The sequence below is a fragment of the Budorcas taxicolor genome, chromosome 6 (assembly GCF_023091745.1).
Source record: "Budorcas taxicolor isolate Tak-1 chromosome 6, Takin1.1, whole genome shotgun sequence".
Classification (NCBI taxonomy): Eukaryota; Metazoa; Chordata; class Mammalia; order Artiodactyla; family Bovidae; genus Budorcas; species Budorcas taxicolor.
In genome coordinates this window covers 115011109-115133004 of record NC_068915.1, presented here as the reverse complement: position 1 = coordinate 115133004, position 121896 = coordinate 115011109, and the positions used below count along the sequence as shown (strand labels likewise).

Sequence of the window (121896 nt, the reverse complement as noted above, 5' to 3'; positions counted from 1 at the left end):
TTGCTACCAGCGACTCTGGTGCCACGGCTGAGGGAACTGTCTGAGTCTGCTTAGGCAGCTATGACAGAAACAACAGATGCGGTTCTCAACAGCTGCTGAGGCCGGAAGTCAGAGATCAGGGTGCCAGCCTGGTTGGGGTCTGGGGTGGGGGCCCTCTTCCGGGCGTGCAGATGGCTGCCTCTGGCTGTGTCCTCAGGGTGGGTGGGGAGAAAGATCACGTCTTCTCACGAGGACGCTAACCCTGTCCTGGGGACTCCTCCCTCACGACCTTATCACCCCCCAAAGACCCTGCTTCTTCGTACCATCCCCTTGGGGTTGGGCTTCAACGTGAATTCGGGGGCTGGGGACACAAGCATCTGATTCACAGCAGGAGCTTAGCAACGAGAGGCCAGGGTCCCCCCGCCCCGGGTCCAAAGCGAGCCAGGCTGGAAGGCGGTCTGGCCTCTCAGTCACCGGCGTCGGGTGGGGACCAGCGGGCGGTAGGCGGTGTCTGTTCCCACAGCAGCCCGCGTTTTCTGGGGCCCGTGTGGGAGCAGGTGCAGCTGCCGGGCGTGGCAAGAGCCTGGGTCGGGGCCAGTGCTGCGGAATGCGGCAGGGCACCGCCCCTCCCTGCGGAGATGAGCACGTGCCAGGCGCCTGGGGCGGCAGATGTGCTGGTGGCCCCCAGCGCCACCCGGCTCACTGCCGGCTGTCCTGGGCCAGCGGCTGGGGGGCCTGAGATGAGCGGGCAGCTGCCCTGCAGAGGCGGTGCCCCTGGAGGAGGGGAGAGCGAGGCGCCTCCTGGGCCTGGGATGACCCTGCTCCGCATCGCACCCTGGGCACGCATTCCCGGGACATTCAAACCGAGCCCATCGCCCCCACCCAGGGCCCTGCCTTCTCACATTCCCAGGGGCAACAGGGATGGGGGTGCACAGAGAGGACGGACTTGGCCCTCTCTGTGCCCAGCATGGTGGTTGCTGAGCTGGGACCCCAGCCCAGCGGTCTTCCCGCCCGTGCGGCCCCCATGCTCTGCTCAGGGCTCAGCCAACTGGGGTCAGTCCTGGAGGTGCCTGCAGTTCTGAGTGTTAGATCCTCCCCTGTGAGAGGCAAGACATGGATGGGATGACGACACGCATCCACGTTCCTACCCGTGCGGACTTCAGGGTAACAGGACACCGCAGAGCCTTCCCTCTTCCTCCCAACCAGATCCTCAGCCGCCTCAGGGTGGGACCCTGGCTGGGGCGCACTGCTTCTCTTTGCTTTTCAGAGTGCCGGCCTGTCTTTGCCACTGGCCCCGGGGCCTCGTAGACGCTCCTAAAGGCGTGAGTGTTGGAGGTCGTCTCAGAAACGGGGGCTTAAGTCTGAGAAGTGGACCCACCTGGGTTGCCAAAGAACCTGGGCAGCTGACCAGGGGATGTGGGTGGAAGGATGGGAAACCCGAGGCTCAGAGCTCCCCCGCTGCAGTGGGGGCTGTCTCACGGGCTTTTACGGAGCAGCCTGGAGGGACGGACCTCCCCAACCCCTAGCAGCCAGTGGCGGGGCGTGCGGGTCCGGACTGCGTACAGACTCAGACTGGGGCACTGTGGCCCCACTAACCGCCGGGAGCAGTCTGCACCAAGGTCCTTGCTGCCAGGGGACAGGAATGAACCCCCCCATCCTCCTGCCTATGGAGCAGGGGTGGTCTGAGGGGTTGGAAGGGAGCAGGGAGCAGACAGGAGAGCTGGGCTGGAGAGTGAGGCGACGTGCTGGCCAGAGCTGACTGTGGTCTGTGGTGTCCGGTGACAGCTCAGTGGTGGTGGGAGGGACAGGTGCGCGAGGGTGAAGCCAGCTTAGAGGAAGGCACACTGGCAAACGGGGGCCCACCCGGGGCGGGTGCCTCTTCCGGGGGTCGTTTCCTTCGCTTTCGGAAGGGGGCCCCCCCTCCCCAGCCAACCCCACGGGGGTGAGCAGCGTCGGAGCCCCAGGATCCGAGCCTCGGCAGCGCGCAGTCCCAGAGGGCAGGGCGCTCAGGTGGCCCCAGGTGCCGCGGGGGGCGCATCGCCCAGGCCGGGCGCGGGTGGGGCAGGACCGGCGGGCTGGCACCTCGGCCCCGCCCGCCGCGTGCGCCGCCCCGCCCGCCGCCCCGCCGGCCGGCGCACGGCGCTCGCGGAGCTATTTTGAAAGTGACCCTGGGCTGGGCGGCCCGCGGGGCGGCGGGGAGAGGCGCGGCGGGGCGCGGGGACCATGACAGAAGATGACCGAGGCGGCGCTGGTGGAGGGCCAGGTCAAGCTGCGGGACGGCAAGAAGGTCGGGGCCGCGGCGGGCGCGGGGCGGGGCGGGCGCGGGCGGCGGCTCACGCTCCCTCTGTCCCCGCAGTGGAAGACTAGGTGGCTGGTGCTGCGCAAGCCTTCGCCGGTGGCAGGTGAGCGGGCGCGGGGCGCCGGCGCGGGGTCGGGGGGGCCCGCGCGCGCGCGCGATCGGCCGCCGGCGGCCTCCTGCGTGCGCCCGGTAGGCCCGGAGCGCCGGCCAGCTCGCCCGAAATAGCCGGCGGCGGGCGCCCCGGGGCGAGGGCTGTAACCGGAGAGCGCCCCGGCCTCGGCCTGCGGGGACCCTCGCGGCGCCCCGACTCGGCCCGGAGCCCCGACGTCGTCTCAGACCCCAGATCCCTCGGCCCGACCCCGCCTTGGCAGGAGGGCTGACCAGACCTCAGAGGGACCTGGTGGGGTTGAGGGGGTTGGGAGACCGGAGGGCTGAAAGGGCCTGAGCCTGTTCTGGCCCCCTCCCCCATCGCGACGCAGGGAGCATCCCAGAAAGTCCCCGCCCAGTGGGGACTGAGCTGTGTCACTGATCCCAAATCCAGATGGGGATTGACCCCAGGCGCCACCCCCTCCCCTTGCCCAGGTGGAGCTGAGGCCGGACCGCCCTGGAACAGAGAGAGGGGAAAGAGACCTCCTCTGGGGATGTGTCCTGGGAACCCCCCCAGTCCCAGCTCCCGCCCAGGGCCAGCGTGCCCCCTGGGAGGAGGCTGGATGGGCACGTGGAGCTGGGCATCTCCAGCCTCGGTCCTCAGCGAGCGGCGGCGACCCGGAGGCTCTGGGCCGGTTGGCTGCAGCTGTTCCCGGAGACAGGTGCCCTGGAGCTGGCCCAGGCCCCCAGGGGTCTGTGTGCACTGCTGGGGGTGTGCGTGCACGCTGCCTCACACGTGCGAGGCTGTCGGTCTTCCGGCACGCCTGGGGGTGTCTGGCAGTTCCCAAGGAGCTCCCCTCCTCATCCGCTGGCTGAGCCGGCTCTGGGAGCTGCACGGTTGCGGTTGCGGGGCAATGGCCTGTGTTTGGCCTTGGAGCCACTCTCCTCCTACCTGGAACTCAGCGTTCCCGCCAAGGGGCCTGAGCCCTGCACCCGCTTCACTGAGCTCACCTGTCTCGCAGGCCCAGCCCCGTGCCTGGTGCTGGGGGACCCTAGTCCCAGGGAGCTCAGGGAGGCCTGGCGGGGCTAGGGGCCGGGAGGCAGTGGGATCCCCACACTGGCCAGGCTGTGGATGGTCAAGGTGGGGCGCAGGCGGTGTTGACGGAGCAGGCAGGGGCTGGCTGGGGCCCAGGGCGGGGGCTGCTTGCACGGAGGCTGATGAGCTAGGGCCTGTGCGGGCCTCTGGGGAAGGTGACCCACCGGAGCGCAGCCCCAGGCGGGCCTCGTCCCCCTTGCTGGGGCGGGTGGTGATGTGCAGCCCCTGGTGGTGGGTGTCGTGTCTGTATCCTAGAGAGCTGGGTGAGGGCTGTACCCTGGCCGGGCCCGGCAGACACACCTGTACACCGGGGCCCTCTGGCACCGGCTCCTCACCACCACAGATTTTGAGTCTATAAGTGGACTTGTGGCTGTTGAGCCTTTCTTGGGTCTTTCCACACGCAGCTCTGCGGGAGGGGAGCTTGCCACGGGCCTAAGCGGAGGGAAGAGCCGCCTCTCCAGGGCGCTAGGGCGGCGGGGCTGGAGGGGATGTGCCCAGAGAAGAGGGTTAGGCGCTCCAGGCAGGACCTGGCCTGGGGACTGGGCGGGAGGGGACTGGGCTGGAGGAGGGTCCATGTGCCCCTCTGGGTTGCTGTCCGTCGTGAGCCCTGCGCCCCACGTCCTGGTCCCCAGAGTCTCGGGACCCCCACTGTGGTCCCCCATCCGGTCCAAGGATCTGTCCCCACTCCCCTGTCTCTCCTCCCGTCCCTTAGCCGATGAGCCGGCCCCTCTCCGGCTCGCTGGGGGCCTGGCTGTGAGGGGTGCAGCTGCCTGGTCCCCCTTACCCTGAAGGCCGGCTCCCTCGGTGGACCTGGGTGGGGGGCAGGCCTGTGCATATGGGGGTCTCACCGCAGAGGCTCCCTAGATCCCAGCTGCAGCAGAGGGGAGCCTGGGAACGAGAGGAGGGGCCGCCCTGCCTGCTGTTCGTGAAGACCCCAGGGCTCTTGCTTTTAGAAATCATTTCCCTCCCAGGTGGGCCCAAGGGGAGCAGTGGAGGGTATTGGAGACTCTGGGCAGGTGGGGGGCACAGAGTGCCCCTCTCCACTTGGTCCCTTCTCTGCTGTTTACGCTTTGTTTTAATTAAGACCACTTATGCTCGTAATAAAGTTTAGGTAATCAGAGGGAGGGGAACTACTATGGGCAGAGGGGACGGTCTTCACTGAAGCTTCAGTGAGAACTGCCCCCAGGGGTCCCCACCACTGTCCTGGCCCGAGGATTCCTGTCCGGGTCCTTTCCCCGGGCCAGGCCCCCGTGAGAGGAGGGTGGTGTGGCCCACCCCGGCTGACCCTGGGCAGCCTCTCTCTGCACCTCCCTGGGTCGAGGCTCAGGATGCTGGGAGATGCTCTCCCGTGGTTGAGCTCTGGAGGGTGGCCCACCCACGGGCGAGGCGTGCAAAGGGTTTCGAGCAGCAAGGCAGCCCCCCGGGCACTGGCTCCGAGGGCCCTGCTGCAGGGACTCCCGTGTGCACTGCCGGGCCCGCGTTATTCTGCCCAGAAAAGCCGGCAGGAGGGACCCTGAGTCCTGGAGCGGGCAGGGCCTTATAGACAGCGGGGCTGAGAGCTGGTGACCCAAGGGCTCGGGCCCTAGCTGAGTGGGTGTGGTCTCCTGACCCCTCCCCCCGCCCCCCACTGTGTGCTCCGCCCTTCGGCCACCAGGGTGTCCACGCCGCTCCTGTCCTGGGGAGGGCTGCTATCTACGCTCCCTCCTGGTGCTGAGTTCCTGGAGGGCAGGGGCCCTGACTCAGTCTCACAGGTGATGCTGGGGCTGGGGCCTGCCAGAGGACACAGGCTGGGAGCCCAGCTGCTCTCAGCAACATCTGGGTCCTGCGGACAAGCCCAGGAACGGGGTCCTCGGGGCACGTGCTCCCTAAGCCCCCTGAGCTTCCATCCCACCAGCCTCCACCCCACCCCATGCAGTGGCAGCCCCGCTGAGGCGGGCACATTTCAAGAGAGGGGGGTCGGGGGGTGAGGGGGGGTGGGGGAAGGAGGGAGAGGGTGCTCCCAGGTGGTGACGCCCAGGAGGGTCCTGCTCTGGCCCCACCTTCTGGCCTGGGACCAGCCGTGTCCCCTGGGAATGGGTGTCCTATCTCAGTCCTGGGGTTGGGCCAGCCCCCAAGCATGGGCTGAGAGTAGAGACCAGCCCTCTGGTCCCCATGGACCCTTGACACAGAGGACCAGGCTTCCTGCAGCCCCTGGGTCCACGCAGGAGTCAGAGTACCCCGGGTCAGGTCTGGCTTCTGCTCTGACCAATTGCATGACGAGAGTGAGTCCTCACTGGGCTTGCAAGGTAATCCCTGCAGAGGGTGGATGGGCAGCGGGTTTGCAGGGGGCCCAGGGCCCTGACTGCTCCTGCTGCTGCCCGTATGCTGAGCCCGCGAAGCCCCCTGGAGCCCACGAAGCCCCCTTGCACCCCACAAAGCCCCCTGGAGCCCCGTGAAGCCCCCTTGCACCCCACGAAGACCCCTGGAGCACTCGAAGCCCCCTGGAGCCCCTTGAAGCCCCCTGGAGCCCTACGAAGCTCCCTGGAGCCCATGAAGTCCCCCAGAGTCCACAAAGCCCCCCAGAGCCCGCAAAGCCCCCTGAGCCCACGAAGTCCCCTGGAGCCCACGAAGCCCCCTGGAGCCCCGTGAAGCCCCTTTGCACTCTGTGAAGCCCCCTGGAGCCCTGTGAAGCCCCCCGGAGCCCCGCAAAGCCCCCTGGAGCCCCACGAAGCCTCCTGGAGTCTCACGAAGTCCCCTGGAGCCCCGCGAAGCCCCCTGGAGCCCCGCGAAGCCCCCTGGAGCCCCGCGAAGCCCCTGGAGCCCCGTGAAGCCCTCTGATGCCCCGTGAAGCCCCCTGGAGCCCCCCTGCGGAGCCCTGCGAAGCCCCGTGGCACCCTGCACATGCACACGGTGGGCGCACTCTCCCCCTGAATTTAATCAGCAGCAGGCCTGGGCCTGTATGTCCGGAGGCCCATGGGTCAGGCGGCCTGGGGCCCTGGCAGGCAGGCCTGGTCAGCAGCCCCCAGCCCCAGCCCTCGGGCGGCCCCTGGGTCTGTTGCCCAGCGGGTCTGCGGAAGGCACAGCCCAAGGTCACCATGACCGGCGAGGACTGAACCCCACAGCGCTGCTCCGCCGTGTCCCCGTGGGTGGGCGCCCGCCTGTCTCCCCTGCCGGTTCCGTCCTCCCTGCCGGCCCCCCGCCCCCACGAGGCCCACGGCTTCCCGGCTGCCCCCCCAGGCGCTCAGCCCCGGGCCGTAAACGCCTCCGGGGGCCCATGACTCCCGTGGTTATTTTTACATCTTCAGGCGCCTGTGTCCAGCTGCCTGCGTGCAGGCCGCCTGGTGTCCCTTGGGCCTCTTGGGCTCGTGTGTCTGCGACAGAAACCCCACCCGCCTTGCTGCCCGCTCTTCTCCCCAGGTACCCCCCTGCCCCCATCCAGAATCAGCCTCTTCTTTCCTTTCCCTCAACCCTGCCTCTGCCCACAAGCGGTCCCGTGAGCTGGCCGGCCTCTGGCAGGGGAAGGCCCTGCCCACTGTCACCATGGTTACTGCAGAGCCTGGGCCCCTTTCCTCTGCCCAGCCTAGCCGGCAGCTCCCCTGGCCGGGACAGCTTTGCTGTTGCACTGTGCCCATTCTCCGCACGCAGCCAGCCTGGGCCTGTTTGGTGACAGCTCTCAGGCCCCCGTGAGCTGGGATGAGGCCTCGGCCTGGCTCAGCAGGCCCACCCGGCTGGACCTCACCTACGCCTCGGATGGCTCTTCCCCACCTGCATGCTGGCCTCCGGGCTTCTGCACTAGCTGTTCCCTCTGGCACAAAGCTGTTCCCTGCGTGCTGCCGGGCTGGTGCCTCCCGTCACTCGGGAGTCTGTGTCCCGTCTGGGAGGCCCCGTGAACAGCTGCTGGCGTCAGGTGCCCGCTACGGGCCCCTGAACAGCACGTCCTCAGGGTTTGCTTTTTTGTCCACCTTTTCCATGCTCTGCCCATCTCCCCTCTTGGGTTTCGGCTGCACAGAAGCCAGGCCGTGTCCCCAGGTCCCTGGGCCACTCATGAGCAGAGTGAACCGGACTTAGTGCTGCGAGGGAGGCCGCCGCAGGGGACGGAAAAGGAGGTGGGCTGGGCTCCGAGGGGCCCCAGCAGGCATCTTTCATTGGCCCTTTCGGTGAGCAGGGCCCCTGGGCCTTTGCCTTTTCTGCACCAGGAACCTGCCTCCTGCCCCTGGCCGGGCTCAGCGCAGGCGGGTGTAGGAGGCCAGGGTGGGCTCGCATGGGCCACAGGCAGACCCTCCCCAGTGTTTTGCGGTGATGGGACGGTGCCTGGCCTCCGGCCGAGGTCCCTGCTGGCTGGCCTGTGGCTGAGGGCCTCTGCATGCCCAGCCGAGGCTGTGTTCGTGCCTCGACTCTGTGGAGTTCTCATTTGAAAGTAGAGGTTCTATGAGCTGGGGAGAGGGGGTTATCTCTGGTTACAGGCGAGGGGCTTGGACTGGTCAGGCGGTCCCCACCGCGGTGCCCACGCACAGAGTGTGTGTGCATGCGAGCAAGCAGGTGTGCGTGTGTGAGCACGCAGGCGCACGCGACCAAGTGTGTGTGTGTCTGTGTGTGGCCACCTCGTTTCATCTTCCCACTCTGGTGGCGGCCCCTCTCTGCCTCCCTTTAGCACCGCCACCCCGGCCCACTCCACCCCTGCCTGAGCCACCCCTTCCAGGCCGCCCTCCAGGCCCTGTGGGCGGCTTCAGCTCCCGCCCCCAGGGTCCTGGTGGCGCCAGGCCCGGTGGCCGCCTGGCTGAGGCTGGCTGCTGTGAGCGGGGTCCTCGGGCCCACGGGGCCTGGCATGGAGATGAAGTGGGCACCTCGGGTGCAGGGTGGGAAGGCTGGCGGCACTCCCTCACTGGTGACCGGGAGACCTCGCTTGCTGGCCTAGTGTGAGGGGCGCGGCCCTGGGTGCTCGTGGCGGGGGGCCCCGGCCGGGCTGGGCAGCCTGTGTGGGCCCCTGCACCCTCCACGCGTGTGTCCCGGGCCGTCGGGCCACTGCCCCCTGGAGGCTCGGGCGCTCTTGCCTGGGTGCAGAGCAGCTGAGACCCGCTTTGTCTCAGGTCCCAGACCTGAGAATTGCTGTTTCCCTGGCGCCTGTTCCTTCAGCAGCTTCTCACTAAGCAGCACTCTCTATAGGATGGGTTTTAAAGATAGGATCCCTTTATGGCTGGAGCGATGGGGGGGAGGGGGCGGGGCAGCTGCTGGGCCGGGGTCCCTCCGGCCCCAAGCTTGCCGCCCTTCCCCTGGGCCGCGTCCTGCCCCAGCTCGTGGGAGACCACGGCGGGGTCCGGGGGTGACTCCTCTGCCGCCACCGTCACCAGGCTGTGACTTCGGGCGGCTTCCACTGGGGAGAAGGTGGGGCTCGGCACACAGCCATGTCCGCTCCCCCGCCGTTTACGTTCATATTGAAAAAGGATACGAGTGACCCGCCTGGTGTCTCAGCTTCCTGGGGCTGCGGTAACAAAGTGTCGCAAACCCAGGGGCTCGAAACAAGAGAGATGTGCTCTCTCCCTGTCCTGGAGCCTGGAAGCCCACACTCAGGGTGTCGGCAGGGCCACGTGCTTCTGCGAAGGCGCTGGGACGCGCTCTCCCGCCTGCTTGGGCTCCTGGGCTCATGGGCACGTCGCTCCGTGACTTGTCTTCTCGTGGCCTCTCCTCTGTGTGTTGGTGTCTCCCCTCCCGTCTCTTACGAGGACACTCATCTTTAGATTTGGGGCCCCCTTGGACAATCCATCAAGATCCTTAACCTGACTACATCTGCACAGACCCTTTCTCCAAACGAGGGCGTATCTGCAGGTTCTGGGAGTCAGGACGTGGACACGTTTTTTTGAGGGCGTCCCCATTTACCCCGCCGCAGACAGGTGAGGGCACGAGTCTATTCTCAAATCTCTGTAAGGAGTCTATTCTCAAATCTCTGTGAGCTGATTTTAGGCAGAGCCGGGATCCAGGGAGACTGGATAGGCCGGGGGAAAATGGTCTCGGGGACACATGTTGGCTCTGGCACACAGGTCCCCAAACCAGCCTTGCAAGGGCAGGCGACCTCCCCCTGTGACAGTAGGAGGCATCAGGGAGCCGTGGGGCAACCCAGGGGCCCTTGTGGCAAGCTGGACTCCAGACCGCGAATTGGCAAATCCGGGGCCTGAGCCAGATCCGCCCCGTCTCTTGCTTCTGTGATGAAGTGTTTTCAGAACACAGTCATACCCGTGCATGTGGTTTCTGGCTGCTTTTGCAGTTAAGAAGCTGTGACACGGACCTCCCGGGGGGCCGAGTGGTGAAGACTCCACACTCCCAGCGCAGGAGGGGCGGGGTTCGATCCCTGATGGGGGAGCTAGCTCCCATAGGCCGCAGTGAAAGATCCCGAAGATCCTGCCTGCCACTGCAAAGATCAAAAACCCCAGGGCTGCAGCTAAGACCCGGCACAGCCAAATAAATAACGAACAGAAAAAACTGTGACAGAGACTGTGTGGGCCACACAGCGGAATATGGTTACTGTCTGACCCCTCCCAGGAAGGTTTACGGACCCTGCTCTTGGCTACATCATAGGGAGCATAACTCCTGAAACAAAGGAGGTGACAGTCTTGCCCTGCCTTTGCTGGTCAGGCCACGACCGAAGCAAACGGTCTTTCCTGGGATAGAAGGGCCTCACCCTCATCGGTGCTGGGTGGCCGGACTGTCGCAGCAGAAGAGGACCACCTTCGTGAGCTCGCCTTCCAGGGTGGGGAGCGTGATGGGAGACGGGACAGCCAGCCGCACGGTGACACCAGCGGGAGAGGCTGGCCTTGCCAGGGGGGAGCAGCAGGAGGTGCTGGGCGTGTCTGGGGAGCAGCCTGGTGTGGGTGGCAGGGCTGTGCTCACGCCAGGCTCCCGTCCGCGGCTGCCCCGGTGTCCACGCGCTTCTTTGCTGGGAGTCTCTCTGTGCTCACGGCCTCCCCAGGCTTTCTCCTCTTGAGCCTCTGGTGACACTTGGGGGGCATTTCCATAACAACACGTGCACTTTATGCCTCCCGAGTAACTAATTTCTCTCTGGGCTGGGCCACGTGTTTCCAAGGAAGCTGTGCTCTGGAGAGAACATGCCCGAACCCTCGGGTGGCAGGTGGGTTTCCCTGGGCTCTGGGGTTCTGTGTATTCTCCTGAGAATGAAAACAGCCTTGCTTTTTTTTTTTTTTTTTTCCCTCACATAAGCATTTCGAACGCTAGGGACAGGGTCACAGATAGGAAGCGGAGCCCCCATCCCAGGCCTTGGAGGTTTGTAAACAGGAGTTTGCCGGAGCCAGCCCGTCCCGCAGGCTGGTGTCCAGTCTGCCTGTGGCTGCGCCCCCACCTGACCGCAGCAGTGTGTGTCCAGGACACGCCGTCCGCCCTCTGTCTTCACGGGGCAGGGGTTGACGGCAGGCTCTCCGTCTGCTGGCCTAGCTGAGTGTGGAGTCAGGCTCTGGGGTCCGGGTGTCCCTCGGGTCTGCAGGGAGGTGTTTCCAGTGTTGGGTGGGGCAGGGAAGTGCTCCAACCCGAGAGGTCCTCCAGTGCCTGTCCCCAGCCCTCTCCTGCCCCGACGAGGGGGCTCGTTCACTGAGCTCGGGGCCATCTCACACTCTAGCGTCTAGGTGTTCACATCAGGCCCAGGACCCTCACCCTCAGCAGAAACCGGACCGTGGCCGGGTGGGGTACGCCTGTGCTCAGGAGGGATGCATGGGCCCCGGGCCGGGTGGGCGGGTCCCTGCCAGGGAGTGTCCTGAGCCCACTTCTGCCCGCGTGGCCCGTGGCCATGTGGGGTGGGGGTACCTTTTGAGCACGAGGGGCTGGAGGCTCAGGGTGCCCGGAGCTTGCTGGGGGCAGGCCGTGCCTGGAGCCTGGGTCTCTGGGGTGTGGCGGGGTGGTGCCGGGCACTCAGGGTCGTGGCCGCACTGACCCCCACCCCTGCGCCCCCTGCAGACTGCCTGCTGATGCTGGCCTACAAGGACAAGTCAGAGCGTGCCAAGGGGCTTCGGGAGCGTAGCAGCCTGACGCTGGAAGACATCTGCGGGCTGGAGCCCGGCCTGCCCTACGAGGGCCTGGCCCACACACTGGCCATCGTCTGTCTGTCGCAGGCCGTCATGCTGGGCTTCGACAGCCGCGAGGCCATGTGCGCCTGGGACGCCCGGATCCGCTACGCGCTGGGTGAGGGTGAGTGCACCCGGGGCCCACGGGGATGGCCTCTGCCTGCCCTCAGGGGTCCCAGGGGGTCTCACTGCTGGGCTGCAGAGGCCAGGTCACAACTCCCAGTGCCTGCTGAGCGCCCTCTGGTCGGCCGTGATTGGGACAATGGTAGGTTCATGGGGGAGATGCCTCTTGAGCTCCCGAACTTGGCCACATCCGTGTGACCTGGGGGCCTCTAGCCCTAGCGGGTGGCTGCCTGACCCCAGAGCCCCAGGGAGGAGGAGCCAGCCCCCCTGAGCCCCACAAGGGGAGTGCGGGGTGCAGGATAGGGTGCTCTGGGGAGAAGGGCAAGACCCAGCCCCCCCAGCTGCCCACTGGGCTGGTCGAGCAGAGGCGGGCCGGCCCCCAGCTGAATCATCAGAACCCACGGCTGGCATCTTCTATCGAAGTGCAGCTAGCTTACAGGGCTGCGTCAGCTCCGGGCAGGCGGCAGGGTGGCTCGGCTGTGTGCGCGTGTGCGTGTGTGCACACGTGTGTGTGCTTTCACATCCTCGTGCAGCACAGGCTTCTGCAAGACTCCGAGCGTAGCTCCCTGTGCGTGTCCAGCAGGACCATGTTGCTTGCGTAACGTACATATAGCGGTGTGTACGGTTTAATCCCAAAGCTCCGCGTTATCTCAAAAGCCACGATGTTTTAACACACTATTAAACAGTTAAAAATGAAAGGTCGAAGCCCATGATGAACAGAAATGTCGAAATCTTAAAGCGAAGCTGGTCTGTGAGCCGTCTTTAAACCTTCCCGTCCGCATCTGCCCCAATGCCACAGCCAGCCTGGGCTTTGTTTAAGCTGTTTCACTCACCATGGACTTTTTGCACTGATTTTTTAGTTGTTTAAATCATCGTTAAAATATCACTGATCTTGGCTCCTGTTTTGCACCCTGAGTAAGGGGCCTCGCTCACCTCAGCCCAGCCCAGCTAGGGGTCAGCGGCTTGTCTCTCCTCTGGGAGCCCCCAGACCAGGCATCTAGGGTGGGGGATGTGTGTGGACAGCCCAGTGAGGGGGACGCAGGGGCAGGAGGTAAGAGCCCTTTCCAGAAAGTTCTCCCGTTGGGGTTCCCGCCAGTTCAGCCTGGCTCAGCGCGTGACTCCTCTTCTGTAAGGGTTGGGGGTGGGGGAGTGGGCAGGGGCCTGGTGCAGAGGCAGCCGCTGCCCTGTCCTGGCACCTTAAATAGAAATCACCAGGACGCGGTGATGGGTTGTGGACCCCCAGCCCCCTGGGGCCAGGCTGTGAGGGTCCTTGCCCAGGGCCTGCTGCCCACCACGGGGGCTCAGGTGGGCTCAGGGAGGGAGGAGGAGGCAGGGCTGGGCCTGGCCCCTCGGCTTTGGGTGGACGCGAGTCTGGTGGGCACAGGCCGGGAGGCCGCCCTCCGCTCCTAGGCCTGGATGTTCTGGGATGCACCCCTCTTCCAAGGTCCTTCCAAGGCTGGGGCGGGGCTTGTGAGGCGAGAAGAGCTCACCACCGCCCTCCTGAGGGGCTTCAGGGGCAAAGGGCTGAGCTGAGGCAGAGAGGAGGTCTCGGGGAGCTAACTGTCATGCTCAGCACCAGGGAGACCCTCTCACTGGAGCGGGGAGGGCCTGGGGTTTCCTGCGTGTCCCTGCAGCCGGGCTGGGACTCTCCAGAAGGGGCCGGAAGCTGGGCCTCCTAGGCCTCCGTGTTCCCATCTTTGGAATGGGGCCACAGCAGCTGCACTGGGTGGAGGTTTCTCAGAGGAGGCGCCCAAGGCCTCGGACTTGCCAGCTGGAGCCCGTGTGCTTCTCCCAGAGCTCGCTGGGGTTGGTCCAGCCTTGTTAGGGTGGGAGGTGGGGGCACTCAGGGCGGGCCCCCTTAGGACGGGACAGGGCGGGGCTCTGGCGCCGGGTGGCCCTGCCCTCGGGAGCTGACACCTGGGCTCCTGCTTCCTGGCCGCCGTCTGCTCCCAGCAACACTCTGTCGCCCCCGCCCTGCCCCAGTGCACAGGTTCCCCGTGATCGTGGCTCCGGGCACCAAGCTGGAGAGCGGCCCTGCCACCCTGCACCTCTGCAACGACATCCTTGTGGTGGCCAGGGACGTCCCCCCAGCCGTGGCGGGGCAGTGGAAGCTGTCGGACCTCAGGCGCTACGGGGCCGTGCCCAACGGGTTCATCTTTGAAGGCGGGACCAGGTGTGGATTCTGTAAGTACGTGGGCCGCGGGCTTGCTGGCCGGGCCGTGGCCCCAGAGCCGGGCATCCCGCTTGCCCTGGCCTCTCTTGGGCCCACAGCTGCGGTCTCAAAGAGGCCGGCGCTTAGCCCCCAGCCCCGGCCGGAGGCAGGGCCTTGGGGCTGCGAGCGCGCACCCTCCCACACGAAGTCAGTGCAAGGCCCCCCGGGGGGCGGTTCAGGGCTGGTCACAGGGCTTCAGAGCTGCTCAGCTGGGAAAAAAGAGAACAGCTGTGTCCCCTGAGTCTATGCTTAGTGGACACTTCGGCTCCCTGGGCCCTGAGCCCCCCGCCCAGGCCGACGGCAGCAATGAGGGCTGAATGCGGGGGCCCGGCCGTGAGCGGGGTGATGCCCAGGGCTGAGGTGGTGTCTGAGGCCGGTTGAACGCTGCAGGGAGCTAGCCTCCAGCTGGGAGAGGCTCGGCGGGGGGAACGTGCAGGCCCTCGGGTGGAGAGTTCGGGGTGCAGGGCGGCGGGGCATATGTTCCAGTGCCCCAGCCCGCTGTTCTCCCAGTGAAGGGGGCCGCTGTGGGCCTGCACTTGCTGCTGGGGGCGGGGACAGTCCCTCCCTTCCTTTGTCCGGAGGCCCGAGCCTGTCTGCAGCCCCAGGCTGTTTTCCGGCCGAGTGCCTGCTGCTGGACTCTCTCGATGACAAAGGTGCTGGGCTGGAGGGTGCGGCCTGGGTGGGGGCTGTGCATCCCAAATCTGGTCAGCCCGAGACCCCAGACGCAGGTGGGCGGTCACGGATCCCTCCGTCGTGTGAAGGGTGATCGGGGCTCCGAGCTGGAGGCTACCTCCCCACCCTCTTAGAGGAACACAGATCGCTCCCCAACCCACAGCCCCTGGAGAGGACAGAGCCAGCCAGGGGCGCCCACAGGGCCCAGCGCATCCCGCCCCCCTGTGCTCCGGAGCTTGATCGTGCCTGGATTTCTCTGGGCACAGGGAACGCACTTGAGGACATGGTCATACTGGAGGCTGGGCCTGAGGCCCTCATTCCGCAAGGGGCGGGGGTGGTGCGAGGCAGGACAGGTCCGCGGGCCCTGGCTTTGACGGGACGAGACGCAAACTGCTGAGGAGCTGGGCAGACAGGTGAACAAGCAGGTTGGGGCTGCAGCTGAGACAGCAGGCCGACTGCAGCCCCTGGATTTCGTGCTGATGGCTCGTCCTGGGCACCAGGGAGGTTAGAAGCTCTGAGATGCTGCAGAGAGAGGCAGGCAGGGGTGACGTAGCGGAGGTGCAGGCAGGCTGGGAGAGCGGGCGCTTCAGCCCCGGGGCTGGCAGGGGCGCCACAGCCGGAGTTTGCACGAGGCTCGGCCCGTGCATTTTCCTGCCCGGGGGGTTTGGAGCAGGAAGGAGAGATGAGCGCAGGTGCTGGCCCGTCCGCCCGGGGCTGGTGGGGAAGGCCTGCCTGGGACGCCGTCCAGAGTCCTCTCCGCTGGACCTTAGAGGTGCCAGCAGCAGGCGGGTGGGGGGCCCCGGCCCTGCTCCGACCCGCTCCCTTGCATGGACGGTGGGGGGCAGCAGGCTGCAGCGTGCTTGGTATGTGTGGCCGCCCTTCCTTCCTGAGAACAGAGGGGCCCTGGAGCTGCTGGGGCGCTGGCGGGACAGAGACCAGCATCCTGGATGGACTGGTGGGACTCCTGGGGCCGAGACTCGGGCAGGGTGGCCTGTGGCTGCCGTGAGGACTGGGGTGCAGGCCGCGGCTGGCGCTGGTGTGTGCCCTCGAGCGGGGGCGGCCGGGAGGACCGGTTCCTTGGAGACTGTTTTATTTGCCCGGATGTAATGTAATAGAGTCCGCTGGATGTTTTCCCCCGGAGACCTCAGAGTTTAAAATTCCAGCTCTTGGTGTGGGTGGGCTCCTTCTCTGACCGTCAATGATTCCAGGCATCAGAAGTTGCAGGGCTTCCTGGGAGGGCGAAAGCTGCAACTCAAGCTGCTGAGTCCTGTCCTGGGCAGGCAGGCCAACAGCGTGAACTGTGGCCGGCCGTGCTGGGGCTTCTGTGCAAGGCCCGAGTTTGGGCCTTGGGCTCTGGGTGGGCCGGGCGGGTCTGGCTGGACCCGAGGGCTCCAGGGCGGGTTCTCCCTCCCACAGAAAGTCCCTCTTGGGGGTCCTCCTCTCCCCTGCAGACTGTCTGGAGGCCCCTGGCCAGCACCAGCCGGTCAGCGGTGGCCAGAGAACTCGGTGGGCGCGGCGGGTGGCTGGGCCAGCCTTTCCCGACACCCTGCCACCCGGCAGGTCCCACGGGACGCCGTTCTCCTCCAGGCCCTGGCAGGGGCTGCGGCTCTGCTGGTTTGTAGACTGTCACCAGCTCGGGTGATGCAGGGCGGGGCGAGCAGGGACCATGCAGCCCTGTGTGTGTGGTCAGAGCCAGCAGGCCGCTCAGGACACGGGCCTCCTAGGCGGAGGGTGGCTGGTTCAGCCCCGGGGCCACGTAGCGAATGAGCGCATCCCTGCCTGAGAACAGCAGCCTGCCCAAATCAAGGTCGGGCTGGGGCTGGGCGGGTCCTCCCCGCCTCTTCCAGTCCCCAGGGGTCCCAGGTGTTCCCAGGCTTGTGGCCACATCCCTGCTGTCTGTTCTGGCTTCACGAGGTCCCACTTCACGTGGGACACAGGTCAGTGGAGTCAAGGCCCCTCGATACTCAGGAGGGTCTGAGAGCCTTCACTTGGGCCCACCTGCAGAGAGCCTTTTCCAGATAAGGGACCAGTCGCAGGCTCCAGGGTGTGAGCTTATCTTCTGGGGCCACCATCCAGCCCATGATAAGGTCATCCCAACTCTGAAGGTGTCAGAATTCAGATCTCAGGGAGTCTGTGGGCCCTGAGTTGGAGCGGGGGTTAGAGTCACCAGAAGGCTCTGGAAGGTTCTGGATGAAGGAATTAACATCTCCTGCCCAGGGCAGGCCCCAGCCTGGCCCCTGGGCCCTAAAGCCACGCCCCCAGACCACTCCGGAGAGCAGGAACAGGACACTGGCCCCTTCACCCACACTGAGACACCAGCGACTGGCTGCCGAGAGAGGGCCCTGGGGAGTGTGGGGGCGGGGTCAGCACCGTCTGGGTGTCTGGGAGGGGCTAGGGGAGGGGGCTCCGTGTGGCTCTGGGCACCCTATGGGTGGACATGTGCTCTCTGTGGCCTCCACATGGACGGCCAAGATCTCTGTCTCTGGGGTGGTCGCAGCAGTATGTTTAGGGCTCCCGGGCAGGGGCAGGGTACGCAATTGGGGGTGGCGCAGAGATTTGGGGCACTCTTCGCCCAGGACAGGCTCAGTCGCAGGGAGAGTGGTGGACCTGGGGCAGGGGGCGGGCGTCCTGCCGCAGCCGGGAAGGCTTTGGGGAGGTCCGGGGAGGCATTTGCATAGGGCCTAAGGGGGAATGGAAGCTTCTAGGACAGGGGCCAGGGGAAGTCCCCGGCTCTCACGTCGTCGGCAGGTCCTGTCAAGGACACTTCCAAGGCGTTCCCCCGTGAGCCGGCTGCGGCCCCAAGGGTCAGGGTCCTTGACTGCGGAGGGACTCCACGGGTGGTGGACGGCGGAGTCCAAGGCTGGTGCCCACTGCAGCTCCGCCTCTCCTCCTCCCCAGCTCCTGGGGTCCAGCCCTTCTCGTCAGCCCCTTGGGGAGCAGTGAGCATTGTAAGTCATTTTCACAAAGTGAGTGTTCAGTTCAGTTCAGTTCAGTCGTTCAGTCGTGTCCGATTTTTTGCAACCCCATGAACCGCAGCACGCCAGGCTTCCCTGTCCATCTCCAACTCCTGGAGCTTACTCAAACTCATGTCCATTGAGGTGGTGAAGCCATCCAACCATCTCATCCTCTATCGTCCCCTTCTCCTCCTGCCCTCAATCCTTCCCAGCATCAGGGCCTTTTCTAATGAGTCAGTTCTCCGCATCAGGTGGCCAAAGTATTGGAGTTTCAGCTTCAACATCAGTCCTTCCAGTGAATATTCAGGACTGATCTCCTTTAGGATGGACTGGTTGGATCTCCTTGCAGTTCAAGGGACTCTCAAGAGTTTTCTCCAAAACCCCAGCTCAAAAGCATCAGTTCTTCGTTGGTATATAAGTGAGTATAGTGAATATATATATGTAACTGAGTATAGTGAAGCTCCAGTACTTTGGCCACCTGATGTGAAGAGCCAACTCCCTGGAAAAGACCTGATGCTGGGAAAGATTGAAGGCAGGAGGAGAAGGGGACGACAGAGGATGAGATGGTTGGATGGCATCACCGACTCAATGGACATAAGTTTGGGTAAGGATGAGATGGTTGGATGGCATCTCTGACTCGATGGACATGAGTCTGAGCAAACTCTGGGAGATAGTGGAGGACAGTTTCATGGGGCCACAAACAGCTGGGCGTGACTTAGCCACTGAACTACAAGAGCAAACAATTGAGCAAAGCGTGATGCTCCGGAGCAGGAGAGCCCACCGTGCTCACATGTCCGGCACTGAGAAGCCCTCGCCCGCCTCTTGCAGGCATTGTGGTCCGGATGCTGGTCTTGCTGGAGCTGCTAGAGCTGTTGGAGCCGTGGTCTCCAGCCCGGGAGTCTGGAGGAGGGGGGAATGTATTCAGGGGATTCTCCGTGTGCCGCCCTGGGTGCAGGGTTGGAGTGGAGAGCCCATGCTGTGCCGGGAAGACTCAGGCTATGTGAGAAGACAAGGATGTTCAGAGTCCTCAGGGGTTCAGGGGAGCCTGGAAGGGTCACAGGCTGGGGAGGCTGGGGAGGGGCCCTTGCAGGCTGAGCTTGAGTGGGGTCTCTGCAGGTTGAATAGGAGTTCAACTGAGCCTGGCTGCTGAAGGTAGGGTATAGTGGAGGGAAGAGAAAAGGGGTTCCAGACAGACATTAGCGTGGCTGGTGGCAGGAACAGTGTGTGTGGGGACCTGGTAGAGTGGCCGAGGTGAGGTCAAAGGTGAAAGCCGTGTCCCGGTTCCGGGAGGCCCCGGAGGCTGGACCAGAGCTGGGCTGTGTTCCCAGGGTAGCAGGGAGCCCTGGAAGGTGCTGGAGCGGGATGGTGCCACCAGCAGGCCTGTCGAGGGTGGTGGCTTTGGCCCCAGAGTGCGGGGGGTGGGGGGGATAGAGGTGGGGCGTGAGGAGGCTGGGGGCGGGGCCTGCAGGTTCAGGAGCGTTAGGAAGGGGGGTGGGAGGAGGGCCAGCTAGGGTGGGTGGCGAGGACACCGAGCGGAGGGTCTGCAGAGGGTGGCCTGGGCTGAGCTCCAGGGCTTGGCCCTTGGGGGGGACGGCCCCCAGGCAGGGTTCAGAGCCTGTCTAGAGCCAGATCAGGTTTACCCCTGGAGGTGGAGTCTCCCTTGGGTCTAGAGCCCGTCACACTTTGGGCAGACTTGCGGTCGATTTCAGCCCTCTGCCCAGAGGTCTGTGCTCTCCCGGCCAGAGGCGGGGCGGGATCTGTCACCTTTCTGCAGCCCACGATGGCATGTGTAGGCGGGGACGGTTCTGGAGCCTCTGCATGTCCAGGGAGGCCGAGGTCACTCTGGGTCAGGGAGAGAGGGCCTAAGGGTGGTAGTCAGCCTGTGAGGCCCCTGCAGGACACCCTACCTAGTGGGGGGGGCCAGATCCACACACCAACCCTCAGTGGCGTGTGCACACGCCCATTTACAGATGGGGACACCGAGGCACAGAGCAGCCCAAGACTTGCCCTAGTCTGTCTGTCGGAGCGAGGTGGACCCCCTCGGTGCCCAGCCCAGCACCTCTTGGCACCAGGACTGAGTGGGGCGGGGCCCCTTCTGGCTCTTAGCCGCCTCCGGGACTCCTTCTTGGGGCATTTGGCTTCAGTCTGTCTCTTCCCAGGCCAAAAAGCGGGCCCATTGTGTCCTCGGGGATGGGCAGGGTGGCCTCTCGGGACCATCTAGACATGATGGCACGTGAGCCGCGTCCCACATCTTCACGTGGGAGAAAGGTGGTCCGTGGGCAGGAAGTGCGGCTCGCCCGAGGCTCCGAGGGACAAGTCTGACTCATCTCAGCCTCTCCGAGCCTCAGGCCCTCATCTACACCACCCCGGTTTCCTGTGCCCCTGCCTGGGAGGCATGTGCCACGTGGTGACCTGGACCCCAGCTTCGCAGCCTCTTGTGGGTCAGAACTGACCGCACCAGTGGGTCTCTGGCCGAGGAGTGTCCGCTGCTGGTGCAGCCAGGCGCCTGGGCAGTGGGTGACAGCATCCTCTAGAGGAGACCCCAAGTCTCACTCTCCCAGGGAGAGACTCCTGCTGGCCAGACTGCCCTGCAGGGACTGGGCGGGTGGCACCAGCCCCCACTCCCATGATGGCTCCGGGCTGGCAGGCATGCTTGGCAGAATTCTCCCAGTGGTGGGCACTCTGTCTGAGCAGTGTCCTTCCTACCTGGGCCTCCGAGTCTCACCATGGCAGGCCCCAGGGGGCGGCAGGCACCGTGCGGTGAGTGGGGCCTGGGTTTGGGTCTCCACCCGCTGTTTCCCAGCCTGCACCTCAGCTCCCTGTCCCAGTGCAGGGCTAGGGACACCAGCTGACCCAGTCCGCTGCCCTCTTGCTCCGCTGGGGGGCAGGGTGGAGGTGGGGAGGAGCAGGCCTTCTCCGTGGCTGAGTCATTCAGGACACCGTTTCAGAGCAGGACCATCAGCCAGCACTTGGGGAGACGCAGAGGAAAGCAAGGCCCTAGGCTTGCCCTGAGGGGCCCCTCGCCTGGGCAGGTGTCCAGTGCATCCCTGTGGGGGTGGTGGGGGGAGCACTGGAGGGAGGTGGGTCACCAGCGAGTGGCCTTGGCTGGAGCAGGGTGTCAGTGGGTGACTGGGAGCTGGAGGCCAGCATCCAGCCAGGGACAGAGTCCAGGGTCAAGGCTGACGCCCCTGCTGTCTGCTCAGGGTGGGGTTGGGTGCCCCCCTTCCCATGTGCAGGGGGCATTGTCAGGGTGATTATGATGAGCTCCTGGCGTTTATCGGGAGCTGCTCCAAGGATGTGAGGGGCCTGGACCGCGTGGCTGCATCCTGCTGGGTGGTGGCAGGGTGGGGGTGGGCAGGTGGCTCGCTGGAGGGTGGGACAGAGCCGACTCTCCCGAGCGCTTGTTTGGTACCTGTCCTTGGTTTTCGTTCACCGTGGCCAAGCCCACATGATGCTCACTGCACTGTTTAAGCCACTTTTGTAGTTCAGCGGCAGTGAGCACGTTCGTTCACATAGTTGTGCTCCCATCACCACCGACGTCCCCAGAACCTCTTCATCGTCCTGAACTCTGTCCCCATCAAACACCAGCTCCATGCTCCCCTCCCCGCCCAGCCCCCACCCCTCATTCTGCTTTCTGCCTCTGATTTTGACAACTCTGGGGACCTCATCTGAGTGGAATCACTCAGGGTCTGTCCTTTTGTGGCTGGCCTGTCTCACTTGGCTCAGCAGGTGTTAGACTTTCCTTCCTTTTTCAGGCTGAATCAGATTCCGCTGTATGGACGGACCACATTGTGTTCATCCATCCATCTGTCGATGGACACTTGGACTGCGTCCACATTTAGCTATTGTGAATGATGTCACAGGCAAATATCTCTTGGAGACCTTACTTTTAATTCTTTTGGGTGCATGCCCAGAAATACACTTGCTGGATCAGATGGTGGTTCTCGGTTGAATGATCTGCGGAACTGCCACGCTGCTTTCCACACGACTGTCCGATGTTGTGTTCCTACCAACAGTGTGCGAGGGTCCCATTTTCTCCAGACCCTCGCCAGCACTTGCTTTCTGTTTTGTTTCTGCGTGTTGTTTAAATAGCACCCCTGTTATTTTAAATACGTTTAAATACCCACTACTCCTGTACTCTTGCCTGGAAAATCCCATGGATGGAGGAGCCTGGAAGGCTGCAGTCCATGGGGTCGCTGAGGGTCGGACACGACTGAGCGACTTCACTTTCACTTTTCACTTTCATGCATTGGAGAAAGAAATGGCAACCCACTCCAGTGTTCTTGCCTGGAGAATCCCAGGGACGGGGGAGCCTGGTGGGCTGCCGTCTATGGGGTCTCACAGAGTCGGACACGACTGAAGCGACTTAGCAGCAGCAGCAGCAGCAGTGGGTATGAAATGATCAGGTGAGATTTAAACTTCATTTCACATGAACTTATTTCATCACACTTTGCTTCTTTTTCCCAAAATAGAGGCAGAGACAAATGAAACTTTAATCAGTAGATGCTCCACTCTATTAGGAAACTGCAAAATAACATCCCAAGGCTCAGTTAGCTCTGCCAGCTTTCTGATTGATAGCCAGTGCTGTGTGGACAGAGCTTTCTAGAAACTTCTCAGCAGGAAAGTCCTTCAGAGTCTCTGTCCCTGACTGGCCTTTGCTGTGTGGTCTTTGCCAGCAGAGAGTGGAATTTTCTGAGCAGCTGGGGGTACCGAGATCCAGGGACAAAGGTCTGGACACTGGAGATTAAAGAGAGGGATCAGCCTGGATCTAACCGGGCTCATCGGACGTTTGAAGGAAGGCTTTTCTTTCTCACGGCTAGTGAATCTTCGAGTTGAACATGATGCTTCTCCCCTGGAGATATTCTTCCCCGGGAGCAATGGCATTTATGACGGGAGTGAGGTTTGCTGCACCCCTGGGACCCACAGCGTCTGTCTCCAGAGCGAAAGGCGGCCGTGAACCTGCAGGTAACTGCTTCCTGCTGGCAGGACACTCTCCTCCGGATCTTCAGTTTCCATGTTACTTATTGCTGCGAGACAGATACCCCCAAACCTTAGCGACGTTTCCTGGCTGCGACTCTGTGGGTCAGCGGTCTGCACGGCTCCCTCTGCTCCACGCGGTGGGCCAGAGTCACTTGGGCAGTGGCATTTGGTGGATGGCCTCAGGCATGGCCTGGGGCTCTGATGCTGGCTACTGGCTGGGACACCTCAGCTCTCCTCTGGGCCTTACCTTCCAACAGGACAACCCGGGTGCCTGGTTCCAAGACAGGGAACCTGAGGTTTGCCAGCCCCTCGTGCCTGGGCCCCAAACCCTGTAGAGTGTCTCTTCTGCCACTTCCTGTGGTCCAGAGCCCAGGAGAGGGGACTGGACCCGCTTCGGGGTGGAGTGGAGGCTTCAGGGACATGGATGAGAGGAGGCGGGTGGGAGAGGCATGGTGTCAGTGACCACACCTGCTCAGTTCAGCTCAGTTGCTCAGCTGTGTCCGACTCTTTGCAACCTCATGGACCGCAGCACACCAGGCCTCCCTGTGCATCACCAACTTCCGGAGTTTACCCAAACTCATGTCCATTCAGTCAGTGATGCCGTCCAACCATCTCATCCTCTGTCGTCCCCTTCTCCTCCTGCCTTCAATCTTTCCCAGCATCAGGGTCTTTTCCAATGAGTCAGCTCTTCCCATCAGGTGGCCAAAGTACTGGAGCTTCAGCTTCAACATCAGTCCTTCCAATGAACATTCAGGACTGATCTCCTTTAGGATGGACTGGTTGGATCTCCTTGCAGTCCAAGGGACTCTCAAGAGTCTTCTCCAACACCACGGTTGAAAAGCATCAATTCTTCAGCGCTCAGCTTTCTTTATGGTCCAATTCTCACATCCATATATGACCACTGGAAAAACCACAGCCTTGACTAGATGGACCTTAGTTGGCAGAGTCAGGTCTCTGCTTTCTAACGTGCTGTCCAGGTTGGTCATGACCTTCCTTCCCAGGAGCAGGCGTCTTTCGGTCTCATGGCCGCGGTCGCCGTCTGCAGTGACTTTGGAGCCCAACCTGCACAACAAGGCAAGACAGGGCCAGGCTCTAGCTTTGTGCCCCTCCTCGTGGACAGGCAAGCAAACAGGAAACGTGGAGACCCTTTCTTGGGGAGGGGCATCTAAAGGCAGGGGCCTGGCTGCCTCCGCACCCCCCTCTTTCCATCCACGCTCAGTGGGGGCCCCTCCTGGGGCTTGGCCCTGAGTTAGATACTGGAATCCACAGAAGGCCCAGAAGTGGTCCTGCCTCGAGGTGCTGGGCCTGGCGGCCTGGATAGCATCCACACAAGGGAGGGAAAGGGTCCTGGGTCTGCCCCAGAGGAGGGGTCCCATGAAAGTGTCGCCAGGAGCACAGGGGTCGGGGCCAGGAAAGGCCATGTCACAAGGGCAGAGTCTCAACAGGAGAAGGGTGGTTACATGTGGCTGAGGGGTGTCCTAGGCAGGGGGGGCAGGGAGGGGGCTTGCGGATGTGGCCACCCCCGGGGAGGTGTGCCAGGGAGGCCAGGTGTGTTTGCTCCTCAAAGCCTGGGATGGAGAGGGGAGCCCGGGTCAGTGAGCGGTCGGTGCTGGGTCTGGGCGGCCTCGTCTCTTGGTTGCGAGGCTCGGGTGGGCCCTCAGATACTCATGTCCCCTGCGGGAGGCCCTGGGGCCGCCAAGGAGGTGGGGTGGCGGCTGGTGCGGGACCAGGAGCCCGCAGACGCCCGCGGAATGCCGCCGGCTCCGCTCCCTCCTGTAATGCAGTTTTTTATAGTCGGGGGACTGGCTGTGCCGCAGCCGCTGCCAGCTGACCGTAAGCTCGGGATTAGAGGCCTGGCCCCAGCTGAGCGGGGCGGCCGGGACAGGGCCTCCTCCCTGTCCGCCCGCTGTCGGCCAAGGTCCCAGCTTGAGTTCTTGGTCAGCACCACCCCCCCTTCCCCGGGCCAGGAGAGACACTGCCCAGCCCTGCGGGCAGCGAGCCTCAGGGGGCCCTAGAGGGGGCCGGCGGGCAGGAGGGGGTGTCCTCACTCTGCTTAAGGTCGGGGCTCCTGGTGCCCAGGTGTGCCCCCCCGCCCCGTCTCTGTTTCCTGTCTCTCAGGCGGGCATGTCACCAGCTAGGGCCCTGGGGGCCGCCCTGGGGCACAGCAGCACCGCCACGTGTGGGGCTGGCCCGGGGCCATGGAATCCGTCCTTCAGGGCAGGCGAGCGTGACTGTGCCGCTTCCCCACTTCCCCGGCCGCCCGCCCCACCCCGAGCGCCCTCCTCCTCCGCGGGGGCCGGCCTTTCTTTGGGCAGAGGCAGAGAGGCACGAGGGATTCTTGGGCGGTGACACCACGCTGGGCGCGCGGCCGCAGGACCCGGCGTCCCCATTCACGCAGCCGCGGGACTCCATTCACCCCGGCGGGCTCCCCCGCTGCCACTCCCCACCCAGGCTCCCTGCAGGCCCAGGCGCCCCCTCCTCCTCCCTCGGCCCCCTCCCCGGGGGTAGGACCCTAGCCGGCCTCCCCCTCCAGTCAACAACAGTGATCGACAAAACTTCAGTCACAGGAAAAAGAAGACTTTTGTTTGAGCCCCACCCGAGGACTGACTTGTAAGCCTGCTGGCCAAACGGCTCTGCAGAAGCAGGGGTTTTCAGCGGCTTTATCAGAGTTCATCTCGTCAGAACAAAGAAGTCAGGGTTACATGTTCTCACGGTTCCGCTTCCCACCCCAGAAGAACGGACTGGCCCGTGCCCCGTGAGTCAGCGTGGCCTTGGCACCTGGGCAGGGGTCTCACCCTGGACGGAGGGCCAGCACTGTCCTTTTTGACACCGACGTTCTTTACATCTGGTCAGGGTGCCCTTTTTTATGGTCGAAGCAGATGTACAGTGTCTGTTTGACAGGCTGCAAACGGGCGGCTTCAGTTAGCGTCAAATTCAAGTTAACTCCTGTGTGAGCCACCGTGACCTTCCTGCATCTCAGGATGCGAGCGTTCCCTGGACCCTCTGCGGGTGGGAGTGCCAGGGTGGGGGTGCTCCAGGGCCCCCCACCTTGAGAACACGCCCGGGAAGAGGAGAGGCCGCTCAGCACGGCCCCAGATGAGGAAGCCGGGCCCCACAGCTGCCTCCTGGGGGGTGCACCCGCCCCCCCCAACCCCGCCCCAGATGAGGAGCGCGGGCCGTGGGGAGGGGCTGCTGGGCGCTCTGTGCAGGCAGGACGCCCCTCAGCCTCCGGCCACCCTCCGCCGTGGCCCTCGTCCTTCAGAAGTCACCCGGCTCCTCACGCTGGCCTGGGAGACGGCTGACGGCCGGGGACCAGTGGGCAGGACTCCCTCCCCCACCCGGCCCAGGCTGCTCAGCCCGGCCTGGTGCCCGCAGGCCTGGGAGAGCCGCGTGTGCCGCAGCCTCCTGGGCGAGTTGTGCGTTTCCCTCAGGTGGGGAAGAGGCTCGCGTCGCCCTGGTGCAGGGGCTGGGGGGCCTCGCGCGTTTCCTTGCTTCTGTGGCAGCCTCCACCTGGCGACCCGCGCCCACCTCGCACGGGTCCCACACCACCGAAGCCCTGAGCGAGGCTGACAGCGGGGTCCATCCTCCCTGTGCAGGGGCTGGGGTCTTCTTCCTGTCTTCTGCCGAGGGAGACCAGATCAGCTTCCTGTTCGACTGCATCGTCCGAGGCATCTCCCCCACCAAGGGCCCCTTCGGGCTGCGGCCAGTTCTCCCAGGTGAGTGCGTGGCGGGCAGAGGGGCCGCCTTGCCTGGCCAGAGGGTTAGGGGGGCTGCTGCTGCGACCCCCCGCTGGGCTCCCGGGGTGGGGAGTGCTCACACCTGCACAGCCCCTCCTTCACAAGACGCTCAGAGGCTGCGGCTTCGGGGACCAGCACAAGTGGGACCGCCCCCTCTGAAACCTGAGCGGGGCCTGCCTCCCAGACCTGGCTGGGAGCCTTGCCCCAGGTCGCTGGGGTCAGGTCACTGGCCCCGATTGGGCTGGTGTTTGGGCTGGAGGCCGCCTTGTGAGGTGGGGTCTTGGTGTCCACATGTTGTGGTGGTGGGGCCAGGGGGCCACTGCACTGAGCTGGCCTGGCCTTCTCCCCGCTTCCCTGGCGTGGGCAGGACGCCCCTCTTATTCAAGAGTCCTGGGCCGGGAATGCTGCCGGCCCCCGGATGGCATGCTAGCCAGGCACTTCCTTGCACTGGGTGAGCTCTGTCCCCCCTGCTTGGGGACAGCCACCCTGGGAGGGACAAAGGTGGGCCGTGGGCATCGCCGCTCCCCGGGACCGAGGCCCTCTGGGCGCTGGTACCCGGGACTGCTGCTGCTGCCCTGGCCCCCGTGAGGTGGCACTCGTCCCCTGGTCCAGGTGGGAGACCAAGGCCTGTGTCAGGCAGCAGCCGGTCACTGAGCTCCCAGCTGTGGCCTCCTTGCCTGAGCCCTGCAGCTGGACGGGGGTCAGGTGGGCCTTCTAGGGAGGCTGGGGCTGTGCTAGGTACCCCCTTTCCCTGCCTCGGCCCCTGGGCCCCCAACCCCTGCAGTGAGCCGGGGGGGAGGTGGGGAGATGAGCTGCAGGGACAGGGCTCCTGGGACCAGAGCCCTGCTGCCCAGGCTCTGCTGGGTGGCATGGCTGTGCCCTCTGCTGGCACCTTCCTGCATTGCAGCCACAGGTGGGTGTGGGCGGCGTGGGTGGGGAGGGTGTGGGCAGGGCAGGGGTGGACACGTGGGGTGTGGACGCAGCTGGTGGGGCTCTGCCCTCGGAGCCTGGCTGGCGTCCCACCAAGGCCCGTGATCGTCAGCGACTCTTGAGATGTGGCCTTCACTGGGTGTGCAGCCTTAACCCTCGGGGGTCTTGGAGTGTCTCCTCCAGCTGACCGCGGCTCGGCTGGGGCCCACGCAGACACCAAGGCCTGGAGGCAGGGGCTGCCTCAGACAGACAGAGTTAGGAGGAGGAAGGGAGAAATCAGCGAGGAGGTTCCCCCTGCCCTGAGCATGTGTCCTGTGCATTCCTGCCTGGGCCCCATGGTGACTGGGGTGCAGACGAGGATGCCAGGCTCAGGGAGGGCGAGGGGTGGGGCCGCGAGTCATCCAGCGCTAGCGTCTTGCAGACCTGCCAGCCGCAGGAGGGTGTCCTGGCGTCCTGACCACCCCCCTGCAGGGACTATCTGCTTCGGGCCAGTGCCATCGGCTGGTAGTTGAGGAGCTGGCCTTTCTTTGGGCTCAGGACACAGGATGGTGGCCGGGGGACCTGCATGGGGATGTTTGGGGTTCCCTGAGCTCGGGCTCCAGTGGCTGGTGTGCAGGCACGGTGGGGGTTCCCCTAGGGTCTCCGTCCTAACGTTGGGGCTGGACCAGGGTCCACGGGGCTTCGACAGCATTGGGGTCACGGGGAGGACGCTGCCGGTACAGGCCTGGAGCTACGTCCTCACTGACATCCCGCTCTGCTGCAGACCCGAGCCCCGGGGGCCCCGCCCTGGAGGAAAGGGTCGCGCAGGAGGCCCTGGAAGCCCTGCAGCTGGAGAAGCGGCTCAGCCTTCTCTCGCACTCCGGCCGCCCGGGCAGCGGAGGTAGGGCTGGGACCCGGCTGAGGTGGGGGGAGGTCCGGCGGCCCTGGGGCTGGGGCCGCTCCTTTAAGCCGCCCTCCCCGCCCCGCCCGCCCCCGCGGCAGCTCCTGTCCACCCCTCTGCTCCTCTCACACAAGGGGCCACACTCACCCAGCTCCAGCCTGGATGCCGACCAGGGCGTGGTGCTGCCGCGGAGTCGGCTGGCGGGCTGGGCTTGAATTCTTTCCCGCCCCCACCCCGCCGCGAAATGGCCGGGTGAAGCGTGGCTGCACTATCTGTGCCCAGAGCAGGGGCCCGAGGTGTCAGCCCCCCTGCTGTGGTTCATGGGGACAGGGACAAAAGGGGCTGAGGGCCCTTGCGGGGTCCTTGCAGCTCTCTGGGGGGGCGGCACCGGGGGCTCCTGGGCCAGAGCAGAGGAGCCCTGCAGGTCCTCCGGTCCTCTGGGGTGGTCGACAGCCCTGCGGGTGTACGCTGGGGACGGCGGCCCGTCCAGGCCCCTTAGCAGGGGGTCTCAGGTGTGCCCGGGCTGCCATCTCCTTGGAGAAGGGGCTCACGTCTGGTTCCCAGGGCGACAGTCCGGAGGGCGTTGACGTGGGGAGGGGGCCGTCCTGGGGGGCGGACCCTGGGGGCGGGGTCTGGGGAGGGGCTGTGTGAGCCGGCCCAGCGTGATGAGCGCGAGGCCTGCGCAGGGCGGGGGCCTCGGGGGCCAGGCGTCAGCCCCCCACCCCGGTTCCCCCGCCCCCGCGCACCTGCGTGGCCGAGCCCCTCTGCAGCCTTAGCCCGGGGCTCTCCCACTCAGGAGACGACCGCAGCGTATCCAGCTCGTCGTCAGAGGCCAGCCACTCGGACGTCAGCGCCAGCAGCCGACTCACGCCGTGGCCAGAGCCGTCCTCGTCCTCGGCCAGCACGTCGCAGGAGGGCCCCGGGCTGGCTGCCGCCCAGGCCCCTGGGGAAGCCGCGCCGGGCGCCGCCAGGCCCACCCCAAAGCCGCTGCGGCCACGGCAGCTGCAGGAGGTCGGCCGCCAGAGCTCCTCGGACAGCGGCATCGCCACAGGCAGCCACTCCTCCTACTCGGGCAGCTTCTCGTCGTGCGCGGGCAGTAGCCTGGACGTGTGGCGGGCTGGCGACGAGCTTGGCTCCCTGCTCAGCCTGCCGGCGGCCGGGGCCCCGGAGCCCAGCCTGTGCGCCTGCCCGCCCGGGGCGGCGGAGTACCAGGTGCCCGCCGCCCCGCGGCCGCACTACGACACGCCCCGCAGCCTGCGCCAGGCGCCCCGGGACCAGCCCCCCATCGCGCCGGCCACCGCCCGGGACTCGGGGTGTACCCCTGGCTGGCCTGGCGAGAGACGGCGGGGACCGGCGCCAGAGGCGGCGGCAGGGGCCGGCGAGTCCTGGGAAGCGGGTGCCCCCCACGCCGGGCCCCCTCCCGCGCTCTTTTCCGCGTGTCCCGTCTGCGGAGGACTGAAGGTAAAGCCCCCTCCCTGAGGGTGGCGGTGGCCTGGGGTGGGCGCTGAGCTTGGTGGGCCGGGCCCGGGGTGGGGGTAGGGGCCCAGCCTGCAGGGAGGGCTGCGTCCTGGGCAGGTTCAGGGAGGCAGAACCTGAGGACCTCCCCGCGGCCCGTCGACGTCCGTCCCAGGGGCCTCCACCTGCCTGGCCCCTGCGCCTCCTGCCGAAGTTGCGCCCACAGGTGGCCCATCCTTTGAACAGGACCCCGAGGCTCAGGGGGCCTGCTGGCTGGCGGGGGTCTGCTCTCGGGACCCTGGCACTTCCGTGGCTCACTCACAGCGGCCTCTTGTGGGCGGGGAGCAGGGCAGGGTCAGGCTCACCTGTCAGGAGCCCCAGGACCACCCCCTGACCGGCTCCCAATCCTGGCCGAGCTGAAAAGGTTGGTGGTCAGGACCACAAGGTGCAGGGTGGGGACGTCCATTCCTGTTCTGGGGCCCCAGGCACCGCGTGCGCCCTCGGGGGTGGCCTGCTCACCTGCATGGACTTTGGCTGCGTGGCCTGCTGTGTCCCTTGGCGCCGCGGTTGATTCCGGACGCCCCCGTGGAAGGCGAGGCCCGTGGCCGCCCATCTGGGCTCCGGCCAGCGGGCGTCCTGCGCTCAGCTCACCTGTAAATGTTCCGCTTTGTACCTTCACTGTCGGCTGAAGACCTTTTGTTGCTCTTTTCACATTTTTAAAACCTGACACTGTTTGTAAGACCTTCTTAGACTGGAAATAAAATTGTTTTTTCTTACCGTCTTGTCCTTTTCCGTGTGGCTGGCTCTCTCCGCCTCCTGCCCCGGCCCTGCCGCTTGGGGCCTTCCGCTGTCTCTGAAATCCGGGGGCCTCCTTTGGCCCACGGGTCACAGCTGCACAAGGCCCTGCCTGTCTGGTTGGCCTTAAGCCTGAACACGCCGGAAGCATGAACCAGGAGAGTGGCCTCGGACAGCCCCCAGGGCCCGCGCATGCGTGTGTGGTATGTGTCCGCGTGTGACGTGTGCATGCATGTGCACTGTGTGAGGCGTGTGCGCGCGTGTGGTGTGCGCGTGTGTGTACACAAGTGCATGCACTTGCATGTGGCACTTGCGTGTCTTGTGCACGCGTGTTGCATGTCCGGTATGATGTATGTGTGATGCTTGTGTGCCAGGTGTGCGCGTGTGTGCCCATGTCTGCACGCGTTCACTGGAGACCATAGCGCAGTGCTCAGTGGTCCGCTTGGGCTCAGGCAGGTGGTTCCCTGTGTCCAGAGCGGGTGGACCCCCCGCCACCTTCTGGGTCAGCGAGAGTCCTGGCTCTGAGCCTGAAGCACCCCCGTCCCCAGTCTCCCCTGTGCGGGCGGCAGAGCTGCCGGGATGCCCCCATCACAGGCTCCCTGCACGTCCTGGGGGGGCCACGTCTCACCCTTGTTCACTGCCTGGTGGGGACCCGGGTCTCAGGTTTCCTGGGGGTGCTGAGAGCAGCCTCTGACCCGGCCCATGCAGGGCTGCAGTGCGAAAGGCAGGCTGGGGGGATCTCTCCCATCGGAGCCCTCGCCCCATACATGGGACAGCAGTGCTGCCGGCCCGGGGGGCCAGGAACTGGCAAGACGACGAGTCTAGTGGAAGCTTTTCCGCAGGAGTCGTCACCACGCACGCTGCTGCCGTTTCCCCCCAGAGGGCCTGCTGGCCTTGCTGCCAAAGAGCGAGGGGCTGGGAACGGCCAGAGCCGCGGGCGGGGGGTTTCCAGCCTCGGTCCCGCGGGGCCGCCCCTACAGCAGAGCCGGCGGAGGCCCTGGCGGCCCAGGGAACTGCCCCCAGGTGAAGCTGGGAGGGCTGGAAGCTGGGCCTCCCTTCTGCCGGCACCCCCCACCCCCACCCAGCGAGGGCGTCCTGGCTGTGAGCTCTGGGCTCCTCGTCTGAGGCTGATGGCTGGGACTTTGGGGAAGGGCCGTCTGGGGGCGAGGCAGGTGGGGTGGACTGTGGGCAGCGCTAGGCGGGGGGACCCAGGCCGGGGTGGAGCGGGCGGCCCAGGCCTTCCAGTGGGGTCCCTGGGCTGGGGGAGGCAGGGCCCTTTGTGGCAGTGGCCCCTGACTGCAGAGGCCCTCTGGGGAGGCTCCGGAGGAGGCTTGGCCCCCATGGTGGCTGTATCTCAGTCTCTCCTGAGCCCAGCGTGGCCCAGGGGACCGGTGATGGCGGGGGGCATCTCACCTGGTGGGGCTGGGTGGGCCCTAGGACAGCGCCTCCCCACCACGAGGCCTCCCCCCTTCCCAGAGGGGTCTAGCGTAAGGCCGTGGGATGGGCCTGGGTCCCTGGACCTCATGCTCCCCACCAGAGAGCCCTCCGCACCCCACGGGCCACATGTGCCCACCTGCCCTCACCTGGTCCCGGCCCCCAGGGAGGGCGGATGGGAGGGGCTGCGTTCGCTCCCCCCCAGCCCCTGGCTGCATCGTTGGGGCTGCTGGCCATGCCTGCAGGACAGGCCTCTGGAGTGGGCACTGCTGTGGGTGGGACTCCTGGTGATGGGGGCCCCCGAGGGCAGCCAGCTCTCGTCCCAGGTCTCGGGGGTCACACACACCCTCCCTGAGTCCCGGAGCCTGCCTGGGGGCCTCTTCACAGGTGACGGGTCGGGGCTTCCAACAGGAGCTGGCCTGGGGCCGGGGCTGGGGTGCTGTGTCCTGAGTGTGGGCAGCACCTGTGCCCTCCTGAATAGTGGGTCAGCTTCTGCACCCGTTCCAGCTCACGGCCCCCCAGGAGGCCCCACTGCTAGGCTGCGCCCTCAGCCGCGCCGGGATGCTGGGTCTAGCTCTGCCGGAGCCCGTCTCCTCCTGGGTGTGCGAAGCGGAGCCCCAGGCAGTGGTGACTGTGCCCATGGTGGGGTGCCCTCCCCCCGCCCGCTCAGCCCCCAGCTCTGAGGTCTCCAAACCGCCTTCCTCCTCCAGGCCCATCTGCACCTCCAATCAGATGCCCCAGAGCGGCTACCCTGCAGTCTGGGGGCCTTGACTTATCTCACGGGGCCCCCAGGAGTGGCTCACCCAGGGTGCCCTGCTTAGAGCAGGTGGGCAGTGCCCAGGGGTGGCTGACAAGCCCTTGAGCACTTCAGCTGGCTACAAACCTGCTGTGAACGTGTGGCACGTCTGGGGCCCCGAGTGCCACCGCCTCGCCCCACATGGGCTGTGTGCCTGTCAGGGTGGACGGGGCCCTGAGAGGGGGCAGACCCAAGGAGCCCGACCTCTGCCCTTGGTGGGGCTGGGCAGACCACTGACATGTGTCTCCTTGGTCTAGGCAGCTGCTGCCGTGCCCCCGGGGCTCCTGGTGATGCACGCAGGTAGGCGTCAGCCTGGGCACCGGTGCCCACCAGCCTGGGGGAGGGGCATGTGGTCAGTGACCGTGGTCACGGCCCAGCCAGAGTGTCTGCCAGATGGGACATTGGGGGATAGCGGGAGAGGGGACGGCGGGAGAGGGGACGGCGGGAGAGGGGACAGCAGACAGTGAGGGGGATGGCGGGAGAGGGGACGGCGGACAGTGAGGGGGATGGTGGGAGAGGGGGATGGCGGGAGAGGGGGATGGCGGGAGAGGGGGATGGCGGGAGAGGGGACGGCGGACAGTGAGGGGGACGGCGGACAGTGAGGGGGACGGCGGGAGAGGGGACGGCGGACAGTGAGGGGGATGGCGGGAGAGGGGATGGTGGGAGAGGGGACGGCGGACAGTGAGGGGGATGGTGGGAGAGGGGACGGCGGACAGTGGAGGTGGGTGATGGACAGCCTGACAGCAGCCCATGGCTGGTTGGGCCCTGCTGGAGTTGGGGGGCACCAGGCAGCGGTTGGGGTCAAGGTGGCTGAGTGTGTCCAGCCTGCCACGGAGGGTGTGTGGGCAGGCGGGCAGGTCCAGGGCTGGCCTGGAGCCCCAACCTTAAGGAGGGAGCCTGTCCCCTGGGGGATAGAGAATGGAGGTGATGATGGCCCAGGGGAGCGTGGTGGGAGGGGCCCAGGCAGGGAGTTAGGGGGACGCCCCAGGACACAGGGACAGCTGGGCAGAGCTGGCTCTGGGCTGGGAAGGCCTGGGCAGGCAGGAGGGGTGTGGGTGGGGGCGGTTGGCCTGGCATGGCAGTGGGGGGTCCACTCTGCACTTGGCCTTCTCGGTGCACAGAGGCCACCTCCAGCCTGGGGGTCCTTACAAGCTTAGGTCTTTCCCTCTCCTCTTCAGGGGGGCGTGCCCCCTATTTGGGGTTGGCCCCTGTGGGCCAAGGAGGGTGCAGGCCCGCCCGCAGTGGAGGGGGCAGGAGGGGAGGGTCAAGGTCGTGGAGATGCAGGGTCAGACAGCGGCCATGGGGGAGCCCCATGAGGGGCGGCGTGGGGGTCCCCTGGTCGGGTGGGGCTCTCAGGACCATCCTCCAGTGACGCGGGCAGGGTTCTGCATGCCGCCCCCCGCCCCTTACCCCCAGCACAGCGTGTGCTCCCGGGAGCGGCATCAGGATCTGCTGGGGGACAAGGAAGCTTTCCTCTGGGCAGGGGGCTGGGGGAGCAGGGGCTCTGGGTCTGGGGGGCAGCAGAGGAGAATCGGACCCAGGCCGGGGAGGAGACGCCAAGGGTGGTCTGGCCGGGCCTGCCGCGTGCCCAGGGAGAGGCCAGGGAAGCCCCGCTCCATCTCTGCTTGGCCCGGAGAGGACATGGAGCAGCCTCGGAGGGAAGGCTCAGGGAGGGAGACAGGAGGCCAAGGGCAGTCTGGCAGAGCCAGGGCAGGGGGCGGCCTCCGGGGGTCACCCCCACCCCATGCAGGCGGCTGGGGAGAGGCAGACCGGCCTCTGGGCTGCCACAGCCCTCCCTTCCCACTCCCGCTCCCACTGTGGACCCAGCCCTAAGGCCAGCTGCTGAGTCACAGGGAGCTCATCCCCCAGGTCTCAGGTCAAACCCCAGCCCTCCCCTCGGCTTTTAGGAGCTGGGCCTCCTTCCCAGACTCCCCTCAGACCCCCGTCTCAGCCCCCAAGGTCTCTCCTCGCTCTAGCCAGGCCTTTGCCCCCGCCGCCCCCTGCAACTTCATCCCTTGGCACATGCCCCCTTCTCCAGGCAGCCTGCCCAGATTTCCCCTGAGCCCCTTGGTCTAAGAGCTTCCCCGTGGCGCCTCTGCCTGTTATCTCGGGTTACATGGGCGAGGGTCTGCGCCTACCCCTCTGTGGGTCAGTGCCCACCCAAGCGTGGCCAGAGTGGGGTCCTGTCTTGCTGTTTGGGTGTATTGGATGGGAGCTTGGAGCCAGCGTGAGCTTGGTGAGGCCAAGCTCTTCCTTGCCGCCCTGGGCGGGGGGGTTGCAGAGGGCCCTGCCCAGTGCCACCCACCAAGGCTCTTCCTCTGCCCGCTGGGCCTCGGGGAGGAGGTCTCCTTCTCAGGGGTGATGGGGTGATGGGCTCTGTGCTACAGACACAGTGAATTTACAGAGCCCTGAGCTCTGAGCCCTGCCTCAGAGCTGAGATGTCTGGGGCTTGGACTCACTCCCATCCTCTGTCTGACGAAGGCGCTCAGCCAGCTGCCCCGCAGAGCAGGGCCATCCCCTGACCTGGCCATGTCCCTGGTGGACGCCGCAGACAGCCAGGACCCGAACCCCAATGAGGGCCAGCTGGGAGCAGTTTCTGTGATGGGGGAAGGGACTTGAAGTGCCCGGGGGCCATCCTGGAGGAGGTGTCACTGTGACTGAAAGTGTGGGTGGGCCTGTGCTCAGGGAAGGACTCACTGGCCCAGAGAGGGTCCCTGACACAGGTGGGGTGACCCAGGAGGACAGCTGAGAGGAGGAGGGCTGGGGGTTGTCAGCAGGGCACGGCGGCGGCCTGGGAGGGGACTGGGCACTGGGGAGACCGGAAGGAAGTGGCGGGGAGAGACGCTGGTCGGTTGGGTGGCCAGGGGCTGAAGACAGAAGTGTGGTCGCTTGGGCCCAGTGGGGCCATCCGGGCCACCCCTGGGCAGCCCGCTGTGTATGTGTAGGGGGGGAAGGTAGGCACCTGGGTGGGGTGGGCAAAGGTGGTCGGGAAGATGCAGGGAGTCGGAGAAGCCCTGGAGAGGTGGAGGTGAGGCGCCAGAGGGGTGGGCAGAGGTGGGGAGCTCTTTTCTGGACCGTCTAGGGGGTCACCGCCTGGGGACTGATGGCTGCTGTCCCTGCAGGAGCGCCGGGTCCTGGGAGGCCGCGTGGGGAGGCGCCCACCTACGTGAACGTGCCCACCAGCCCCTGCCCTGCCAAGCAGCTGCACTATCTGGGCCTGCAGCTGCCGGAGGCGGGTGCGGGCGTGCGAGGTGGGTGTGCAGGCGAGGGGCTGACGCCCGGGGATCCAGGGGGTCTGGGGGGCAGGGGGTCTGAGGGGCCAGGGGCTCTGAGGGGCCGGTGATCCAGGGCTTTGGAGGTCTGGGGGGCCGGGGGTCCAGGAGTCCGGAGGTTCTGGGGTACCGGGGGTCTGGGGATCTGGGGTTTGGGAGGCCCGGGGGTCCGGGGGTTCTGGGGGTCCAGGGGTCTGGGGGTCCGGGGTTCGGGAGGCCTGAGGGTCCAGGGGCCCGGAGATTCTGGGGGTACCGGAGGTCTGGGGGTCCGGGGGTTCTGAGGGTCCGGGGTTCTGGAGGCTGGGGGGCCAGGCGTCCAGGGTCTGGGACCTGGGGTCTAGGACGTCTGGGGTCGGCTCACCGCGCGTACTTACAGGGGCCGGAGCCTCCCGCTACGCGCTGATTGACGTGCTGGCCACCGAGGCGGCGCACAGGGCGGGGGCCCAGCACGCGCAGGCCCGGGAGGAGCGGCTGCCCGCGCCCGAGCAGAGGCCAAAGGCGGCCCCGCGGTGAGGCGGCCGGACCACAGCGACGCGCCTGGACGGCGGAGGGAGCGGCCCCTGCGCCATCGCGGCGGTCGGGCTCGGAACCGAGGGTGGGCGCGTTTCCCCGGGCCTGGGCGGGGGCGGCGGGTGGACGGACGGCTCCGGTTGCCCCTCTGACGCCTGCTCTGGCCCCCAGGCCGGCGGGAGGTGCCGCCTGGACAGGTGTCCGCAGCGGCTCTGGTGGACCCGAGGCAGCGTCTGGCCAGCAGTTTCCGGCCTTGGGATGTGACCTGCCCGCAACCTTCCCTGGAGGCGGCGGCCCAGTGATGAGGACCCTCGTCTCCAACCACGACGGGGTGGGGGGCGTCCATCTGCAGGGCGCCACCGTCCCGTCCCTGTCAGCACTGCCTTGCACCCAGAGGGCGTGGCCCTTGGGCCCTGCAGCGGACTGTCGGCCTCCTGGGACCCACTGAGTTAGTCCTGTAAACGGTTTCGATCTTTAAAATCACTTATATTCCGTTGTCAACACGGCCAGTTATTCCCTGAGCGCTGGGGCTCCTGCTTGTCCCTCTGGGGGCACAGGACGGAACCCTGGCCGGTGGGCGGGGTTTCCAGTGGCCTTGGGGGTTGACGGGCGTGTCCATGACTCAGTGGGCAGGAGGGGTGGTCCTGGCTCCCCTGGCCGGTGGGGGTGGTCTGGGTGCCGGAAAGTTCCTGGAGTTGGTGGTGGGCCTTTTGTCCTCCTTGCTGGGCTGGACCCGCCCACCCTGGTCTCAGAGATGTGATGGGGCTCTTTTGCCTGGTGGGGGCTCCACCCCTCCCCCCGCCACTGCCCCCCGCAGACCCATGCCTACTGCTTCCTGCTGTGAACCCACCCAGGACCCAGCAAGCCTCGGTTAGTCTGACCATGGGAAGCCTGTGGGACACCCCACACATCCTCTGCCTCTTGGGGGAGGGTCCCTCGGGTTGATGTGGCCAGGGTTGATGTAGCTCCCCTCCCCCACCAAGCCTGAGCCAGCAGACGAAGGCCCCAGGGCCGCTCCACTCGCAGCCCGGAGTCTCACAGACCATGGACGGGTCGCCAAGGGAAGCCAGCTTCTGCCTTTGCATGTGGGGGCAAAGTGTGGCCAGAGCCGCCCGGTCCAGAGCTCCTGCTGAGTTGGGGTCCCTCAGCTGAGGGTCTGGGGTCTGGGCAGGCCACAAGCTGCAGCGCGGGGACAGGCAGTCGGGGTCCCAGGTGTTACCCGTGACCTCGGGTGGCTGGCGTCTGGGTTCTCCTGTTGTTGGCATAAGAGGAGCCCGCTGTGTCTTCGCGAGGCTGACCCAGGATGTGGGGGCACCCAGGAAGGGCTCCTGCACCCCCTTGGCCCTCTGCCCGTGGGTCTCCTGGGCAGCGCCTGCCTGGAGGCACGTGGCCATGGGAAGCTGAGCAGTTCCCTGTGGGGGTCTTCCAGGCCTGGCCAAGGGCACCTCGAAGGGGCAGTTGAAGAGCCAGGAATCAGAATACCAGGGGCAGGGGTTTGTCCTGACACGAGACGGCTGCCCTCTGGCCAGCGAGGCTCTGGGACGCGGGGGCTAAGCCACACGGAACCAAGAGGGGACCGGACAAACGCCTGCACTTCCTGCAGAGCCGTGAAGGGTGGCTGGTGGTGGCCAAGTCCATTGGGGTCCCCTCGGCAAAACCGTAGCAGCCACCAGGGTTGAGGCACGTGGGCCACTGTGTGGCTGTGAAAGGTCTCGGGAACCCTGGACCCGAATGAGGCCTGAGAAAGGCGCCTCGACTTTGCTGAGAGAAGAGCACGGGCTTGGGCCCCCGGTGACGCCCCCGTCACTGCCCGCCCCACTCCTGTCCTGTCGCGCCCCTGGCCCTCAGGTAGACCCCGCAGGGCACTGGACACAGACCTGGCAGAAGGGTGCCCTGCAGTCTGGGGGCCTCCCGTGCCGGGTAGGGTTTAGCACACTAATTCTGGATTATCAGTGTCAGACCGGAAGGCTTATTTATTTTTTATTGAGGTATAATTGACAAATTATATTAGTTTTAGGTATACAGCATTATGATTCTATATTTGTATATATTGTCAAGTGACCACCACAATAAGTCTAGTTAACATCTGTCACCTTACAGAGTTGCAGGATTATTTTTTCTCGTGATGAGAACTCTGAAGACAGACTCTCCACCCGCTGTCATACACAGCACAGCATCACTGCCTAGAGTCCCCGTGCTGGGCGCCGCCCCCGCGGCCTCGTTTGTAACCGGGAGCCTGTCCTTGAATCCCTCTGTGGCATCATCCACTTCCCGTCCTCCACCTCTGGCAACCAGGTTCATCTGTTCCACACGTTCAATTTTTTAAGATTGAACATATATATGAGACCATATGGCTTTCTCTCTGTCCTAATGCCCTCTTAGGTAGTCCAAGTTGTCACAAATGGCAGGGTTTCATTTCTTAATGGCCGAGTAATATTCCACTTAGGACTAAGCTTCCCTGGCGGCTCTGGTGAAGAATCCGCCTGCAATGCACGAAACCTGGGTTGGGCAGATCCCCTGGAGAAGGGAAAGGCTACCCGCTCCAGTGTTCTGGCCTGGAGAATCCCCTGGACTGCATAGTTGCAAGAGTCGGACATGACTGAGCGACTTTCACTTAGGAGGCTGCACCCATTTACAGCAGTGCACAAGGGTGGTCTTTCTCCACACCCTTGCTGGCCTTTGGTATCTGTTATCTTTTATACGATTTTATTTTTAAATTTTTGGCTGCGCGGGTCTTCTCTACTACAGGGACTTCTCCCTGGAGGGGCTGCCCTCGGCTTCTGGTGCCTGGACTTCTCATTGCAGTGGCTTCCCTGTTGCTTAGCACGTCTCCTGGGAGCGCAGGTTTCCGTAGTTGCGGGGCTCAGGCGTTGTGGCCGCCGGGCTTAGTTGCTGCGTGGCACGTGGGATCTTCCCAGACCAGGGATGGAACCCGTCTCCTGCATTGGCAGGCCGATTCTTTGCCCCTGAGCTGGCAGGGAAACCCTGTCGTTTTTTTTAGTAATAGTGCTTGTGATATGCGCCAGGTGACGTCTCATGGTCTTGTCTCATTGCCTTCGGAGAAGGCAATGGCACCCCACTCCAGTACTCTTGCCTGGCAAATCCCATGGACGGAGGAGCCTGGTAAGCTGCAGTCCATGGGGTCGCTAGGAGTCAGACACGACTGAGCGACTTCACTTTCACTTTTCACTTTCATGCACTGGAGAAGGAAATGGCAACCCACTCCAGTGTTCTTGCTTGGAGAATCCCAGGGACGGGGGAGCCTGGTGGGCTGCCGTCTCTGGGGTCGCAGAGTTGGACACGACTGAAGTGACTTAGCAGCAGCACCAACGGTTAGCCTTAAATTGAAGAAAGTAGGGAAAACCACTAGACCATTCAGGTATAACCTAAGTCAAATCCCTTATGACTATACAGTGGGAGTGAGAAATTTAAGGGCCTAGATCTGATAGACAGAGTGCCTGATGAATTATGGATGGAGGTTCGTGACATTGTACAGGAGACAGGGATCAAGACCATCCCCATGGAAAAGAAATGCAAAAAAGCAAAATGGCTGTCTGGGGAGGCCTTACAAATAGCTGTGAAAAGAAGAGAGGCAAAAAGCAAAGGAGAAAAGGAAAGATATAAGCATCTGAATGCAGAGTTCCAGAGAATAGCAAGAAGAGATAAGAAAGACTTCTTCAGCGATCAATGCAAAGAAATAGAGGAAAACAACAGAATGGGAAAGACTAGAGATCTCTTCAAGAAAATTAGAGATACCAAGGGAACACTTCATGCAAAGATGGGCTCGATAAAGGACAGAAACGGTATGGACCTAACAGAAGCAGAAGATATTAAGAAGAGGTGGCAAGAATACACAGAAGAACTGTACAAAAAAGATCTTCATGACCAAGATAATCACGATGGTGTGATCACTCACCTAGAGCCAGACATCCTGGAATGTGAAGTGAGGTCGGCCTTAGAAAGCATCACTACAAACAAAGCTAGTGGCGGTGATGGAATTCCAGTTGAGCTATTTCTAATCCTGAAAGATCATGCTGTGAAAGTGCTGCACTCAATATGCCAGCAAATTTGGAAAACTCAGCAGTGGCCACAGGACTGGAAAAGGTCAGTTTTCATTTCAATCCCAAAGAAAGGCAATGCCAAAGAATGCTCAAACTACTGCACAACTGCACTCATCTCACAGGCTAGTAAAGTCATGCTCAAAATTCTCCAAGCCAGGCTTCGGCAATATGTGAACTGTGAACTTCCAGATGTTCAAGCTGGTTTTAGAAAAGGCAGAGGAACCAGAGATCAAATTGCCAACATCCACTGGATCATCGAAAAAGCAAGAGAGTTCCAGAAAAACATCTATTTTTGCTTTGTTGACTATGCCAAAGCCTTTGACTGTGTGGATCACAATAAACTGTGGAAAATTCTGAAAGAGATGGGAATACCAGACCACCTGACCTGCCTCTTGAGAAACCTGTATGCAGGTCAGGAAGCAACAGTTAAAACCGGACATGGAACAACAGACTGGTTCCAAATAGGAAAAGGAATATGTCAAGGCTGTATATTGTCACCCTGCTTATTTAACTTCTATGCAGAGTACATCATGAGAAACGCTGGGCTGGAAGAAGCACAAGCTGGAATCAAGATTGCTGGGAGAAAATATCAATAACCTCTGATATGCAGATGACACCACTCTTATGGCAGAAAGTGAAGAGGAACTAAAAAGCCTCTTGATGAAAGTGAAAGAGGAGAGTGAAAAAGTTGGCTTAAAGCTCAACATTCAGAAAACGAAGATCATGGCATCTGGTCCCATCACTTCATGGCAAATAGATGGGGAAACAGTGGCTGAGTTTATTTTTCTGGGCTCCAAAAATCACCGGATGGTGATTGCAGCCATGAAATTAAAAGACGCTTACTCCTTGGAAGGAAAGTTATGACCAACCTAGATAGCATATCGAAAAGCAGAGACATTACTTTGCCGACAAAGGTCCATCTAGTCAAGGTTATGGTTTTTCCAGTGGTCATGTATGGATGTGAGAGTTGGACTGTGAAGAAGGCTGAGCGCTGAAGAATTGATGCTTTTGAACTGTGGTGTTGGAGAAGACTCTTGAGAGTCCCTTGGACTGCAAGGAGATCCAATCAGTCCATTCTGAAGATCAGTCCTGGGTGTTCTTTGGAAGGAATGATGCTAAAGCTGAAACTCCAATACTTTGGCCACCTCATGCGAAGAGTTGACTCATTGGAAAAGACTCTGATGCTGGGAGGGATTGGGGGCAGGAGGAGAAGGGGATGACAGAGGATGAGATGGCTGGATGGCATCACCGACTCGATGGACATGAGCTTGAGTAAACTCCGGGAGTTGGTGATGGACAGGGAGGCCTGGCGTGCTGCAGTCCATGGGGTCGCGAAGAGTCGGACACGCCTGAGCGGCTGAGCTGAGCTGAATGGTTAGTGATGTTGAGCATCTCGGTGCTTTGTTTTACTGCTGAGTAATGCGAGTTCTCACATTTTGGGCATTAACCCCTCCTCAGGTGCGTGGCTCGCGCTCTCTCCTCCCATCCACAGGCTGTCTTTCCACTGTTAGTGGCCCCCTTGCTGTGCAGCAGCGTTTTGGTTTGGTGTAGTCCCACTTACTTACTGTTGCTTTTGGCGTCAGGTCCAAAAAATTATCACCAAGACCGACGTCAGGGAGCTTACTGGCTGGGTTTTCTTTTAGGAGTTTTATGGTTTCTAGTCTGGCATTCTTTAATGCATTTTGAGTTGATTTTTGTACCTGGTGTAAGACGTGTGCTGACTCGCTTCATTTGCGTCCAACTCTGTGACCCCGTGGCCTGTGCCCACCGGGCTCCTCTTGTCTCCAGGCAAGAATACTGGAGTGGCTTGCCATGCTCTCCCCTGGAGAATCTTCCCGACTCAGGGATCAAACCCACGTCTCTCACCACTTGTGGCCCTGGTGTAGGATCGTGGCCCAGCTTCCCCAACGCCATTTACCGAAGGGGTGATCCTTGCCCTATTGTGCATTCTTGGCTCCTTTGTCACAAATTGACTGACCACCTAAGTGGGGTCTGTTTCTGACCTCTGTTCTGTTCCACTGATCTGTGTGTCTGTTTTACACCAGGCTTCCTGGTGGCTCAGAGGTTAAAGCGTCTGCCTCCAATGTCAGGAAGATCCCCTGGAGAAGGAAATGGCAACCCACTCCAGTATTCTTGTTCGGAGAATCCCATGGACGGAGGAGCCTGGTGGGCTACAGTCCACAGGGTCGCAAAGAGTGAGATGCCACTCGAACCATCTCATCCTCTGTTGTCCCCTTCTCCTCCCGCCTTCAATCTTAACCCAGCATCAGGGTCTTTTCCAATGAGTCAGCTGTTTGCATCAGGTGGCCAAAGTACTGGAGCTTCAGCTTCAGCTTCAGCATCAGTCCTTCCAATGAATATTCAGGACTGATTTCCTTTAGGACGGACTGGTTGGATCTCCTTGCAGTCCAAGGGACTCTCAAGAGTCTTCTCCAACACCACAGTTCAAAAGCATCAATTCTTCAGCACTCAGCTTTCTTCACAGTCCAAATCTCAGATCCATACATGACTACTGGAAAAACCATAGCCTTGACTAGATGGACCTTTGTCAGAAAAGTGATAACTCTGCTTTTCAATATGCTGTCTAGGTTGGTCATAACTTTCCTTCCAAGGATCAAGTGTCTTAATTTCATGGCTGCAATCACCATTCAGTGATTTTTGGAGCCCAGAAAAATAAAGTCAGCCACTGTTTCCCCATCTATTTGCCATGAAATGATGGGACCAGATGCCATGATCTTGGTTTTTTGAATGTTGAGTTTTAAACCAGCTTTTTCACTCTCCTCTTTCACTTTCATCAAGAGGCTCTTTAGTTCCTCTTCCCTTTCTGCCATAAGGGTGGTGCCATCTGCATATCTGAGGTTATTGATACCTCTCCCAGCAACCTTGATTCCAGCTTCTGCTTCATCCAGCCCAGCATTTTGCATGATGTACTTGGCATGTAAGTTAATAAACGGGTCTTGTTATACTCCTTTCCCAGTTTGGAACCAGTCCGTTGTTCCACGTCTGGTTCTAAGTATCCATTGGCAGGAACCTGTGTAAGGCACCTGAGAGAAGCCCGAGAGAGGCAAGTAAGGAGCTGGGCGTGGGGATGGGCCCGGCCTGGCAGCCTTCTGTGGGCTCACACGCGAGCACCCTTGGCCAGGGCCCGGGTCCGAGAGCTGGGTGTCGGGAGGAGGGAAGTGTCACCGTGAGGCAGGCCCACTGTAACATAAAAACCCCGTGGGGGGAGAGTGGGCGGGGGCGGGGCTTAAACAGTGTTTACTTCCGGTTCTGGAGATTGGAAGAGGTCAGCTGGGGGAGGTCTGGTGGGGCCAGCCTCCTCTTCCTCACTGTGTTCTCACGTTGGAGGAGACCAGGGTGCTCCCTGGGGTCTCTCCTGTAAAGGCACTGACGCCCTTCAGAAGGACCCCACCTCGTGACCTGATCACCTCCCCAAGGCCCCGCCTCCGGGTACCATCACCTTGGGGGTTAGGTTCCAACATGGAGGTTTTGGGGACACCCTAAGTGGCTTGCTTTAGGAAAGGAGTGCTGGCGGGCCCTGCACTTGGTGAGCTGGCGCAGGTCCCCAGCACTCGTGGGGAGCCCGCTGAGCCGCAGGCACGTTCTTTGCCCAGTGTGAACACCGTCTGCCCCAAATGGTCATCGCGAAGCCACGGCTGCACAGAGCAGCCGCTGCCCGACCAGGGCCTTCACCTCACCCACGCCCTCCAGGGTGACGACGACGGGAGAGGGCCCGGCGCTCCTCCGGCACGTCTGAGCCCAGGAGCAGCCTCCAGGCTCTCGGCTCCTCTGATGGTACACTGAGTCCCCGTAGCGCCCATGTCCTGGGCGGACCCTGCACCATCCCCAACTGCGAGCCCACGAGGGCCAGGATGTTCCTGCAGAGGGGGTCTCAGTCCCTGAGTGTGTGGCTGGGGGGTCTGACCCCCCTCAGCCCCCGAGCACCCTGGATGCCTGGGCTCCACCCTGGAAGCCAAAGGTCCTCCTTTGTCCTCAGTTGGCTGTTCCAATGCAGCGGCCACGGCCCTGCCCTCGGCCTGGCTACAGCTGGGAGGGACACGGCAGTGGGCAAAGTGGGGGGCAGACGTGATGTGAGGGCCCGGGTGGGTCTCTGGGGCTGGACAGGTACCAGGCCCAGCAACCTGTGGGGGGGGGGGTAACCTCCTGCCACAGGGCCCCCTTCCTGCTCTTCCTGGTGCCTTGATGGTCTGGGATGGCTGCCTTGGCCTTCCTTCTAAGACGAGCTAACAGGGCGTCTGCCCCTGGGGTGCCAGTGATGACAGCGAGTCAGATGTGGCCGAGAGCAGGACATGGCACCCAGCAGTGTCTGGGGCCCTGGGCCCTTGGCAGAGGGGCCAGGGAACAGTCTGGAGCGCTCGGTGAGCCGTGTAGGCTGTTGGGCTCCCTCACAACCCCGACCCGCAGGGGTAGGACCTCATGACAGAGGCCAGGGTGCTGCTCCGCCACCCTGGGAATTCAGTGCCAAGCCAGAGAGGCCCAGCCAAGCCCACCAGCCCTCCTGTATCTCCCACCACAGAGACTGGGGGCGTGGGGATGGGGCAGGAGAGGGGCCTGGAGTCTCCAGGCCCAGCAGACGGAGTGAGGCGGGGCCAGTTGACAACTGTGACCGCGAGGTTTAATTAAATACTGTCACATATTTGTAAGGACCCCTGTACACAGCATTTCCAGTAGCAGAGCCACAGGATTTCGGTGCAAACCGTGGCCTTGTAGCACAGTGGCCGCCACTCCACGGGCAGCTGGGAATTGCGTTCTGGACACAGCAGGCAGCTGGCTGTCAGGCAGGGGGCGCGGGCTCGTGGAGCTCCTCCTCCTGGCCCCGCGGCACCCGCGGCAGTTCATCCGCCCTTCCGGCTATGGCCCCTCCTGACCAGTCCCCTCCACACCTTCCCTGAGGTTCTGCTGGCGGACAAGTGACTCTTGAGGGCCCGGGCCCCTCTTCGGGAAGCCCAGGCCACCGCCGACTCCTCTGTGCGGCTGGCTGTGCTGCGGGGTCTCGGAGCTCGCCGTGGCCTCAGAGCTCGTTGTGACGGGCCCTGGAGATGCGGCTGGACAGGTCCTGCATGTGCTTCTTCACCTGCAGGAACAGCGCAGGCCGGTCACACGGGAGAGCTGCGCACGACCCGAGACTCAGCCTACCGCTGCAGAGTCGGAGCTCGGCGGTTTGCTTTCCAAGCGCCTCCTCCCCCGGCCCCCATCCATAACTCATCAGATAAACTATTGGAACAGCTCACTAACCAGAAACAGCCTCTGGGGAACCCCATGAGTGGCCTCTCTCTCCACCCCAGAATCCTCACTTCCTGTTTTCTTGTGAGTTTGGCTAAAGGTTTATCAATTCTGTTTGAAAGTAAGGTCCCTCGGCTGTGTCTGACTCTTTGCGACCCCATGGACTGTAGCCCATCAGGCTCCTCCGTCCATGGGATTCTCCAGGCAAGAGTACTGGAGTGGCTTGCCGTTTCCTTCTCTGGGGATCTTCCTGACCCAGGGATTGCACCCGGGTCTCCTGCACTGTGGGCACACGCCCGAGCCCCCAGGGAATTGTTTATCTTTTCGGAAAAACCAGCTCTTTGTTTCATTGACCCTTCCTAATTTTTTTAGTCGCCTTTCTCCCCTTCATCTGCACCTGCTCTGGCCTTCACTCCCGCCCTTTGCTGACTCTGGGTTTGCCTGTTCTTTCTCTGGTTCAAGTGTAAGGCCAGGTTGCTTGTTCCGCCCCCGAGGTGGGCTTGTGTGGCTGCAAGCCGCCCTCCTGGAGCCGTTTCTGGGCGTCCCCTAGGTTTGGGCTTTGGCAAGGTCTTCCGTCTCCAGGCCACTTCTGATTTCTTCCCCCGTTTCTTCAGTGATCTACCGATTGCTTAGGAGCCTCCTGTGTAGCCTCTGTGTCTTACGGCTTTTGCAATTTCTCCCCCTTGTAGTTTAACCCGGGTTTCAAGCTCTGTGGTCTCAGGGTGCAGCAAAAAACCACGAAGACGATGACAGGCAGTGAATGAAGACCCAGCCCGACCCTGGCTCCTCGGGCTCTGTCCTCATCACAGTGGCGGGGGCCTCAGCGGCCTCCCAGGGCCTGGCTCTGCCCTGCTCCCCGGGCACACAGAGCCCGCGGGTAGGAGCCCCCTGGGCTGGCGGGGCCCTGGAGCAGGGCAGCAGCTGGGGCTTCCACGGAGCACCGTTGCGGAAGCTTCCCTCTTCTTCCTCGCGTCACAGCGGGGTCTGGCTTCTCCCCGGTTGTCCCCTCCATCCTGGTATTTTCCTTTTCTCCCCCTCCAACTTACCCTGAACAGGGAGGGCACCCTGTACAGGAGGCACAGAGGAGTCCCTGCAGATCCCGCTGCGGGCCTGGGCTCCCCGGTGCACCCAGTGATGCCCATGCCTGTGCCGCTGGCTCTGTGGAGGGTCCACGCCGCCTGCCTCTCGCTCCCTCACTGAGCCTGAACCCGAGCCCCCTCCAGAGACGGGCCCTTCACGTCTCGGTGCCTGGGAGGTGCCCTGAACTGTGGGACCACCACCGACGACCAGCGGGAAGCCCTGCCAGGTCAGGTGCCCCATTGAGGGGACTTCGGTCTCTACGTCCTGTACGTCCTCTGGGATTCTCAGGTCACTCCACCGAGGGCATCCGCGAAAACTGCGGGGCCGCATACGGGGAGTGACCCTGTGCAGGCCGCCTGCTGCGGTCCGTTTCCCGTGGCACCGAGTGTAGAACCCACATGTCCCAGGCCCGAAGCTCCTCCGCCAGCTCCTGTGGCCACTCAGGAGCCCCCAGGGCCACCGGGCAGCTCTCGGGGGTGAAGGTCACTCAGGACCAAGGGCGGGACACACGTCCCAGCTGTGCAGCTGGAAGAGCCCGGCTCTGTCCTGCCTGCCGCCCCCGTGGGTGCAGCCGCACCAAACCTCTTGCTGGTCACCTGGTGGGGGACCTGGAGGCGGGGTCGGGGGGGCGGTGGGAAGGCCTGGGAGGCCCGTCCCACAGCCCAGCCCCCGCCAGCTCCGTGGGTGCGGATGAGCCCCGGGGGGCCGGCCGGCGGCCACATACCCACCTTGTAGCCCAGCTCCTTGGTCTTCTCCTCCAGCATGGCGTACCGCTCCTTGTTGCGGGCGACGTGCTCCTGGTCCCCAAAGCTCTCCACGTGCTTCAGCTTCTGGTGAGAAATTTCTAGCTGCTTCTGGTAATGGTTGTGCTTTTCAATTTTAACTTCAAAGTGCTTGAGTTCCTCCTGGGATGAAATTGAAACAACTGAACCTCCCCGACACGCCCCTACCGCCTCCAGGCCCGCGACAGACGCCTCCCCCACACTCCACCATCTTCGGCTCTGCAGGCCCCCAGAGCGCAGCGCCCACCCCGCCCTGCGCTCCCGTCCAGGGAAACAGCAGCCTCACAGCCCCAGGGCCCGTGCCCTTCCCTGACCCCTGACCTGTGGTGCCTCTGCCACGACAGGACCACGTGGAGGCGAGTGACCCCCAGACCCTCCCTTCCTCTGGGCCCAGCACGGGCCCTGCAGGGCCTCAGGAGCGCCTCCATAACCTTCTCAATCCACTTGCTCTAAGAGCCCACTCCTCACACCCGCTGAGCCCCAGACTCAGCAGACAGCCTAGAAACAGTGTCCACCGCTGGAGGCCGGCTTTGTCCCACCCGGGCCACCGACCAGGACTCGGGGCCGCGGGGGGCGACTGGAGACGGTGCTGTGCACAGGCTGGTCTGTTCTGGTTGGAGAAGAGGGCCTTCCCCGCGTCTTTAGTGCGTTCACCAAGGAGATGCTGCCACCCCAAGGGGCTGGGGCACCACCCTTACCCGGAAGGACTGCAGTTCTTTCTCGGTGAAGTTGGCTGACTTGGCCATGTCCCAGAGGTCCAGCACCCGGGGCTCCATGAACTCTGCATGAGAGTGAAGACGGGCTGTGACTCCTGCCTGGGACGCCTGGTGGCCCACATGCCACCTGCGCAGGGCACAGGGCGTGTGCCAGCCTCCTCGAGAAGCATTCCTTGCTCCCGCGCTTAGCCAGCAGCTCCCAGGTCAGGCCGCCGCTCCCCAGGGCGCAGGAGCCGCTGCTCGAGTGAGCAGGGGTGCACTCCAGGGCCTGGGGATGCCTCTGACTCTGCGGGGTCCCCCCCCCGCAGCTCTAGGCTGAGGCTCAGGCTGCTACCTGTCCTCACAACTCCGGAGCAATAGAAACCAAACAGAGGAGACCCTTTAGTCAGTACTCGTCAGCCACCTCCCTCCAGCCCTGGAGAAGGCTGGGAGCACATGGGCCACGCGGCTGGCAAACCCCCCACACCCTCCGCAGACCTCTCCTGTCGCCCGGGGCTGCAAGAAGAACTCCAGCAGGAGAAGCCTCGGTCTAGGTGTGCGGTCCCCGGAGGGCAGGGGCTGAGGCACTGAGGCCAGCCTCGGTCCCACTCCTCCACACGGCCAGGCCCGCGGGGGTACCTGGTCCCCGGAAACTCAGCAGGTCGGCACAATGGGCCTGCGTCATGGTCCAGGCGCCCCACCACGGCGGGCTGAGCGAGCCCAGGGCGCCCGTCTCGCGGCCTCGACGTGCCCCTGGGCGGACAGCAGTGGCCACCCCGCGGTCAGCGCTCGGGGAACGGAGGGTGGGGGAGCCAGGACAGGCGTCACAGCTGGGTGGTGGCTCACCAGTCTCGGCGCCGTAGCCCTGGTGGCTGACCCTGCGCAGCCGGTCGAAGCCCTGGCCGATGCTCCGCAGCCGGTCCTTCAGCTCCGCGTGCCTGCTCGCCAGCGCCTCCGCCTGCACGCCACTCAGGTCCACCGGCCCGATGGCATTCTCGTGGCTTTCTGCTGGAGCCAGGCCGGGGGGCCTGTGAGGGACCGGCCTTGGACTCTGCGCCCGGCCCCGCTGACTCCAAGGTGGGCCCCGAGACCATCACCCCTTGGGGGCCACCCCCGAGGCGACAGGAGAGGCGGCCGGCATCAAAGCACCGGTCCGTCTGAGCACCCGATGGGGACCGGGATGCTGATGTTCCTGCTCGGAAGCCGGGAGGCCTGAGGGCATGCCGCCCCGCCCCGCCCCCTGTTCTGGAACATTCTGGGCCCAGGACCACCGAGGGGACCGCCGCGGGGAGCACCTCCGGTCCCACCCGAGGGCGTGGCGTCCCCTGCCGCCCCTCCCCCATCCCCCCCCCCCCCCACACCGCGCTCTGTTCTGGAAGGCTCTGGGCCCGGGCCGCCGCACGCAGGGAGCACCTCTGGTCCCGCCCCTGAGGGCGTGGGCATGCCCCACCCCGCCCTGTTCTGGAACATTCCGGGCCCCGGGCCGCCACAGGGAGCACCTCCGGTCCCGCCCAGGGTCTCCAGCAGCGCGTGGTACTCCTGCACCTTCTCCCTGTGGTGCTGCAGCTCCCGCCACAGCTTGTCCAGCTCTTCGCTGGAAAACTTCCCGGAGGTCTTCGCCTGGAAGGGCAGCGCCTCCGGTGAGCGCCCCGGGGTGCGCGCTCACCCGAGCCAGCGGGACCCGGGCGCAGGCCCGGTGTTCAGCCTTTACCCACGTTACTGCGGGGCAGAGCAGGAGCCCAGACCTGACCGCCTCCAGGGCGGATGGCGGGGAGACCACCCAGTGAGCCGGGCGTGAGGATGGACCCCAGCAGGACCCTGGGCCGGGGTGGGGGCCAGGGGCAGTCCTGGCCACTCCCCAGGGCATCGCCCCACCTGCCCAGGGGTGGGGGTGCAGGGTGCAGACACATGAGGGAAGAACGGATCCTGAGCTCAGCCCCGAGGAAGCCTCCCCCCTCCCCGCCCCCACCCCTGAAGACCAAGGATGGCGGGTCCCAGAGAGGAGCCAGCACACGAGAGAAGCCCCCCCACGGCCCCCCACCCCGGCCAAGCTCACAGAAACCATCCACAGAATCCAATCACAGATCACACACAGAGGACCCCGAACACAGGTCTGACCCGCGGGGGCCCATTTACGTGCAGGTTATTTTCAAAAAAACACTGCACCACTACACGATCGGCAGTTGGCTGACTCCGAAGAGGGCTGACTCCCAGTTACACGTGGGTGCTCCCTGGGCAGGGAAGGGTCAGTGGCCCCGTCGCCCGCCTTGTTCACAGGTCGACAGTCCAGGCACCAAGGGAAAAGAGCCACTCGTGATACCCCGAGCCTGCATTTCTGACCACAGGTTCATGAGCACGCTTGGTAACGCGGGCGGCTCAGGCCCGCACATGCCACGAGGCACTCCGTGCAAACACGCGTTGCGAGCTCCTGTTCACAGTAGCAAGCATTCCAGGTGGAGCAGACACGACACTACATACAGGCCAGCGGGGCCGGGGAGGAGTGCCTGCGGGGTGAGGCCAGCCGCCCCGGGCAGGACGCCAGGGCAGAGGGTGGCTCTCGAGGCAGAGGGTACCTTGTGCCACAGCTTCTCCAGCCGGGGGTCCTCCAGGCTCTCGTCGTCGGGGCCGTGGTCGACGAAGTTGCTGCTCACGACTCGCGAGTCCTTCCTGCCGTCCAGACCGTACTTAGCCAGGATGACTAGAAGGGAGCAGGGCAGGGTCAGGGTGGTGGTCTGGGGGCTGCACCCTCCTCCACCTGCCCAGGACCTGGGGAAGAAGCGGGGACCTGGGGGCTCCCACCATGCCCGCCTAGGACCTGGGGAAAGAGCGGGGACCCGGGGCTCCCCGCAACCCCCGCGTGGCTTTCGGCCGACCCTCCACCCCCTGCTCTGTGTGGAGAGCCGCGCACAGGCCTGGCACCCGTGGGACTGCCTTCGGGACCAGCTGCACAGGTTTGCCTGTCGAGGGGCAAGCTCCAGCTGGGGTGGAAGTGGACAGGCCGCATGGGCAGGGGCAGACCCCCCACCACCCATGTCTTTATCTGGAGATTTCTAAAGGCGGGATCTTGCTGTCAACAGCTTCCAAGGTAAAGTTACTAATGGCAGGGGAGCCGGGGGACACTGGCTCAGCCACTGCTGGCTGGTCATTGCAGGCCAGCGACCGGCTGACGTTTCTCCATAGCTCCCAGAACGCAGTGCCCACCAATGGCCTCCTCACCACATAGGGACCTGCATCTCCGCGCCGCTGTCTCCACACAGCGCAGGAGGGTGCCTGGGGAGGTCTGGAGGCAGCTCTCTCCAAAGCCGGGCTGGGCTGCTGGGTCCGCCCTCCACCCCTGGACGCCCCTCCCAGCGTCTCCGCTCACTCCCATCAACCATCCCCCTGCCCGCCCCGCCCCTGCTGCTCAGAGGGATGGGGCGCCCAGGCTGTAGACAGGACCCGCCCTCCAGGCTTCACCCCAGGGCTTCCCAGGGGCCTGGGCTTCCTCTCCCCTGCCTTGCATTCCTGGCGTCCTCGTTGAAGCCGAGGCTACCTGGCCTCTGACCCCCAGCCCCTCCTCTGGGCCTGACCCCACGAGCACTGGATACGCGTGGTCCCCAAGGGGCCCGCAGCCCCCTGTGCAGCCCTCGAACCCAGCTCCTGGCCCTGGGCGCCCGCCTGCTGCTGGAGGCACCTTGGGCCCCATGCAGCCTGAGCTCACCACGTGGGGCTAAACTGCCCTGTCTACCCTGCCTGGGGGCTCAGCCCACAGCGGCCTTGAGTGAGCCGTGGAGAGGCTATGCTCCTTGTGTCCAGCCTGTGGTTTTTGAAGCATTAAGAACCCGTGTGTGACCCTCTCCCTAAACTACAGAAGCCCTTCACCCAGCGACGGGAGCCAGACCCACGGGAGCTGCAGCCTGTTTGGGGGGCGGGTCTGCCGTCAGCCCAGCCGCCAGGCCAGGCCTCCACACCAGCTCCCCGAGACGCCAGGCACGGGTGACCACCATCTGCAGGGTGCAGGGCAGACCTGGCCACCACCACTGGGTCCTGGTCTGGATGCCACACTACGTGGACACCTAGGTGTGGCATCTGCCTTGTAAAGGGGCTGGGTCGGCTGGGGGGTGGGTGGAATGTGGGGTTTTGGGGCCACACCCAGAACATGGCCGGCGGCTCAGGGAACACCACCCCCAGATCGGCGGGCCCAACTCAGGCCCCGGCTCTCCAGGCCGGCTAGGTCTCCTGCCAGGTCACCTGGGCGCCCAGAGAGACCAGTGTCACCCAGACAAACAGGCCGGCCTGCCTGGGCACGGCCGCGCACCCTGAGGGCTCTGCTCTTCCCGGAGGGAACAGACCCCGGGAAACCCCTCCTCCTCGTCCAGGTGACTCCAGGCCGCCCCGTCGTCTTCCTGGACCAGACAGACCCGGGGCTTTGGCCACCAGGAGCTCGCTCGGCCGGACGCCCTCGCCCTGGACCCCCTCCCGCCGGCCAAGGCCCATTGAGGGCAGCCTGACAGCGGCACCCGCCTGGAGCCGAGGGCCGCCCTGCAGGGCTCAGGCTCACGGGAGCAGTCCTGACGCTCGTCCTGCCCGCAGACCAAGTTGGAGCAACAAGCTGGAGCCTAAGCCGGGGAGACTGCTGCCCTTGGCCAGAGGAGAGAGGAGCGAGAAGAGAGGTACCGCTGAGGCTGCGGACCAGCTTCGCCTCTTCCTCCCCATCCTCATCCAGGCCCTCAGCCTTCAGCTTCTTCCACTTGAATTCATCCCGTTCTTGAATCTTCAGATCGGTGTGGAGGTCGGAGAGCTTCAAAGGAGGAAGATTCAGCTGCGGGAGGAGAAGAGAGGACGCCTGGCCCCCAGCTGCATTGTGACCAATGACAGCCCGGAAGAAACTGACCTCAGAGAGGAGATGCCAGGAGGAGGAGCTGGGATCCTGGGCGCTCAAGATCCCGCTTGCGCCCCCGCACGAGAATGTCAAAGGGGCCTCTATGTGCAGCGTGGAGCCCACCGGCCCTTAGGCCCCAGACCCACCCTCCAGCCTTGGCGGACACCGCGTCCCCAGGGAGCCCTGGGGTGTTGGCAGCCTGAGCGTGGGCGCTGGGGAAACAGACCGGCCCACCCTCCAGCCTCGGGGGACACCGCATCCTCAGGGAGCCCCGGGGCATCAGCGGCCTGAGAGCATAGGTGCTGGGCAGACAGGCCGGCTCGCTCTCCAGCCTCGGGGGACACCGCGACCTTAGGGAGCCCTGGGGCATCAGCCGCCTGCACACGGGCGCTGGGGAGATAGGTCGGCTCACCCTCCAGCCTCGGGGGACACCGCGTCCTCAGGGAGCCCTGGGGCGTCAGCAGCCTGAGAGCATAGGTGCTGGGCAGACAGGCCGGCTCACCCTCCAGCCCTGGCGGACACCGTGTCCCCAGGGAGCCCGGGGCGGTGGTGGTCTCCGGGGCGTTGGTGGCCTGCGCACAGGCGCTGGGGAGACAGGCCAGCTCGCCCTCCAGCCTGGACCCCGGGCACCTGTGCACACCTGGGCGCGGGGACACAGGCGCACGGACACTGGGCTCGCCGGAGAAACTTCTCCCTGCGTGTGTAACTCGGATGAAAGGCAAACCGCAAGGACTGGAGAGCAGGTCGTATTTACGGAAGACTTCCGGTTAGAAAACAAGACACAGCTACGGCTCCCCAGGGTCGCTGCCCGTGCTGGGGGCTGACGGAGGGGCGCTGGGCCTCCCTGGATACGAGCTGCAGGGCTAAGAAGGGCCCTCCGGCTCCTGGCAGAGGCAGCTCTGGCTCAGCCGAGGGCGCCTCCTCGCTTCTGAGCCAGAACCAGCATGTGAAGGCTGTGGTCAGGCCCGTTAAACGTGCAACTTTAAAAAACGCGTTAGCACGCCTGGCAGACACCTGCAGCCTCGAAGGGTGGGCGGGGTGACATGGTGAAGACCGAGGGCTGCAGTGTGGGCTCCCCTAGGCAGCCCTTCTGCGCCCCCCCCCTCCCGTCGGCTCCCTGGGGGGCCCCACTACCCCAGGTAGGCACGGGCGCTGGAACCTGACCCCATACAGCCTGCCCGTCCTGCAGGAAGGGGACCCTCGCGAGGTCGGGCTTGGAGGCACACATGTATGCGTGCCTACGCATACACAGGAGCAGGAAGGCAGAGGGAAGCCTCTTGGGGCTAGAACCTTCAGTGGGGGCAGGAAGACGGTGTGGAGAGGAAATCGAAGCTGCCAGGCAGGGTGAGGACTCGCGGCAGAGGCGCCGGGGCCCCACTCGCCCCGACTTCCCAGGCTGTCCGCCTGCCCGGCTGGGCAGACACTGGGCAGCGTCCTGGCTGCCTCCCTGGAGGTGCTCTCAGTCGGGCCCTCTCGAGCCCAGGGCCCTCTCCTCCACTCCCGTCAGAGGCCCCAGGAGGGCAAGAACCTGCCTGGAGGACACGGCTGCAGGTCCCTGGGTATTGGACCCTTTCTGCTGCTACTGGAAGGGGGGCGGACTTAATTTCCTTCTCAGAGAGTTGGATGCTGGTGACGGAAGCGCCAGCAAGGCCTGCGTGTTGCTTCTGTGCCCTGTAACTGTGGCAAGGTTGCTGAGCAGATCTAGTGACTGGGCAGCGCTCAGGTTTTCGACAAATGAAAATCACATCATCTGCAAACAGAGCCTTTCACCTCTTCCTTTCTGATCTGGATGCTTTCTTTTTTTTTCTTTTTCTTGCCCGGCTGTTCTGCCTGGAGCTTCCACTCCTTGTTGAATAGAATAACCTAATTCTTAAACAGGCGAAGGACTTGAATATAAATTTCTCCAAACACCACACATGAATGGCCAAGAGGAACATGAACAGACCCTCCAGATCGCAGATCATCGGGAGGAACGGAAACCCCACGAGAGACACCGCCTCACAGCGGTTAAGGGTCAGTTACTCTGGAGAATGGAAAGCAGCTCCTGCTGGGGGGTGACAAAGGGAGCCCCCACGGGCGACTGGTGGGATGCAAACAGGCACAGCTGCTGAGGCAAACAGTGAGGAGGCGCCTCAGAAACGGAGACGAGAGCTGCGGTGCGACCCAGCAATCCCCGCCGGGCACTGACCCAGAGGGCCTGAAGCCAGAATCTCCAAGAAAGACCTGTGCTCCCAAGCTTCCTGCAGCACCAGTCGCAACGCCAAGACACGGGAACAACTCAACCAAGATGTCCATCGAGGTAAGGAAAATTCGGGACAGACACACAGCGGACCACGAGCCTCAAAACAGAAGGGGAACTGGCCCTCTGTGAAGACACAGGTGCTGGGTGATAAGCCAGATGTATCTGCAAACACTTCTCCACAACAGTGCTTAACACGAGGGGCAGAGAGTGGACAAGAGGCAGACGAGAGTGAATGAAGGGCTGGTCAAAGGGCGCAGAGTCAGCTGTGCGGCTCCAGCGAGTCCCAGAGACTCGCTGCTCAGCGTGACCCTGGCAACCAGACTGTACCTATCTGCCGTTTAGTCACTCAGTTGTGTACAACTCCTTGTGACTCCGTGGACTGTAGCCCTCCAGGCTCCTGTCCATGGGATTCTCCAGGTAAGAATTCTGGACTGGGTTGCCATGCCCTTTTCCAGGGATCTTCCCAACCCAGGGATTGAACCTGGGTCTCCTGCAAGGCAGGCGACTCTTCACCACTGAGCCACCTGGGAATCCCATTTAAAAATTTGCTAAGCGGTGGGGGGGGGTGGTGCGGTGGGAGGGTGTCGATCTTAGGTTCTTACCACAAATAATAACAAACAAACAGCTCAGGAGAATATTTGGGAGGTGGTGGGTGTGTTTGCGGGCCTGTACACCTATCTCCAAACTAATTAACGACATAGAACTTTTCAGAGGTCAATCATACCTCAAAAATGGTAAAACAAAACAACAAAAAGCCAAAACCAACAACCGACCAAAAAAAAACAAAAAAACAAAAAAACTCCTGGGACCCAGTGTCCACGCACAGTCAGCTCCAGCCACAGCCCTGCACGCCGACCCTGGACCTAGGTAGGAGCCACACCCCGGCCCACAGAAGGACTGGCGAGAGACGACAGTGGACGGCTTCTCCCACCCTGAGCACACGCCATGCAAGACATACCTCACGTTTAGAAAAAAAGAAACGTGATGTTTTCAGTCAGTTCAGTCGCTCAGTCGTGTCCGACTCTTTGTGACCCCGTGGACTGCAGCACGCCAGGCCTCCCTGTCCATCACCAACTTCCGGAGTTGACTCAAACTCATGTCCATAGAGTCGGTGATGCCATCCAACTGTCTCATCCTCTATCGTCCCCTTCTCCCGCCTTCAGTCTTTCCCAGCATCAGGGTCTTTTCTAAGGAGTCAGTCCTTCGCGTCAGGTGGCCAAAGTCTTGATGTTTTCAGAGACCAAATTATCCCAAGAACAAAACCAAAAGGCTAAGAATCCAAAGTGCCTCGTGCTGACCCTGCCTCCTGTCTGGGCTCGGCTCTGGGCGGGGAGTGCTGACCCTGGGAAACGGGCCCCCTTGCCGGCTCCTGCCACCACCCGAGGAGCTTCTGGAAGCTTCACCGGCTAGGAAGGCTGGGACAGGCCAACTTGTATTCCACAGGTCTGCTCAGGGAGCCAAAACATGATGCCACCGGGCATGAACCCCACCCTGAAGACCTGTGTGCTTCGTTCAGCAGAAAACACTTGTACATGCAGTTCGAGAATTTCAGGGCCGAGAGGCCCAGAAAAGACATCTAGCGCAAGGCCGGCCCGCAGTGCTGGGGTTTCCAGAGAACAGAGGAGGCCCTCTCAGACAGCTGTGACCTGAGACTGACCAGGTCAGCAGTGGACTGCACATGGGGGCGGGGAGGGTCATTGAGCCGCAGCTGGAGGGCGGGCGATGGCCAGGAAGCGTGAGGAGGCTGGCAGATGCAAAGCGGCATCTGGACAGACAAGACGGGGCTGACCAGCACGGCCCTGTGGGCAGGAGGGCTCCGGGCAGGTTCGCGGGCACAAGCGCCCCTTCTTCCAGGAAGCCCTCCAGCCTCTCCAACCCAGAGTGCTCTCTCACCAGGCAGGCTGCGCAGACAGTGGCCCTGACAGCTAGGGACCCCGAGCTGAATCCTCAAGGGCACTGGCCTAGGAACAGTGCAGGGCCTGGAAGCTAGGGGCCTGGGGGTATCTACTGGGCCCTAGCCGCCCCGCAGGCGGCTCTGTCCCACTCCTCCCCCACCTTTCTTCCCCCTCAGTTTCTTTTCTTTTCCAAAACTTAGTCCTCACTTGGCTCTCTTTAAAGGACTCAGGAATGCTTAGAACTGGAAGACTGGAGCTGATGAGACTCCATTTGAGAGATGAAGACAGGAGGCCCAGAGACTGGGGGAAACTTGTAAATACCCATTTCTCTAAAAACACCCCGCCTGAAACAGCAGGGACTGTTATGTTAATGAGGAAGCTGCTGGCAAGCTGCCTCTAGGCAGAGTGACCTTAGGGGCGTCCTTTGCCCTCTGGGCTTCGAGGAAGGTCGCATTCAGTTCACTTGAGTCTTAAGTTTCAGGTGTTATCCTCCCACCACATGTGAAAGTGAGTCGCTCAGTTGTGTCCCACTCTTTGCAAATTCTCCAGGCCAGAATACCGGAGTGGGTAGCCGTTCCCTTCTCACCACATCCTCTCACCCAATTTATCAAGAACCTGTCTGCTTCCAGGATTTCTGTATTCCTGACTTGTCCTCATGACCAGCATCACCCGTTTTCTTGTTTCTCCATATAGGGAAACAGAATGTAGAAAAGGCAAAAACCTGCAAGGCAGGAGACCTGGGCCTGCCCGCTGGGAGGGAATCTCGGCCTCAAACTGACCGGGCAGCCCCTCTGCCCAGGCCAAGGCCTCCTGTCTTCACCTGTTATCACCAGGCCAGGGTCCCTGTTCCCTGATGAAGAGTACAGGCAACGTAGTAAGAGGAACTCACACCTGTATGTGCGGGCGAGTCTGAGGCTGTCAAAGGCTCGAGGCCCCGGCCAGCAGACCCCCGAGACGGAAGAGACCCCGGCCCGGGCTCTGCGGACCCCAGGATCAGAGGACGCCCTGCCGACCCCCGAGAGAGAAGAGACCCGGGCCTGCGCCCCGCGGACCCCAGGGTCAGAGGACGCCCCGGCCCGCGGAGCCCCGAGGTGGAGGGAGCTGGCCGCCGCTTACCCGCTGGGCCTTCTCCCACAGCTGGTTCAGCTTCTCCATGCGGAACTCCGCCGCGGGCTCGCGCTTCGAGGGCGGCGCGGGCTCGTTCTTCTCCCGCGAGTACTTCCCGGCATGGCCTGCAACAGCCCATGGCCCGAGGAGCAGCAGCAGCAGCAGCAGCGGCGGCGGCGGCGGCTGCCGGACCGCGCGCAGCCCAGACAAGACCTTCCGCGACGCCATCTTCCGCCTCCAGACGCGGAGCCCCGGGAGCTGCGGGAAAGAGAAGGTCGCGCCCCGCCCACCGGGCTCGCCCCGCCCACCAGGCCCCGCCGCGCTGCCTTGTGGGAGTTGTAGTCCCTCCCCGGGCGGCCGGCCCAAAAGGAGGCAGCGGGCGGACTACAAGGCCCGGGGCGCCCTGCGGAGGCACGGCGCGGGGGCGTTTCCTAGGCAACCCGACCACGGCCTGGAGTCTCCGGGCGCCTCTGGGGCTGAGTGTGGCTCAGTTCAGTTCAGTGGCTTAGTCCTGTCCGACTCTTTGCCAACCCACGGACTGCAGCACGCCAGGCCTCCCTGTCCATCACCAACTCCCGGAGCTTACTAAAACTCATGTCCATTGAGTCAGTGATGCCATCCAACCATCTCATCCTCTTTTGTCCCCTTCTCCTCCCGCCTTCAATCTTCCCCAGCATCAGGATCTTTTCCAGTGAGTCAGCTCTTTGCATCAGGTGGCCAAAGTATTGGAGCTTCAACGTCAGCATCAGCCCTTCCAGTGAATATTCCTTCAGGATGGACTGGTTGGATCTCCTTGCAGTCCAAGGGACTCTCAAGAGTCTTCTCCAACAGCACAGTTCAAAAGCATCAGTTCTTTAGCGCTCAGCCTTCTTCATAGTCCACCTGTCGCATCCATACATGACCACTGGAAAAGCCATAGCTTTGACTAGACGGACCTTTGTTGGCAAAGTAATGTCTCTGCTTTTAATATGCTGTCTAGGTTGGTCATAGCTTTTCTTCCAAGGAGCAAGCATCTTTTAATTTCATGGCTGCAGTCACCATCTGCAGTGATTTTGGAGCCGAAGAAAATAAAGTCTCTCACTGTTTCCATTGTTTCCACTGTTTCCCAACATCAGGGTCTTTTCATATGAGTCAGTTCACATCAGGTGGACAAGGCACTGAAGTTTCAGCTTCAGCAGCAGTGCAGCTAGAGTGGCCCTAGCTGGGATAGGAGACTGCCGGGGTCTATAGATGGGTCAGAGATCCGATCTCCCATCCTGGACTGACCCCCCACAAGGGCGTTTTTCCCTCAGCTGCATGGAAAGAGGAAACAGTTCAAAACTCGAGACTGTGTCTGGCTGACACCTTAGCTTGTTTCTGTGTCACCTGCCTCAGTGTTGAGCCTTCACTGTCGTTATGAACTCTGGAAATTGGCCTTGGCTGGCACCCCACTGTACATGTCTCTGTCAGGAAGCCTAGATACCCCCTCCCAAGCCCACTCCTTCCCAGGGAGCCACAGGTGTTCCCGCCTCCCCAAAGCTTCCCCCCGCCATCTAGCGAGTGCCTGCACCTCAACACCAACTTTAAATTGCACCCACTTCTCCCCCCTGCACTGGTTCTGCTCTTAGAGATGTCTGTGTACCTGTTCTCTCTCCCCACCTGCTGTATTCTAGTAAACAAGCAAACCTGAATACAGCCAACGTGCTAGGGCCGCTCTCCCAGCGGGGAGACTGGGGACAGGCAAAGAGTGGGAACCAGACGGCGGCCTCGAGCAGCTTCTGGGGTCAGGTAGAGGCACCCACGGGGGTGCTTTGGTGCTTCGAGGCGGAGCCGCGCAAGCCACGTCTGGTGAGGATGGTGGACTGTGCCTGAGAGGCAGTGCCCCAGGGAAGAGAGCCAAGCGTAGCTTTCTTGACATGAGAGAAGCCACTGTAGGCCTAGGCCGTGTTGCCATCTCAGCCTGGCCACAGCGCTGGCCTGTGAGGAAGAGCAGGCCTCGGGAGTGAATGACTTTAAGGAAACAAAAGCACGTGAGAGCAAACAGCTATTACCAGGCCAAGGAAGTCATTTAACAATTTAACCGGAGATAATGCGTCAGTCCTGGCAGTTTAGTCTGTACGTCGTGTCTGACTCTGCGACCCCATGGGCTGTAGCGCGCCAGGCTCCTCTGTCCATGGGATTTCCCAGGCAAGAATCCTGGAGTGGGTGGCCACTTCCTTCTCCAGAGGAGCTTCCTAACCCAGGCAATGAATCCTGACCTCCTGCCTAGCAGGCAGTCTGCAACATATCAGGCAGATTCTGTACTGCTGAGCCTCCAGGGAAGCCTCGCATCAGGCACAGAGACTGCCAGTTCTGTTTCCGAGACAAAGAATAGTCTGACACATACTCTCTGAGCTGTCGAACAGGGTCCAAAGCCCCTTGGACAACTGGCCCCCAGACTAACTGGCCGCCAGACCACTGACGATGTTGACCTTTGCTGGCTTCAGTCAACCAAGACCCTGGCCTCTGTCAGCCTGGGATGACGCCTGCCCCAGTGCTATGCTTCATTCCTCTTCGCGCAAGCCCTTTCACGAGGGTGTGTGCTCCCGCAGCTTGAAACTTCCCCCATTTTGCTGTCCTGGGATACACTGCTTTGGGAAGTACCCCCGAAGTTCTCCTTACTCGCGGCAGATAATAAATCACTCTCCCACTTTTTGATTTGATTGGTTTGGCTCGATACCCACTAAGAGGTGAACCCAGTTTCTGGGGGTAACAGGAGGGCATTCCAAGTGGAGGGTCCATGAAAGAAAGGGAGTGGAGAAAACCCGGGCATCTTGGGAGGACCTGGAATTTAATTACTTAAAAAAAAAGAATTGAGGCTCTTCCGCTGCCATTTTAAATCCAGCTCCATACAATGCTCCGCCGCCGCTGCCGCTGGACGCAGACTGGGCGCCAGCACCCTCTGCTGACAACTCCGCCGCTACGGAAGTCGGAAGTCGTGAACAGTGCAGCAACAGAGGAATTTGCAGAGGGCTCCGAGGCCAACGCGGGCAGGGACCAGCAGGATGCCGGCAAAGTGTTTACTGGAGGCTGGAGCTGGGATACAAGCAGGAAAGATCTGACTGAGTGTTTGTCTCGATTTGGGGACGTGGTGGACTGCACGGTTAAAACAGATCCTGTTACTAGAAGATCATGAGGATTTGGATTTGTCCTTTTCAAGGATGCTGCTAGTGTTGATAAGGTTTGGAAACTGAAATAACACAAACTGGATGGCAAATTGATAGACCCTAGATGACCAACCTGGATAGCATATTCAAAAGCAGAGACATTACTTTGCTGACTAAGGTCCGTCTAGTCAAGGCTGTGGTTTTTCCGGTGGTCATGTATGGATGTGAGAGTTGGTTTGTGAAGAGAGCTGAGCGCCAAAGACTTGATGCTTTTGAAGTGTGGTGTTGGAGAAGACTCTTGAGAGTCCCTTGGACTGCAAGGAGATCCAACCAGTCCATTCTAAACAAGATAAGTCCTAGGTGTTTATCGGAAGGACTGATGCTAAAGCTGAAGCTCCAGTACTTTGGCCACCTCATGCAAAGAGTTGACTCATTGGAAAAGACCCTGATGCTGGAAGGGATTGGGGGCAGCAGGAGAAGGGGACGACAGAGGATGAGATGGCTGGATGGCATCACCGACTCGATGGACGTGAGTCTGGGTGAACTCCAGGAGTTGGTGATGGACAGGGAGGCCTGGTGTGCTGCGATTCATGGGGTCGCAAAGAGTCAGACACGGCTGAGTGACTGAACTGAACTGAACTGAACTGAGAAGGTCCAAAGCTTTAAAGAGGAAGGAACCCCCCCCCAAAAAAAAGGTTTTTGGGGGTGGATTGAGCCCAGATACTTCGGAGGAACAAACGAAAGAATATTTTAGAGACTTTGGAGAGATTGAAAATATTGAACATCCTGTGGATACAAAAACAAATGAAAGAAGAGGATTTTGCTTTATCACATATACAGATGAGGAGCAAGTAAAGGAAAAGTGAGCTGGACTTTGTCTCTTGCTATCTGTGTTACGACTCAGTGCGGATTTGTGTTTATACTAACTTTATTTGTATGATTATATGTTAAACCTCAAATAAATGCTTCTTTATGTGATTGTTTAAAAAAACAAGAATTGAGGCACAGTTGATTTACAATGCTGTGTTAGTTTCAGGTCCACAGCAAAGTATTTTAGTTAGATATACATATATGTATGTGTGTGTGTGTGTGTGTGTGTGTGTATACTTTTTCAAATTTTTCCATAATAGGTTACTACAAGATATTGAATATGGTTCCCCGTGCTATACAGTAGGTCTTTGTTGCTTATCTATTTATGTATTATTGTGTATAACTAACAATCCTGAGCTTCCAGTTTATCCCTCCCTGCCTTTTCCCTCTTGGTAACCATAAGTTCCATTTTCCATGTCTGTAAGTCTATTTCTGTTTTGTAAATAAGTTCATTAGTATCATTTTTTAAAGATTTCACATGTAAGTGATATTATGTGATACTTGTGTTTGTCTGACTTACTTAGCACGATAATTTCTAGGTCCATCCATCTCGCTGCAAGAGGCATCGTTTCATTCTTTTTTATGGCTGAGTACAGCACCTCCAGAGACAGAGGATGAGATGGCTGGATGGCATCACCAACTCAAGGGACATGAGCTTCAGCGAGCTCTGGGAGTTGGTGATAGACAGGGAAGCCTGGCGTGCTGCAGTCCACGGGGTCACAGAGTCAGACACGACTGAGCGACTGAACTGAACTGAACAGCGCCTCCTGTGGCTCCAGGTAAAGCGTCTGCCTGCAATGTGGGAGACCAGGGTTCCATTCCTGGGTCGGGAAGATCTCCTGAAGAAGGGAATGGCAACCCATTCCAGTATTCTTCCCTGGAGCATCCCATGGATAGAGGAGCCTGGTGGGCTACAGTCCATGGGGTTGTGGACAGGACTGAGCGGCTAACACGTGGCATTTAGCTGTTCCAGAAAGGGCTTGAGGTGCCTGGAATCAAGCTATGATTTGCTGGGTGATGGACGAATGGATGGATGGAGGGATGTGTAATGAATTCTTCCTTTGTTCCCAGCCTGGCCCTAGAATATGCTGTCTTTTTTCAGCCACAAGATGCCACAAAGCCCTTGATGGTGATGGGCAGAAGGAAAGATGGTGAGTATCTCATATGGACTTCAGGTCCACAGCGGGCCTGGGAGCGACATCAGCCATCAGGGCCTGCTGAAGGGGGCTGGGGAGGGGGTGGGGCAGAGAAGCGGCTCTACCCTCCTTTCCCAGGCTCCAGACAGCTCCGTCCCGCGGTGCCTGCTGCTACAACATTTCTTCAGGCTGCAGCTTCCCGGTCCAGGGCTTGGGGGCTGGCCTGGAGCCTCTCCAGCCCAGATGTGCCCTGCGATGGGGCCGCAGGGCCCCCTCCCCTGCTTCCCCCCGCCCCCCCCGGTTCCTGTACCCTTTGCTCTGCCCGTGGCCTCCTGCCCTGGCAGCCCCAGGGAAGCACCTCACCTGGTCCCTGGATCATCGCTCAGCACCACATCGCTGCATGAGGACGATTAACCTGTCTGTTATCACCTCCTACTCAGTGACTCCAACACGGAACTCCTACCAGGCCGAGCTTCAGCAATTACTGAAAACGCATTTTAAAAAGTTGACGTTTTTGTCAGAGTTCATCCTCCCCCACCTCCATCCTTCCCCAGAGAGACCTGCACACAGGCACTTTCCGTGTGACTCCCACTTCGCGATGATGCCTGCTGAGGTGCAGGGAAATTGGCTCTGGGCCCAGCGCACGCACCCCCTGAGCTGACCGGGGCTCTGGCATGAGCCCTTCTAGTGTTCTTTGTGAAGTCCTCAAAGCTCTTTGTGTAACCCAGACACTCATGCTTCATCAGTTTTGTGTGTTGTGACTACCTCCTCCCATCCTTGGGCTTGCTTTCACTCTTTTGATGGATGTACAGGCAGCTTAATATACCTGTAACGGTCAATGTTTTCCTTTACTCGTTACTGCTTCCGTGTAAAGCCTTTCCAGCGTCAAGGAGATGAGTACATTCCCCATTAGCTTCTAAAGACCCTGTGGCTTTGCCTTTCACGTTGGAGTCTCTGCTCCGCCTGGGATTGATTCCTGAGGGTGGCTTTAGGAGGCTTCCCTGGGAGCTCAGACGGTCAAGAACCTCCCTGCCAATGCAGGAGACATAAGAGACGCGGGGGCCATCCCTGGGTTGGGAAGGTCCCCTAGAGTGGGAAACGGCAACCCACTCCAATATTCTTGCTTGGGAAATCCCATAGCCAGGGGAACCTGGTGGGCTACAATCCAGGGGTTGCAAAGAGTCGGACACGCCTGAGCAACTTAGCACGGCACACAGCACTGGGCCTCAGGGCGGGCAGTTTTCAGTGCGGAAATGGGTCGACCACGTTGTTTGCAACGGTAAGCGGGCACCATGAGTTGCTTCCTTTTCAGAAATGGGAATCTTAGGAAACGGACTTGGCCAGAACTGCTGTTTAGGGCACAAGAAACTAGCTGTGTCCTAGGACAGTGCCCTAAGGTACAGGCCCTCAAATACAAATATCCGGTAATCCAAACTACATAGATAGGGTTGTTGTTGTTGTTCAGTTGCCAAGTCATGTCCGACCCTTTGAGACCCCATGGAGTGCTGCGCACCAGGCTTCCTTGTCCCTCACCATCTCCCAGAGTTTGCCCAAGTTGAATCCATTGAATTGGTGGTGCCATCCAACTAGTGACTCCCCAAAATTCTTTTTAAACCAGATTCATCCTTTCCTCCATGTTGAAATGGTTCTTTGATGAGATTAAATTCTCAAGTCATCAAGCACCCCATGGACAGAGGAGCCTGGCAGTCCATGAGGTTGCAAAGAGTCGAACATGACTGAGCGACTAAGCACAGAATGCATGCACATAGAGGAGAGAAGAAAGTGCTAGCCGCTCAGTCGTGTCCAGCTCTTTGTGACCCCGTGGACTGCAGCCCGCCAGGCTCCTCTGTCCATGGGATTCTCCAGGCAAGAATACTGGAGTGGGTTGCCATTCCATCCTCCAAGGGATCTTCCCGACCCAAGGATCGAACCCGGGTCTCCTGCGTTGCAGGCAGATCCATTACTGTCTGAACCACCGGGGAAGCTATCTATACACACTGCGTGGGATAGGGGACCACGTTCTCTGTGTCCTAAATCTCAAGAAGAGAAAATGCATTTCAGGCAGCCCTGCTGGGAGAACGGCAACAGCATGTCTATTCCTTCTCTCAGACGTGACATCACATCGCCATATGCCGAGATAACTGACAAAGATGTGACCAAGTCATACCCGGAAGAGTACGATGGAGATGAACCAGGCAGCTAGTTAATAAAAACATCTTGTTTTTTCAGATTTTGTGTGTTTGTCGGAGTTTAAAGTTGTCTTCATTTTTTCTCACTCTAAATGAGTGTCCCTTTCACACCTCATCTTGTCTCTGTAACTTTGCATTCTCTTCTGTAGAGAGAGCCCCAAGCCATGTGAGCTTCAGGCCCCATGAAGCTCCCTGGATCCCACTTGCCCCCTGCCTCCTGCCTGCTGGGCCGGGGTGGAGGAAGGATCCGGCAGAGGCTGGGGGGTGTGGGGGTCGTGAGGCCTGGCGTCATCGCTGGATGGGGACTTGTGCACTGCAGGGGCAAGACAGAACCTCCTAGAATCCTGCTTGAGGGTGGCCGCCTGCAGCGCTCCACGTGGCACCTGGCGCAGGTGGGCCGCGACAAACCAGAGCTCCCATGAGGTCACCCCATAATGTGTTGCTCTCTCTCACACCCTGCCCTTGCTTCCTTCCTCCCTTCCCCAGGGTGGGGCCCGGTGCTGGGTGTGGGCTTGGTTTATAAAAACCTGAGCTGGATGAGGCCTGCGCCTGAAGGAGGAGAAGGAGTCAGACAGGCTCCCTGTCTGGAGAAGGAGTCAGAGATGGTAAAAAGGATGCTTTCCAGACCGTTAGTTCTCGACCGGGGAAAGTTTCCGCATTCCTCTGGGGGCAGTTGGCAAGGCGGTCGTCACCAGCCAGTAGAAAGAGGGAAACCAGCCTCTCGGGGCTGGAGGCCAGGGATGCTAGGGGCAGCCCCACCCTACTCTCCAGTCCCACCTGTAGAGCCGGGGTGGGAGGGGGGCCTGGTAGTGAGCAGAGGTGCTGACTTGTCCCAGGGCTGGGGCAATCTCAGGGATCTACGGGTTTCTGCCATCTGGTGGTCAGGGAAGCAGCTGGGAGTTGGGGTGGGTGCAAGGACTTCTATTCCCGTTTCACAGAAAGACAGGGTCCTGGAGGGCTGGGTGCCCCTCCGTGCCAGTCCCGCAGCTCAGGGTTTGCATCCCCGTTACTCTGCATCAGAAAACACATCGTACGCAGAGAAATTCAGCCTTCCAGATCACGGCCTTATTTCGTCCTCCCGTGCTTCCAAGCATCTTGAAGGAAAGGCTTTTGTCCCCATTTTGCAGATGCAGCTGGTGAGGCCGGGCCAGGAGCAGAGAGCCCAGAACTGCCCCCACCTCCTGCCGCCGCCCACCACAGGACTCCCCCAACCTGCATCTCCAGACCCGGGCCCACCCGAGCGAGTCCGGAATCTGTAACCGCAGGTCCTGGAGGCCTTCTGAGCTTGTCCGGTGAGATTCCACGTTGGGATCGCTAAGGTTACCTGTTTGGGAAGATAATCACCTTACTGAGGCCTGAAGGACCTCTTTGCATTTTTGAGGGGTGGTCACAGCCGGGCTCCCGAGGAGCTCTGAGCTGCCTGCTGCTGTGTGTGTGAGGAGGGAGCGGAATGTGGGGAGCAGCAGGAGTCCCCCAGTGCGCCTGCAGGCCCAGGCTCTGCACACTCGAGCGCGACACCCCTTGTGTGGATGAAAGAGCTACGGCTCAGAAAGGAGCCCCAGCCCCTGGCTCCCTGGCTGGCCAGAGGCAGGGCTGAGCGGCCCCTGGCCTGGCTGTTTGCTGGGGTGGGTGTCGGCCTGTCCGGCAGGACAGGACGCTCCCTGGGGGCTGGGCGTTCGTGAGCAGGGGACTCGTGGCTGCTGTCTGCCTCCTGACTGTGCGGCGGCAGTTCTGACCTGGCCTCTTGGCGCCTCCACCATTTGCTTGCTGTGTGAGGGGCTGGGCTCTGTCCCCATCCGGCCGGTCCTCTCCCACAGTGGGGGGCTCCTGTGAGAATGGTGCGTGGGGTTCCGAGTGGAGGGGGGTGTGAGCCGGCCTCTGGGCCCAGCCAGAGTCACTCCGGGATAGGGAGGGCCTGGAGACAGGAATGTGTAGCTCCCAGGTGGGGCAGTGCGGAGCCCCCCGGGGTGGGTGGGGATCCCGACTCCCTCAGGCTGTTCAGTGACCTGTGAGTCAGGCCCAGGGCCAGAGGGGAGGGGCTTGGCCCGGTTGGGAGTGAGACCCCGGTGTCCTTTGGTTACTGGCTGAGTTCTCTCTCTAGGAGGGTGTTCCAGCCTCCTCTGAGTGGAGGATGGGGTGTTGGGGATGGGCGACTGGCTCTGGAATGTGGTGCCTGGGCCAGACAAGGTAGGCAAATACGGGTCCTGAGATAGGGACGAATACCATATAGTTCCAGTAGTCATGTACAGATTGAGGGTTGGGCTGTAAAGAAAGATCGTCCGGTGGCTCAGACGGTAAAGCGTCTCCCTACAGTGCAGGAGACCTGGGTTCGATCCCTGTGATGGGAAGATCCCCTGGAGAAGGAAATGGCAAACCACTCCAGAACTCTTGCCTGGAAAACCCCATTAACAGAGGAGCTTGGTAGGCTACAGTCCATGAGGTCGCAAAGAGTCAGACACGATGGAGGGTTGGGCCATAAAGAAAGCTGAGCACCAAAGAAACGACGCTTTCCAACTGTGGTGTTGGAGAAGGCTCTCGAGAGTACTTTGGACAGCAAGGAGGTCCAACCTGTCTATCCTAAAGGAAAGCAGTCCTGAATGTTCATTGGAAGGACTGAAATTCCAATGTTTTGGCCACCTGATGTGAAGAGCCAACTCACTGGAGAAGACCCTGATCATGGGAAAGAAGGGGGTGAGAGAGGATGAGATGGTTGGATGGCATCATCAACTCAGTTCAGTTCAGTCACTCAGTCGTGTCCGACTCTGCGACCCCATGAATCGCAGCACGCCAGGCCTCCCTGTCCATCACCATCTCCCGGAGTTCACTCAGACTCACATCCGTCAAGTCCGTGATGCCATCCAGGCATCTCATCCTCGGTTGTCCCCTTCTCCTCTTGCCCCCAATCCCTCCCAGCATCAGAGTCTTTTCCAATGAGTCAACTCTTCGCATGAGGTGGCCAAAGTACTGGAGCTTCAGCTTTAGCATCATTCCTTCCAAAGAAATCCCAGGACTGATCTCCTTCAGAATGGACTGGTTGGATCTCCTTGCAGTCCAAGGGACTCTCAAGAGTCTTCTCCAACACCACAGTTCAAAAGCATCAATTCTTTGGCACTCAGCCTTCTTCACAGTCCAACTCTCACATCCATACATGACCACTGGAAAAACCATAGCCTTGACTAGACGGACCTTAGTCGGCAAAGTAATGTCTCTGCTTTTGAATATGCTATCTAGGTTGGTCATAACTTTCCTTCCAAAGAGTAAGCGTCTTTTAATTTCATGGCTGCAGTCACCATCTGCAGTGATTTTGAAGCCCAAAAAGATAAAGTCTGGCACTGTTTTCACTGTTTCCCCGTCTATTTCCCATGAAGTGATGGGACCAGATGCCATGATCTTCGTTTTCTGAAAGTTGAGCTTCAAGCCAACTTTTTCGCTCTCCTCTTTCACTTTCATCAAGAGGCTTTTTAGCTCCTCTTCACTTTCTGCCATAAGGGTGGTGTCATCTGCATATCTGAGGTGATTGATATTTCTCCCGGCAATCTTGATTCCAGCTTGTGTTTCTTCCAGTCCAGCGTTTCTAATGATGTACTCATGAATCTGAGCAATCTGCAGGAGATAGTGAAGGACGGGAAGCTAGGCATGCTGGAGTCCATGGGGTCGCAAAGAATCGAACATGACTGGGTGAGCAACAACTGTTAGAGGGGTCTTTCCTCCCAACTTTTCCCATGCAAGTTTCAGATTGAAACTGCAGGCTGATTCTACAGTGAGAGCTGGTGGGGTGTGGTGTCACTTTGTAGCTGTACGTCAGCCGCAGCGGGCATCTCTGCAAACACTGCACAGCAGGCTTTCCTGAGAGCCGGGTGTGAACAGTCACACACGATGAGTCCTGGGGGAACCTGTACCCCAGCTGCCGCCTCTCTGACGGGGACGCCCACAAAGGCTGGCGGAGGAAGGCGTCTGGGTGGCTGTTGAGTGGGAAAGGAAGCTCGTCCAGACTTTCCCCCCGCAGCCTCTGCTCACAACCCCTCCTGGTGTCCTGGAGGACAAGGCAGCCCTGTTGCCAAGGGCTCCCCAGCGGCAGCTATGGCAATCGGCTTGGGAGCCAGCCTGGTTCCTGGAGGAGCCTCAGGCTGGGCCTGCCCCATCCCTGGCCTGGCACCTCCTCCTCACCAGCCTGGTAAGTGCACAGCCCCCTCTGCCCTGGGAGGGAAGGGGGTCCCCACCGCTCACCCATGCCAGAAACCCCCATGGCCACCTGAGTCCCTGGGCCCCTGCCAGACCCCCGGGAGGAAGCAGAGTCTGCAGGGGTTACCACCCACCTGGTCCATGAGAGCCAGACTAACCCCTGGCACTCTCTCCCTTGGCCCTGACCTGCCTGGGGCAGGGAGTCGGAGCCTGGTGGGGTCCTTCCACACTGGGGGTCCTGGGTGTGTGGGAGGGTCTGGGGTTCTGCAGGGGAGACACAGCAGGCCCTTCGTCTGGGACATCACACAGCGGAGGGAATGGGGTAGAGCCCAGGATTAAAATGGGGAGACATCGCTGAGCTGGAAAGTGGGGAATCACGCAGGACCCGAACGTGCAGCTCCAGGATCGACACCCGCCGCTGGGCCGGTCCTGCTGTGTGTCTGCTCTTGGGGCCGCCTCTGGACGTGTGCATGTGTTGGGGGTGTCCGGCTCGTGTCTCCCAGCCCGTCTCCATCGTCCTCCACTCCCTACCTGGTCAGTAACGCTCTCTGTGTGTTTGCTCTGTGCTGCTGAATGCACCTGGCCGACAGCTTTGCCATTTCCCGCCCTCCAGCGCATACATAGCCGAGCAGGGAGCCAGCCTGTCTCGTCTCCCCGGGCTTGTGGGCTTATTCGCTCTGTGTCATTGTCTGACGACACATTTGCTTTCTTTTTCTGTTGGGCCAGGCTCATTCCCGCTCTTGATAAGTTTTCAGTTAGTTGCACCGGCTGCTCTCCGCCCCTCTCTTTCTGGGGGAGAAGCCAGCACAGTTCCGCCAGGAAACCATGTGTGCCCCCCGCTTTGTGTACTCTCAGTGTCTGGGGTTGCTGGCGATCCTCGAAGGCCCGAACTCGTGGCCAAAACACGCCAATCTCTGCGTCCCCTTCACATGGCCTCCTCCCCGTACCTGTGTCTTTTTTTCCCTTATAAGGACACCAGTCACCTTGGATTGGGGCCCACCCGAATGGAGTACGGTCTCATTGTAACATGAGCGCACCTACCGAGACCCTACTTCCACAGCAGGTCACATTCACAAGTGCGGGGCTCAGGGCTTCAGCCTAGATTTTGGAAGGGGGGACACTTTCAACCCACAGGTATCTTTTAGAGGTGACAGAGGATGAGATGGTTGGAAGGCATCATCGACTCAAGGGACATGAGTTCGAGCAAGCTCCGGGAGATGGTGAAGGACAGCGAGGCCTGACGTGCTGCGGTCCACGGGGTCGCAAAGAGCTGGACACGACTGAGTGACTGAACAGCAACGTGCTTCTAGACATTGTTCTGATTCTTCTGACGTTCGATGGTCCTATTGAGACTCTACTGCCAGCCTGGTTCTCCTCCCCTGATAAGATGCTTGTTCTTTCTGTCCAGTTGCCCAGAAGATGTTTTCTCTACTTTCCAAGCCAGGTTATTTACCAGGCTGCGTCCTGCTGCTGACTGTTCCGTGGTCAGTATGCCCATGCACACAGCATGTGCTTTGATACACAGATGCACAACCTCAAGAAAGCGTTTCAAGGTATTTCAAGAAAGCCTTCTTGAGCAATTGTTCTAATACTCTGATTATTTTTGGTGGTCACCTTGCAGGACTCCAATTATGAGCGTGTTTTAACTCTTTCCCTGCCTTTTATGGTTGCCATTTTCTCTCGAATCCTGTTTAATCTCTTCCTTATTTCTTCTCATCTGTTCACCTGTCCCCTTACTGTGATTTCCATCTCTCTCCTTACCTCTTCCGGAGAAGGCGATGGCACCCACTCCAGTGCTCTTGCCTGGAAAATCCCATGAACAAAGGAGCCTGGTGGGCTGCAGTGCATGGGGTCACTGATAGTCAGATACGACTGAGCGACTTCACTTTCACTTTTCACTTTCATGCACTGGAGAAGGAAATGGCAACCCACTCCAGTGTTCTTGCCTGGAGAATCCCAGGGACGGGGGAGCCAGGTGGGCTGCCTTCTATGGGGTCGCACAGAGTTGGACACGACTGAAGTAACTTAAACCTCCTCGTGAAGTCATCGCTTTGTTTCTGAAATGGTTTTGCCTTTCCCTCCATTTCTTCCCTGAATTACGTTGGTTCCCGTGTCAGACTCCATGCTGTTTGCCCACCTGCCCTGGATCGCAGTCTTCCTTCAGAGCTGAAGTTCGTGTTGGAGATTCAGGTGCCGGGGATGCTGGTTCTGACGGCAGTCATCTGCTGAGACTTCACCTGTGGGGCCACAGTGTGGTCCTGTCGCTCGCCTTCACGTGGCATGCTTTTCCCTGGACGGGCAGATGGTTCCTGCCCTCAGCGCAGTGCGTTCCCACCTGGCATGTGGACGGGCTCCGCCTCAAGGTCCTGCTGCCCGCTGAGGGTGGTGGTGGTGCTGACAGCGGCCCTACACCCGCGCCCGCCAGCTCAGCCCGACTTCATCCGTAGAAGTTTGAGAGCAGCCCGCCCGGCCTGTGGGGAGAAGGCGGGACGGGGCTGCCTCTGCAGGGGTGGCCACACCGGACGGTGGGTGGGCTTCGGGTGACGGGCACACTTGGTCGCTTGATGGGGTTTGCATCTGCCGAGCTCTGTGGGTGACCCAGTGGAGGTTCGCATATCTCACTGCTACGGGGTGAGTCGTGTCCCCCCGCACCCCCAGATTCATACGTGAAGCTCCCAGCTCCTCAGAATGCGACCTTATCTGGACACAGGTCCCTGCAGATGGAATTAGTTAAGATGATGTCATACTGGAGCAGGATGCATCCCGAATCCACTTCTGAAAGGCATCCTTATGCAGAGGGGACCTGGGGACCCTCCTGTAGACTCGACTACGGGGGGAAGGCCGTGTACAGAGGCCCCTCACCGTCTCAGAAGGAACCTGCCCTGCTGACACCCTGACCGGGCACATCTGATCTCCAGAACTGAGACGATAACCTCCTGGTTCCAGTCGCCCAGCCCGTGGGACTGTTTATGGCAGCCCCGGGACTCTGCCATTGTCTCTGGAGACCCTGCTTAGAACTCTTAAGTGTGAATTCTAGCTCACGGTCCAGACGTGGAGCTGTCTAGATGTGGCATTTCCTGACATCTCCATCAGGAATGTGGACAGGGAAACCAGGAGAGTTTGTGGCGGGAAAGTGGGAATGTGGCAGGAAACCTAGGGGACGGAGGGAGGCTGGTGCCTGCCCGGAGCAGGGCAGAGTGAGTTTAAACAGCGATGACGGGGCTTCCCACGTGGTCCAATCTGCCGGCCTGTGCAGGAGGCATGGATTCGGCCCTGCCTCGGGGAGACTCCACGCGCCGCAGAGGAATGAAGCCCGGGAGTCACGACCACTGATGCCCGAGCGCCTAGAGCCCTAGGCGAGCTGAGCTAACCCAGATTAGGCTAACCCAGAGAGCCAAGCGCCCGTGGTCCCCAGCAAGAGAAGCCCCTGCCGCGAGAAGCTCACTGTCCGAAACCGGAGGAGAGCCCGCTCAGCAGGGAAGACCCAGCACAGCCAAAAACAAACAATTAAGAAACCCAAAGCATATCTACAAAAAAATAAGAAGCAGTGGCGAGGGTGTCCAGCGGCTAAGACTCCGCGCTTCCACAGCAGGGGCGTGGGTTTGATCCCTGGTTGGGGAGCTAAGATCCTGCAAACTAGAAACAAAACAAAACAAAAAGGCAGTGACTTTGCGTGTTGGAAGATTTTTGTGATAAAATGTTGATTAAAAAGGTTTCACTAGATACTCCGGGTGTCTGAATAATCAAGTGTAAAGAAACCTTCAGGAGAGCGCGGGCTCTCAGTCGGCGCTCAGCTCCAGGTCCCACGAGAGCACGCGCCCGCCCATGGCCCGGCATCCACCTGCAGAGCCCCGGGACAGAGGTTGCCAGCCCGGCGGCTCACCTCCCAGCCAGCACCCACTTTGGGCCCCAAAGGGTCCATGAGAGGGGCACCTAGCTCAGGCCTGTCCGCGAGCCTCAGCGGGGGTCCGTCCCACCCTGGTTGTCACAGTCTCCTATCTCACGGAGAGCCGGGGTGCGTGTCCCCCCGGGCAGGTTGAGGCTGCCGTAAACAGAACGTCACAGACGGACCTTAAACAGAGGTTCACCCCTCAGTCTCCCAGAGGGACTGCAGGGTCAGGCTCGGTTCTGGGGAGGCCCCTGCCTGGTTTGTCCTCACAGCCTTTCTGGGGTGCACATGGTGAGCGGGGCTGACAGATCTCCCCTCTGATCCCAATCAGATGAAGAAGCTAATCCCTTACAGGGCCCCATCCTTGTGACCTCATCTGACCCCCGTCACTCCACAAGCCATCACACCGGGGGTTAGGGTTCCAGCTCATGAACTTGGGGGGATACAATAAAAAGTCCACAGCAAGGGGGTGAGGGGAGAGGAGGGGGCAGGAAAGGGGCAGAGGGAGAGGGCCCCCCCACCCGGGCAGCTCCAGAACTCCCCTTCCCTGGGTGGCCTCTGCCTCAGCTCCCTCTCTGATGCGGTTTTGTCCCCTTGCACCCTGGTCCCCTCCCGGCTGCAGGAGGAACTGCCTGGGCTGAACACTGGTGAAGGGGGTGTGACTTCAGGAAAGGCAGAGTTGTGGGCAGTCCCCAGGGATGCTGGCAACATCAGCAAGAGCAGTGGCTCCGTTCGTTATGGGTCAGCCTCGTGCTGGGACCATGTCTTCCTGGACATTCCTGCTCCCTGTCCTCTGTGGGGACAGACCCCAAGTTTTACCTGGCAGGGTAGTTGGATAAAAAGTACAACTCCTAACCTCCCTCCCTGGCAGCTAAACGGGGCCAAACAACTGTATTCTGGCCAATGAAACAAAAGAGGAAGCTCTCTGTGAGACTTCCTGAATGACTGCTTGGAAAATGAGCCGACTCAAATGGGACTCCTGGGAGGGGCCCTTCCTGTCCTGTACTTCCTCAGCTTTCTTCTTCCTGTCCTGTGGTCTTGATGGCCGGAGCTCCAGCAGCCATGTTGGACTATGAAGTGGGTTGGGCATGGAGGCCATGCCCTGAGGATGGGGAAGAGCAGACAGCAAGAGTCTAGGTCCCTGAGGACACCGCAGAGCCACCATGTGTCCCTGGACTTGTCAACCTGAGACTTTTTTTACCTAGGAAGGAAGCCTCTATCTTGTTTATGCCTCTTTTGTTTGGATTACTTACGTGCAGCCAAGCCAAACCATGATGGATATATTATCGCCAGTATTCGTCATAACCCTGACCACTTGTCTACCAAATGACAAATGGAGGCTCAGAGAAGTGAAGACACTTGCTCAGGGTCACACAGCTGGAAGTGCTAGGTAAGCCCTGAGTAGAGAGAGGGCATCACCCAAAGACACCTTCATGGAAGACAGGTGGGTGCAGACTCTGAACGTGCCCCTCCTTCTGGCTGGCAATGGCTGCATTCCGGCATCAACATGACTCTGACCCCGGAACATCCTCCTGGCAAAGCTTCCCCATGGGTGGCGTGCATGGGAGCAGAGCCACAGTGGCCCGCCCTGGGGGCTCCTGCAGCTCGGGATGTGGCGCGGAGGGAGGGCTCCTGGAGACAAGAGAACTGTAACCGTGGAGTCACTTTCCAGCCTCGATGGGAGGAGGGCCGCGTTTAGAGGCGCCTGCTCTGTTGCTTGGAAGGGAAGGACTTGCTCTGCCTGCGCTTCCTGCGCACACCTGGTGCGCGCGTGCATGCCTGTGTGTGGATCGGTTCTGCCCTGGAGCACCTGCTTCTTCCCACGTCCTCCTGGACTGCAGCCCTGCACCAGGAGCGGTGCTATCGCTGTGCGAAGCCCTCGGATTCTTGCATCATTCATTTGTTCAGCTGCATTGAGCACTCGTCTCCTACGAGGCCCCTCGCTTAGTGCCAGGAGGAGGCTGGGTGGACGGCGGCTGGGCTCTCGCACAGCCCAACAGCTTCATGAGCGACATGGGAGGGGCTGACTGACGCATTTGAACTGTGGTGTTGGAGAAGACTCTTGAGAGTCCTGTGGACTACAAGGAGATCCAACCAGTCCATCCTAAAGGAGATCAGTCCTGCATATTCACTGGAAGGACAGATGCTGAAGTTGAAGCTCCAACACTTTGGCCACCTGATGCGAAGAGCTGACTCATTAGAAAAGACCCTGATGCTGGCAAAGATTGAAGGGCAGGAGGAGAAGGGGAAGACAGAGGATGAGATGGTTGGATGGCATCACTGACTCGATGGACATGAGTCTGAGTAAACTCTGGGAGTTGGTGATGGACAAGAAAGCCTGGGTGCTGCAGTCCATGGGGTCACAAAGCGTTGGACAGCAGATGCAGGAGGGTTCTCTTGGGGGAGGGGTGCAGCGCAAGACCCCCTCCAGCTTCCCAGAGGAACAGCTGTATTCCAATTGGCTTTGTAAATGGCTGCACGGAATCGAGCCTGTTCAATGCCACCATGAACTGTGTGTTGGTCCTCGTGGCCAGAAACAGGAGCCGATAGGAGAGAGAAGCTGTGAAGTTTGCCCAGGAGGAGCCTGGAGGCAGCGCCCAGGCTTGGGCTGTGCTGTAGACTCCAGAGTGGCTGGAGGTGGGGACAGGGGGCTTGTGGGGGGTCTTGGTCTGGGGGATAGGACTGGGGGCCATCTCAGTCCCTGTGACGATATCTTGACTGGCTCTAGAATACCACTCAGCCCCTCTGTCTGTGCCCTGCCCAGGGCTGGTGATGCAGGGACAGAGCACAGTGCTGAAGCTGCTCTGCGATCCACCCATCCTTGTATCCACCCACCTACCTTTCCGTCTTCCATCCATCTACCACCCAGCTTCTCCCTCACTCCCTCCCTTCTCGCCTTCCTTCCTTCCTTCTTTTACCCACCTCCGTTCTGCTTCCGTTCTTCCATCTGCTCATACCACATCCATTCGTCCATCTGCCCATCTATCCATCTCCCATTCACGTGCCACCCCCCACCTAGCCCTCTATCCCTCCTTCTTTTCTTCCTTCCACCCTTTCCCCATCCTGCATCCATTACCAAACGTCCATCCGTCCATCCAGCAGAGGTCGACAGACCACCCACGATGCCAAGGTGCTGGGGGTCAACCACGGGCCTGCTCTGTGCACTGGGCTTCCTGGTGGGGAGGCAGACGCTTCAGAGGTTTCGATGGTGCTAAGTGCTGCTGAGGAAATAAAACAGAGCCATGGGGTAGAGAGTCGCCGGGATCTCCGAGGGGACCAGTGATCGCTCACGCTTCCATTGTGAGTCCTGAGCCCATGAGAAATGAGGCAGGAGTGGGGCACCTGAGCCACTTTTACCAGGGCCGCCTCCTCCCCGGGCACTGCTGCTGCTAAGTCGCTTCAGTCGTGTCCGACTCGGTGCGACCCCATAGACGGCAGCCCACCAGGCTCCCCCGTCCCTGGGATTCTCCAGGCAAGAACACTGGAGTGGGTTGCCATTTCCTTCTCCAGTGCATGAAAGTGAAAAGTGAAAGTGAAGTCGCTCAGTCGTGTCCGACTCTTAGCGACCCCATGGACTGCAGCCTTCCAGGCTCCTCCATACATGGGATTTTCCAGGCAGGAGTACTGGAGTGGGGTGCCATTGCCTTCTCTGCCTCCCCGGGCATGGCAGGGAATTATTCTGGGTTGTGTGTGTGCTCAGTTGCTAAGTCATGTTTGACTCTGTGACCCCACAGACTGTAGCCCGCCAGGCTCCTCTGCCCATGGGATTCTCCAGGCAAGAATACTGGAGTAGGGTACCATTTCCTCCTCCATCTAAATGCAATCACAAGGGTCCTTAGAAGAGCGAGAGAGACCAGTCAGAGGAAAAGGTGGTGTGACCAGGGAGGCAGAGGCTGGAGGTGGAGGAGGGCCACGTGGGAGCCGAGGAATGCAGGCGCCTCAGGAAGCTGGGGAGGATGCACTTCTCCCCTGAACTCTGGAAGGAACCACCCTGGGACACGGTGACCTCAGCCCAGTGAGACCCCTTCGGACTCCTGATCCATGGACCATAAGAGAATAATTTCGTGTTGTTTAGAGCACTGAGTTTGTGGTCGCTTGTTTCAGCAGCAAGAGGAGATGGACTCAGCTGCTGAGACCTTTGAGTTAAAGGCTGTTGGGGACAGGAAATTCACACTCAGAGGAACACCCCGATGCTGACTCACTGACAAAGGAAAAGGGGAACTATAGGGTGGGGGTGTCGGGGGCCTGAACCCAAGTGATGCAACCTAGCATCACCTGCAAAAGGACAGGCAGACGCCACATGTCCCCGTGGGGTGTCCCAGCATCCCTTAGAGTGTTGGTGCCCCAGCTGAATTGGCCCGTGGCCAGCCCAGATGGTGCTGTGTGCTATAGAAACCAGCCTGACTCTTGCAAGGCTGTCAAGGTCATTAAAGGAAAAAGCAGACACAGGAACCCAAACTCCACGGATCTTCCTTGTTGGATCCTGGGTCAAAAAATGTGGCCGGAGAGGACACTGGGAGAAGTTTGAGTACTGACTGTGTATTAGGGGGTTCTCGTGTCGGTGCTAACTGGTCTCACAGGCGCACGTGTGTGTGCGCGTGCCTGTGATGAGGGAGTGTACGGGCATCACTGCTATTCTTGCGTCTCTTTTCTAGGTGGTTAATGCTCCTAGTTAAAGCGTTAGGAAGTCCCTCCCCCAGCTCTAGGCCCAGGGGCTGGTGCTGATCGGGAGGTGGGGGATGGTGGTGGGAAGGGGGAGGGGGGAGTGGGATGGGGGTGGGGACGCTGCTCCAGGGTTCCTGGTCCCCGTGGATCAGCTTTTCTTCCGGGAAGGCTCCCTGGTTCTCAGGACAGCTCAGCGCACTGAACCCTGCTGTTCCTCCTCCATCCTCGCTGGCCTGTGGCCTTTAGGTTCCAGTTTACTTTTGTGACCTGGGAGGGTCAATGGCTGTCGTGGGGGTTCCCTGGGGGCCAGGACACGCACATCGAGGAGGATCAGGGTTGAGACAGACCAGAGTCAGAGGCGGCCCCTGTGTTCTGGGGCGAGAATGGGGAGCCACGCCTCCTCGGGGAGGGGATTGGGGAACCACGCCCCATCTGGGCAGGGATTGGGGAGCCACGCCTCCTCGGGGAGGGGATTGGGGAAGCCACGCCTCCTCGTCGGCTGAGGACCAGGGACGCTGTTAGTGTTGGGTGGGCGGGGCCATCCGCCTCTACCTCCCCCCACGCTGAGTCCTCCCGAAGTCGCAGCACCAGCTCGACCGAGCGGCGTGAGCCTCTCCACCTGCTGACTCCACGGCCAGGGTTCTTTCTCCTCAGCGCCGCCACTGGGGCCCTGAACATGCCCGCACTGTTTTCTAGTTTAGAAATCTCGGTGACAAATGGCACGTTGTTACAATGTGGAATTCCTCATTCCAGCAAATTCGACCCCATGAACTTGGGTGCTCGATGAAGGAGGGAGCTTGAAGCCCAGCGCTCTGCTGGGGAGGCAAGGAGGCAGTGTCCACACCGCCTGATGGACCAGGGTCTTGTGTTCAAGCTCATCCTCCAGTGCAGGCAGAGACGCTGAGGAAGAGGAGGCTGTTGCCAGGGGAGCCTTGGCTGCTTAAAAACCCTCAAACCTTAAGTGACTTAAAACACCAGCAACCGGACATCCCTGATGGTCCAGTGGTTAAGACACCATTCTGAGGACTTCCTGGCGGTCCAGTGGATAAAGAATCCGGCCGCCAATGCAGTGGACACGGGTTCGCTCCCTGGTCTGGGAAGATTTCCACACCCAGTGGAGCGATTAAGCCCTTGCACCACACCTACTGAGCCCACGCTCCACAACAGGAGAAGCACCGAGACGGAGAGCAGCCCCTGCTCATGCTGCTAGAGTTAGCCCAAGCACAGCAACGAAGACCCAGGGCTGTCAGAAATAAGCAAATTAAAAAAAAAAAAGACTTCGCTCTTCCAATGCAGGGGATATGGGTCTGACCCCTGTTTGGGAGCTAAGATGCCACATGCCACCCAGCAAGGCCACAGTCAAACACACCAGCGACCTCATTCAGCTCAAGACTCCTGGGCTAAGTGCACAGCTCCTCTGCTCCCAGCGGGCTGGGCTGGGCTCTGCCCTCAGCCGGTGGCACAGCTGGATCTGGGTCAGGTACGTGGCCTCTCTCCTGTGTCCGGGGCTGCGAGCGCAAACCCCAGGCTCTGGAGCTTTCCAAGCCTCCTCTGGCATCACAGGTGCTGATCCCCTTTGGCAAAAGGGGCATGTGGCCCAGCAAGCCAACAGGGATCAGAGAAGCCGCCCACTCAGTGGCCGCCCTCACCAGGCCCTGCCCACGTCACTCCGGCCATAGACACTTCCTTGTGCTGAGCCACCTCCCAGACCACACTCTCTGCAGGGACAATAACCTCCCCCGCGCCTCCACTGCCTGGCCCCCTCCCCCTCCCTCCGTCTCCTTCCTTCCCTTCCCCTCACCAAGTTCCCCACTGTCCCTCTGGGTTGGGAAGCCCAGCGCCTGCCCTGGGGTGGTTAGTGTGGAAGGACTGCCCCACAGAGCTGGCTTCCCAAGGTCAAGCATGCCCATGCTCTGGGCGTTGGGAAGTTCGACACAGCCGTACACAGCCCAACTGTGAAGGGGACACACGCTGAGTCACAGTTGTCAAGCGTGGGTCCCGGGGGTATCTCAGGTGGGAACCCCCCTCCTCACCTCCTGCCCTGGCACAAATAGCCCCCTTCTTCCTTCCAGGCACTGTGACGTGGACGGGGGCGGCCGGGTCAGCCTGGTCTGGCCATCACACTTGCTCCGAAGCACCATCGGGGGCCAGGCTGGCTCAGTGTCTCTAAACGCACCCCTGGCCCGGTGCCGTCTGCTCCAGAATGCTCGCTTGAAGACCAGCGGCCCTATGTGGGCATGGAGGCCAGCGTTGATCAGATTGACTGCCCACGTAGGGGGCTGGGGCCCCAGATTGGGGAGGGTCTCTGGAGGGTGGGACCCTGGAGGGACCTGGGGTCGCTCGAGACCCCAAGATGTGTGTGGCTCTGGGTCTCAGCTTCCCCGTCAATAAAACCAGGGAACTGGGCCCAGTGGCCTGAAGCCCCCCTCCCAGGTTGAGGCTGTGCGTTCAGCTGTGTTTGTGTCTGGAGGAAGCAAACCCAGAGGGGGCTCCATTGGCCTGGGCCCCTCTGTCCACGAGCTGGTCACTCATCAACCTCTCCAACCCTGTCCCAGCTCCTCGCAGGGCATCTCCTGGCCTCCAAGGTGGGAGAATAAGCCTCAAACCACATCCCCCACCCCAGGCAGGGGTGCAGCGTGGACAGGACACAGGCCGGGTGGGGCCCTGGGTGGGCCTGACTGTGGTCTCAGCTCGACCTTGTCCTGGCTGTGGGACCAGGCAGGCCTCTCCCTTGGCTTCCTGGTCTGCAGGTGAGGTTTCAAGCCACCCACGAGGCGTGATGCCGGCTCGCTGACCCCCCTCCAGGCCTTCCAGGGCAAGCGGCCTTCTGCTGGGGCTCAGACCAGCCTCAGATCCTGTGGGCAAGCTGCTCTGTCTCGGGAGCAGCTCACTGGCTAATGCTTGATTTACAGTCGGAAGCGCAGAAGTGTCTAACAGCCGCCTCAGGCCCCTGCTGAGTCTCTCCAGCCAGGCCGGGCCCAGCGCCCATGGACAGCTCCCTGGTTGGGCTGCAGGTCAGCGAGGGTCAGTCTGGAGGCAGAGCCAGCTCCCCGCAGCTGCCGGCCACCCCCAGACCCAGACATGCAGGACCCTGTCTCACCAGCCTTGCTCTGCCAGAGGCAGGCTCGTGGGCCCTGCATCCGGGAACCCCCCAGCCCTGCTCCTGAGGCCCCCAAGTCATAGCAGAGGCCACCGAGGGGTCGCCCTGGGCCGTGAGTCCCCTGACTGGCTCCTTGCGGGGCGAGGGGGTCCCACAGCCCCACTGGGCTGTGCAGAAGGGGGCACTGCCTCTCCTACCACAGGGGCACCTGGCCCCCAGAAGCCTGGTTGGGGAGATTCTGCCATGAGGGCTCCGTGGATGCTGGGCCCAGAGCCCATGCCTGGGGCCTTCAGATCTGAAAGAGGGGCTGCCAGCGGCTCAGCCCCACCCAAACTCATGGTCAGAAAGGCAGAGACCTGGGGAAAGTGAAGTGAAGTCGCTCAGTTGTATCTGACTCTTTGGGATCTTCCCAACCCAGGGGTCGAACCCGGGTCTCCTGCATTGCAGACAGATGCTTTCCCATCTGAGCCACCAGGGAAGCCCAGGAGCCCTGGGGAAGGAGGCGCCCACCCCACCGCTGGGGCTCAGGGAGGCAGCGAGGAGAGGAGGCGGGAGAGGGGCTCCCCCGGCACCTCCCACTTGACCCCCTGCAGCTGCCCAGGCCCCCGTGCTCAGACCGTGCCCCTGAGCCCAGGCTGGAGTCGGGCCCTCATAGGCCCCTCGCGCCTTTACCATCTGGGCCCCAAACTTACCCACCCTGAGGCCCGGTGCTGTGTGCTGGGCTAAGTTGCTCAGTCATGTCTGACTCTTTGTGACCCCACGGACTGTAGCCCACCAGGCTCCTCTGCCCATGGGATTCTCCAGACGAGAGTCTAGAGTGGGTTGCCTTTTCCTCCTCCAGGGCCTTGACCACTAGTGCCACCTGGGAAGCTGTTCCCTACGATGGCAGCACCCTTCCCCCAGCTCTTGGCTTGATGGCACCTCCTCCAGGTTGCCCTCCCTGACCACTGCAGCCAAACTGGCCTTATCCCTTGACCAGACAGTGGCTGCCTAATTGATTCCTTGCAGAAAGACCCAGAATCCTGGAATCCCGTGAGAGCATCAGACTCACAGAAATGCAGGGCTGGCTGGGAATTCATAGACCTCACTGATCCCCGGACTCTTCAATCTGCCTGCCAGGTGGTCGAGTGGCTTCAACTCGCACACTTCCAAGGACGGGGAGCTCACCATCTCTGGGGCCATGGGTGCCCATGGCCACCTGCCCCACTGGGAGTCTGTCTTCCTGCAGCCGCCACGGCCCTACTGTGCCCACCACCCACCTCTGCACGCGCGGGTCCCGCAGAGCCGCCTGCCCTCTTGCCTGGTCTTTATCATCATCTGACTCCCTTTCCTGCCCCTGGGTCCCCAACTCCCCTGAGACCGGACCCTGCCAGGCCAAGTCGCCTCCAGGGAGCTCCATTAGCCTTATTTGTGGCAGAAAAGGTCAGCTGGCTCTTGGGAAATGTCAGAGGACGGGTCAGAGCTGGCCGGAGGCAGGGACCCGTGAGGCGTTGTCACTTTACCCGTCTCTTTCCTTAATCAGTCGAGGAGAAAAACAAGCAGCGAGGGGTTTCCTATAGCAACCACTGGCGACAGAGTGACTTCTCCCAGTCCAGCTGGCCCCCAGGGGGCGAGCTTGGCCAGTGGCTGCTGACCCTGGCCCCAGGGGCAAGTGCCGTGTCCTGGGGTGTCACTCCTAGGCACCCGGGCTTGGCTTGGGAGGCTGGATGGCTGTGGCAGGCACAGCCCATCGGCTCCATCTGCGCCAAGACGCTCGCGGAGCAGATGGGGAAACAGCCTGGCAGAGGGGCAGACGCTCAGAGAGCGTTCTGGGAGGGGTGCTGGTCACCTTTATTTGTCTATTTTTGTGGGATCTTGGCTCCCTGACCAGGGATCAGACCCTTGGCAGTGAAAGCAAGGTAACTTCCAACAAGTCATCTGAACTCCAAGCTTCTGTGTTTACTGTGTCCACCAGCCTCCCATCCCGCCTCTGTCCCTTCACCCAGCCCCCTGCCCCTCCACCCACTCAGGCCCTGCTCATTTATCCATCCCCTCACAAACCAGCTGAACATGCTTTTCCCCACATTTCCCTCAGTTGATCTACCTGCCCCTCCATCCACCTCCCGGTGGCCTCATCCAGCCATGTGCCCCTCAATCTGCCCACCACCGCTGACCTGGCACACACCCACCTCCTCCACCGGCTCCCTGCAGGGCCACACACCCAGCTGCCCCTCCTCCATCCACAGCCCCCCCTCCCCGTCACGCACCCACTCGCTCACCTCCTACACACCTGATCCCCCACTCCCCACCCACCTGCCCTACTGCCCACTCACCCCCACACTCGTGAAACCTGTATCCACCCACATACACCCCTGCTCTGATATCCACTCGCCAAGCCCTCACCCACCAAGTTATCTGAACATCACACAGCAGTGGTGGGATCTTAGAAGGCTTGTCTGTAGACTCCAATCCAGTTTTGAGATTGTTGTCATCCGATTGGCATCTTCTGAGTACCTGGGATGTGCGGTCTTACCAGCAAGGCTATGCTCCTCGTGGAGGGTTTGATAAATGCAAAATCCAGTAGAGATTCTGGACTGGAGTTTGTGGGTGTGCATCAGAGGATGGGGATGGGAATGTATGGGGTCCAGGGCTGAAGACTGGACTCAGTTCTGAAGTCCTCATACATAATAAAGCATAAACTCTGGAAGTTCCCTCTGTGCAGATGGAAGGGTCATCAAAGCACCAAAGCAACCTAGAGATGGAGGGGCTGGTATCTTGCAACCTCAGATCAGCAGGATAATGGCCTCCAAAGCTCTTGGTTGTTTGCTTAGTCAATAAGGAATTTAAACTCAAAAGTGTATTAAGAATTAAGTATCAGTTCAGTTCAGTCACTCAGTCATGTCCAGCTCTCTGCAGCCCCACAGATTGCAGCACGCCAGGCCTCCCTGTTCATCACCAACTCCTGGAGTTTACTCAAACTCATGTCCATTAAGTCGGTGATGCCATCCAACTATCTCATCCTCTGTTGTCCCCTTCTCCTGCCATCAGCCTTTCCCAGCATCAGGGTCTTTTCCAACAAGTCAGCTCTTCACATCAGGTGGCCACAGTATTGGAGTTTCGGCTTCATCCTCAGTCCTTCCAATGAACATTCAGGACTGATTTCCTTTCGGATGGACTGGTTGGATTTCCTTGCAGTCCAAGTGACTCTCAAGAGTCTTCTCCAACACCACAGTTCAAAAGCATCAATTCCTCAGCGCTCAGCTTTCTTTATGGTCCAACTCTTACATCCATACATGACTACTGGGAAAACCATAGCCTTGACTAGATGGACCTTTGTTGGCAAAGTAATGTCTCTGCTTTTTAACATGACAAATTAATGTCTCTGCTGCCCAGGTTGGTCATAACTTTTCTTCCAAGGAGTAAGCATCTTTTTATTTCATGGCTGCAATCACCATCTGCAGTGATTTTGGAGCCCAAGGAAAGAATGTGTGTCACTGTTTCCATTGTTTCTCCATCTATTTGCCATGAAGTGATGAGACTGGATGCCATGATCTTTGTTTCTGAATGTTGAGCTTTAAGCCAACTTTTTCACTCTCCTCTTTCACTTTCATCAGGAGGCTCTTTAGTTCTTCTTCACTTTCTGGCATAAGGGTAGTGTCATCTGCATATCTGAGGTTATTGATATCTCTCCTGGCAATCTTGATTCCAGCTTGTGTTTCTTCCAGTCCAGCGTTTCTCATGATGTCCTCTGCATAGAAGTTAAATAAGCAGGGTGACAATATACAGCCTTGATGTACTCCTTTTCCTATTTGGAACCAGTCTGTTGTTCCATGTCCAGTTCTAACTGTGGCTTCCTGACCTGCATACAGATTTCTCAAGAGGCGGGTCAGGTGGTCTGGTATTTCCATCTCTTTCAGAATTTTCCACAGTTTATTGTGATCCACACAGTCAAAGGCTTTGGCATAGTCAACAAAGCAGAAATAGATGTTTTTCTGGAACTCTCTTGCTTTTTCCCTGATCCAGTGGGTGTTGGCAATTTGATCTCTGGTTCCTCTGCCTTTTCTAAAACCAGCTTGAACATCTGGAAGTTCACGGTTCATGTATTGCTGAAGCCTGGCTTGGAGAATTTTGAGCATTACTTTACTAGCATATGAGATGAGTGCAATTGTGCGATAGTTTGAGCATTCTTTGGCATTGCCTTTCTTTGGGATTGGAATGAACGCTGACCTTTTCTAGTCCTGTGGCCACTGCTGAGTTTTCCAAATTTGCTGGCATCTTGAGTACAGCACTTTCATAGCATCATCTTTTAGGATCTGAAATAGCTCAACTGGAATTCCATCACCTCCACTAGCTTTGTTCGTAGTGATGCTTCCTGAGGCCCACTTGAGTTCACGTTCCAGGTTGTCTGGCTCTAGGTGAGTGATCACACCATCGTGATTATCTGGGTCATGAAGATCTTTTTTTGTATAGTTGTCCTATGTATTCTTGCCACCTCTTCTTAATATCTTCTGCTTCTGTTAGGTCCATAGCATTTCTGTCCTTTATTGTGCCCATCTTTGTATGAAATGTTCCCTTGGTATCTCTGATTTTCTTGAAGAAATCTCTAGTCTTTCCCATTCTATTGTTTTCCTCTATTTCTTTGCACTGATCACTGAGGAAGGCTTTCTTATCTCTCCTTGCTATTCTTTGGAACTCTGCATTCAACTGGGTGTATTTTTCCTTTTCTCCATTGCTTTTGGTTTCTCTTTTCACAGCTATTTGTAAGGCCTCCTCAGACAGCCATTTTGCTTTTTTGCATTTCTTTTCCATGGGGATGGTCTTGATCCCTGTGTCCTGTACAATGTCACGAACGTCTGACCATAGTTCATCAGGCACTCTGTCTATCAGATCTAGCCCCTTAAATCTATTTCTCACTTCCACTGTACAGAACTGTGTAATGATATCCGCTTCACAGTACTGATATTTTTGTAGGAAGGAATCTAGGTGTCTGATGTTGTAAGCGTTTGTGATGTTCGAGGGAATTTGAACAATCAGGAGAACACGTCAACTTTTAAACTCAGATTTAAAATGTATACTTAGTTGTTTAACTTAAACTTATGATCTCAGACCTCCGCTGTGGCACGTAGAGTTTAGTTTCTAGACCGGGGATTGAACCTGGTTCCCCTGCAGTGGGAACACAGAGTCTTAGCCACCAGACCACCAGGGAAGTTCCAAGAAGTTATCTTTTTAGATTTATAAGAGTTACCTAACATATTGGGAAGATTCATCAGATAAAATAAAGTACATGAAGTTTATGAATGTAATTATATTTCTGAAGATGTTTTCTTAAGTAAGTTTGATCATGGGACATAATGTTAATCAAAGAACCCTTAAAAAGCATTTTGAAATTTGTTAGACTTAAAAGTATTATGAGATTGAATTGAGTTTAAGGGAAGAAAAAATCTAGGTTTCTGGTTTTGTAACATTAATAAATGAAAATTTAATGAAGAAAATGGATTTCTGGATAGTTTTCCTAAGTAAAGAAAGCCAGCTCGCAGACCTAGAAGCAAAGTCACATTAACACCACCACCCACTCCTCCTCCTCTTCAGCCGTCTATCCCGTCACCCTCCATCCTACACACCCTAGCCTCTTGTCCAACAGCCCTACAAGCCTCCCACCTGCTCATTCACGTACTCACCCGCCCACCCATCCATCTGTCCATCAGCCCACCCTCCCGTCCAGCCACCCACCCGTTCATTCATCTACCCGTTCATCCAGCCAGCCAACAAACGCTGCCTAAAGGACCTAGTAGGTGGCAGACGCTAGAAAAAGTACCCTCAGCTAAAGGGAGGCCCCTTCTGGACCACAGGACTTGTTGATGCCTGGGAGGCCCTGCCCCGCATCCTTCTGCCCTTTCCCCTTCCTTGTCCTGTCTTGTCCCCACTGTCTGGGATCACGGTGCAGACGTAGGTGTGAGTGGCCCAGATTCAACCCCCAGTTCCTCCTTCTGTGTGATGTTGGCAGTGGAGCTCGCTGAAAGAAGCGTCGACACCTAAGGTCCATAGTGAGGGCTCCAGGGGTCTGGGGCTCCTGCCAGCCCTTGGTCAGAGCTGCCCCTGTTGGATCTGTGGCTGGGAGCCCTGCTGGACACCCCCTGACCAGTGTGTGTGTGTGTGTGTGCGCGTGCGCGCACGCGCTCAGGGGCTGGGTTCACGGCAGGGATGCGCACAGACAAATGGACAATTGCAGCCTCATAGGAGCGACGAGGCCGTGAACTTGTGCTGGGGTCCAGCCCCGGTGGATCCAGGGTGATTCGAAGGTGGGGACGGAGTCGGCGTCCTGGAAAAAGCTAATTTAATTACAGATATAGAGGGAGATTAGAAACAGATAGTGTCGTAGGAGAATTAGTGGAGAAAAGAGGCTGAATAACTGGTTTACATGGAATCCCAATCACCACCTACATAGGCCACAGGCGTCTTTCCATTCTCCCGAAGGAGAGGAGGCACTGAGGCCTCCCCAGTCCGATCTCAGAAGCCCAGGCAGAATTAGCAGGCTTGGTGAGTACCCATATTTCAGATGGGAATTCAGCCAGGAAAACGGGGAGCGAGAAAGAAACGACACGGGGGAATCAGTCTTTCCAGAAACTGATCCGATTTCTTTATTTTTCAGGTTTGTTTATATACCTTTTTGTTATACATAGGGATGAATACAGAGTCACGCGGGGGTCAGCAGACCTGACCCTTGTCACAATCAGGTGCTTCATATAAAATTATACAAAGGTCTTATGAGTTTCATCATCTTCTAGACATGAGGTCTGCTGACATTTTATGGCCCTTTCTGATACCGGTCAGTTAACCAGAAAACTTATTTTTCCAGGGGTGATTTTTTCTTAAATCAGGCACCACCCTCCAAATAAAGTTGCATTCCTACAGGGTGAGGGTGTAGTGAGTTACAATCAAGAAAGGAATTTACTTAACCTAAGGTTTAACATGATTAATCTTAAAGGTTAATACTTATTTCTCCTATATGCTAGTTATTCATTATAAGGGCAGGAATATGGAGATTTAGCAGCAAATATTGGCTCAACAAATGTAAACCCTTCACCAATGTTCCCCTTAAGATCTATTTTGTCTTGAGATAGTGATAAAGTTACATTTTTACATAGCATAGTGATCTATAGTGATTTATAACAAAGTACAGTGATCTATAATAAAAGAGAAAATTCATTAACTCAAAAAGTCTAGTATTGCTAACATCAAAAAACTACTATATTTCCTTTTCTATATTCCAAATACATTGATTAATATATTCCCAGGTGCCTAAGGATATGGAGGCAATCATTGACTCATCAATGAGAAAAGCACTATGTTAATACTCCAAACTCTCTGTGCTGTTTATGGCTGAGAGGCTGTCACACAAGCTAGTCTGTCAGCAGAGAGGTTTGACCTGAGACATCCTTGTCACACCCAGGGCAGGGAATCAGCAGTAACTATTGGCAGGACAAATGAAAAAACCCTTCACCAGTATAATTCTAATCAGCCTACTAATACTATACTAATGATCTTCTAACTTCTCAAAAGAGTCTGTTTTTAGAAAGTTTTAAAACATTCCGTGCCTCTCACAGTTGGGAGGCTGTAAACAATCACATGCGGCCGGACGAGCCCAATCAGGCAGGCCAGAGAACCTCCAGAGTTCGTTGAAACACTCTTGTCACGCCCAGGAATTTTTATTAACTGGAGCTGCAAGTTAACTCCTTCTCTGACAGAAATGGTTATGGGGGAGAGCTCCCCGTAAAGTACTCTGGTTTTGGGGGTAGATGCTCGGGAACAGGGGGTTTCCTGAGGCTTGATCACGCCTTTGCGTATGCCAAGCTTCCTTCCTCATGACCTTTGCCATGGGCAGAGTTCCTCACGCTGGCTCCCAACAAACTTGGTCTGTAAAAGGACAGAAAGGAGACAGCTCTCCGTGAGGGACAGTGTCTTCGGCATCAAGGGGAAGCTGACCAAGCCTCCTCACAGCCCCTGTCCGGCAGCCCCGTGCCCAGCACCGCCCTGCCGGGCCTGGACTGAAGGACGGCCCTGTAGCCTCCCGGGAGCACGGCGTGCAGGGAAGGAGCAGCCCGGCACTCACGTCTGGGATGTCGGTCCTCTTGCTCTGTCTGGTGATGCGGTGAGGCCTCTGCCCTGTCCCAGGAGTTCAGCATCTCCCCAGACGTGTGTGACCTGGCTGCTTGAGTCCCCAGGGCCCCGTGACCCTTGGCATCACGTTGAATGCTGTCTCCTCCGTGTTTACAGTGAAGCCCCATACAAGGTCACAGGTGTGGAGCCCTTTATCAAGATCACAGGACAAAATTTTTCTAAATGTCCCGTGGACATCTAATAACAATGTATGAGATCAAAATTTTAAATATGTTTGTGTAGGACATAGGATTAATATAAATTAATACAAATAGAGGTCTATTATATTCAAATTATTAATGATATCATTCAAGATACTCCTATTCTTATTTTTTCTGCACTTGATAAAATATTCTCAGAGAAATGTTAAAAAAACAGATCATTGAACAAAAATCTAGAACGGGCCAAGCCCCATACCAGCTACTGCCATGAGCCTCCAGACCTAACCCAGCCAGTTCCCTGACCCCATATTAATTAGGTAAAACACCTACCCTATTACCCACCCCAGAGCATCGTAACCAGTCACCTAATACCACCCTTCCAGTGGGAATTTTCTCTGTCTTGAGGATATAAAAATTGGCTGCAAGTCTGCGAAAGTGTTCGGCTCTCCCTGAGCCAGCCTGCTGTTCTAACGGTGTCTCCCACTCTAATAAACTTTGTTCTCCTCTCACTTGGTCTCATGTCTGGAAATTCCTTTCCAGTCCACACCTGAAATCCTCTGTTCAGCCCGGCCCCCCAGCAGATCCCACCGGACACGGAGGCCTCAGGGCTCCAGCTGTTCCCCATCCACGGCCGTCCCCAGGGCCACAGAAGGTCCCCTGCCCGTGGCCACCCTGCCCCACCGCCCACCCTCCTGCTTGGGACGGTCCCCGGGGGGATGGTGGCCCCTGGGTCCTTAGAGTCTACACTTGCTGGGTGCATGTGAGTGTGTGCAGAGCAAACGCACTGGCTGCAGGGAGAAGACACTGCTTGAGCTCCTACTGTATGCCAGGCTCCAGCTTGTGTGGGTGGTAGGGTCCGGGGAGGTGGGTTTTCAGAAAAAGGGGGGAGTTGGGAGAGAGGGAGGGAGAACCCCCTGGGGCCGAGTGAAGCAAGGAAGAAAAGTGATGTAAGGACAGTAGTGTTGGAGGAGACCCTTGAGAGTCCCTTGGATGGCAAGGAGATCTACCCAGTCCATCCTAAAGGAGACCAGTCCTGGGTGTTCACTGGAAGGACTGATGCTGAAGCTGAAACTCCAGTACTTTGGCCACCTGATGCAAAGAGCTGCCTCACTGGAAAAGACCCTGATGCTGGGAAAGATTGAAGGCAGGAGGAGAAGGGGAAGACAGAGGATGAGACGGTTGGATGGCATCACGGACTCAATGGACATGGGTTTGAGCAAGGTCCAGGAGTTGGTGATGGACAGGGAGGCCTGGCGTGCTGCAGTCTGTGGGGTCGCAGAGAGTTGGACACGATTGAGTGACTGAATTGAAGGACAGAAAGTTGTGCAGCCCGGAGGCCTGGGGACTGGAGGAGGACAGGGTTAGTGGGTGGGCTGGGGAGGGGGTTTCTGGGGCGGGAGGGGCAGCAGGATTCCTGGACTTGGACATGTGGCTGCCAAGGGAGGTGAGATCTGGAGGGTTCGATGAGACTTTCTCCGTTTAAGAGGGACTGGAGGTGTCCAGTGAGTGCTGCGGGCAGGGTGGTGGGGGCGGGGTCTGCAGAGGAGGAGGGAGGGGCGGGGGAGGAGGGGCGGGGCTAATCACTCACTGGCTCCTTCATTCATTTCTAGGCCTTCCTGCCCCCTCCCGGGGAAACTGAGGCCGTGAGGGGCTGGGAGTGGCCCTGGGTCACCCGACCAAAGCGTTCACACCCAGCGGGGGACCCGGGACCCACGGCCCCCTCCCACACAGGCAGGCCCCTCCCGGCCAGGTGGCTCGGTCCCTGGCGCTGCGACCACGCAGGCCTCGGGGGACGGGGGATGGGCCAGGAGGAGGCCCTTCTGCAGGCCACTGGATGTTAACTGGGGGGTGGCGGGGGCAGGGGAAAGGAGGAGGGGTCACGTCAGCTCAGCTTGGAGGGGGGTGGGGGTGGGCCCTGTCTGGCTGTAGTTCCTCCGGTGGGGGCAGACGGCGGACGGAGCCCCCTCGCTCTTTGGAAGCCCTGACGCTACTTCTGGGGCAGCCGGTTCTGGCTTCCGCGACAGGGTCTCCACTGCAGGGATGTCCCTGGGCCCGTGCGGCTCGCTCGTCTGTGTCTGAATTTGCCGTAAACAGGGCCACGCGGTCGGATCCCTTCGGTGCCTCGCTGCAGTGAGGCTGGCGTCAGCTGAGGGTCACTGGCGTCGCCGCGTGTGCCCTGTGATCACAGGGGCCACCCTGCCGCACGCTGGGAGCACCGCATTCTGGCGCCCGGGTTCCGAAATCTCACTTACTGAAACGCCCAGAAGGGACTTGCCGTGTCCACGGTCCTCACCCCTTCAGCTTCCCTGGACTCCCGGGCGGGTGGCCGAGGGGCTGGTGCCCAGGTGCCCTCTGAGCCTGACCCACGCACACTCCGTGTCCCACCAACCCTGGGGTCTGTCCGATTTCAACACTTTGACAATGTCCAAGAGGCCTGCCTGTGGTCTATTTGCATTTCCTTAAATATTCGTGATGCTTCCCTGATAGCTCAGCTGGTAAAGAATCTGCCTATAATGCAGGAGACCCTGGTTTGGACTCCTGGGTCGGGAAGATCCCCTGGAGGAGGGATAGGCTACCCACTCCAGTATTCTTGGGCTTCCCTTGTGGCTCAGCTGGTAAAGAATCCACCTGCAATGCGGGAGACTTGGGTTCGATCCTTGAGTTGGGAAGATCCCCTGAGGAAGGGAAAGGTTACCCACTCCGGTATTCTGGCCTGGAGAATTCCATGAAATGGGCTCGCAAAGCATCGGACACGACTGAGCGACTCTCACTTTCGTTTCTACGGACTTCCCTGGTGGCTCAATGGTAAAGAATCCACCTGCCAGTGCAAGAGACACGGGTTCAAGCCCTGATCTGGGAAGATTCCCTGGAGAAGGAAATGGCAACCTGCTCCAGTATTCTGGCCTGGGGAAGGGCATGGACCATATGGTCCACGGGGTCGCGAAGAGTCAGACACGAACTGAGTGACTCAGTTTCCCTTCAAGTATTCGTGAGGGCAGCATCTTTGCTTGTGTTCATTTGCCATTTGAATTTTTTTTTTTTTTCCTGAAGCACCTGTTCAAGGCTTTACTCCATTAAAAATATTTTTTTGGAGTTTTCCTTAGGGAATAGTCAAGTTCTCCATATCTTTCCTAATGAATCTTTGCCGGTTGTCTGTGCTGCAAATGTGTCCTCCCAGCGTGGCTTATCTTTTCATTTTCTGTGTGGTGTCTGGTGACCTGAAGGGACTACATTTTAATGTTGCCCAATTAATTCTTCCTTCTCTTTATAGTTTGTGCCCTTTGTGTTCTGCATAAGAAATCCCTCCCTACCCTGAAATCATCGCATTTTCCCTCTCTGCCTTTCTGAAAGATCTGTGGATTTGTCGTTCATAGTTCAGTCTTTAATCCACCTGGTATTGCTTTTAATTTAGTACCTTTTCCCCCCCTCTGGCATTGAATTTTTGTGGACAGTGTGAAACAGGAGTCTCATGAATACTTTTTCCTCTGTGGATAACCAGGTCTATAAACTGGCTGTGAGGAAAGGCCTGCCCTTTGTCCACTGGTCCCTGGGACCAGCAAACGGGGGGGTTGTATTTTCCTAGTGTAGGTGGTGCGCACGCTCTGGTTCCTCAGCGGTGGCTTTATTGTAGCTTTAAAGGAAAGCTTGGTATCTGGTAGGGCGGGCAGGCAGGCCCTCCTACGTTGTTATTCTTTTTTTTTTTGCCGTTTCCTGTGGCATGCCAGCTCTTAGGTTCCTGCCCAGGGATTGAACCTCTGCCCCCTGCATTGGAAGCATGGAGTACTAACCGTTGGAACATCAGGGATGTCCCCTACCTTGTTATTCTTCAAGAGTATCTTGGCTAATCTCGGTAATTTGTGAATCAGATTGTCAAGTGCTACACACACACAGAGGAGGTTGTGATCGGCATTGAATTGACCCTACAAGTCGTTTGGGGACTTCTAATTCACATACGTGTTTAGTTTTTTATTTTTGCAGTAGGACGTCTTAACGTTTCCTGTTATTAACATTTGTGATCTGTTTAATTTTGGCCGGGCCGGGTCTTTGTTGCTGTGCATGGGCTTTCTCTAGTTACGGCGACTGGGGACGACTCTGTCGCGGCGCGCAGGTCTCTCTGTTGTGGACGCGGGCTCTGGGGCCTGAGGACTCCGGGAGCTGCCACACTCGGGCTTATTGGCTGTGGCACTCAGGCTTAGCTGCCCCGTGGCTTACGCAGCCCTCCTGAACCAGGGGTGAACCCATGTCCCCTGACCTGGCAGGTGGATTCTCAGCCCCTGGGCTGCCAAGCAAGTCCACATGTTTGATTTTTAAACAGATCTGTTTTTCCTTCTTTGCTAATTTCCTTTAAGGACATGCAAAAAAATTGTCTGTTTCTTTTCTGTTTATACTAGCACATATTTTGTGTTATTCCCAGGATTTCCTGTTACCAGTAATACTAGAGATGGTATCCGTGAAGGATAATCTTCTGTGCCAGCATGGCAGAGCCGTGCACCCAGATACCCTGGTCAGGTCGTTTTGCTGCTGGAGCGTCTTCGGGGTGAGATTAGTGTCCACACTCCTGGGTTTGGGGGGGTCTCCTCCAGTCTGTTAGGCCTTGATAGAACAGAGTGCCCTCCCCCGGGAAGAAGGGCTTCTGAGCCTGCCTTTGAACCTGAACTCAACCCTTCCCCAAGTTTCCAGCCTGCTGCGCATCCTGCAATCCTGGACCCACAAACCTCCACCCCCGTGTGAGCCAACTCCTTGAGACAGACCCCTCCTGGTGAATGCAGGTGGTGCCTGACTGATGATGGCATGACTTACAGCTTTTCTACCTTCAGTTGCACCTTCTCTCAAGAGGCTGGGCCATGGCCAAAGCTCCTGGTCAGCCTGAGATCAAAAGGTTGACAACCGACACACTCACAACCCCCCTGGGCCCAGAGGACCGGTCTGGTTTTCACTTTGGGTTGAGTATCCAGTAAGTTCCACGAGATGGCCAACACTTCCTTATGAAACAGGCCCCGGGGACGTCGAGGGGTGCAGACGTGTGCGTCCGCTGTAGGGACACACGCTCCCTCCCTGGCCTGGGAACTAAGATCCTGCAGGCTGAGCAGCGCGGCCAAAAGAGAGACAAAAAAAGGAAGAAAGAAAGACTTTGGGGGGGGATTTGCACAACTGTAGGGTCACGTCAGCTCCTGAGCACGTTTAGGAAGACGAGATGAAGCGAGGATGCTCTGCAGGTGAGGAGGGGAGGAGAGGCCGCGTGGCCTTCACCTTGAAGAGGAGCCGAGTCTCCTTCCGGAAGGCCTGCCCAGGCTCAGGATGGCCGGAGCCAGGACAAGGGGAAGGTTCCTGTTGCCCCCGGGGGGTGGGGTTTGGAGGTGGCCCCTGGCCGCCGCCTGCCTTTCCCAGGGGGCAGCTTCCGGCCTAGCTCCAGCTCCCGGGATGTCTCCTGACCCTTTGCCGCCCATGCGGCTTGTCCACAGCGGGAGGTGAGGGGGGTCCCTGGGCCAGCCAGGGGACGGGTGGGTCAGGCCAGCTGGACGGCCCTTTGCTTAGCCAGTGCAGGGCATCTGACCAGGCACCGCATCCCTGGGTGTCGGGAGTGGCGGGGGCTCCTCTCCTTGAAGCAGACCAGGGCGCTTGTGTGGGTCTGGGTGCATCAGGGTGGTGGTACCTGGGGTGAGGGGGCCGGCAGCGCCACCCGGGGGCCCCGTAGGGCCAGGCCTTGGCTGCTCTGTGCCGTGGGGTGTCTTCCGTGAATGCCTCCCACGAGGGAGGGCTCCGGCTTTGTTGTTTCAGCTGTTTTGGAGAAAACTCTCCTGAGATAAACCGCACACAGTCTTCTGGGTATTCAGTTCGGTTCAGGGGCGCGGTTGGGTCTGACTCTCTGTGACCCCACAGACGACAGCATGCCAGGCCTCTGCATGTCAGCTCACCCCTTTCTGACGCCTCCAGCCGCCTTCTTCGCCCCTCGAAGTCCCCGGACCCTGTTTCATAAGGAAGTGTTGGCCGTCTCATGGAATTCACTGAACACTCAGTGTTCCGTGGAATACAGGGCTGGATTTCCCCTAGAGCTCCTGGTCCATTCATATTCGATGCATTTCTGATACACTGAAGTCCACAATTTCTATTTCGTGCTTCTTATTTGTCCACTGATTCTGTGTATATTTTCTTCCCTTTCTGGCCTTCTTTTACTTTAGTTCTCCTGAGCTCATTTTAGAGAATTTTCAAGCAAACAGGAAAGTTGAAAGAACAAGCCAGTGACCACCTGGATGCCCTCCAATTAGATTTGCTAGTTGTTACTATTTTGCCATGTTAAGTATAAACATTTATATACACGTAGACCTACACACATAGGCATACATATAAGGCAAATTGCAGACACAAGTATATGCGTATATGTACATGCATATGTGTGCTAAGTTGCTTTCTTTTAGAAATTTAAAATTAAAAAAAATTTTTTATTTGAAAAATCTTTACTTTAAATTGAAGTCCAGTTGCTTTCACTGTTGCGTTGGTCTTGGGTGTGCCAATTGCTTTCTGAAGAATGCTCCACGAATTGACGCTCCCACGGAAAGGCTGCTGCTGTGAGCTGTGCGCCATGCTGGGATTCGTGACCTCCAGAGGAGAGGATTTTGATCTGGGGCCAGAGATGAGGCTTGACTACCTGGAACATTTTGTGTAGCGGAGTTTTATTCAAGTATAATAGAGACAGGGAAAGCTTTTGACACAGACATCAGAAGGGATGGAAAGAGTGCCCCCTGCTAGCTTGTCCCAAGGTGTTTTAGTTCAGTTCAGTCACTCAGTCGTGTCCCACTCTTTGCGACCCCATGAATCGCAGCACGCCAGGCCTCCCTGTCCATCACCAACTCCCGGAGTTCACTCAGACTCACGTCCATCAAGTCCGTGATGGCAACCAGCCATCTCATCCTCTGTCGTCCCCTTCTCCTCCTGCCCCCAATCCCTCCCAGCATCAGAGTCTTTTCCAATGAGTCAACTCTTCGCATGAGGTGGCCAAAGTACTGGAGCTTCAGCTTTAGCATCATTCCTTCCAAAGAAATCCCAAGGCTGATCTCCTTCAGAATGGACTGGTTGGATCTCCTTGCAGTCCAAGGGACTCTCAAGAGTTTTCTCCAACACCACAGTACAAACGCATCAATTCTTCAGTGCTCAGCTTTCTCACAGTCAGTCCAACTTTCACATCCATACATGACCACTGGAAAAACCATAGCCTTGACTAGACGGACCTTTGTTGGCAAAGTCATGTCTCTGCTTTTGAATATGCTATCTAGGTTGGTCATAACTTTCCTTCCAAGGAGTAAGCGTCTTTTAATTTCATGGCTGCAGTCACCATCTGCAGTGATTTTGGAGCCCCTCAAAATAAAGTCTGACACTGTTTCCACTGTTTCCCCATCTATTTCTCATGAAGTGATGGGACTGGATGCTATGATCTTCGTTTTCTGAATGTTGAACTTTAAGCCAACTTTTTCACTCTCCTCTTTCACTTTCATCAAGAGGCTTTTGAGGTCCTCTTCACTTTCTACCATAAGGGTGGTGTCATCTGCATATCTGAGGTTATTGATATTTCTCCCGGCAATCTTGATTCCAGCTTGTGTTTCTTCCAGTCCAGCATTTCTCATGCTGTACCCTGCATATAAGTTAAATAAGCAGGGTGACAATATACAGCCTTGACGCACTCCTTTTCCTATTGGGAACCAGTCTGTTGTTCCATGTCCAGTTCTAACTGTTGCTTCCTGACCTGCATACAGGTTTCTCAAGAGGCAGGTCAGGTGGTCTGGTATTCCCATCTCTTTCAGAATTTTCCACAGTTTATTGTGATCCACACAGTCAAAGGCTTTGGCATAGTCACTAAAGCAGAAATAGATGTTTTTCTGGAACTCTCTTGCTTTTTCCATGATCCAGCGGATGTTGGCAATTTGATCTCTGGTTCTTCTGCCCTTTCTAAAACCAGCTTGAACATCAGGAAGTTCACGGTTCACGTATTGCTGCAGCCTGGCTTGGAGAATTTTGAGCATGACTTTACTAGCGTGTGAGATGAGTGTAATTGTGCGGTAGTTTGAGCATTCTTTGGCATTGCCTTTCTTTGGGATTCATGTCTGTTAGAAAGCTATTAATCAGATAAGAGAGACACCTCAAGGCTGAGGGAGCCTCACCAGGCCCCTCTCCCACAATATGCATTTTTGAGATAGGATGGAATGAGGTGTGTCATCCCCCAGCCATGAAACAATTGATACGAATACTGGTTTGTTGAGCTATTATCAGCCCAAGGTTTGAGAAAAGGAAAAAAGCTAGTCTTAGGTGGAATCATTTTGAAGAAAGGCAGATTCCAAAGCAAATACATAGTTTCATTAGCATAGTTTAAGAAAAATATTTCCATAAGAAAAACGCATTGTTAGCTCAAGGCAGAAGCAGGTGTCTTCAACACAGAATTAAAACAAGCCTGTTTTAACTTTGTGTGCGTGTTCTTAGTCACTCAGTCGTGTGTGACTCTGAGACCCCCATGGACTGTAGCCCACCAGGCTCCTCTGTCCATGGGGATTCTCCAGGCAAGAACACTGGAGTGAGTTGCCATGCCCTCCTCCAGGGGATCTTCCCAAGCCAGGGATGGAACCCAGGTCTCCCGCATTGAAGGCAGATTCTTTACCGGCTGAGCCACCAAAAAGCGTCTGCCACCTGCAGTTAATTTCCTCCTGCTGCTTGGGGACCTCTGGCCTTCCTACCAGCCACCCTTTCATCACCGGTGGTGTGTGAACAGTCAGGTCATTACACATCCCTGCCAGCATTTGATATTACCCTGGGTTTGCTGGGTTTGCCAGCCTGGTGGGTGTGAAGCGCTCTCTTATTGTGGGTTTAAAAAAATGTATTTGTCTGCACCGGGCCTTAGTTGCAGCACGTGAACTCTTAGCTGAGGCATGTGGGATCTAGTCCCCTGACCAGGGGTCGAACCCGGGCCTCCCGCATCGGGAGCTCGAAGTCTTAGCCACAGGACCCCCAGGGAAGCCCTTCACTGTGGCTTTATTATGCATTTCTCAGGTCATGCACAAGGGTGAGCCTCTCGTTTCCTCTTCGGTGAAGAGCCCGTGTGTTCACACGCTGCTGGTGTGCCTGCCTGCAGCTGCCCCTCTCTCTCCTAATTTTTAGGGTCTGTGAAGGAGGAAACAGACAGAAGAGGCTCAGTCTTGAAAGCAGGACTCCATCGTGGGCCAGACCGTGGACTTTGAGCTCTATGCCCTGTATCTGTGGAAACATACCAGCTGGAAAACCAGACCCCCCAGATGGAAGAGCCCCAGGGCTTGTACCTAGACTCTCCGTCGCCTAAAAAAATACCCTAATTATCTGTGTAACCAAATAGAACCATACATTCTATTATGCTTATTGGGGTATGACCACAGGCCTATTGATAATTGTCCACTGTTAACTACCTAGGCTTAAGGCATACGAATCATGGGTTTAAGGCATATGAATCACGGGTTAACTTTGATTGTATCTTTCTTTTCCTTTGTTCAGACTAGTTTCAGGGAATTTGGGGAGGTGGGTTTGGGCACGTACACTTACGGTATATAAGGTTTTCACAAAAACTGGTCGGGGTCCTTGGCTAAGAGGAGACTCTGCCCTGGGCCCGCCGGTGTAGTGAACTGCACGCCACTGTCTGCATTGTCCTTCTGAGGGAGTTTGTTTCCCGGAACGCATGGCTACAATTACACTCCTGAGTTCTGGGAAATAACATACTGGATCTTTTGGTGGTTTAAGACTGTAATCGAGGGCCTGAAAGACTCCCCTATAAAGTGGTATAGCATTAAAAGATGCTTTAGTTTGCAAGCAACAGAAATGCTACCTAAGTGAACCCATCAGCTCCTACAGCAGACCAACCCAGTGGGACTGGCAGCTTCAGGTGAGGCGTGCTCCAGCAGCTCGACAGTCACCCGGGACCCAGTCCTTAGCCTCTGCAGGCAGCTTCTGCAGGGCTGGCTTGCCCCAGGGCTGCCTCCCATTTCTGTTCTTGAGCTGTCTGCCAGCAACTCCTGAGGCGATGGCTCTTCGTCCACACCCACCCTGAACTGGCTGGGCTGATTTAGATCTCCTGAGCATCCTGGAACCAGTCTCTCTGGTTGGAGGCTGGGATGTTCAGATTAGGGTAGAGCCAGCTTCCTGCAAACCACGCGGGTCCCCAGATGGAAATCAGGGCAGATGGGCGGGGTGGGGTAGATGCTGGGGCTCGACCAGTCAACTCCCACATGGCAGATGTGGCCTGGCGTGCCTGGTGCTGGCTGTGGTGGCCGCTGAGCATCCCTTCTTGCTCACGCTTGGGCGTGTGCCCGTGTGCCAGATGGTTGAATGGAAACCTGAACTGTGCGTAACTATGAGATTTTTTCTTACAAATGTTTTCACAATGGAAGGACAATATGGAAGAGGAACACAGTGAACGCCTGTATCCCCCACCTGGTCCAACGGTTCCCAGCATCTTGACATATATGTTGTTTCTCTCTGTGACTCTTTCAATATTTTGCTGAACATTTCAAGTAAATTACAGACACAGGAATACTTAATCCTAAGTACAGATCCATCATGCCACCGTCACGCCTAAGGAAAATAACCATCAGTTCTTACATATCACCTAATATCCTGTGCAGATAGAAAGTGCGCCCCCAAGTCCGTTTCGTAGCTGTTAGTGTGAACCAAGACCCAGCCGGGTTTCCTGCCCGGCCTCACTGGCTTGCCTCTTTGGCATCTTTTCATCTGCAAGAGTCTTTCTAGATTCAAAGTTTGGGGTTAGAACCGGAGATTCTCCACACGTTTTCTCGTGATGTTCATCCCGACCGGCTGGTCAGGCATGGACGGCGTCCCCACCCCGGCATGGTCACCCCGTGTCTCGGTTTTCTCCCTGAATGGGCAGTCAGGCGCGAGTCCTTGGTAAGTGGAGTCTCCCTTTCATTTCCCCCCAGTGGGCTGTGTTCTTCTACTGCTGTTTTCCAGACGCAGAGATGGGAGGACGTTGACTGTCTTTGCTTTTAGTCTCTTTTCCTGCCATCTCTGTTTTGATAGAACATTTAAAATTCCGTTCATTTCCTTTTTGACTTATCTAGGCCTCTTTAAAAAATGTTTTAGCCATTTTCCCGAGGTTGACAATAAACCTGTTTAGATGATCCACGCGGTTGGGTCTGGACTGTTGAATCGTGCCCCAGGTGGCAGTTACTTGACTGGTGGGTCAGCTGCAGGGGAGCATGGTTTTTTTCCCCATGAAACATGGTCAAGGCCCAACTCACCTGGTCTTTCTAGCCCCCAGTCAGGGGCGGGTGCACACCGGCCAGCAGCTGGTTTAAAACCTTACCCACCTAGGTGAGAGGCAGAATATGCAAGTGAACCCCGGCCAGCACGTGTGTGAAGGCAGAGCCCTGACCCCCGGTCTGCAGCCGCCTACCCAGGGAGCCAGCCTGCCGTGAGCCTGAGCTGCAGGACAGACAGTCTCCAGCGACAACCCAGAAGCTGGACGACGACCCCGGTGACAGTCAGCCAGGACCCGATCAATGACGGCCGGCCTCCTTAACTGTTGTCCTGCTTCTGACTCAGGACCAACCTACCTGGCCCTGAGCCATCATCTGGGACGCCCCCCTCTAGAGCGTCCCCAGCCCCCCGGCTCCACCAGGCACCCTGAGCCCCCCTGTTTCTCCACTGGGAAGCTCACCCAGTCATCTGCCCGCCTCTGGGTCTCTGCTGAGTGATGAGGCCTTCCCCTGGCCCAGCCAGCTCCCACCAGACAGCCTTGCTTTCTGGGTGGGGGTCTCCGCTTGGCTCCACACCCCTGTCTCAGAGACCCCTGGGTCTCCCGGAGGCCGGGTCTCTCCAGGGCCCTTCAGCAGGAGGGAGTGGCGCTGCAAGGGACACCCACGTGGTGGTCCATCGCCAGCCTGAGGGAGGTGGCCGAGGGCTCAAGGGCCAGTCTGAGGGTGGCCTGACTGTCTCCTGAACACGGAGCCGAGGTGGCCACACAGGCTCAGGTGGCCCTGAGGAAATTTAACACCGACGGCCTCTCCGCTCTGGAGCCTCAAGTCCGAGATCGAGGGGAGCAGGCCAGCTCTGTCTGAGCCCGGGAGTGGGGGGCACTCTGCTCCAGGCCCCTCTCCCAGCTCCAGGGGTCCGGGGGCCCCTCTCCCAGCTCAGGGGGTCCGGGGCCCCTCTCCCAGCTCCAGGGGACCCTCTCCCAGCTCAGGGGGTCCCTCTCTCAGCTCCAGGGGTCCGGGGCCCCTCTCCCAGCTCAGGGGGTCCGGGGCCCCTCTCCCAGCTCAGGGGGTCCGGGGCCCCTCTCCCAGCTCCAGGGGCCCCTCTCCCAGCTCAGGGGGTCCCTCTCTCAGCTCCAGGGGTCCGGGGCCCCTCTCCCAGCTCAGGGGGTCCGGGGCCCCTCTCCCAGCTCAGGGGGTCCGGGGTCCCTCTCCCAGCCCCAAGGGCCCCTCTCCCAGCCCCGGGGGTCCAGGGTCCCTCTCCCAGCTCCAGGGAACCCTCTCCCAGCTCAGGGTGTCCGAGGCCCTTCTCCCAGCCCCAGGGGTCCCTCTCCCAGCTCTGGGGGCCCCTCTCCCAGCTCCAGGGGCCCCTCTCCCAGCTCCAGGGGCCCCTCTCCCAGCTCAGGGGGTCCGGGGCCCCTCTCCCAGCCCCCGGGGTCCCTCTCCCAGCTCAGGGGGTCCGAGGCCCTTCTCCCAGCCCCAGGGGTCCCTCTCCCAGCTCTGGGGGCCCCTCTCCCAGCTCCAGGGGCCCCTCTCCCAGCTCCAGGGGCCCCTCTCCCAGCTCAGGGGGTCCGGGGCCCCTCTCCCAGCTCCAGGGGCCCCTCTCCCAGCTCAGGGGGTCTGGGGCCCCTCTCCCAGCCCCGGGGGTCCCTCTCCCAGCTCTGGGGGTCTGGGCCCCTCTCTCAGCCCCGGGGGTCCAGTGTCCCTCTCCCAGCTCCGGGGGCCCCTCTCCCAGCCCCGGGGGTCCAGGGTCCCTCTCCCAGCTCCGGGGGCCCCTCTCCCAGCTCCGGGGGCCCCTCTCCCAGCTCCGGGGGTCCCTCTCCCAGCCCAGCGGTCCCTCTCCCAGCTCCGGGGGTCTGGGCCCTTCTCCCAGCCCCGGGGGTCCCTCTCCCAGCTCCAGGGGCCCCTCTCCCGGCTCTGGGGGTCTGCTGGCCAAGCAGGCTGCTCCTTGGTTCTGCACCCCTCGCCATCCCTCTGCCTTCACACAGCCTCCCTGCTGTGTGCACATCTGTGTCCAAATGTCCCCTTTTGTAAAAGCCGTGAGGGGTGAGAGCCCACTCCAGTGAGCCTATCCTAACTGGTGACGCGGCCGTGACTCTGCCCGGCATGTCCCATTCTCAGGGCCTGCGGATTAGGACCTCCCTCTCTAGAGTGACCCAGCCCGTGACCACACACCCGCTCCTTCTAAGCCCCTCTCGTAGAGCTCAGCCGCACAGCCAGACTTGGCTGGAAGGGGGTCAGGGTGCGTGGTCCAGCTGGGACTGCCCCAAGGCAGCCCCAAAGCAGAGCCTTCTGTAGGCAGGGGGTGGACGCTGCTGGAGAGGGCTTCCTCGGAACTGACCAAGCTTCCAGCCCTGTCCTCGGGCCTCACACACACTGTATCCTCTGTTCCCTCAGCCCCAGGCAATGGGCGAGTGAGTGAGTGCAAGTCGTTCAGTTGTGTCCGACTCTTTGCGACCCCACGAGGTTCTCCAGGCAAGAACACTGGAGTGGGTTGCCATTTCCTTCTCCGGGGGATCTTCCTGACCCAGGGATTGAACCCAGGTCTTCAGCACTCCAGGCAGATTCTTTACCGTCTGAGCCACCAGGGAAGGCCCAGGCAATGTAAAACTGTCCTGTATTACAGAGGAGGAGACAGAGGGCCAGAGAGGTCCACGCCCAAGCCGCCCAGCTCAAACATGGGGGGGTGGGAACCCCGGGGAGCCCCCCACCCCACCAATGCCTCCTTCACAGGCTCCCTGGCGCGGCCGAGCCAGCGCCCAGGACCCCCGCGGGGGGAGCGGCTTCCTCGCTTCTCATTTGCGTGCGCGGCTGGGAGCTGGGGCTGGACGCCCGCTGCCGGTGCCAAGAGGGGCGTCTCGCATCCGTGTGCACCCCTGGCACTTGGCCTTTTCCCTTGAGCTCTCAGGTGACTGTCACGGAGCGAGGGTGCTGGGTCGCCCCCGGGCAGGGCTGCTGTGACTCCCAGGAGGAGGCCCTGGGCGGGGAGGGTCCGGGCCTGGCCGCATCCTCAAGGTGTGTCCCCGAGGGCAGAGGGGTGGCCCGCCCAGACCCTGGGCCTGCGTCCTGGCTTGCCCTGTGGGCTCGTCCTCTCAGCCCATTTATCCGCATGGTTTTGAGGGTCTGAGAAGGTAGCCACTGGGACAGGATTTGACCTGGGTCTCTATCTGTCCCTGGTGGCTCAGAGGGTAAAGAGTCTCCCCATAATACAGGAGACCCAGGTTCGATCTCTGGGTTGGGAAGATCCCCTGGAGAAGGAAACGGCAACCTACTCCAGTATTCTTGCCTGGAGAATCCCATGGACAGAGAAGCCTGGTGGGCTACGGTCCATGGGGTCGCAAAGGGTCAGACACGACTGAGCGGCTGACCCTTTATCTGTCCTTGAGCGGCTGCTCGTGGGGACAGCATGGAGGCCAGAAGCCGGGACCAGCCCGTGGGGAGCTTGCTGAGAGGCATTGAGACAGAGAAGGGGGGCCGTGCAGTCCCTGGATTAGCCAGGGTGGGCATATGGCACGTGGGCCCTGCAGGAAGGGACACTGCCCTGTGGGGTCAGGGGGAAGTGCCAGGCAGGACTTCTGTGCCCTTTCCGAGGGGGCTGTGGGGCTGCCATGCCCTCCAGCAGCCCACCCTGGTGCCCCTGCCGGGCGGACGTACAGAGCAGCCCCTCCTCCAGGGCCCCCACCTGGGACACCCAGACCCAGTCAAGGGACAGCCCCTAACTAGGGGGTCAGCACCCTCAGCCCACAGACTGCGGCCTCCACTCCACTGGCTCCGAGAAGCTGAGGTTCGGCAAGGCCATGGCTTCCAGAAGGTCCAGCATCACCTTAAGGACAGGGTAGGGGCCATTCTGGCACTTTGCTGCCGCCTCCAGCTGCGAGGGCAGGAGCCGATGACTGAGTGCTGAGCCGTCCGGCCTTGACAGGTCTTCTCTGAGAGGCAGTAGAAGGCGGGGAGAGCTGTGCTTGCCAGGACCAAACCCAGGGAGCACGGGGAGGTTGCCATGGCAACTGCGGAGATGCAGGCCCTGAGACTGACTCCTGCCAGGTTCCACGAGACCGTGACGTGGAGCTTTGGTGAGTGTGTGTGTGCACGGGTAGGTGCCTGCGTGTGTGTAGGTGAGCGCCCTGTGTGTGCCCGTGTGCAGGCATGTGTGCTCTCAAGTGGGTGTGGGCACAGCTCTCCCAACCCCGTGTGTGGATGGGGGATCGGGCAGGTTTTCTGGGCAACTTGTCTCCTCCCGGCAGGTTGAGGCTGCTCAACCTTGACCATTTTCTATTTCCTTGGCTGGAACCTGGGGAGGTGGGAAGGTGAGCCAAAACGGTGAAGCGGGTGCTGTGCTTTGCTTAACCGCTCAGGCGTGTCCGACTCTTTGCGACCCCGTGGACTGTAGCCCGCCAGGCTCCTCTGTCCATGGATTCTCCAGGCAAGAATACTGGAGTGGGTTGTCATTCCCTTCTCCAGAGGATCTTCCCAACCCAGGGATTGAACCCATGTCTCCCGCCTTGCAGGCAGATTCTTTACTATCACAGCCTCCACGGAAGCCCGTCTTAAGGCATAGGAGGAGTTATTCCCTTTAGGGCAAGAATTCTAAAGGAGAATTTTTTTCAAGCTTTCTCTGGAGTCTAAAGAATACTGTGACCACACTGTCAAAAATCATGTTTTTCCGTGGTTGTAGTATTATAGCCAAAATTTAGATCAGATAGTGCTCAGATTGGCCCTGATAACCAAGCGCAGATTGATGCCAGCGGGCACTGTCCGTCTGGGTAAGTGGGGGGTCTTGGTCAGCCCCAGGCTGCTGATTACAGGAGAAAGTCCTGGGCCTAAAGGGACGTTAGTCCATTTTCCTATCCTATGTCAATAAAGATCTAATATTTTTAGGCCAGTTTTTCTGATCCCTGGATCATACTTATAGGTTGACCAGTCATTTAAAGTGTTTTCCGAGGAGTTTCCAGGTGAGGCATGGAGACTTACAGGAAGCGCTTCCCATATTAGCTCGAGCAGCTTGAACCAGATATCTGCACACTCAAGCCAACCAAACCAAACCAAACCAGAACCTTGCCATCCGGGAGTCACACTCCAAATAAAACAAAAGGCACAGAGATGCCCAGAAATCAAAAGCCAAGTGGCAAGAGTGCCCCAAAAGAGGTGGGGCCAAAGGACAGGAGCTCCTCGGAAACTGGAGGCCGCTGGCAGAAGGGAGAAAGGAATAGATGGGTGGACCACACGGGGAGTCCCTGGACAGCCTGCTGGGTGGACATTTAGTCAGTTCAGTTCAGTCACTCAGGCGTGTCTGACTGTTTGCAACCCTATGGACTGCAGCACGCCAGGCCTCCCGTCCATCATCAGCTCCCGGAGCTTGCTCAGACTCATGTCCGTTTTGTTGGTGATGTCATCCAACCATCTCATCCTCTATCATCCCCTTCTCCTGCCTTCAATCTTTCCCAGTGTCAGTGGGAAAGAGATTGCAATGAGTCCGTTCTTCACATCAGGTAACCAAAGTATTGGAGTTTCAGCTTCAGCATCAGTCCTTCCAATGAACACCCAGGACTGATTTCCTTTAGAATGGACTGGTTGGATCTCTTTGAAAACCAAGGGACTCTCAAGAGTCCTCTCCAACACCACGTTTCAAAGCATCAGTTCTTCGGCGCTCAGCTTTCTTTATAGTCCAACTCTCACATGCATACATGACCACTGGAAAAACAATAGCCTTGACTAGATGGACCTTTGTTGGCAAAGTAATGTCTCTGCTTTTTAACATGCTGTCTAAGTTGGTCACAGCTTTTCTTCTAAGGGGCAAGCATCTTTTGATTTCATGGCTGCAGTCACCATCTGCACTGATTTTGGAGCCCAAGAAAAGAAAGTCTGTCACTGTTTCCACTGTTTCCGCATCTATTTGCCATAAAATGATGGGACTGGAAGCCATGATCTTAGTTTTCTGAATGTTGAGTTTTAAGCCAACTTTTTCACTCTCCTCTTTCACTTTCATCAAGAGACTCCTTAATTCTTCCCCTTCTTCCATAAGGGTGGTGTCATCTGCATATCTGAGGTTACTGATATTTCTCCCGGCAATCTTGATTCCAGCTTGTGCTTCATCCAGTCCAGCGTTTCTCATGATGTACTCTGCATAGAAGTTAAACAAGCAGGGTGACAATATACCTTGATGTACTCCTTTCCCGATTTGGAACCCGTCTGTTGTTCCATGTCCAGTTCCAACTGTTGCTTCTTGACCTGCATACAGATTTCTCTGGCGGCAGGTCAGATGGTCTGGTATTCCCCTGTCTTAAAGAGTTTTCCATAGCTTGTCGTGATCTACACAGTCAAAGGCTTTGGCGTAGTCAGTAGAGCAGAAGGAAATGGTTTTCTGGACCTCTCTTGGTTTTTGATGATCCCGTGGAGGACGTTGCTGGCCACGCCTGTCTCCAGGCCCTCGGGGGCTGGCGTGTTCCTGCAGCGTCCTTCCTGTGCCTGTCCATCTGCTGAGCTCCTGCTCATCCTTCAGGGTCAGCTCAGGAGCCAGCTCCTCCCGGAGGCCCGCCAGGCTCCTCTTTGCAACCCCATCCCCTTCCTTTGCTGCAGTGCTCACGCCTTTCATTCTGTCTCCCTCTCTGCTCAGCGCGCTTCCAGAGGGTAGGGGGCGGGGTCAGGGCTGTCTCCCCAGGCTCCAGCGGCCAGCCAGGATGGATGGCCCGTGGGCTCCCAGGAGTGACAGGAGGGTCTAACTGTCCATATCGGACCCCGTCTCTCTGAAGCCCAAAGACGCCTTCTTCCTGGTGGGGAGGGGCCCTTGGGCCTTCCTCTGCCTCTCTGTTTTGTCCCCCAGAAGCAATCTCCGTGTCTCCTGCCCTCCCAGCCCAGAGCGCCTCCCCTCTGAACATCCAGGGGAACCACTGGCTTGGGGGGCCCAGACAGAGCCTCGGGGTGTCTGATGAGGAGGACTGCTCACAGACAGGCTGAGATAAGAAAAGAAACAGTCATTTTTTGGCACCTTCTTTAAAAGAAAACAACAGCATCAATATGTTAAAAATAAACTATTTTTACTTTAAAAGGGCAAAAACAACCCAAACGAACATGGAGCTAATGAAAAGGGCTTGGCTGAGGGTACTGGAGGCTTACTCATAGCTGTCCGCGGTTGGAAATAATACACACTGGGGCGGATCCGGTAGGGCTGGCTCCTTGCTGTGCGCCAGGGACACGGTTCTCCCCTGGACACATCACGTGCACTAAGGACAGGCTGTCTGCCACGGGAGAGGGGGATCTGCACAAGCTGGCTGTGGTGGGGAGAAGTCAGGGACGGCTTCCTGGAGGAGGTGACCTGTCTGCCCAGAACTTGGAGGGGCATTCCAAGTAGAGGAAACGCCTTGGAGAACGACCCAGGGAGTGTGTGTGTGGGATCCATGGGTAAAAGGGACGTCCATAAATCAAAGACCGCTGGGTTCAAATTTCACTTCTTTCCTAGGCAGATGTGAGCGCAGGCAAGCTACAACCTTTCTGGGCCCAGTCTCCTCATCGACAAGTGAGCAGTAAGAAAGCATGGGAGGCCAAACTGTAGCACAGGGGGGGCTCCGTCCTTGCCCCGAGACCAGCAGCAGGGTGGGCCCCGAAGTCACACGCGTGGGGGCAGCCCAGGCTGTGGCCCAGCCACGCCCCGGTCCCTCCCAGGATGAAGATCGACTTGCAAATGCGTATTCTGCGGGAGCCCCGAGCTTCATCACTCATCGGCCGCCATCCCTGGCGGGGCTGTCCTCAAGCCCTGTCTTTCCGTAAGCCTAGGGGCGGGAGGACCCTGCAGGGCTGGCCTCCTGGGCACTCTGAGCTTCAGGCTCCACCAGCCAGACAGAGACTGGGCTCCAGGCTCCCCAGAGTGAAACGGTGGGTCCCGGGCCCCCTGCTCCCCACTGCCTGCCGAACACTCACCTGTACCCCAGGAGGGGTCAGTGTGTTCGGGAGTCTGGAGGAGTCTTGGCTCCCTAGCCCCTCACCACTGGCCACCCTGAGCCTGTTACTGGGAGCAAACTGCAGAGACTGTACCCATTGCTTTTTTTTTTTTTCCCCAAACTTTAAACTTTTTATTTTGTATTGGGGTATAGCTGATTAACAGTGTTGTGATCGTTTCAGGAGACCAGCAAAGAGACTCAGGCATACATATACAATGATCCATTCTCCCCAACACCCCGTCCCTTCCAGCCTGGCACATAACACTGAGCAGATTCCGTGTGCTGTGCCGTAGGCCCTTGGTGGTTATCCATTTTTAATAGAGCAGTGTGTACATGACCTCCCTGCAGTCCCTAGTTATCCCCGCCCCTCGGCAACTGTAAGTTGTTTCTGTCTGCGCGTCTTCCTTCCATTTTGTAAGTTCATTTGTATCATTTCTTTTTGGAGAGGACATCACACAACATTTCTCCTTCTCTGTCTGGCTTACTCACGCAGTGTGACACTCTCCAGGTCCATCCATGTTGCCGCAAATGGCATGATTTCATTCTTTTCAATGGCCGAGTAATATTCCATTGTATATACGGCGCTCATTGTTGCGAGGCGCTGGACAGAGCCAAAGGATGACGTGCTGGGCGTGGCTGTGGGGCTCAGTAACTGTGGCAACCGCTCCCAGGTGGCACCGCCCCTGACCCACGCAGCTGGGAGGCCACGGGGCTGGGTGGAACCAAACTCAGACACAGGCCACCCTCGCTGGGGGCCGTGTTAGTCTGCCCTGGGTGCGGTAACCAAGAGCCACAGGCAGGGTGACTTCAACCACAGACATTGATTTCTCATGGTCCTGAATGCTGGGGATCTGAGGTCAGGGTGTGGACAGCTCGGTTCCTCCCGAGGCTTCCCTGCTAGGCGTGTAGATGGCCATCTTCTCTGGCCTGTTCCTCCACGTGCGTCTAGGTCCTGATCTCTTCCCAGAAGGACGTTGGTCATGTTGGGTTAGGGCCACCCTGATCACCTCTAAACACAGTCACACACTAAGCACTGGAGGCTGACATGTCAGCGTGTGAACCTGGGGACGCGATTCAGCACAGAGCAGCTCTTCTGCGGGAGGGAAGGGGGCTCTCTCTCACTTCGGTGTCTACTGCTTCTGGAGTCGGGGCCTGTCTCACACCTCTCGGTAGCTCTTGTCTGCTCAGCTGGGCCAAGGCCAGGACGTGTCACTTCCCCTCCTGCCCTCAATCTACTTTGGCTCGTGGGACCCCAGACTCCAATCTCCTGCCTGAGGTCTGGCCTGAGCAACTCCACTGGCCTCTGTGCACCAGAGGGCCTGGCAGGCTCAGGCTGCCCCTGCCTCGTGCCCGTCTGCCAGCCTCTTGAAGCTCAGTGGTTGGCAGAGCGTCTGGACCAGCCTGGATGGTAGGCTGGCTCCGTGCCATCCCTGTAGGCCACTGGCAGGCGGCACCTTCTCTTCCTGGCCCGGGACACGGGGTGGTGTGGGGCGGCAGGAAACCTCGGGGTCTTATGTCCCTGAAGATCCCAGCAGGAGTGGACAGTGCGGCCCTAAGGCCGGGAGCAAGTGGCCACCCCCCAATGATGGAAGGTCTTCTAGCTGCTCCCCAGGAGGGGTCTCCTCACACTCAGCCATCCGTGCACGTCCCTCACTGTGGCTCTTGTCTGCATCCATGGACCCTCCAGCCCTGGGTGGGCTTGTGCCCTCAGTGTGGGCTTGAGGAGCCGGTCAGGCTTAGTGGGATTCGTTGAATAAATGAGTGAATGAATGAGTGAGCGAATGAATGAGTGAGTGAATGAATGAATGAATGAATGTGTGAGTGAGTGAATGAGTGAGTGAATGAATGTGTGAATGGATGAGAGTGAATGAATGAATGAGTGAATGAATGAATGTGTGAGTGAGTGAGTGAGTGAATGAATGAGTGTGTGAATGAATGAATGAGTTAATGAGTGAACAAATGAATGAGTGACTGACTGAGTGAGCAAATGAATGAATGAATGAGAGAGTGAGTGAGTGAAGTGAATGAGTGAGCAAATGAATAGGTGAATGGATGAGAGTGAATGAATGAATGAGAGAGTGACTGAGTGCCTGAATGAATGAGTGAATGAATGCATGAGGAATGAATGACTGCTGAGTGAGTGAATGAGTGAGTGACTGGGTGGGAGTGAGTGGACGTTTGCGTTTAATGATCTGAGGGGATTGGAAGCCTGCAGCTCCTCCGTTTTGTTAGTTCCAGGAGGGCCACTGACACCCCGAGTTCTGTGCACCAGTCCACGGCCCCGGCCAGACGGGACTAGCCTGGGGTGGGGGGCGGGGAGAAGAGTCACCGTCCACAGGACACAAACCCCGGTGTAGGGGGCACAGGTGTGAACTTACCCGCTGTGTGGCCCTGGTCGGCCACGGCCCCTCTCTGTGCTTATTTACCTGCAGAGCGGCATCTTGACGGGGTTGTTGTGAGGGTTAAATTACTGCAAGGGCATGCATGTGTGCCCAGGACGGTGCCTGGCACGGGGAAGGTCCACCAGGGGCCCTGGTTGTCACTCTCGGCCAGGCACTCTGTCGGCTGCCTCCCGCGTCTCCAGCTCTGGATCTTCTCGACGGCCCGTCGGCTGCTCACCACTTTCTGCCCATGGCCTCTCTGCTCATCCTTCCAACTCCCCAGGGCGATCCTGCCTCACGGCTCCCAGTGTCCACTCGGCTCACTGCCTCAGCCCTGGGGTCTCTGCCCACAGGGCACCTCCTTCTGTAAAATGTGTCATCTAGAGGGAGTCGAGGTGGTGGCGGGGGAGTTTCTCTTCTTGAAGGCCCTGGAAGGAAGGTCCCAGGCAGATGGGGGACGTCCAGAGGGCAGAGGGCACCCGGGAGTGTCTCCAGAGCCTGAGTCATGAATGCATAAAGATCTTCATGACCCGGATAATCACGATGGTGTGACCACTCATCTACAGCCAGACATCCTGGAATGTGAAGCCAAGTGGGCCTCAGGAAGCATCACTATGAACAAAGCTAGTGGAGGTGATGGAATTACAGTTGAGCTGTTTCAAATCCTAAAAGATGATGCTATGAAAGTGCTATACTCAATATGCCAGCAAATTTGGAAAACTCAGCAGTGGCCACAGGGCTGGAAAAAGTCAGTTCTCATTCCAATTTCAAAGAAAGGCAATGCCAAAGAATGCTCAAACTACTGCACAATTGCACTCATCTCACACACTAGTAAAGTAATGCTCAAAATTCTCCAAGCAGTATGTGAACCATCAACTTCCAGATGTTCAAGCTGGCTTTACAAAAGGCAGAGGAACCAGAGATCAAATTGCCAACATCCGCTGGATCATGGAAAAGGCAAGAGAGTTCCAGAAAACATCTGCTTTACTGACTATGCCAAAGCCTTTGACTGTATGGATCACAACAAACTGTGGAAAATTCTTAGAGAGATGGGAATACCAGACCACCTGACTGGCTTCTTGAGAAACCTGTATGCAGGTCAGGAAGCAACAGTTAGAACTGGACATGGAACAACAGACTGGTTCCAAATAGGAAAAGGAGTACATCAAGGCTATATATTGTCACCTTGCTTATTTAACTTATATGCAGAGTACATCATGAGAAATGCTGGGCTGGAAGAAGCACAAGCTGGAATCAAGATTGCTGGGAGAAAATATCAATAACCTCAGATATGCAGATGACACCACCCTTATGGCATAAAGAGAAGAAGAGCTAAAGACCCTCTTGATGAAAGTGAAAGAGGAGAGTGAAAAAGTTGGCTTAAAACTCAACATTCAGAAAACTAAGATCATGGCATCTGGTCCCATCACTTCATGGAAAATAGATGGGGAAACAATGGAGACGGTGGCTGACTTTATTTTTCTGGGCTCCAAAATCACTGCGGATGATGATTGCAGCCATGAAATTAAAAGATGCCTACTCCTTGGAAGGAAAGTTATGACCAGCCTGCTGCTGCTAAGTCGCTTCAGTCATGTCTGACTCTGTGCAACCCCACAGACGGCAGCCCATCAGGCTTCCCCGTCCCTGGGATTCTCCAGGCAAGAACACTGGAGTGGGTTGCCATGTCCTTCTCCAGTGCATGAGAGTGAAAAGTGAAAGGGAAGTCGCCTAGTCGTGTCCGACTCTTAGTAACCCCATGGACTGCAGCCTACCAGGCTCCTCCATCCATGGGATTTTCCAGGCAAGAGTACTGGAGTGGGGTGCTATTGCGTTCTCTGAGACAGCATATTAAAAAGCAGAGACATTACTTTGCCAACAAAGGTCCATCTAGTCAAGGCTATGATTTTTCCAGTAGTCATGTATGGATGTGAGAGTTGGACCATAAAGAAAGCTGAGTGCCGATGAATTGATGCTTTTGAACTGTGATGTTGGAGAAGACTCTCGAGAGTCCCTTGGACTGCAAGGAGATCCAACCAGTCCATCCTAAAGGAAATCAGTCCTGAATATTCATTGGAAGGACTGATGTTGAAGCTTAAACTCCAATACTTTGGCCACCTGATGCGAAGAACTGACTCATTGGAAAAGACCCTGATTCTGGGAAAGATTGAAGGCAGGAGGAGAAGGGGACGACAGAGGATGAGATGGTTGGATGGCATCACTGACTCAATGGACATGAGTTTGGGTAGACTCAGGGAGTTGGTGATGGACAGGGAGGCCTGGCATGCTGCAGTCTGTGGGGTCGCAAAGAGTCGGACACGACTGAGCGACTGAACTGAACTGAACTGAACTGGGGCAGGGAGGGCACAGCCAGGCCTGGCTCAGCAGCAGAGACTTTCCAGGTGGGCAGTCAGCCCAGGGCTCGGTCTCGAGGGCAGTGGGAGCCACAGAGGGCTGTGGGCAGCACCAGGAAGGAGTCAGAGCCTCCCCGGAGAAGGTGGCTGCGGGGGGCGGGCAGGCCCAGCATGGGCCAAGGTCGGCAGAGCTGGCAGGAAGGACATGTGCAGATGGCGAGACGCTCAGCGGTGGGGGCCGTGGCAGAGGCCATCTGACCTCGCTGGACGCAGAGGAGCCTCTTCCCTCTGTGCACACGCTGGGGTGGCCCGCCGGCCATGGTCTGCCAAAAGCCTGCTCCCCTCCCTCTGCCCAGGCCCGCAGGCACTGTTTCCCCATCTCTGTGGAGGGGACCTGGGCAAGGGGACTGAGAGCTCCGTGTGAGTGTGTGTGTGCCTATGGGTGTGTGCGCCTATGGGTGTGTGCCTGTGTGTGTGTGTGTCTCTGTGTGTGTCTGTGTGTGTGTGTGCCTCTGTGTGTGTGTGTGTGTCTGTGTGTGTGTGTCTCTGTGTGTGTGTGTGTCTGTGTGTGTGCCTCTGTGTGTGTCTGTGTGTGTGTGTGTCTGTGTGTTTCTTTCTATGTGTGTGTCTGTGTGTGTGTGTGTATGTCTCTGTGTGTGTGTCTATGTGTGTGTATCTGTGTGTGTATATGTGTCTCTGTGTGTGTAAGACAGGAGACTGGGGGGAAGGAGGAAGGAGCAGGAAGTGGGGTGTCCCCCATGTCAGCTCTGACCCCCATATTGGTCAGGTAATGAGCTCCTTGCCCAGGGAGGCATGTAAGCCCTCCTCCCATCTCCACCTCCCTCCTCCCTTACTCCTTTCCTCTTGAGGGGCTCCTGACGTCTGGAAAGCCCCTGCCATCTCTGCCCGGGCTCCTCCCGCCCCGCTGTCTGCACAGGGGCAGGGCCTTGTCCTGTGGCCCCAAGGCAGTGAACACCCTGAGCAGGGAAGTCTGGAGGCTGGCCAGGCAGCCCTGCTTTCCTGATCCTGTCTCTGCTGGGATGTGGCCAAGCTGAGCAGGCAGGGAGGGGGCCTCTCGCCCATGGCCCCCCTTTAGCTGGCACAGAGACCCTTGTGTGCCCCCTGCGGTTGTACCGGGCACCCTGGGAAGGGAGGGTCCACCCTGGCCTCTAGCAGAGGCAAACCATGGAGAAAAGACAAGTGGGAGAGTCTGCCCTTCTGTGTATGGGGGTCCCTGGAGGGGCTGGAAACGTGGGCTCGGGGAGACTGAGGCTGGGCAGAGGGGCCCTCACGCCCAGCCTCCCCTCAAAGGCAGGAAGTCTCCTGCTGAGGATGGAGCCCCTGCCCCTTGGGAGCCCAGGGCCTGCGAGATATGGGGAGCATGGAGGCGCTCACGGGCGGGACCACCCTGGGCTCTGGGGAGGGGGGCAACAGAGCCTCGTACAGTACCCGGGCTCAGGGACAAAGGGCCACGGGGGTCCAGCCGTCCACCAGGCCCATGCGGGCCACTGGACCAGCTGGGTGCTCCCTTGCCTGCTCCCGGCAAGCAGGGCCCAGTGTGGGGGACCTGGGGGCGCTGGGACCCCGTGGTGCCAAGGGTAGCTCTTGCCCGGTTTGAGTTTGTTTAGAGGGCGTGGGCCAGGGAAATGGTTTCAGAGGTCAGGACCTGGGCCAGCGGTCCCTGGGGCATCACCCTGCATGCATGATGGACCCAGGGTAGGCACGGCCTGGCCTGACCGGGGGGATGTTCTCTGCTGTCCCTCCTTTGGGCTCTTTGGTTTAGAGCACCCAGCTGGGCAGCGGAGGGGTAGGTGATCTCAGCAGGCGCTCCGGGGGTCAGGTGGTTGGGGGTGTGTCCTGCCCACCCCACCTGGGCCCTCGCTTGCAGGGCCCAAGGCCTGGGCCTGGGCAGCTGGTCCGGTGGTGAGGGAGACTGGCCTGCAGGTTGCCATGGCAACTAGCTGCTTCTTTATCCTAGAAGGGAGATGAGCCCGGGCCATCTTAGTGGACCCGGTTCCGGCCTCCAGCTGGGGGGCACAGACTCCAGGCTCGTGGGGGAGCCCATGTTCTGGAGGGCCAGGCGTCTGGGCTGAGAAGCGGGTGACAGGCAAGCTCTCCCACCATCGCCTGGGCCAGGGTCCTGTGGGATCGCAGAGCGCTGAGGGGCTGGGGTCCACGGCGGACTGTCCCTGCCTGGTCCCTGGGGCGGGGGTGGCTCTGGTGGAGATCCTCCCCTCCCCTCACCACACCGAGTCTGGATCACAGATTCAGCCCCTAATCACTGGGGTCACAGAGCTGGATTCATCCCTCTTGTCAGCGTCTGGCCCCCTGGCTGGCAGTTTCACAGCCAGAAGCCAGGCCGCGTCCTCGGACACCTGCTCCCTCAGTCCTGGCCCCTGCAGGGGTCCCCGGGGCCAGAGAGTTTCCTTCCAAGCTTCGTTTTCATCTCGGCCTCCCCCTGGCCGGCCCGAGTCAGGCCTTGGCCATCTGTCCTCTGGGCGATGGCCTGCGGTAGCCCCCGAGTCGCCTCCTCTGACACTCCGCCGCCCTCGCTCTGGGTCACTTGCTGAGAGCCCCTTATTGCCCCAGGACCGGGGCCAGGTTTCTTTGGCTGGGATGGCAGATGGCACCCTTGGCATAGCTCTTCACTCTGTCCTGAGTCCAAGCCTTTTGCCACCAGACTGCTTTCCTGATGGAAGAAGGAGCGGGCGTCTGGGACCCTTGGGGGGCAGCTTTCCTCCTCTCCCCCCTGTTTCTCGGTCACTGTCCTGGGAAGGGCATCCCGGTCAGGCCGCCGGGCTTCGGGGGGATGGGGAGCACGTGGAGCAGACCCAGACACACGCGGCGGCTCAGAGCTGGCCTCCCTGCTCAAGCCCAGCCTTGATCAGCCGACCGAAGGGCCGGGCTTGTCTGCCAAGGAGGGCGTCGCCAGGCAGTACCTGCGGAACTGCTGACAAGGCCTCTGAGACCTCGGTTCAGTTCAGTTCAGTCGCTCAGTCGTATCTGACTCTTTGTGACCCCACGGACTTGGAGTGTCTCCAGAGCCTGGGTTGTGAATGCATAAAGATCTTTACGACCCGGATAATCACGATATTGTGATCACTCGCCTACAGCCAGACATCCTGGAATGCGAAGCCAAGTGGGCCTTAGGAAGCATCACTATGAACAAAGCTAGGGGAGGTGATGGAATTCCAGCTCAGCTATCTCAAATTCTGAAAGATGATGCTGTGAAAGTGCTGCACTCAATATGCCAGCAAATTTGGAAGCCTCTGAGACCTCTGCCCTACCCCAAACGTCATCTTCCCCAGGCAGCCTGCACGCTGGGCACTACCCGTGCGCCCACGGCCACCACTGCCCAGAAACGGGCAATGATTACCCCTCACTCCACTGTCCGCCCCCGCCCCGCCCCATGTGGCCAGAGCTCCAGCCATCTGGAATACTTGAGAGCAAGGCTCTCTTCTGTCCAGCTGTTCAGTGAAGGAATGGGAGGAGGAGGGCATGGATTGTGGGATCTTAGTTCCTCCACCAGGGGTCACACCCACACCTGCACTGTAAGCTCAGAGTGTAACCACTAGACCCCCAGGGAATTCCCTCTGTGTTCTTTGAAGAGTCAGAAATTGATTGCAAGCAGTGTGAGAGGAAACCACATCATTCCCCAGAGGAGGCACAGTTCCCTGGGGCCCTGAAGCTCCGCAGGGGCTGTGAATTCCCTGCCCCTGGACTGCTTCCTCAAGGGGTTGCCGGGGCCTCAGCAGAGCTCCCAGGAAAGAGCCCGAGGTCAGCACCCCTGGACTGACTTTCTCAGGAAACAGATTAGAGAGGACTGCAAAAGAGACTCTTGGAGGGCACAACAGAGCCTTGTGCACCAGGATCCAGGAGGAGCAGTGACCCCCCAGGAGCCTTGCCTGTGGGGGTCTGAGAGTCTCCGGTGAAGGTGTGGGTCTTCTGCAGGGAAGAAGTGGTCTGCTGCAGGGTTGGGGGCCCGGACTGCAGCAGTGCGTGCCTGGGATCTTCATTACCTCCATGTAGTTTGGTGCCAGGTAAAGAGCAGGGAGGGAACACAGCCCCGTCCATCAACAGAAAGTTGGACTAAAGATTTACTGAGCATGGCCCCGGCCATCAGAACAAGACCCAGTATCCCCTTCAGTCAGTCTATCCCATCAGGAAGTTTCCATAAGCCTCTTAAACTTCTCCATCAGAGGGCTGACAGTGAAAACCACCATCACAGAAAACTAACCAATCTGATCACATGAACCACAGCCTTGTCTAACTCAATGAGACTATGAGCCATGCTGTGTGGGGCCACCCAAGACAGACAGGGCATGGTGGAGAGGTCTGACAGAATGTGGTCCACTGGAGAAGGGAATGGCAAACCACTTCAGCATTCTTGCCTTGAGAACCCCATGAACAGTATGAAAAGGCAAAATGATAGGATACTGAAAGATGAACTCCCCAGGTCGGTAGGTGCCCAATATGCTACTGGAGATCAGTGGAGAAATAATTCCAGAAAGAATGAAGGGATGGAGCCAAAGCAAAAACAATACCCAGCTGTGGATGTGACTGGTGATAGAAGCAAGGTCCGATGCTGTAAAGAGCAATATTGCATAGGAACCTGGAATGTCAGGTCCATGAATCAAGGCAAATTGGAAGTGGTCAAACAAGAGATGGCAAGAGTGAGCGTCGACATTCTAGGAATCAGCAAACTAAAATGGACTGGAATGGGTGAATTTAACTCAGATGACCATTATATCTACTACTGTGGGCAGGAATCCCTCAGAAGAAATGGACTAGCCATCATGGTCAATAAAAGAGTCCGAAATGCAGTACTTGGATGCAATCTCAAAAGCGACAGAATGATCTCTGTTCGTTTCCAAGGCAAACCATTCAATATCACAGTAATCCAAGTCTATGCCGCAACCAGTAACGCTGAAGAAGCTGAAGTTGAACAGTTCTATGAAGACCTACAAGACCTTTTAGAACTAACACCCCAAAAAGATGTCCTTTTCATTATAGGGCACTGGAATGCAAAAGTAGGAAGTCAAGAAACACCTGGAGTAACAGGCAAATTTGGCCTTGGAATGCGGAATGAAGCAGGGCAAAGACTAATAGAGTTTTGCCAAGAAAATGCACTGGTCATAGCAAACACCCTCTTCCAACAACACAAGAGAAGACTCTACACATGGACATCACCAGATGGTCAACACTGAAATCAGATTGATTATATTCTTTGTAGCCAAATATGGAGAAGCTCTATACAGTCAGCAAAAACAAGACCAGGAGCTGACTGTGGCTCGGATCATGAACTCCTTACTGCCAAATTCAGACTTAAATTGAGGAAAGTAGGGAAAACCACTAGACCATTCAGGTATGACCTACATCAAACCCCTTATGATTATACAGTGGAAGTGAGAAATAGATTCAAGGCACTAAATCTGATAGACAGAGTGCCTGATGAACTACGGCCGGAGGTTCATGACATTGTACAGGAGACAGGGACTATCCCCGAGAAAAAGAAATGCAAAAAAGCAAAATGGCTGTCTGGGGAGGCCTTACAAATAGCTGTGAAAAGAAGAGAAGCAAAAAGCAAAGGAGAAAAGGAAAGATATAAGCATCTGAATGCAGAGTTCCAGAGAACAGCAAGGAGAGATAAGAAAGCCTTCCTCAGTGATCAGTGCAAAGAAATAGAGGAAAACAATAGAATGGGAAAGACTAGAGATTTCTTCAAGAAAATTAGAGATACCAAGGGAACATTTCATACAAAGATGGGCACAATAAAGGACAGAAATGCTATGGACCTAACAGAAGCAGAAGATATTAAGAAGAGGTGGCAAGAATACACAGAAGAACTGTACAAAAAAGATCTTCATGACCCAGATAATCAGGATGGTGTGATCACTCACCTAGAGCCAGACAACCTGGAATGTGAAGTCAAGTGGGCCTCAGGAAGCATCACTATGAACAAAGCTAGTGGAGGTGATGGAATTCCAGTTGAGCTATTTCAGGTCCTAAAAGATGATGCTGTGAAAGTGCTGTACTCAAGATGCCAGCAAATTTGGAAAACTCAGCAGTGGCCACAGGACTGGAAAAGGTCAGTTTTCATTCCAATCCCAAAGAAAGTCAATGCCAAAGAATGCTCAAACTACCGCACAATTGCACTCATCTCACATGCTAGTAAAGTGATGCTCAAAATTCTCCAAGCCAGGCTTCAACAATATGTGAACTGTGAACTTCCAGATGTTCAACTGGATTTAGAAAAGACAGAGAAACCAAAGATCAAATTGCCAACATCCACTGGATCATGGGAAAAAGCAAGAGAGTTCCAGAAAAACATCTATTTCTGCTTTGTTGACTATGCCAAAGCCTTTGACTGTGTGGATCACAATAAAGTGTGGAAAATTCTGAAAGAGATGGAAATACCAGACCACCTGACTTGCCTCTTGAGAAACCTATATGCAGGTCAGGAAGCAACAGTTAGAACTGGACATGGAGCAACAGACTGGTTCCAAATTGGGAAAGGAGTACATCAAGGCTGTATATTGTCACCCTGCTTATTTAACTTATATGTAGAGTACATCATGAGAAACGCTGCGCTGGATGAAGCACAAGCTGGCATCAAGATTGCTGGGAGAAATATCAATAACCTCAGATATGCAGATGACATCACCCTTATGGCAGAAAGTGAAGAACTAAAGAGCCTCCTGATGAAAGTGAAAGAGGAGAGTGAAAACGTTGGCTTAAAGTTCAACATTCAGAAACAAAGATCATGGCATCCAGTCCCATCACTACATGGCAAATAGATGGAGAAACAGTGGAAACAGAGGAAGACTTTATTCTTGGGGGCTCCAAAATCAGTGCAGATGGTGTTTGCAGCCATGAAATTAAAAGACGCTTACTCCTTGGAAGAAAAGTTATGACCAACCTAGATAGTATATTGAAAAGCAGAGACATTACTTTGCCGACTAAGGTCTGTCTAGTCAAGGCTATGGTTTTTCCAGTGGTCATGTATGGATGTGAGAGTTGGACCATAAAGAAGGCTGAGCACCAAAGAATGGATGCTTTTGAACTGCGGTGTTGGGAAGACTCTTGAGAGTCCCTTGGACTGCAAGGAGATCCAACTCAGTCCATCCTAAAGGGAATCAGTCCTGGGTGTTCATTGGAAGGACTGATGTCGAAGCTGAAGCTCCAGTAATTTGGCCACCTGATGTGAGAGCCGACTCATTGGAAAAGACCCTGATGCTGGGAGGGATTGGGGGCAGGAGGAGAAGAGGGCAACAGAGGATGAGATTGTTGGATGGCATCAGCGACTCAATGGATGTGAGTCTGCGCAGGCTCTGGGGGTTGCTGAAGGACAGGGAGGCCTGGCGTGCTGTGGTGTGTGGGGTCGCAGAGAGTCGGACACGCCTGAGCGCCTGAGCAGCAGCAGCTAGCACACGGTGTCTGGTGTGACGATCTGGGGAGAGGCGGGAGGAAACACGCGCTTTTCCTTGCGTCTGGAGGGTTTACTTGTGCCGCCACGCACAGAGCTCCTGGGGTGCTGAGCAGCACCCGGTCCTCCCCGTTGAGGGCCCTGAACACCTTGCCACCTGTCTTGGCAAGGGTCCCCCCCGCCCAGGTCATGGCGAGTTGGACACTCGCCTCCCCTCCCTCCATGCATCCCCTTCCTGGCCCCGTTCACTCCAAAGGCGCCGCTTGCTCCCTGTCTTCCCGGGTCTGCCAGCCCCTCCTGTGGTTCGTACTCTGGAACCTGCCTGCTAGACGGAAGAGTGGGCTCTGGGTCCAGGCAGAATCTCGGTGAGCGGGGGGCCGATCCACTTCCAGGCTGCGTGCCCAGGTGAGAAAGGTGTGATGGGCAAAGTGTGCTGGCTGCACGGGTCCCGGCGTCCGTGGAGACTCAGCGCATTTGGCCCTTGTGCTGGGCTCACCAGCCCTGCCGCTTGGCAGCTGGCATTGTTTCTGGCTGGGCCAGGTTTGGAGCCTTAATTAAAAATGTTCTTGGATCGCTGCCTCCTGCTGAGAATGGGAAAAGCCAGATGAAGACCACAGCAAAACAAATACCATTTGTTAGAAGGCTTTGAGTGGCTGCTGGGGCCACCAGAACCCCAAGCACGCAGGACACGCTGGATGGGAAAGCAGGGAGGTGAACAGGCTGATGGGGCTTACTAGGGGACACTAGTGGTTAAGAACCCGGCTGCCAGTGCAGGAGATGCAAGAGAAATGGGTTCGATCCCTGGGTCGGGAAGATCCCCTGGCGAAGGGCATGGCAACCCACTCCAGTATTCTTGCCTGGAGAAATCCATGGACAGAGGGGCCTGACAGACTGTACTCCATAGGACTGCAAAGA

The 121896-nt window shown here is 58.9% G+C and overlaps 2 protein-coding genes and 1 pseudogene across 5 annotated transcripts; 2 read left to right on the top strand and 1 right to left on the bottom strand.

Moving 5' to 3' along the window:
* The first annotated feature begins 1274 nt into the window (after nucleotides 1-1274).
* DOK7 (docking protein 7) lies at nucleotides 1275-36678 on the top strand. Of its 4 annotated transcripts, none has more exons than XM_052642354.1 (11): nucleotides 1275-1301; nucleotides 2336-2381; nucleotides 11397-11627; nucleotides 13610-13810; nucleotides 26041-26160; nucleotides 27875-27991; nucleotides 28788-29452; nucleotides 32729-32771; nucleotides 35594-35722; nucleotides 36120-36338; nucleotides 36425-36678. In XM_052642354.1, the coding sequence occupies exons 3-10, from the start codon at nucleotides 11408-11410 to the stop codon at nucleotides 36254-36256; spliced, it is 1632 nt and encodes a 543-aa protein (XP_052498314.1). In that variant the 5' UTR covers nucleotides 1275-1301; nucleotides 2336-2381; nucleotides 11397-11407; the 3' UTR covers nucleotides 36257-36338; nucleotides 36425-36678. The 4 variants fall into 4 exon arrangements, with proteins under 4 accessions (XP_052498314.1, XP_052498313.1, XP_052498312.1 ...); XM_052642353.1 differs by lacking the exon at nucleotides 1275-1301 and adding an exon at nucleotides 1933-1999; XM_052642352.1 differs by lacking the exon at nucleotides 1275-1301 and adding an exon at nucleotides 2156-2242.
* Nucleotides 36679-44936: 8258 nt separating this feature from the next.
* Nucleotides 44937-58448, bottom strand: LRPAP1 (LDL receptor related protein associated protein 1). Its single transcript, XM_052642017.1, has 8 exons — nucleotides 58230-58448; nucleotides 52772-52916; nucleotides 50689-50813; nucleotides 49615-49735; nucleotides 48962-49123; nucleotides 48119-48201; nucleotides 47367-47543; nucleotides 44937-45409 (listed from the first exon to the last, which is right to left on the bottom strand). Exons 1-8 carry the CDS (start codon nucleotides 58446-58448, stop codon nucleotides 45347-45349), a joined length of 1095 nt encoding a protein of 364 aa, XP_052497977.1. The 3' UTR covers nucleotides 44937-45346.
* Nucleotides 58449-60662: 2214 nt separating this feature from the next.
* Nucleotides 60663-65554, top strand: LOC128049563 (heterogeneous nuclear ribonucleoprotein D-like; annotated as a pseudogene).
* The last annotated feature ends 56342 nt before the right edge of the window (nucleotides 65555-121896 follow it).

What these genes read in the sequence shown, in the direction of transcription:
- DOK7 (XM_052642351.1), top strand. Translation starts at nt 2,213, where the DNA reads ATGACCGAGGCGGCGCTGGTGGAGGGCCAGGTCAAGCTGCGGGACGGC. An exon ending in CGGGACCAGGTGTGGATTCT is followed by an intron (nt 13,811 to 26,040) that starts GTAAGTACGTGG and finishes CTCCCTGTGCAG; the next exon opens with GGGCTGGGGTCTTCTTCCTG. An exon ending in GGCGGGTGCGGGCGTGCGAG is followed by an intron (nt 35,723 to 36,119) that starts GTGGGTGTGCAG and finishes GCGTACTTACAG; the next exon opens with GGGCCGGAGCCTCCCGCTAC.
- LRPAP1 (XM_052642017.1), bottom strand. Translation starts at nt 58,448, where the DNA reads ATGGCGTCGCGGAAGGTCTTGTCTGGGCTGCGCGCGGTCCGGCAGCCG. An exon ending in GACCCTGGGCGGGACCGGAG is followed by an intron (nt 49,124 to 49,614) that starts GTGCTCCCTGTG and finishes GCCTGGCTCCAG; the next exon opens with CAGAAAGCCACGAGAATGCC. An exon ending in CCAAGGAGCTGGGCTACAAG is followed by an intron (nt 45,410 to 47,366) that starts GTGGGTATGTGG and finishes CTGTTCCTGCAG; the next exon opens with GTGAAGAAGCACATGCAGGA.